The sequence below is a fragment of the Somniosus microcephalus genome, chromosome 7, assembly GCF_052327205.1.
Source record: "Somniosus microcephalus isolate GS21.2 chromosome 7, FLI_Smic_1.0, whole genome shotgun sequence".
Taxonomy (NCBI): domain Eukaryota; kingdom Metazoa; phylum Chordata; class Chondrichthyes; order Squaliformes; family Somniosidae; genus Somniosus; species Somniosus microcephalus.
In genome coordinates, this window is record NC_140993.1 from 249,549,342 (window position 1) to 249,693,520 (window position 144,179).

At 45.5% G+C, this 144,179-nt stretch overlaps 1 protein-coding gene and 2 pseudogenes across 1 annotated transcript; 2 read left to right on the top strand and 1 right to left on the bottom strand.

The window, feature by feature from the left end:
* Positions 1-2,064: 2,064 nt before the first annotated feature.
* On the bottom strand, positions 2,065-57,763 carry LOC147115219 (uncharacterized; annotated as a pseudogene).
* Positions 26,706-40,689, top strand: LOC147115220 (uncharacterized; annotated as a pseudogene).
* Positions 57,764-59,098: 1,335 nt separating the features above from the next.
* riok1 (RIO kinase 1 (yeast)) lies at positions 59,099-92,815 on the top strand. Its single transcript, XM_085993592.1, has 17 exons — positions 59,099-59,260; positions 62,463-62,655; positions 66,063-66,150; positions 66,952-67,021; positions 68,767-68,809; positions 69,874-69,966; positions 71,827-71,939; positions 72,872-72,952; positions 74,993-75,079; positions 76,890-77,027; positions 78,665-78,768; positions 79,710-79,816; positions 83,557-83,622; positions 87,673-87,792; positions 89,396-89,449; positions 90,067-90,213; positions 91,187-92,815. The coding sequence occupies exons 1-17, from the start codon at positions 59,190-59,192 to the stop codon at positions 91,298-91,300; spliced, it is 1,689 nt and encodes a 562-aa protein (XP_085849718.1). The 5' UTR covers positions 59,099-59,189; the 3' UTR covers positions 91,301-92,815.
* The last annotated feature ends 51,364 nt before the right edge of the window (positions 92,816-144,179 follow it).

Genomic DNA, 144,179 nt, shown 5'->3' on the forward strand with positions numbered 1-144,179 from the left:
ATAATGCCTGGTGCCTGTTAATAGATTAGAGCTGCAGTCCCATTAACTAATGGGAAATTATTGCATGAACACCTAACGCACTCACGCCAAATTCTTATCTCTGGTATTTTAAAGGAGCTGTTGGCCTGTTTATTTTTAAGGGGTTACCATCTCTGTTAAAATAACAGAGAGGGGAATTTGGTATGGGTAGGTTAAACATTCGTACAATGTTGCTCTAAAAAACTAAGCTTACTAAGGCTTAGAAGAGAAAAAGATTGGTGAAGTCAAGCGTAGGTCCCTTGCAGTCAGAATCAGGGGAATTTATAATGGGGAACAAAGAAATGGCAGACCAATTAAATACATATTTTGGTTCTGTCTTCACAAAGGAGGACACAAATAACCTCCCAGAGATGTCGGGGAACATAGGGTCTGATGAAAGGGAGGAACTGAAAGAAATCAGTATTTGTAGGGAAATGGTGTTAGGGAAATTGATGGGATTGAAGGCCGGTAAATCCCCAGGGCCTGATAATCTACATCCTAGGGTACTTAAGGAAGTGGCCCTAGAAATAGTAGATGCATTGCTGATCATCTTCCAACATTCGATGGAATCTGGAACAGTACCCCTGGATTGGAGGGTAGCTAATGTTACCCCACTATTCAAAAAAGGTGGTAGAGAGAAAATGGGAATTACAGCCTGACATCGGTAGTGGGGAAAATGCTAGAGTCCATTATAAAAGATGTAATAGCAGAGCACTTGGAAAACAGTGACAGGATCGGACAAAGTCAACATGGATTTACAAAAGGTAAATCGTGCTCGACTAATCTACTGGAATTTTTTGAGGATGTAACTGGTAAAATAGATAAGGGAGAACCAGTGGATATGGTGAATTTGGACTTTCAGAAGGCTTTCGATAAGGTCCCGCATAAGAGATTAGCGTGTAAAGTTAAGGCACATGGGATTGGGGGCAAGGTATTGACTTGGATAGAGAACTGGTTGGCAGACAGAAAGCAAAGAGTTGGAATAAACGGGTCGTTTTCCGAGTGGCAGGCAGTGACTAGTGGGGTACCGTAGGGATCGGTCCTTGGACCCCAGCTATTCACAATATATATTAATGATCTAGATAAGGGAACTAGATGTAATATCTCCAAATTTGCAGATGACACAAAGCTGGGTGGGCGTGTGTGATGTGAGGAGGATGCCGAGAAACTCCAGGATGATTTGGACAGGTTGGGTGATTGGGCAGAAGCATGGCAGATGCAATATAACGTGGATAAATGTGAGGTTATCCACTTTGGTGGCAAAAACAGGAAGGCAGATTATTATCTAAATGGCAATAGATTGGGAGAAGGGGAAGTGCAATGAGACCTGGGTGTCCTTGTGCACCAGTCGCTGAAGGTAAGCATGCAGGTGCAGCAGGCAGTTAAGAAGGCAAATGGTATGTTGGCCTTTGTAGCGAGAGGGTTTGAGTACAGGAACAAGGATGTCTTGCTGCAGTTGTACAGGGCCTTGGTGAGACCACATCTTGAGTATTGTGTGCAGTTTTGGTCGCCTTATCTGAGGAAGGATGTTCTTGCCATGGAAGGAGTTCAGCGAAGATTCACCAGGCTGATACCTGGGATGGCAGGAATGACGTATGAGGAGAGATTGGGTCGATTGGGCTTGTACTCACTGGAGTTTAGAAGAATGAGAGGGGATCTCATTGAAACTTATAAAATTCTAACAGGACTGGACAGACTAGATGCAGGAAGGATGTTCCCGATGGTCAGGGAGTCCAGAACCAGGGGTCACAGTCTAAGGATAAGGGGTAGGCCATTTAGGACAGAAATGAGGAGTAATTTCTTCACCCAGAGAGTGGTGAACCTGTGGAATTCTCTACCACAGAAGGCAGTAGAGGCCAATTCATTAAATATATTCAAGAAGGAGTTGGATATATTTCTTAAGGCTAAAGGGATCAAGGGGTATGGGGAGAAAGCAGGGACCGGGTGCTGAATTTGGATGATCAGCCATGATCGCATTGAATGGCGGAGCAGGCTCGAGGGGCAGAATGGCCTACTCCTGCTCCTATCTTCTATGTTTCTATGTTTCTATGTTTGCAGATCAACACACTGGTTTGCTAAGCTTTTGTTCTCACAAACCACACATTGGTGATGTTCCTGTATTTGACTGTAATCAGCATTCAGCTTTCCGATTTGTAAGTGAAGATTCCTGTTGGCATCCTCTGTTTCTGTGAGCTGCCACTGAATTTTTTCCAATTTAATCTTAACCGTCTCTGCAGTATCTTCAATTGTGCCTTTTGCCAGCATCATCTTCTGGTTATATTCTTGCATTGCTTTTGTGGCATTTTCCAAGTTTTTCAAACTTATGACCAACCGTATGAGGAAAGGTTGAGTAGTTTGGGACTCTACTCATTGGAGTTCAGAAGAATGCGAGGCGATCTTATCGAAACATATAAGATTGTGAGGGGGCTTGATCGGGTGGATGTTTCCACTGATGGGTGAGATTAGAACTAGGGGTCATAATCTTAGAATAAGGGGCTGCCCTTTCAAAACTGAGATGAGGAGAAACTTCTTCACTCAGAGGGTAGTAAATCTATGGAATTTGCTACCCCAGAGAGCTGTGGAAGCTGCAACATTAAATAAATTTAAAATGGAGATAGACATTTTCCTAGCAGATAAGGGAATTAGGGGTTACGGGGAGAGGGCAGGGAAGTGGACGTGAATCTAGGTTCAGATCCTATTTCTTATGTTCTTATGTTTTTGATGTATTTTTGTCCACAAATTCTGCTTCGGAACTGTCACATTTAAGACTTGTGACCTGGTTCCGAAGAGACTCATTTTGTTGCTCAGCATCCTTTTCTAGATCTGGCACCTTCTCATCCAGGCACCTATTCCCTTCTTGCGGTTTCACAGTCTGAATATGGTCACTCAGGCAAGACACGTTACCCATTGAGTGTCGTATTTCAGAGTGGCCACTGGTACTTTCACACTGTGCATTCTCCACAGGTACCTTTAACAAATTGCTTTGTTGCTCAAACACTAAATTCTGATCATCTTCGTAAACGCTGGCCACAGATGATTCCTCCCCAGGAAAAACTAGAAGGCTCTCAGTGTCACCTTCACTAATATCATCATCCTGGAATCTTTCTATCTTTTTCAAAAAAAAGAGAAAATACATTAGGACCATAATCGAAGTTTCTCCCTTCATTCCTTTTTTTAAAATTACTTACCTATTTTTTTTTTATAAGCGGTCATGGATTCTGCTTCCTCGACTGTTTTTGACGGAACATCCTCCCTTTGTTCTTTTTGTGTTGATCTTAAATCTGTGCCCTCTGGTTACCGACTCACCATCCACTGGAAATAGTTTCCCCTATTTACTTTATCAAAGTTCTTCATAATCTTGAATACTTCCATTAACCACAGTTTGAGTACAGTTTGTTTCATTTCTATTTAAAAAAAAAATAATTTTCCTTCCTCTTTTTAACATTTTTTATGCTGCAGTTAGTTCTTAGTCTTTTCTGCTCTAATATCAAGAGCCCCAGTTTCTCTCATCTCTCTTGATAATTATAGCCTCTCATCTCTGGTATAATCTTACTGAGTCTCTTCTGTAACTCCACCAAGGCCTTGAGATCCTACCTAAAGTAAAGCACCCAAAATGGGACACAATATTCTAACTGCGGGCTAACCAGTTAATCGTTAATTTGTAAATGTTTAGCACTACTTCTTTGCCTTTAAACTCAATGGAGGCAATTTTGCTGGTGCTCAGGGGTCGGGTTTGGAGGCGGAATTGCTGGCAAAATCAAAAAAAATTGGCAGCGGGTCCCGAACCCGCTTCCAATCCGCCTCCGATCAATCTTCCCGGGAGTCGGGTCCCCGATTTGTGCAGGGACCCTACTCCTAGCGGCGGGAAGAGGATTATAGACACTTAACTGCTAGTTAACAGGCAGTTAAGAGGCTTTTTTCAATTTTGCCAGGTCGACTGCGGGCTTCCCAACGTCCGGACACCATGCCAGGTAAGTGTGGCGTGTTGTGAGTCTACTGTAATGTTTCTTCATTGATGACAGCTGCAGAAGTGGTGTGAAGGATCCAATGGTACACTGGTGAGTTTCAGAGGTAAGGAAATGCTGGGAAAATAATTTTTAATGTATTTAGACTTTTCTGTAGGTAATAAGGTTTAAAGTGTTTGTGTAGTCCCAGCTCATTGGGAGAACCTCTCTCACCAGTGACAGATCGCTTCTGTAACCTCACCTGCAGCTGCGATCTGTTTTATCCTAAGGAGAGAGTCTCTGGGGAGCTTGGGTGCAAGGGGCTCACCTTTGTACAGTGATTGGCAGTGTTTGCAGCACCTCCATGCTGTCAAACACTGAAAAATCACATGTCAAATAAGTATGTCCCCTTTAAGAAAACCGGCAGATGACGCGTCATCAACTGACGTCATCTTTCTCTTAATTGGCCGGCAAGCCCGCAGGGCAGGCTTAACAAGGCCAACTGACGCAAAGTAGCGTCTGTGTGTCATTGGGGGCGGGATCGGAACCCACAAGTCAGCTGACCCGCTCCCAACTCATCTCTTCAGGTAAGATCGCGGCCAAAGTCTCTCTTTATAAAAGTTAAGATCCCATATGCTTTTTTTTTGAAACACAACTTTATCAACTCCCACTTTTAAAGATGTGTATCTGAACCACAAAGTCTGTGTGCTCATCAACTACTTTTAGTATTAACATTTAATGTAATTGTCCAGTCTTTAAAATTATGAAGGGGTTCGATAGGGCAGACATAGAGAAGATGTTGCCATTGTGGGGGAGGCCAAAACTAGGGAGCCATCAATATGAGATAGTCACTAATAAATCCAATAAGGAAGTCAGGAGAAACTTCTTTACTCAGAGAGGGATGAGAATGTGGAACTTGCTAGCACAAGGAGTGGTTGAGACGAATAACATTTATGCCTTTAAGGGGAAGATCAGTAAGTGCATGAGGGAGAAAGGAATAGAAGAATATGGTGATAGGGTGAGATGGAGCAAGGTGGGAGGAGGCTCGTGTGGAGTATAAACACCAGCATGGACCAACTGGGCTGAATGGCCTGTTTCTGCGATGTAAATGCTATGTAATTCTATATAGTGTAGAAGGGACTTTGTGCATACTATATTTTATATAGGCAACAAGATATACATTAGTGCAGCAGTTTCATCATACATTGAGAGAGAGAATTATAAACTGAATATTCATAACTTTTTGTTTATTGTTATCATAATTGTTTGATGAACAGAAAATAAGGAAAAACAATTTTAATGAACCTCTTACTTCATTTTTAGGCATGTGGCACCATATCTGAAGGGTCAGGATGGTGTGACTAGAAGTGAGGCAGGTACGGGGATCCAGGAGGTAGTGTTGGAGGAGCCGCAGCCCTTGCACTTGTCCAACAGGTTCGAGGCTCTTACTCCCTGTGGGGACAGGAGCAGGGACTGCAGGGAGGATGAGCAACCTGGCCACAGCACCGTGGAGCAGGGGGCCATTCAAGTGGGGGGAGTTAAAAGAAATGTTGTAGTGGTAGGGGATAGTATCATTAGGGGGATAGATAGAGTTCTTTGCAGCCGAGAGCGAGAGTCCCGAAGGCTGTGTTGCCTGCCCGGTGCCAGGGTTAAGGACATCTCCTCTGGACTGGAGAGAAACTTGGAGTGGGAGGGGGAGGATCCAGTTGTCGTGGTCCATGTTGGTACCAACAACATAGATAGGACAAGGAAGGAGGTTCTGCTGAGGGAGTTTGAGCAGCTGGGGGCCAAATTAAAAAGCAGAACCACAAGGGTAATAATCTCTGGATTATTACCTGAGCCACGAGCGAATTTGGCTAGGACAAATAAAATTAGAGAGTTAAATGCGTGGCTCAAAGACTGGTGTGGGAGAAATGGGTTTTGCTTCCTGGGACACTGGCACCAGTACTGGGGCAGGAGGGAGCTGTTCCGTTGGGACGGGCTTCACTTGGCCAGTGCTGGGACTAGAGTCCTGGCGGATCATATAACTAGGGCTGTAGAGAGGGCTTTAAACTAACTAGTGGGGGGGAGGTTCCTAGAGAGCAAATAATAAAAATGACAACAGAGAAGGTAATAGACTTAGGTAGCAGTGGGGAAATTAAAAACCAGAGCGTGTCAGGAAGGGGCAGAAGGTATGGAGTAAAAGGTAAAGTAATAAAAAGGGCAAAAGCAGGAACTAAGTGTCACAAAACATCTTTGAAAGTTCTCTAACTGAATGCACGTAGCATTCGTAACAAAATAGATGAGTTAATGGCACAAATAACTACATATGGGTATGATCTTGTGGCCATTACAGAAACATGGCTGCAGGGTGACAATGCCTGGGAATTAAACATACCAGGTTATTTAACGATCAGGAAGGACAGGCAGGAAGGAAGGGGAGGTGGGGTGGCTATGTTAATAAAGGAAGGAATCACTGTAATACAGAGAAATGATATTGGGTCAAAAGATCAGGATAATGAAACAGTTTGGGTGGAGGTAAGGAATAATAAGGGGAAAAAAACACTAGTGGGCGTAGTCTATAGGCCTCCGAACAGTGGCAACTCTGTTGGACGGAGTATCAATCAGGAAATAGTTGAGGCTTGTAATAAGGGAACATCTATAATTATGGGGGATTTCAACTATCATATTAATTGGACAAATCAAATTGGGCAGAGCAGCCTTGAGGATGAGTTCATTGAGTGTATTAGGGATGGGTTTCTTGAGCAGTATGTAACTGAACCGACCAGGGGGCAAGCAACCTTAGATCTGGTCCTGTGTAACGAGACGGGATTAATTAAAAATGTCCTAGTAAAGGATCCCCTTGGAATGAGTGACCATAACATGGTTGAATTCCATATTCAATTAGAGGGTGAGAAGGTTGGATCTCAAACAAGCGTGCTAAGCTTGAATAAAGGAGACTATGAAGGTATGAGAGCGGAATTGAGTAGAGTGGATTGGGAAAATAGTTTAAAGGGTAAGACGATACATGATCAGTGGTGTACATTCAAGGAGTTATTTTACAACTTCCAAAAAAAATATATTCCACTGAGAAGAAAAGGGTGTAAAAGAAAAGACAGCCATCCGTGGCTAAGTAAAGAAATTAAGGATAGTATTCGACTAAAAACAAGGGCATATAAGGTAGCCAAATCTAGTGGGAGGATAGAGGATTGGGAAAACTTTAAAAGACAGCAAAAAATAACAAAAAGATTGATTAAGAAAGGGAAGATAGATTATGAAAGTAAATTAGCAAAAAATATAAAAACAGATAGTAAGAGTTTTTATAGTTATATAAAAAGAAAAAGGGTGGCTAAAGTAAATGTTGGTCCCTTAGAGGATGAGACCGGGAAATTAATGGTGGGAAATATGGAGATGGCAAAAACACTGAATGAATATTTTACATCAGTCTTTACAGTAGAAGACACTAAGAATATCCCAACACTGGACAAACAGGGGGCTAAAGAGGGGGAGGAGCTAAACACGATCAAAATCACTAAGGAAGTGGTACTCGGTAAAATAATGGGACTCAAGGCGGATAAATCACCTGGACCTGATGGCTTACATCCTAGGGTCTTGAGGGAAGTGGCGGTAGGGATTGTGGATGCATTGGTAATAATTTTCCAAAACTCCCTGGACTCGGCAAAGGTCCCGGCAGACTGGAAAACTGCTAATGTAACACCCTTATTTAAAAAGGGCAGTAGACAGAAGGCTGGAAACTATAGACCGGTTAGCCTAACATCTGTGGTAGGTAAAATTTTGGAATCCATTATTAAGGAGACAGTAACAGGACATTTGGATAATCATAATTTAATAGGACAAAGTCAGCATGGTTTTATGAAGGGGAAGTCATGTTTGACAAATTTGCTGGAGTTCTTTGAGGAAGTAACGTGTAGGGTGGATAAAGGGGAACCAGTGGACGTAGTGTATTTAGACTTCCAAAAGGCATTTGACAAGGTGCCACACAAAAGATTATTGCTTAAGATAAAAAATCACGGGATTGGGGGTAATATTCTGGCATGGATAGAGGATTGGCTATCTAACAGAAGGCAGAGAGTTGGGATAAATGGTTCATTCTCAGACTGGCAATCAGTAACTAGTGGTGTTCCGCAGGGGTCAGTGCTGGGTCCCCAACTCTTTACAATCTATATTAACGATTTGGAGGAGGGGACTGAGTGTAACATATCAAAGTTTGCAGATGATACTAAGATGGGAGGGAAAGTAGTGAGTGAGGAGGACATAAAAAACCTGCAAGGGGACATCGACAGGCTAAGTAAGTGGGCAGAGATTTGGCAGATGGAATACAATACTGGAAAGTGTGAGGTTATGCACTTTGGCAGGAAAAATCATAGAGCAAGTTATTATCTTAATGGCAAGAAACTGGAAAGTACTGAAGTACAAAGGGATCTGGGGGTCCTGGTGCACGAAACTCAAAAGGTTAGTATGCAGGTGCAGCAAGTGATTAAGAAGGCCAATGGAATGTTGGCTTTCATTGCTAGGGGGATAGAATATAAAAATAGGGAGGTATTGCTTCAGTTGTACAAGGTATTGGTGAGGCCACACCTGGAATACTGTGTACAGTTTTGGTGTCCATACTTAAGAAAGGACATACTTGCTCTCGGGTCAGTACAAAGAAGGTTCACTCGGTTAATCCCGGGGATGAGGGGATGGACATATGAGGAGAAGTTGAGTAGATTGGGACTCTACTCATTGGAGTTCAGAAGAATGAGAGGCGATCTTATTGAAACATATAAGATTGTGAAGGGGTCGGATCGGGTGGATGCGGGGAAGATGTTCCCGATGATGGGTGAAACTAGAACTAGGGGGCATAGTCTTAGAATAAGGGGCTGCTCTTTCAAAACTGAGATGAGGAGGAACTACTTCACTCAGAGGGTGGTAGGTCCATGGAATATGCTGCCCCAAAAAGCTGTAGAAGCTACATCATTACATAAATTTAAAACAGAAATAGACAGTTTCCTAGAAGTAAAGGGAATTAAGGGTTACGGGGAGCGGGCAGGAATTTGGACATGAGTCTAGGTTCGGATCGGTCATGGCCCTGTGGGTAGCGGAGCGGGCCCAGGGGCCGTGTAGCCTGATCCTGCTCCTATTTCGTGTGTCTAATTCGGTTAGATTCAGGAGATGGTTCTGTGATAGTGGATTGGCGGTTAGGGTCAGATCAGCCATGATCTTATTGAATGGCGGAGCAGGCTCGAGGGGCCGATTGGCCTACTCCTGCTCCTATTTCTTATGTTCTTATGTTCTTATTAACTCAGTTCGAAGTCCTTCTGTCAATAATTGCTTTGCCTGCATTAAAGCTTTAATGTGGTGAAGCTGTTTTATCACGGTATCATGTTGCTGCTGCATCTGTGAATTTTTAGTAACCGCTGTATTATGCTCCTGTAGTCCTTTCTTCAGCTCATCTTCTTTGGGATTACTTGTCTTCTAAAATAAAATTACATTGTTAAATGATCAGTACTACTGTAAACTGGCAGTCTATAATTAGAGGATTGCTTAATTGAGGACTGGAAGCCACAATGTCCTTTAATCACTGGCACCTGGGTTTGTATCAGGCCCAGCCTGGTTTTTATTCTGTCTGAGCTGTAAGCTTCTTACCTGAGATGACAAAGACAGGTTCACCCAGTTCCTACTGGACAAAAAAGTCAAAGCACAAAACTGTCCATAATTCAGCACTAAATTAGCAATAAAGTCACAATCTCACTCATTATTTTTTTTTTAATCAGTTTTAAAATCTGGAATTGCTCAATTTGGATAAAACCCATGAGACCCAAGGGGATTCTAATTAATGAAAACTTTGGAACTGATGCATTAATATGTTGAATGTGCCTTAGAAATAAGTATAAATATCAGTATTAGAATTGACTTGGCCTCTCAGTTCTCTGTGTATGACTGCACTTGAAGGATTTTGAACTTTCTGTAATAGACATGTCAACTTTTTACTTCAGTCTTACTCAAGTAATTAATGTTGGTATGACGTTCATAGATTTAATAGTAAACCCCACTGAGGTGGGTTTGCAATCTGGCTTTTACGCACTCATCGCAGTGTCATTTTGGGCAATAACTGATCTTGGTAGCGATGCTATAGAGTAGCAGTGATTTACAATTCGAACCACTAATAGGGGAATAGCTGACTGAACAAAAATGATCTAAATACAAGGGGCTATATCCTATAGTCTGCAGTTGTCAAAGATAATGGCCTGAAAAGTCGATGTTGCAGCGCTGGCTGTTAAGGTGTAGAAAAAATGGCGGCTGCCTCGCTTCCAGTGTGGGACACGGTGGCAGCCATTTTGGTGAGAGCCATAGCGCTGCCATTGACAGTGTTGGCCTCTCAAATTTAAGTAAACAGATCATGACGTCAATTGTCATGCAACATCTGATTTGACGTCATGACTGCTATTTTGGATGTTCTTGCTCTCCAGAACGCTGTGTCCTAAATACGCACAGAAAAACGTGCATGAAGCAGCCCTGCAGAGACGCTGTCAGCGCTTCTTAAAGGGACACACACATCTTTAAGGTAAGTTTGTATTTCAGCTTTTGGACTATTTTTAATATTTTATTGAAGTAGTGGCTTGGTGCAATAGATTTAAAAAGTTGTTAAAGTGTGCAGGGAGTGCTGCTGGATGCTTGCCAGTCTTTGGATGGTAAAGGAAGGCCACTGGGAAGACAGAAAATGCATGAAATACTCAGCAGGTCAGGCAGCATCCATGGAGAAACAGAGTTAATATCTGAGGTCGAGATGCTGCCTAACCTGCTGAGTATTTCCAGAATTTTCAGCTTTTATTTCAGATTTCCAGCATTCGCAGTATTTTGCCCGAGAAGACCACTTGCTCTCAGTCCTGGGGGCCACATGGAGATGAAGCAAAGGCAGCAAAGGGAACAAGCTGCTCACAGAGGGAAGGAGGAGGAAACAGAAGAGGAGGATGCAACTCAGACAGCCCCTTTCTGGCCGGGATATCCGGGATGGAATTATCCATCTGCTGTCATGCAACGAGCAGTGTGTGAGGCTATAGGTGCAGTTGGTAGGAGAAGGCTTTTGATGCATTCACTGACCTTGACCACTGATTTGAGGTCATGAAACTTCTTTGGGCACTGGAGCCAGGTCCTGGCAGTGATAGCCTCCATGATCTGGTCCCACATCATTTTTTCTTGAGGGCCTCCTGGCCCCCTGTGGGTAGAGGACCTCTCTTGCAGTGTTGACCCCCTGCACAAAGCTGGAGTGCTGCTTGCGAGACCCATTTGTGTTAGTGCTGAAGCACTTTTGCCATTTTTTTTATGTGCAGAAGGCAGTTCAACTTTAAGAGCTGAAGATTGCCATTTCAAAATTATTATAATTTTTTTTTCAGAAGGCAGTTGAGCTCCAAGGGCTAAATTACTATTTTTTAAACGATTTTTATTTTTTTCATTTTAGAAGAATCCCTTTAAGGAATCGCCACTGCTTTCTAAAATGACAGGCTAGCTTTAAGACAACGCTGCCTCGCTCCAGGGATGCTATGGCCACCTGCTGAGATTACCACCCGAAACAGGGCATTACACACCGTAGGTTTTGCGCTCGGATCATTTAAATCAGCAGGCAGCACCGGTGTTTTGGTGCTGCCTGCGCTCTTTTTGCGGGCGGCCGTTAACTCTGGCCCGCGGTGGCACTGCCCGTTTTTGGGCATAATCCAATTTCTCGACCAATGTAACATAGCTGATCCAGCTCCATTCATCTTAAGTAAGTAACAATTCTAATAACCCAGCAGTTTTGTCTTCAAACATTTATACATAATCCTTATTGATTTTATCTGCACGTGTTTGTAAAACTGAAAAACTGATGGAATGGCTGCAATTGAGAAGTTTTTTTTTTTAAAAAGCAAGTTGCCAGCTTGACGAAAACGAATCTTTTGGGAGGAAAATGCTGCAAAAAGCGCTTCATAGCTTAATGAAGTACATATGAACCAATAGTGTTAAGTCTTAACGTAATAATAGACAGATTCTCCTCTCTCCGACTGACATATTTTTCTCTCTGGGGTAACTTTAATAGAAAAGTAGATAGGTGTTAGATCCGTGGTTCAGTGGATAAATAATTACACGGATGCTGTACATAAACAAATAACAGGTCTTTACTGGAGGAGGGTAATCTCTAGACTGGGGTACAGAGGCATGCACACAGCTTATATACTGGTGTGGTCACTGCCGGTACTACAGTATACAGGAGCTGTAAAAAGTAGTTCTGACTTAAAGCACATACACTACAATTCCTCCCTTTTTAGATTAATAATACCCCCTTAATATTCAAATAACAATTACATTTTTACATGTACATTCAATAACAAAAGTCCATTTATAGATTCAGTCTTTGGGGCGGCTTCCTGACCCTTTCGGGATAGCGCCTTTCCGGAGGTTCTTGTTCTTGGTGCAGAGGCGATTCTGACTCCCTTTCATCGGGTAGTTCATCGGGTTCCACTGCTACTGGGTCTGAAGTAGATGCTACCGGTATGTCGGGTTCATCCCCAGGTACTCGAGACATGGGGTTGACGCATTCCTGTGATGCTAAGATCTGATCGACGTGGCGTCTCACAATGTTCTCCCCGACATCCACTGTGTACATTAATGGCCCCTGCCTTGTACATATCGTTCCGGGTTGCCACTTCTCTGTTCGATAGACCCGGGCCAAGACTGGTTGCCCTACATTGAAGCTCCTTTGTCGGCTTCTCGTTGATGTGCTGGAATTGTTTGTCCTCAACATTTCTTCGCACATTTGGTCTGAGCAAATCCAGAGGAGATCTCAACCTTCAGTTAAAGAACATCATGGCTGGGGTCTGGTTGGTAACTGCATGTGTCGCATTTCGGTAGGCTAATAAGAAATTGTCCATCTTATGCTGTAGTGGAATTTCCTCGTCGCACATGGCCTTTATCGCCTTCTTAAAGGTTTGTACGAACCTCTCAGCCAATCCATTGGTGGCTGGATGATACGGGGCGGATGTGTAATGCCTTACCCCATTCCTTTTCATGAATTTTTGGAACTCGTCGGACACAAACTGTGGTCCATTATCAGAGCAGATCTGCTCTGGCAAACCGTTTCTGGCAAATATGGTCCGTAGGACTGCAATCGTTTTCTCTGTAGTGGTTGAAGACATCTTTATCAGCTCAGGCCACTTTGAATGAGCATCCACTGCTATTAAGAACATTGAGTCCATGAATGGACCAGCGAAATCAATGTGCACCCATTGCCATGGAGAGGAGGGCCACTCCCATGGGTGTAGAGGGGCATGTGGTGGTGCATTTTGGACCTTCTGGCATCCTAAGCAGCTCTTAGTTAGGTCTTCGATTTGTTGATTGATTCCCAGCCACCACACATAAGCCCTAGCTAGGCTTTTCATTTTCACTCCCCCCAGATGACCTTCATGTAGCTCATTTAGCACTCTCTCCCTTAACTTGGGTGGAATCACCACTCTGGATCCACACATCACTGTCCCTTGGCATACTGACAGCTGTTCTCTTCTGGATGAGAATGCTGGCAACAGTGAGTCACCATGTGTTGGCCATCCCCTCACCGTCAATTCATATACCCGTGACAGCGTCGGATCATTGCGGGTCTCCTTCTCTATATCCGCGTTTGTTACTGGCAATCTTTCAATTATCAACGAATAAAATATCTCGATAGGGTCCACTGCTGGTGCTTCCTCCACAGTAGGCAGTGGCAGGCGCGATAGCCCATCAGCATTCCCATGCTGTCTCGTGCCTTTATATTCTATTTCATATTGATTCGCCCCTAGAAACAGGGACCATCTTTGTAACCGTTGTGCAGTCATTACTGGCATGCCCTTCTTAGGATTAAAGATGGAGACAAGTGGTTGGTGGTCAGTCAGCAAGGTAAACTTCTGTCCATGCAGATAGTGGTTGAATTTTTTTACTCCCCATACTAGGCTGAGGGCCTCCCTGTCAAGCTGGGCGTAGTTGTGCTCAGCTGAGGTTAGTGACCGAGACGCAAAGACTACTGGCCTCTCCAACCCGTCTGGGAATTTGTGCGACAGCACCGCTCCAATGCCATAGGGTGATGCATCACATGCCAAACGAATTGGTAGTGCTGGGTTGAAATGGGCCAACACCTCTTTTGATGTGATCAATTCTTTACACTTCTGGAAAGCTCATCTACGTTCGTCATCCCACATCCATGGTACCCCTGTTTGCAGTAGGGTGTTCAGCGGGTGTAATACCGTAGACAAATTTGGTAAGAACTTGTGGTAATAGTTTACCAGCCCGAGGAACGACCTCAGTTGTGACACATTTTCCAGTGCTGGAGCCTTGACTACTGCCTCAATCTTGTCAGGGGACTTATGTAACCCCTCTTCATCGATGACGTGGCCGCAATACGAGATCTGTTTCTGGAAAAACTCGCACTTGTGGCGATTAGCTCGTAGCCCATATTCCTTTAATCTGGTGAGCACCTTCTCCAAGTTAGCGAGGTGATCACCGTCATTTTCGCCCGTGACCAAGATGTCGGCCAAATAACACTGGGTCCCTGGAATCCCTTGCAGGACCTGATCCATCGCCCTTTGCTAGATAGCCGGAGCCGAGGCTACTCCAAACACCAGCCGGTTGTATTGATAGAGACCTTTATGGGTATTGATCGTAAGGTAATGTTTCGAAGCTTCTTCTACCTCCATTTGCAAGTACGCCTGGGCTAGATCAATTTTGGTGAAGCGTTTACCAGATAGCGAGGCGAAAATATCCTCAATTCGTGGAAGCGGATATTGCACCGTGTGAAGGACTGGGTTCACTGTCACCTTAAAATCCCCACAGATGCGGACCTTCTTTGGTTCCCCAGGCGTATTACTCAACGACCTCTTCATTACAGGAACGATGGGTGTAGCCGACTCGCTCCAGTCCACTTTGGACAGTACTCCTGAACGTTCCAACCCTTCCAGCTCTGCTTCAACCGCTGGTCTGATCGCTTAAGGCACTGGTCTGGCCTTCAGAAACTTTGGGCTTGCATTATCCTCTATTTTAATTGTTGCTGTTATTCCTTTTAGTGTTCCTAGTCCCTCCTGGAACACTTCTTTTGCGTCAGTTAGCATTTTTGACAGTCGTCCGGGTGTGACGTCATCATCCTTTTTGGCCTCCACCTTCAGTGCCTGTATGGAATGCCAATCTAAATGTATCTTCCGGATCCATTCACGTCCTAGCAGTGGTGGTCCTCCATTTGGCAATACATTATGTAGTTTCAGACAACCCAGCTCCTTGCTTCCGGAGTCTGTGTCACTTTTCTGTTCGTCTGAACCACTGTCCATCACCTGGTGTACCTTTTTGTACTTCTCCTGTGGAGATTTCTTACTGTTGGTTTTCTTCCCAGACCTGCAGACTCTTGCTATGTGTCCTGCTTTCCCACACTGTCTGCACACTTGGTCCTTGAACCAACAATCTTTCTGGTCATGTGTTGTTCTGCCGCAGCGATAGCACTTCCCTGTTCCATAGGTCATTTAGTTGGTGCCATATTCTTGCGGTCTCCGTTGTATCTCTGCAGCGCCCCTTGCGGCTGCTTCGTGTGATACTGCCATACTGAAAGCTTTGTCCAGCGTAAGGTCCTTTTCTGATAGAAGCCGTTTCTGGGTTCCTTCACTTTGTAGCCCACACACAAACTTGTCCCTTAACGTGTCTGCTAGTCCCGCTCCAAACTGGCAGTATTTCAATAGCTTGCGCAGTTCCGTTAGGTACTCAGCATTGCTTTCATCTTTGTGTTGGTTCCTTTTATGGAACTTAAATCGTTCTGCTATCAGCAGCGGTGTGGGGTTTAAGTGGTCCTGTAGGATTTCTACTATGCTTTCAAAATTCTTGTTTACCGGCTTCTCTGGGGTTAATAGATTTCGCAGTAACCCATAAGTTTTTGCACCCATGGAATTTAACAGAACCAGTGCTTTATTAGCATCTGGCACTTCATTCGCCCTGCAGTACACCTCAATACGTTCCACATATGTCGCCCAATCTTCGACTTCATTGTCGAACGTAGAGATACTGCCACTCTTCGGCATCCTTGGTTGTGCGTTAACTATCACCAATGGCGCCTCCCGCGCTTCCCCTTCTTCTCCGCTGGCACAAAATGGCGTCTCCCGCACTTTCCTTCCTTCCCGCGCTCGCCCGTCTTCTCCGCTGCGGCTTCGCAAAATGGCGTCTCCCGCGCTCTTCCTTCTTCTCCACGGCTCAATGGCGCCTCCCGCGCTCTCCCTGCTTCTCTGCGGCTCAATGGCGTCTCCCCTTGCTTCGCCCCGCGGACCCTGATCAGCCTGTGATCCCTGGCTGTGCTCTGCGTGTTCTTCTCTTGATATTTGTCGACGCCGCTCAGTCTAGAACCCGGCTGTTTCTTACCCTCTCTCCGGTTTTGCAGTATTTTCCTCGACGCCGCTCAGTGATCAACCCCCGGCTGCGCCCTGCTCTCTTCACCCTCTTTCTTACCCCGTCGACGCTGCCCAGCTCTCTCTCTCTGCCGTCGGTCGGCTCCAGCCGCCGCTGCTCGGGAAGGGTCTGCTCTGGAACTGTCGTCGGTCTCTTACTGCTCGTTGTGGCTGGGGAACCAAGCCCGGCTCTCCACAGCCTCCCCAGCGATGTTGGATCTCTGCCTGACTGCTGGGCAGTTGCTCGTGGTCGACGCCCATGTTCCTGGACTCGACTATTTTTTGTTGTTGTTTGTTTTATGTTGCAGGTAGATTCGCATCAACACTCGTCGCCACTGTTAGATCCGTGGTTCAGTGGATAAATAATTACACGGATGCTGTACATAAACAAATCTTTACTGGAGGAGGGTAATCTCTAGACTGGGGTACAGAGGCATGCGCACAGCTTATATACCGGTGTGGTCACTGCCGGTACTACAGTATACAGGAGCTGCAAAAACTAGTTCTGACTTAAAGCACATACACTACAATAGGAGTAAACTGAGTTAGTTCATTCAGAATTAACATAAGAACATAAATAGGAGCAGGAATAGGCCACTTGGCCCCTCGAGCCTGCTCCGCCATTCAATAAGATCATGGCTGATCTTGGGCTCAAAGCCACTTCCCTGCCCGCTCCCCATAACCCTTCACTCCCTTATCTTGCAAAAATCTGTCTATCTCCTCCTTAAATGTAATTAATGACCCAGCCTCCACGGCTCTCTGGGGCAGAGAACCAATGTCGACTGTTTTCCTCCGATGCTTAAAAGTGTTTTAAAAAAGAGGCAAAACTCCCCTCACCTCATTAGAGGTTGTTTTGGGTGGATCTGCAGGAAAACACAGAACTTCCCTCACCGTCAGCGAACAAATGAAATTTGGCAGATCTGTGATAAGTAATGTGGAGGAGGTGCTGAATGTCGAAGCTTTTGCACAGCACTGCTGGACAATTTCAAACCATTACAGTATGGGCTCATCATTTGGCACCACCAGCACAAGAATCTAAGCATTCTCGGATACCAGGGTCCATTTTAAAACCCCCACCCAGGTGGGAACGATGCACGGGAGGGGTTAAAACCAGGCAAATCGATTTACCAGCCCCAGGTCGCTCTGCTTCCACCCAGCAGCATTTCACCTTCGCCAACTTTCAAGTCAGCCAAGGCTCCCACTCCAGGCAGGCGGGGGCCTAATTGAAACGTTGAAGTCGCGGCCCGATGACATCTTTGGTACTGCGTGCCTGTTTTTATTGCAACACGATGGGGTGGAGGCTTGCCTGGTAGCCAAGCTGTGAAAGAAACCTGGCAAGAGGCAGCAGAGTGGCCAGAAAAGGCAGCGCTAAGTTCATTTTTCTTTTAGGGGATAATTTTAACCTAATCCGCCAGGCGAGAAACCCATGAATCGGGTGAAACGTCGGTTTTACACCCTGCGCCCAATGTTGCGCTCCACTGACTTCAATGGAGACTAAAATCGAGTGGGTTGTAAAACCAGCATTCCACCCGCTCCCGCCTGTTTCCCGATGGGTGGGTTAGGTCAAAGGTTGCCCCCCTCGAAGGCTTCCTTGGGGGCCAAAAGCGGCAGGGGTACCTCCCCGCCCCCTCTGCCCCAGCACTTACCTTATGCCAGGGACCATTCCCATGGATCCCTAACGGCATCCAGCTCCCACCCCAATTACCACTCCCGCCTGCCGGCCTTGACATCATTCCTGCTAGCTTTGGGCAGGAGACAGATTTGGAACATTAAGTTGTGGCCTGCAGTTAAAATCGGCCAAGCTTCGCTTCCTTCCTGATTTCCGAGTTTGCTGCCCGCTTCGAGTCCCTACCCATCAATCCCATCCCGAGTTAAAATCGACCCCACAAGCACAGAATGGTAGTCATTGTTTTGTGTTCTGCAATCATGTACCATAAAAATACAGTAGATATTTACAAGAAGCTAGTTGCTTTAACTAATTAGTTGGGCCAAACAGTTTGCGCGGATCACTTTGCCGTTCATTTGCTAGAACGATCTACCACAGGAAGTTTTCTGGCACATATTTGTTTACAATGATGACGGCGACAACAAAAAATTGAATGTATACCTTGCTTTTAACAAACAAAAATCCTAACGTGCTTCACAACAGCTTAAGGAGAATGAATGCTAAGCTAAAGAAGCAGAGATTAGGAGGGGTGACAAAGGTTTGATCAACGAGATTGGTTTTAAGGAGCGGGAAGTGGAGGGGCGAAGGGATTTCAGGAGGGAACTCCAGAGTTGGACCTAAAGCAGTTGAAGGCTCGGTAGGGCAAAGGGAGGAAGAATGCACAAGAGGCCAGAGTCAAAGGAAGAGAGAGTTTAGGAGATTTGTATGGCTGGTGTAAGTTACAAAGATAGGAAGGGGCAAGGACATGAAGAGATTTAAACACAAGGAGAGGAATTTTTAATTTGAGACAGTGAGAGACTGGGAGCTAATGCACACCAGCGAGGACAGGGGTAATGGGCAAGCGGGACTTCGTGCAGGATAGAATATGGTCGGCAGTGTTTTGAATGGAGATTGGAGGGTATGCAGGAGAGCACTGAAGCAGAAGAGTCTGAGGATAGCAAAGGCATGTATGAGGTTTCAGTGGCAAATGGGCGGAGACATGGGAAGAGGCAGGGAATGCTACTGAAGCAGAAGTAAGCAGTCTTTGTGAAGGAGAGGATGTGTGTCCAGAAGGAGCTTGGAGTTGATGAGGATGCTGAGGTTGCAACAGTCTGGGACAGTGGACAAGGAGGGGGATGGAGTCAGTGGTGAGGGTGCAGAGTTTGTTGCTTCAGTTTCCCAATATTTACTGAAGGAAGTAGTCTGACAACATGGAAATAGTGGTGGAGGCAGGGGGATGTGGGTGGTGGCAGTGAGAGTGTTGATGGAGAGGTAGATCCGAGTGGTGGTTGTAAGGAATGTTGTCCTGGGCACATGAAGTATTCCCTGCCCTTCTTTAAGTAGTGCTATCTAAACAGGCAGATAGAGGTTCAGAAAGACAGCTCATCTGGCAGTGCAGCACCCTACCTGTACTGAATTAAAGGGTCAGCCTAGATTATATGAGGTTTAGAAACCACAACATTCTTACTCCGAGGCAACATAGAGTTCAGAAGAATAGTTTCACTACCTCTTCCATTGTTAAGTCAGCAGTGTGCTCTGAAATTCAATTTGCTTTTTCACATGATTCTCTCTGTATATCTTTCTCTTTATGCCCTTTCTCCCTTTTGTGGACTTTTTACTAGCCTTTATCTTGTGGTGACTACCTTAAAGAATCCATTTTTATTTTGTTTATCTTGAAGGTTTTCTCAACTCCCTTCGCGTTCTTGCTAGGGTACAGTTCCTTGGGTGTTGCGTGCTCTCTGGTACCACGAGCCATGACCGTGGGTGTTGGCAAGCTATTTGACCATGGGGGCAACATCACTGCCAAGAACAATTCTGTCCTCTTCCCCATGTCCATACGTGCACTTTGCAATGGAGGCTGCTGGATAGCAATCAGATCTATAAACCCTAATCAACCTTTTTTCCCCCCTTTCCTTGACTTCTCCATATAGGTATTAGTTCATCCTTCCCAACCTCTCAATGTACGTTGATTTCTCCTGCTAAATTTGAATGAGCAAGTCAGCAAATGCTTTGGGATTAGACTGGTTTTCAGAGCACTGCCTCCCATTAGGGTTCCCTGACTCCAGGAGGGAGATGTGCAAATTGGCAAGCCAGAATGGGCTGATTAAGAAAGCCGGATAGAGAAGGGAGAAGCAGCCTGTACCGATGTCTCTGCCACTCTGAGTGCCTTTCAACATCAATTGAGTACTGAAGCACGCAAGTGTGCACTAACACTGAGCATTTATTTATGGAAAGGTTAAGCGAACAAGTCAACAGAAACTTACATATTAATACTGAAACCACATTCTAAGTTCGGGAGGGGGTTGAGGCAGCGATCAGGAGTGGGGAGGTTGCGACCGGGTCAAAGCAGCAATCAAAGGCTGGGGGTGGGGTGGGTGGGGGGTGCGGGGATGTCAAGCGGCGGCCAGCAGTTTTAAAGTGCACCTCCTGGCTTCACATTCAGATGAGTATTTTTTTTAATTTACTTTTTTTGGTGGTGGTCTGTAGCACCGGCTGTATTCAGGGTAAACCAATTTGGTAAAGGGGGCATCAAACAGGTGTTAAACCCCTTATTTGCATATGCAATGGAGCCTAATGTCTGTTTCAGGCACGGGCCCCGGACGCCTCTTTTGATGCCTATGGTGGGCGGCACACATCCGGTTCCAAATGTGCATGCACACTCCAGCCGCCATATTGGACACTTTGGCACCTGTTTTACATCTGTAAAATGGGCGCAGAACCATTGAATTTCTAGGCCATATAGTCCAAGTCCAATTCTGCAGTTTTGGGTGTACTTGTTGATTTCAGGCCCAATTATGATTGAATTTTAAAGGTAAATTTTGCAAATTGAGGGTCCCAGTGCAGAGCCTGACTTAACAAGAATGCAGATTGGATAACTGAGCATAGAGGTCAGCACACCTCATTGGAGGCATTGCTAATTTTTCGACTATTAGAAGTTTTCATTGTAAATGGGTGGAAGTCACAGAGAGAATAATTTCACTACCATTAAGGATGATGGGGAAACTCTACCTCCCACATCATTAACCTAATTCTTCTTCACTTGAAGCAGGAGGTCTTCACTTCCGGGTTTCCCGACCCCTGGGAAACCCGCGCAGCAACAGTTCATTTTGTGGGAAGCGCGATTTAAATATGTTAATGAAGTGTCCTGCCACACGGACGCCATGAAACCTGCCGCCATGAAAATGTCATAACGTCCTGATGCACACAGATTTTCTCTTTGTTGTGTGTTCTACTTTGCATACGTTGTCTGGCCAAAATGTCACAGCCAACCTAAACGTACACAGAATAGAGGGTCCCACAGTGCAGCCAGTTTAATGGAAAACTGGCTGGATTGCACACAACTCCGTGCAGGAGGGTGGCGGACCCTCTCCCAATTTCTGCACTGAACCACGCCCCGAGTGCAGAAACATTTTATTAGAAGGGGATTTATTGCCCTCTTAGAGATGCTACTTTTCATACTTTCTCACATTCCTATTAGGCTCTGCCGCTGGCTGTCACAAAGTTCCCGGTCAGTCCTTGGAGTATCCTCAAGTTGCGGGAAGTGAAACAGATAGTTGTACGATGATTGCAAAGCTGTACTTAGCTCCGATGGTTGAGTGATTGGATCAATGGGGTATATGGGTGCCAGGGAACATGAAGGTGCACTTTAACACTGCAGCTCTCTCACCAACAACCACTGATTGATTATTTGCAGGAGTTATGTAGATTTTGCAATCTTGTTTTTATTGATGCCCTGGCATTCTATAATAGGGAATCTATAAGTACCAATTCTTATTAATAACTGTTAAGTCTAAGTAATATCTTCCACTGACCTCATCTCCAGCACCATCACCAGTATGCTTATCTAAGCTAAAGATCTCATCCTTCATTATGGATTCTTCCGTATTGCTATCTAAGAATAAAAACAAGAATAAAACAGGCATTTTATATTTCTCAGTGGCAATGGTGTTTCATACGACACTTTGCCTTGTCCTATGAAAGGCACAGAATTTCATTAAAAACCCTGACCACCTTAAAAATACCAATCATCACTCATTCTTCAGAACAGTAGACAAATATTTCCCCCCAGTATTTTACTTTAAAAAGAAATGACTAACCTTACTTTTGGTCAGTTTGAATGGCTGATGATTAAAATTGTGCTGTGTGTCATTTTCCTGCAGTCGATTTGTGAAACACAATTTTGTTTGAAAGAGAAAACAGCTAATCACAATCCACCTGTAATAATATTCCTTCCACACTTTTCAAGTCACTTTTATAAACTGTATAGAATCATAGAATAGTACAGCACAGAAGGAGGCCATTCGGCCCATCGCGTCTGTGCCGGTTCTCTCGAAGAGCAATCCAGTTAGTCCCACTCTCTCCGCCGCCCCCCCCCCCCCCCACCGCCCCCACTCTTTCCCCATATTCCTGCAATATTTTCTCCTTCAAGTATTTATCCAATTCCCTTGCAGGCTACTATTGAATCTGTTTCCACCACCCCATCAGGCAGTGCATTCCAAATCCTAACCACTCGTTGCGTAAAAAAGTTTTTCCTCACGTCGCCTCTGGTTCTTTTGCCAATCACCTTAAATCTCGTGCCCTCTCTCTCGTTATCGTATAAAATCATGAAAGTTCATTCAGCCAGCTGTGCAGTACAGAAAACTTTTGAATTATTGCTCAGCCTGCAAGTTAGAAAGCCTAATATACTAACTAGTACATGGAGGTGCTGATAGATGGGATGTCTCGGAGCGGGTGCAGAGCATTCTGAAGGGGGAGGGGGATCAGCCAGTTGTCGTGGTACATGTAGGTACCAACGATGTAGGTAAAAAGAGGGAGGAGGTCCTACAAGCTGAATTTAGGGAGTTAGGAGCTAAATTGAAAAGTAGGACCTCAAAGGTAGTAACCTCTGGATTGCTACCAGTGCCACGAGCTAATAAGTTTAGAGAGAGTAAGATAGATAAGCTAAATACGTGGCTTGAGCAGTGGTGCAAGGGAGAGGGATTTAAATTCTTGAGGCATTGGAACCAGTTCTTGGGGAGGAGTGACCTGTACCAAGGGGACGGTCTACACCTGAACTGTGAGGGAGCCGATGTCCTCGGGGTAATATTTTCTAGGGCGGTTCGGGAGGATTTAAACTAATTTGGCAGGGGGATGGGAACCTAGGTAGTGGAAAAGAGGGAAGTCATATGAAGTCAGAAATAGATGGTAGAAAGGTGAGAAGCAATAAGCAAAGGAGAGAAACACAAAGGGCCAAACTAATTCATAATGAGAGTGTGAAAAAAGCAAGCCTGAAGGCTTTGTATCTTAATGCTAGAAGCATTAGGAACAAGGTGGATGAATTAGTTGTGGAAATAGAGGTAAACAAGTATGATTTGATTGGGATTACAGAAACGTGGCTGCAGGGTGGGCAAGGCTGGGAACTTAACATCCAGGGATATACAATATTTAGGAAGGATCGGCAAAAAGGTAGGGGAGGTGGGGTAGCATTGCTGGTAAAGGAGGGGATTAATGCAATGGAAAGGAAGGATATTAACTCGGATGAAACGGAATCTGTATGGGTAGAAATGAGAAATAGCAAGGGGAGGAAAACGTTAGTGGGTGTGATATATAGGCCTCCAAATAGTAATATGGAGGTGAGGGAAGGCATAAAAAGGGAAATTAGAGAAGCGTGCGATAAGAGCACAGCTGTCATCATGGGTGACTTTAATTTACATATTGATTGGACTACCCAAATTAGTAAAAATTCTGAGGAGGAGGAATTCCTGGAATGTTTTCGGGACGGTTATCTGGACCAATATGTCGAGGAGCCGACTCGAGATCAGGCCATTTTAGACTGGGTATTGTGCAATGAGAAGGGACTTATCAGCAATCTTCTTGTACGAGGCCCCTTGGGTCAGAGCGATCATAATATGATCGAGCTCTCAGTCGAGATGGAGAGTGAGGAAATTGAATCAGAGACTAAGGTCCAGAACTTAAATAAAGGGAATTACGAGGGTATGAGACGGGAATTGGGTAAGATTGATTGGGTGGTGTTTCTGGGGGGATTGACAGTGGATAGACAATGGCAAGCATTCAAAGATAGAATGGAAGAATTCCAGAACATGTTTATACCGGTTTGGCATAAAAATAAACCTAAAAAGGTGACTCAACCGTGGATAACGAGGGAAATTAGGGAGAGCATAAAATCAAAAAAAAGGGCATATCAACTGGCAAAAAAAAGCACCAGACCGGAAGATTGGGGGCAGTACAGGATACAGCAAAAGAGGACAAAGGGATTAATCAGGAAGGGGAAAATAGAATACGAAAGTAAACTTGCAGCAAACATAAAGACAGACTGCAAAAGCTTTTATCGGTATATCAGGAGGAAAAGACTGGTAAAATCCCAAGTCGGTCCCTTGCAGTCCGATTCGGGAGAATATATAATGGAGAATAAGGAAATGGCAGACCAATTAAACTCATACTTTGGTTCTGTATTCACAAAGGAGGACACAAATAACCTCCCAGGAATATCGGCAAACATAGGGACTAATGAGAGGGAGGAGCTGACAGAAATTAGTATCTCTAGGGATATGGTGTTGGGTAAGTTGAGGGGACTGAAGGCCGACAAATCCCCGGGGCCTGATAAACTACATCCTAGGGTACTTAAGGAGGTGGCCCTGGAGATAGCAGATGCTCTAAGGATCATCTTCCGGAACTCCATTGACTCGGGAACAGTACCCGTGGATTGGAGGGTAGCTGATGTTACCCCAATATTTAAAAAGGGGGGTAGAGAGAAAGCAGGGAATTATAGACCAGTAAGCCTTACATCGGTTGTGGGCAAAATGCTAGAGTCCATTATTAAGGATAAAATAGCGGAGCACTTGACAAATGGGGAAAGGATCGGACAGAGTCAACATGGATTTACAAAGGGTAAATCGTGTTTGACTAATCTGCTGGAATTTTTTGAGGAAGTAACTGGTAAAATAGATGGGGGAGAGCCAGTGGATGTGGTGTACCTTGACTTCCAGAAAGCCTTCGATAAGGTTCCACACAAAAGATTATCATGCAAAATTAAGGCTCATGGGATTGGGGGCAAAGTATTAACGTGGATAGAGAACTGGCTGGCGGATAGAAAACAGAGAGTTGGAATAAACGGCTCGTTTTCGGAGTGGCAGGCAGTGACCAGCGGGGTGCCGCAAGGATCTGTCCTGGGACCCCAGCTGTTCACAATATATATAAATGATCTGGATCAGGGAATTGGATGCAATATTTCCAAATTCGCTGACGACACTAAACTAGGAGGAGGGGTGGGCTCTGATGAGGATGTCAGGAGGCTACAGTGCGATTTGGACAGGTTGGGGGAATGGGCGGATACGTGGCAGATGCACTATAATGTGGATAAATGCGAGGTTATCCACTTTGGGGGTAAAAACAGGAGGGTGGATTATTATCTAAATGGCAATAGATTGGGAGATGGGGAAGTGCAGAGGGACCTGGGTGTTCTTGTGCACCAGTCACTGAAGGAGAGCATGCAGGTGCAACAGGCGATTAAGAAGGCAAATGGTATGTTGGCCTTCATATCAAGGGGGTTCGAGTATAGGAATAGGGATACCTTACTACAGCTGTACAAGGTGCTGGTGAGACCGCATCTGGAGTATTGTGTACAGTTTTGGTCGCCCCATCTGCGGAAGGATGTTCTTGCCATGGAAAGAGTGCAGCGGCGATTCACCAGGCTGATACCTGGAATGGCGGGAATGACCTACGAGGAGAGATTGAATAGTTTGGGCTTGTACTCACTGGAGTTTAGAAGATTGAGAGGGGATCTCATCGAAACATATAAAATTATGGCAGGCCTGGATAGGCTGAATTCAGAGAGAATGTTTCCAATGGCAGGGGAGCACAGAACCAGGGGCCACAGTCTAAAAATAGCGGGCAAATCATTTAAAACAGAGATGAGGAAGAATTTCTTCACTCAAAGAGTGGTGAGCCTGTGGAATTCCCTGCCACAGAGGGCTGTGAAGGCTAATTCAATAAATATTTTCAAGAGAGAATTGGATATATTTCTGAAGGCTAAGGGGATTAAGGGTTACGGAGAAAAGGCGGGGACGGGGTACTGAACTGGTAAGATCAGCTATGATCTCAGACGAAGATCAGCCATGATCTCATTGAATGGCGGAGCAGGCTCGAAGGGCCGAATGGCCTACTCCTGTTCCTATCTCTATGTTTCTATGATGCAATGGTGTGATGCAAGAGAGCATGGCAATAAGTAACAGACTACAAGCAGAGTTTCCAACCAGCAACCTAGTCCCACTAGCATGGAAGGTGCATGCAACAAATGGTGAAAAAAGGGTCGCAATCCCTTTTGCTGGATACCTGCCCAATTAGTGCCGCGCACAATCTTCTAACAGGTGCAAGAGATTCACTTTAATATGCTAACACATGCTGGTGACTCCTAGTGCAATTTCTTGTCTGTTGAGAATGCGATCATGCTGTGCAATCTGCTTGTCCATGCTGAAAATAGAAGCTCCATATTTGAAGGAGTTCTTAAAGGTATCCCCAAGATATTCAGCGTTCCTCGAACTACTGCTCTCGCCGCATCCAGAGATCCACGCTCAACGCCATGCGTCGCCACATGAACACTCTCGACCTCTCTCTTCAGCAGCACCGAAGCACTATCTCAAAGCTGTCCTGGTCCGCAGTTCCATTTCATCCTTTGCCTCATCCGGCGCTTCAACAAACATGATAACGAGAGGGAGGGCACGAGATTTAAGGTGATTGGCAAAAGAACCAGAGGCGACGTGAGGAAAAACTTTTTTACGCAATGAGTGGTTAGGATTTGGAATGCACTGCCTGATGGGGTGGTGGAAACAGGGTGGATAAAGGGGAACCAGTGGATGTAGTGTATTTGGACTTCCAAAAGGCATTTGACAAGGTTCCACACAAAAGATTACTGATCAAGATAAGAAATCACGGGATTGGGGGTAATATTCTGGCGTGGGTGGAGGATTGGCTATCTAACAGAAAACAAAGAGTTGGGATAAATGGTTCATTCTCGGGCTGGCAATCAGTAACTAGTGGTGTTCCGCAGGGGTCAGTGCTGGGGCCCCAACTCTTTACAATCTATATTAACGATTTGGAGGAAGGGACCGAGTGCAACATATCCAAGTTTGCCGACGGTACAAAGATGGGAGGGAAAGCAGTGAGTGAGGAGGACATAAAAAACCTGCAAAAGGACATAGACAGGCTAAGTGAGTGGGCAGAAATTTGGCAGATGCAATATAATGTTGGAAAGTGTGAGGTTATGCACTTTGGCAGAAAAAAATCAAAGAGCAAGTTATTATCTAAATGGAGAGAAACTGCAAAGTGCTACAGTACAAAGGGATCTGGGGGTCCTGGTGCATGAAACACAAAAAGTTAGTATGCAGGTGCAGCAGGTGATCAGAAAGGCCAATGGAATCTTGGCTTTTATTGCAAGGGGGATGGAGTATAAAAACAGGGAAGTCTTACTGCAGTTATACAGGGTATTGGTGAGGCCACACCTGGAATACTGCGTGCAGTTTTGGTTTCCATATTTAAGAAAAGATATACTTGCTCTCGAGGCGGTTCAGAGAGGTTCACTCGGTTGATTCCGGAGATGAGGGGGTTGACGTATGAGGAAAGGTTGAGTAGGTTGGGACTCTACTCATTGGAGTTCAGAAGAATGAGAGGCGATCTTATCGAAACATATAAGATTGTGAGGGGGCTTGATCGGGTGGATGCGGTGAGGATGTTTCCACTGATGGGTGAGTCTAGAACTAGGGAGCATAATCTAAGAATAAGGGGCTGCCCTTTCAAAACTGAGATGAGGAGAAACTTCTTCACTCAGAGGGTAGTAAATCTATGGAATTTGCTACCCCAGAGAGCTGTGGAAGCTGCAACATTAAATAAATTTAAAATGGAAATAGACAGTTTCCTAGCAGATAAGGGAATTAGGGGTTACGGGGAGAGGGCAGGGAAGTGGACGTGAGTCTAGATTCGGATCAGCCATGATCCTATTGAATGGCGGAGCAGGCCCGAGGGGCCGTATGGCCTACTCCTGCTCCTATTTCTTATGTTCTTAAAAACTTTTTTTCTTCCTTTCAGATGTCAAGGATCGCAAGCTTCAACAACTCTAGGACACCAACGCCCCTCCGGAACCACCTTCCCCTTCACTTTCCTCTGACCCCATCCCTTCTTCCAATCTCAGCCCCTGCCGTGTTTTCACTAGCCCCTCTGACCTTCCCCTCTCTGACTCTGAACAATCAGTCCTTAGCAAAGGCCTGAGCTTCACCCCCTTACGCCCCCACCTCAATGAATTCCGAGCTCGGCACAATGCCGAGCTCTTTTTCCATCGCCTTCATCTCCGTGCCCACTTCTTTGGCCAGGAGTCTTTCCCCCGCACGGCAGACCCTTTCTCCCGCTTTCAGAATTCTCATTCTACCTGGACCCCTCCCTCTGGCCTCTTACCCTCTCTAGATCTTTTCACTGCAAACTGCCGGCGTGACATCGGCTGTCTCAATTTCTCTGCTCGTCTCATTCACTCCAACCTACCTCCCTCTGAACTTGCAGTACTCCGTTCTCTCCGATTCAACCCAGACATTGTCATTAAACCTGCTGACAAGGGGGGTGCTGTTGTTGTTTGGCAAACTGACCTCTACTATGTGGAGGCTGAACGTCAACTCTCCGACATCTCCTCCTACCTTCCCCTGGACCATGACCCAACTACCAAACATCAAGCCTCTGGGGATCTTCCCTCCATGGCTGTCAACCTCATAGTCCCCCAACCCCGCACAGCCCACTTCTACCTCCTTTCCAAGATCCACAAACAGGGCTGCCCTGGTAGACCCATCGTTTCAGCCTGTTCTTGCCCCACTGAACGGATTTCTTCTTATCGCGACTCTATTTTTTTCTCCCCTTGTCCAGTCTCTTCCCACCTACATTCGCGACTCTTCCGATGCCCTCCGCCACTAACAGTTTCCAGTTTCCTGGCCCCAACTGTCTCCTTTTCACTATGGACGTCCAATCCCTCTACACCTCCATCCCCCACCAGGATGGCCTGAGGGCGCTCCACTTCTTCCTTGAACAGAGGCCCAACCAGTCCCCATCCGGCCACCACCCTCCTCCGCCTGGCTGAACTTGTTCTCACATTGAACAACTTCTCCTTTGACTCCACTCACTTCCTCCAAATTAAAGCTGTTGCTATGGGAACCCACATGGGTCCTAGCTATGCCTGCCTTTTTGTGGGATATGTGGAACATTCTTTGTTCCAGTCCTACTCGGGTCCCCCTGCCTCACTTCTTTTTCCGGTACATTGATGACTGTATTGGTGCCATGTCCTGCTCTCGCCCTGAACTAGAAAATTGCATTCACTTTGCTTCCAATTTCCACCCTTCCCTCACCTTCACATGGTCCATCTCCAACTCTTCCCTTCCCTTCCCTTCCCTGTCTCCATTTCTAGGGATAGGTTATCGACAAACATCCACTACAAGCCCACTGACTCCGACAGCTACCTGGACTACACTTCCTCACACCCCGCCTCCTGTAAGGACTCTATTCCATTCTCCCAGTTTCTCCATCTCCACCACATCTGTTCTGACGATGCCACCTTCCATACTAGTGCTTCCAATATGTCTTCCTTTTTCCTTAACTGAGGATTCCCCTCTACCGTGGTTGGCATGGCCCTCGACCATGTCTGTTCCATTTCCTGCAATTCTGCTCTCACCCCTTCTCCCTCCCAGAACCACGATAGGGTTCCCCTTGTCCTCACCTTTCACCCCACCAGCCTCCACATTCAACGGATCAGCCTCCGCCATTTCCGCCACCTCCAGCATGATCCCACCACCAAACGCATCTTCCCCTCCCCACCCCCCCCTTTCAGCATTCCGAAGGGATCGCGCCCTCCACAACACCCTGGTCCACTCCTCAAACACCCACAACAGCCACTCCCCTCCCCACAGCACCTTCCCGTGCAAGCGCAGGAGATGCAACACCTGCCCTTTTACCTCCTCCCTTCCCACTGTCCAGGGCCCCAAACACCCTTTCCAGGTGAAACAGCGATTTACTTGTACTTCTTGCAATTTAGTGTACTGTATTCGCTGATCACGATGCGGTCTCTACATTGGGGAGACCAAACGCAGATTGGGTGTCCACTTTGCGGAACACCTCCATTCAGTCCGTAAGGGTGACCCAACGCTTCTGGTCGCTTGTCACTTTAATTCTCTGCTCCACTCCCACTCGGATCTCTCTGTCCTCGGCCTCTTACACTATTCCAATGAAGCTCAACGTAAGCTCAAGGAAAAGCACCTCATCTTTCGATTAGGCACTTTACAGCCTTCTGGACTCAACATTGAGTTCAACAATTTCAGACTATAACACCTGCCCTATTTTTTTGCATGGCAGCTGTTGATGATTCTGCCATCCCCATTTGCAACGTTTAATCATTCCTGCCTTCCACCCTATCACAGACCATCCCTTTTGTTCTTTCCTCCCCTCCCCGTTTCCCTGCCTCTGCACCTGCTTAAAACCTGTTACTGTACATCTCTAACTTTCTCCATTCTGACGAAGGGTCACAGACCTGAAATGTTAACTGTTTCTTTCTCCACGGATGCTGCCTGGCCTGCTGAGTATTTCCAGCATTTTCTGTTATTTCTTAAAAGTGCTGATGCTCTTATAGAATCATAACGGCACAGAAGGAGGCCATTCGGCCCATCGAGTTCGTGCCGTCTCTCTGTAGAGCAACCCAGTCAGTCCCATTCCCGTGCTCTATCCCCGTAGCCCTGCAAGTTTATTTCCCTCAAGTGCCTATCCAGTCTCCACTTGAAAACATTGAGTGTCTCCGCTTCCACCACTTCCGTCGGCAGCGAATTCCAGGTCATCACCACTGGCTGCGTAAAAAAGTTTTTCTTCACATCCCCCCTATATCTCTTGCCCAAAACCTTAAATCTGCGTCCCCTGGTCCTAGTGGGAACAGCCTTTCCCCGTCTAGCCTATCCAAACCCGTCATAATCTTGTACAGCTCTATCAAATCACCCCTCAACCTCCTTTGCTCTGATGAAAACAAATCCACCTTCTCCAACCTGTCCTTCTAGCTAAGTTCCCCCATCCCCAGAACCATTCTGGTAAATCTCCTCTGCACCTTCTCAAGGGCCTTCACATTCTTCCTAAAATGTGGTGTCAAGAACTGGACGCAATACTCCAGTTGTGGCCTAACCAGTGCTTTATAAAGGTTCAGCATAACATCTCTACTTTTGTACTCAATACCTCTATTTATGAAGACCAAGATCCCATATGCTTTGTTAACCACTCTCTCAATATGTCCTGCCACATTCAGGGAACTATGCACATTAACTCCCAGGTCCCTCTGTCCCTGCACACTCTTTAAAACTGTGCCATTAAGTGTATATTGCCTCTCCCTGTTCCTTCTGCCAAAATGCATCAACTCACACTTCTCTGTATTAAATTCCATCTGCCACTTGTCTGCCCATTCTGCTAGCCATTCTATGTCCAGTTGCAGTCGATTGATATCATCATCACTGTTTGCCACACCCCCAAGTTTGGTGTCATCGGCAAATTTAGAAATTCTACTCTGTATTCCAATATCCAGGTCATTTATATAGATCAAAAAAAGCAGTGGCCCCAGCACTGACCCTTGGGGAACACCACTATCTACCATCCTCCAAGTCTTAAAAACAGCCATTTACCACAACTTGCTGTTTTCTGTCCTTAAGCCAATTCCTTATCCAAGTTGTCATTGACCCACCTATTCCATGAGCCTCAATTTTGTTAACCAGCCTTCTATGTAGTACTTTGTCAAACACCTTCCGAAAATCCATGTAGACAACATCCATTGCATTCCCCTCATCAATCCTCCCTGTTACTTCATCAAAAATGATCAAACACGATCTTCCTTTTACAAACACATGTTGGCTCTCCGAATGCCCGTTAATTTTTTCCTTGGTTATTGTTTCTAAAACTTTACCCACCACTGATGTTAAACTGACCAGCCTGTAGTTACTAGGATTGTCCTTGCACCCGTTCTTGAACAATGGTGTCTCATTTGCCACTTTCCAATCCTCAGGCACCTCCCCCACATCTAGGGAGAATTGGAAAAGTATGGTAAGCCCTTCCGCTATCTCCTCCCACAATTCCCGTAGCAACCTGGGATGCAAGCCATCTGGACCAGGCAACTTGTCCACTCGAAGCATACCCAGCCTTTCGAGTACATCCTGTCTATCAATTTTCACCCCTTCCATTGCTTCTACCTTTTCCACTTCTGCCGATATTTTGTCAGCATCCACCTCTTTCGTAAACAGCGATACAAAGTACTCATTGAATATTCTAGCCTTGCCCTGCGCCTCTAAGCATATATCACCTTCTTTGTCTCTAATAGGCCCCACCCCGCCTCTTACTACCCATTTACTGTTTACATGCCAGTAGAAGATTTTTGGGTTCCATTTTATGTTAACCGCCATTCTACTCTCATATTCTCTCTTTGCCAATCTTATTTTCATCTTCACATCCCCTCTCAACTTATTGTATTTGGTCTGGTTCTCCCTTGAAGAATTCACCTGACATGCATCATACAACCTCTTTTTTTGTTTCATCATCTTCTCTATCTCCCTTGTCATCCAAGGAGCCCTTGCTTTGGTTCCCTTACCCTTCCCTCTTGTTGGAATGTACATAGCCTGTACTTGGAACATCTCCTCCTTAAAGATCACCCATTGTTCCTTTACAGTTTTTCCTGTCAGTCTTTGGTTCCATTTTACCCTGGCTAGATCCTTTTGCATCCCATTGAAGTTGGCCCTATTCCAGTTTAGAAGTTCCACTCTAGATTGTTCCTTGTTCCTCTCCATTGCTAATCTAAATCTTATGATACGATGATCACTCATACCCAAGTGTTCTCCCAAAGACTCTTGGTCAACCTGGCCCACCTCATTCCCCAGCACCAGATCCAGCAATGCCTCCTTCCTAGTTGGGCCAAGAACATATTGGTCAAGGAAATTCTCCTGAACACATTTCAAAAATTCCTCCACTCCTTCCTTTTACCCTAGCATTATCCCAATCGATGTTTGGGTAATTAAAGTCGCCCAACATCACCACTCTATAGCTCTTGCATATCTCTGTGATTTCCCTGCAGATTTGCTCCTCTACCTCCCTCTCAGTATTTGGAGGCCTGTAGAATACTCCCAATAGCATGATCATACCCTTTTTGCTCCTCAACTCTAACCAAATGGATTCTGTCCTTATCCCCTCAAGAACATCCTCCCTTTCCAACACTGTTCGAACAGGGTTCTGACAAAAGGTCATCGACCTGAAACGTTAACTCTGTTTCTCTCTTCACAGATGCTGCCTGACCTGCTGAGTTTCTCCAGCATTTTCTGTTTTTATTTCAGATTTCCAGCATCTGCAGTATTTTCTTCTGTATTACTGTTCGAACATTGTTGACCATTTTTATTTTCAGTGGCTTCACAGGGATGGTTTTTGTTTTTTGGAGAGCTTTATAAGTCTGTTTTTTCTCTCAGGTATTCTGTTGCTTTTTTAGCCATCAAAACAGTATATTGCCGTTCCGTCATCGTCGCTGGGTCAAAATCCTGGAACTCCCTCCCTAACACCACTGTGGGAGTATCTTCACCACACGGACTGCAGCGGTTCTAGAAGGTGGCTCACCACCACCTTCTCAAGGGCAATTAGGGATGGGCAATAAATTATAGCCTTGTCAGCGACGCCACAGCCCGTGAACAAAAAAAAAGACAGGCAATGTTATGCAGAAAGGAAAAAAGCTGGATATTGCCTGAAATAGTTGACTGTAATTGAAGCATTTAAAATAATTTAAAACAGGATGATCATAAGGGGCTTACAAAAAGGGGCTCGTACAATACAAACTTCCACGCAGCTCAGGAACTTAACATTTTTTTTTATTCATTCATGGGATGTGGGCGTCGCTGGCAAAGCCAGTATTTATTGCCCATTCCTAATTGCCCTTGAGAAGGTGGTGGTGAGCCGCCTTCTTAAACCGCTGCAGTCCGTGTGGTGAAGGTACTCCCACAGTGCTGTTAGGTAGGGTGTTCCAGGATTTTGACCCAGTGACAATGAAGGATCGGCGATATACTTCCAAGTCAGGATGGTGTGTGGCTTGGAGGGGAACTTGAAGGTGGTGGTGTTCCCATGCGTCTGCTGCCCATGTCCTTCTAAGTGGTAGTAGTCGCGGGTTTGAGAGATGCTGTCATGGAAGCCTTGGCATGTTGCTCTGGTGCATCTTGTAGATGGTACACACAGCGGCCACGGTACGCTGGTGGTGGAAGGAGTGAATGTGTAAGGTGGTGGATGGGGTGCCAATCAAGTGAGCTGCTTTGTCCTGGACAGTATCGAACTTCTTGAGTGTTGTTGGAGCTGCACTCACCCAGGCAAGTGGAGAGTATTCCATCACACTCCTGACTTGTGCCTTGTAGATGGTGGAAAGGCTTTGAGGAGTCAGGAGACCATTTCCTTTTGCTTTGTACAATCATCCCTTTTGTCTCTTAATCTCTCCTGCCTTCCACCCTAACACAGACCTTCCCTTTTGTTCTTTCCTTCCCTCCTCACTTTCTCTGCCTCTGTACTTGCTTAAAACTTGTTACATCTCTGACTTTTTCCAGTTCTGATGAAAGATCTGATGTGCCTCAATAAATCCGAGACTCGATGTTAGCGAAACAAAACAAGGCTTTTATTGACTTAGAAGGTAACACACAGAGGAGAATGTATCTTCCATCCAGAGGTCTGCCGTACTGGATGTGCTGCAGGCTGGGCCAGCTTACATAGGAGCCAGGTATGGGCGGAGCCCTACACACAGTACAATACAATGGAAATGAAACTGAAACCAACCACAGTCACAGGCAGAGAAATACTGATGAGTGATGAATGGAATATTTCATCACATTCACCCCTTCTATAGATTTAGTCTGTTCGGGGGTTTGATAGTCCTCTGCGACCGACGTGGCTGTTGTGGTGCCGCGGGTGTCGGCTGGGTGTCCCCGGTGGCCTCCTGGGTCTCTGCCGGGGGTGCCGCCAGGGTTGTTGAAGGGGTAGTTGGTGGGGGTACCGTTGGTCGATGTTCTTCCGGGGGTGATGAAAGAGTAGTGGGTGGGTAAGAGTTGCTGTGGTCGTTGTTGCTGCTGTTGTCATGGTTGTTGTCGTTACCGGCTGGGGTGACGTCTTTTATGGACACGGTGTCCTCCCTTCCGTCGGCGTGCCGGACATACGCGTATTGGGGGTTGGCGTGGAGTAGGTGCACTGACTCCACGAGAGGGTCCGTCTTGTGGCCCCTTCACATGCCTTCGCACGAATACCGGACCTGGGGTGGAGAGCCATGACGGCATGGATACGCCTGAGGTGGATTTCCGGGGAAAGACAAACATTCGCTCGTGAGGTGTGGCATTAGTGGCAGTACACAATAGCGACTGTATCGAATGGAGCACATCTGGGAGGACTTCCTGCCAGCGGGAGATAGGGAGGCCTTTGGTCCTTAGAGCTAGAGTGACTGCTTTCCATACTGTCCCGTTCTCTCGCTCCACTTGACCATTACCCCGGGGGTTGTAGCTGGTGGTACGGCTCGTGGCGATCCCCCTGGACAGCATGTACTGGCGTAGCTCTTCACTCATGAAGGACACCCCCCTATCCGTATGGATGTAGCTCGGCATACCGAACAGGCAGAACAGGCTGTTGAGGCATTTAATGACCGTGGCGCTGGTCATGTCTGGGCAGGGGAAGGCGAATGGGAAACGAGAGTATTCGTCCACAATGTTCAGGAAGTAAACATTGCGGTCGACGGACGGGAGGGGGCCCTTGAAATCTAAGCTGAGCCGCTCAAAGGGCCGTGTAGCTTTGATTAAGTGGGCTTTATCTGGGCGGTAGAACCGAGGCTTGCACTCAGCGCAAGTGCGACAGTTCCTGGTCAGGGACCGAACTTCCTCAATCGAGTAGGGTAAGTTGCGGGACTTTATGAAGTGGAACAGCCGCGTGACCCCTGGGTGGCAGAGGTCATTGTGGAGGGTCTGTAGCCGATCCCCGGTGGCGCTGGCACACATCCCTCGTGAGAGGGCGTCGGGGGATTCGTTAAGGGCCCCTGGCCGGTAAATGATGTCATACTCGAAGGTGGAGAGCTCGATCCGCCACCTGAGAATCTTATCATTTTTAATCTTCCCCCTCTGTTTATTATTGAACATAAACGCTACCGACCGCTGGTCGGTAAGTAGGGTGAAGCGTTTGCCGGCTAGGTAGTGGCGCCAGTGGCGCACTGCCTCCACGATGGCTTGGGCCTCCTTTTCTACGGAGGAGTGTCTGATCTCGGGCCCTTGGAGGGTCCTCGAGAAGAAAGCTACGGGCCGCCCCGCCTGGTTGAGGGTGGCCGCCAAGGCAAAGTCAGACGCATCACTTTCCACTTGAAAGGGAGTGTTCTCATCCACTGCCTGTAGCGTGGCCCGCTCAATATCCTGCTTAATGCTTTTGAAGGCGGCGTGGGCCTCAGCAGAGAGCGGAAAAGAGGATGCTTTCAAGAGGGGGCGGGCTTTGTCGGAGTAGTTGGGGACCCATTGGGAATAATAAGAAAATAACCCCAGGCACCTTTTCAGGGCTTTGGGAGTGTTGGGCAGGGGCAGCTCCCGTAGGGGGCGCAATTGGTCGGGGTCTGGTCCGATTTCCCCATTCTCCACCACGCTGCCTAGTATGCAGAGGCGCGTGGTGTTGTAAACGCACTTGTCCTCGTTGTAGGTGAGGTTGAGTTTTTGTGCGGTTTTCAGGAACCTCTCGAGGTTCGAGTCGTGATCCTGCTGGTTGTGACCACAGATGGTGACGTTGTCAAGGTAGGGGAAGGTTGCCTGCAAGTGGTGGTCATCGACCATGCGGTCCATCTCCCTCTGGAAGACCAAGACCCCATTCGTCACCCCAAAGGGGACTCTGAGGAATTGGTAGAGGCGTCCGTTCACCTCGAAGGCGGTGTACGGGCGGTCCTCTGGTCTGATAGGGAGCTGGTGGTACGCTGACTTGAGGTCGATGGTGGAGAACACCCAATATTGGGCGATTTGGTTCACCATTTCTGATATGCGGGGTAGCGGGTAGGCGTCTAGTTGGGTGTACCTGTTGATCGTTTGGCTATAGTCGATCACCATCCGTTTCTTCTCGCTACCCCTTACCACCACCACTTGGGCGCGCCACGGGCTATTGCTGCGTTCAATAATGCGCTCTTTCAGGAGCCTGTCTACCTCGGTTGTGATAAACCGCCTGTCCTCCCAGCTGTACCTCCTGCTTTTGGTTGCTATTGGCCGGCAGTTAGGGGTAAGGTTCGCGAATAGCGAAGGCGGCTTTACCTTCAGGGTAGCCAGACCGCACACTGTGAGGGGCGGCTGGGACCCACCGTAATTGAGCGTGATGCTTTGGTGGTAGCACTGGAAATCCAGGCCCAAGATCACGCTCGCACATAGATTCTTCATGATTAATACTTTAAAATTATCGTATACAGTTCCGTTAACGGACAATTGTACCGTGCAGTAACCCATAATGGTCGATGTCTGGGTTTTATCAGCCATAGAGATGGACCACCTTTAGGGAGAGTTGTTGTACCAGTTCAGGGTGGATAAAAACTCTCCATGCTTCCACTGTCAATTAAACATTTAACCCTGCACCCGTTTACCTCGATGTCCACCATTGATTTGGATAGCGGGTGCGGCCTGGTCTGGTCCACTGTGACCGATGCCACTGTAGGGCCCTGATCGAGACAAGATGGTGTCCACGCTGTCTGCTCACAAGATGGAGGACCCCACGAGGTCGGGCAAGATGGCGTCCAAGATGGCCGCTCCCACGGCGCACACGCGGCGGTGGCGGGTTTTCCGGCGGGGTTCCCTCTGCACACCTTCCCGAAGTGCCCCTTCTTACCGCACTTAAAGCAGGTGGTGCCTTTCGCCGGGCACAGGTTTCTGGTGTGCTTCGGCTGCCCGCAGAAGTAGCAGTTGGGTCCCCGACGTGTCGCGGCTGTCGTAGGGCTTCTGGGGGGAGAGCGGGGCCCCGACGGTGTCGGGCTGCCGGGCGGGGAAGATGCCTTCCAAGATGGCGGCGCCCTTGGTGCACACGTGGCGGCGTGGACGGCGCGGGCTGAAGAGTAGGCGTCCGAGTTTCTCTGGGCCACATCCAGGGATCGTGCTGTGTCCGCAGCCTGTTTCAGGTCCAATCCCGTTTTTTCCAGCAGTCTCTGCCGGATGTAAGTGGAGCTGAGGCCTGTGATAAAGGCATCGCGAACAAGCTCGTCAGTGTACACTGCGGCTTTTACATCTTGGCACTTGCAGTCTTTGCCAAGCGTTTTCAGGGTGCCTAGGAACTCCTCCACCGATTCCCCAGGTCGCTGTGCGCGAGTAGCGAGCAGATGCCTAGCATACACCTCATTCGTAGGCTGCTGGTAATGCACCTTTAAGATGTCGCAGGCGGCCGGGTACGTGTCGGCGTCTTGGATGAGGGGGTAAACCCGGTGGCTTACCCAATTCCGCAGAATTCCGAGTTTCATACTCGCAGCGTCCATAGCGTCTTTGACGGCTGCGGAATTGTCCAGGAAGAATTCCATACACATAAACCAGTGTCCGAAGTGTGCCGATGCGTCCGAAGCATGCTGGTCCAAATCCAAACGTTCGGGTTTCAAGAGTTGATCCATTGTGTTGAAAATTAAGTCAATAAAATTGATGTGCCTCAATAAATCCGAGACTCGATGTTAGCGAAACAAAACAAGGCTTTTATTGACTTAGAAGGTAACACACAGAGGAGAATGTATCTTCCATCCAGAGGTCTGCCATACTGGATGTGCTGCAGGCTGGGCCAGCTTACATAGGAGCCAGGTATGGGCGGAGCCCTACACACAGTACAATACAATGGAAATGGAACTGAAACCAACCACAGTCACAGGCAGAGAAATACTGATGAGTGATGAATGGAATATTTCATCACAAGATCTTCTACCTGAAACGTTAACTCAGTTTCTCTCACCACAGATGCTGCCTCACCTGCTGAATATTTCCAGCACTTTGTTTATATTTCAGATTTCCAGCATCTGCAGTATTTTGCTTTTGTAATGATGTGGGTTGTTTTTGAAGTTCCCCAAATTCAGTGGCTGGATTTTCCTCCAGCAGTTGGGAAGGAGGCGGGACTACAACTTTCGGGTTTTAGTCCCGCCTCCATCGAGTTGCGGCCAATCCACGCGATTTTCCCTTGATTGACCTTGTTGAGCCCGCCCAGCGGGCTCAGCGGGCCAATTAAGGGCCACCCGGCAACAGGTGACGTCGCAGACTGAAATTTCATCTGTCAAGAGATTTTGACAGATGAAATATCAGTGTTTCACAGCTGTTTGAAGCTGTCAAACACTGACAGTCTTATTTCTAACCTGAGTCCTTCTAGGCAGACTCAGTTAGAACTCTCGCCAGCACTGAAAGCTGAAGGCTGTCACTTTTGACAGCTTGCGGCCATTCAGCTTTCAGTGCCGGCTGAATGAATGGACTCCCGCAGCCTAGATGAAGAAAGGCTTAAAAGGTAAGTACAGGTAATTTAAACTTATTTAATCACTTTATACACACCAAACACACTTACCTTTGCACTCATACACCCATCACTCACCTGAACACCGACAGCTCGACCCCTCCAAGTCCTTCAACCCGACGGCCCGCCTGCTCTAACCTGGCGTGGTTTGGAGCCATCAGGAATCCCACACGACACCCTTCAAAATAGGGATTAGGCTAAAAACTGCCCGTTAACAGGTGGTTAATTGGCACTAATCCCTTCCCGCCTCGGGTGGGCGGGTCCCATCCCAGTGCAGGGCGGGTACCCGCCTGCTGGGAAACTTACGTGGAGGCAGGTTTTGGGCGGGATGGTGTCAGGACCCCCGAAATTGGGATTTTTGCCACCTGCCCACCTGAAACCCTGCCCGACGGCGCCAAGAAAATTGACCCCAGTATCTTTGGAAGGACTGTGAAAATGTTTGCCCCCCACCCCCACATGAGACAACAACATACCTTTAAATGACCACCTGCCTTTAAATGCCAGCTACAGCCATTTCGAAGATTCAAATGCACCAGATAATTTATCCTTCTCCCTTTGGCAAGCTCCCATCTGGAGCTTGATTGCATATCTAATTTGGATGACCTCAGAAGATGCAGAAGGCTCAGCCACTCCATTTTAAGCAACTTAAAAGTTTGCAGCAGACAAATCCTGCAAGCCGAGCAACAGGACTGGAAAATCCCAGGTGAACTCAGGGCCCAATGCTGGAAGGAGGTCCAGAAGTTTCACAACACGAAGAATTCAGAGAAGTCATAGCTGACCACTGTTCTACACTCAGGCAAAATCAGCTGACCTCATACAGATACACCCTCAATAGTTGCATGAATAGAGAAGCACAGCAGCTGCAGGTTGGCATTCATATCACCAGTTCTGTGACATCATGCAACACTGCACAAGTGACTCCCATGTGCCACCTCCAAAATCACTGATCCCACAGCAGTTCAAGTAAGAGACCCCTCTGGTACTAATGCAGGTACATCAGAAGTTGGAAACACAGGTGGCAGGGGTTACGGATTGCATGCAACCAACTTGTACTGAGCTATTCCCCCAGCTAGCAGACTGCTTTGGGTTAAGATACCTATGGAAGGCACACAAAGATGTTTATGACTCAAAGACATATACATGCCAGACAAAGTCTTGAAAATGTAAAGCACATTGACACAAACACCAGATACATGCTGATTGCTGCTGCACTTTGGACTAGCTGACAACAGCCACTGCACATATTGGGGGGACTTTTAACTCCAAAACGGGTGGGTTGGAATCGTGTGGGAGGTTAAAGTGTTAAAAATGTGAATCCCAACCCGCCCACTTCCAGTTTTAACGGAGGCGGGACGCGGGCGGGCAGCCAACCCACTCCCAGGAGGCAGGTTGGCACTTTAAATATTATAAATGAGGGTGGAAGCCTCGGATTTAACCTGCAGTGGCCAGCTGGAGATCCTGGGCCTCAGGATCCCCGACAACTGCAGCAAGGCGAGGAGAGCCTTGGGGAGCAATCCTTGTGGGCCGGGAGGTGCAGGCGTTCTTCCTCCCAGCCCCCCCACCATAAAAAATTGGACATGATGGAAATTTAAATAAAAATAAAGTGTGAAACTACACAACAGTAGTTGTAAAGAGTAAGTGGCAAGTTAGCTGAGTTTGGTGGTATATAAAGCAGTCCTTTCTCTGTGATAGGCCTGTTGTGTATTTTCAGCATTTTATGTTTATAATTTTAAAGAAAAGACTTGCATTTATATCGCACCATTCATGACCACCGGACATCCCAAAGCACTTTACAGCCAATGAAGTACTTTTTAAAGTGTAGTCACTGTTGTAATGTAGGAAATGCGGCAGCCAATTTATGCACAGCAAGTTCCCACAAACAGCAATGTGATAATGTCCCGATAATCTGTTTTGGTGATGTTGATTGAGGGATAAATATTGTCTAGGGCACCGGGGAGAACTCCCCTGCTCTTCTTCGAAATAGTACCATGGGATCTTTTTCGTCTACCCGAGAGGGCAGACGGGGCTTCGGTTTAACATCTCGTCTGAAAGACGGCACCGCCGACAATGCAGTACTCCCTCGGCACTGCACTGGAGTGTCAACCTAGGCAGCTATCTCGTCTATGTGGCTCAGTTCCACACCACGCTTTTAGTCCAACTGAGAAATCAGGGGTGTAGGCATTCTGCATTTAATGAAAAATGAAGGTGTGTGTTCACATAATGAGGAGAATCCACTGGTTTTGTCAACTTACCACAGGAAAACGTCTCTGAAAAAGATGATAAATCCAGATTGTGTGAAAATTCTTCTAAACCATCCAAGCAAAGAAGACTGCTACCACAATCTGCATTCCTCTTTTCCTCCTGGTAGTCATTACTGTTCATTTCATCCTGGTTTGAAGCCCAGGCATAAACAGAGAAGTAATACAGTGTATGCACCAGATATGCAAATAATATTTTCAACAGAAGGGCACCAATTCATATACAAACATTTCTGTACATGCCACCATTGGCGATGTACTGCCAAGAATGGAAATTTGGTTCTGCTTAGACAATACTCGTGACAATAGCTGGCAGAAAGTTGGGTGACACAAAGTTGATCTCACAATTGCAACTATTTTAGCCATGAAGCATATCCTGATAGTGAATGTTTAGCTAAATATAGATGCAAATTATACTGCGCTACCAAGCCAAACAGCCAGTCCATTTAACTGATAAATGAACATTCACTGTATGTTGATGAAATAGAAATTCACAAAGATCTATTTTCTCATTGAAACTTATAAAATTCTAACAGGACTGGACAGACTAGATGCAGGAAGGATGTTCCCGATGGCCGGGGAGTCCAGAACCAGGGGTCACAATCTAAGGATAAGGGGTAGGCCATTTAGGACAGAGATGAGGAGGAATTTCTTCACCCAGAGAGTGGTGAACCTGTGGAATTCGCTACCACAGAAGGCAGTTGAGGCCAATTCATTAAATATATTCAAGAAGGAGTTAGATATATTTCTTAAGGCTAAAAGGATATGGGGAGAAGGCAGGGACAGGATACTGAATTTGGATGATCAGCCATGATCTCATTGAATGGCGGAGCAGGCTCGAGGGGACGAATGGCCTACTCCTGCTCCTATCTTCTATGTTTCTATCTAAACCATTGTATTCACTTTTGTTAAATAAAAATAATCTTAGTGGTTAACTTTGTGTGTTTATTCAGCAAGTAGCTCAGCTATACAAACCAAGGAAGTTCCTGGTTCAATCCCCGGCCTGTGCTGAATAAACTGAACTCAGACAGGCAGTGGGATTGGTGTTACAGTTGACCTCAGTGTCCTGGGTTATGGGGGGTGGGCGAAATCAGCAAGGCTTCCCACTCCTGATTGTTGTGCAAGTTCAGTGAGCACAGCTTTGGTTTTACCTGCAGACAAACAGTTTACTGACTGACACTCACCATCAAGGCTCATACATGAACAACGAAGGCTCAGGCAAAGTTCCACTGGGTGATTGGCAATGTGGAATCACACCCCAATAAGAGTTAATGGTCCAGAAATTCGGGCGTGCCCAGTTTTGGGCGAGCGAGGGGCGCAGCGTGCATTCCCTGTGTATGAATGGTGAGGCCCAAGGCTCCCCAGATATTGAGCCTTGGGCCTCATTATAATGGGGCCAGCGAAGAGCAGAGCAAAATCAGGAGCGGTGGCAATGGGTGGTGGAGGAGGGGGTGGGGTGGGGTGGGGGGAGAGAGTGGCGGCGATTGATTCCTTTAACGTGGGATCGGGAGGACCAAGCATGTTTCAGGCATGAGTAAAGGATGTATTTTTTTGTCCATACCAAATATGGCGGGCTATGCACTTTTAGCTGGAAATGTGCACATACTTCCAGTTACCCCCCCTCCCCAAGTAGCACCCGAAAAACGGGCGCTGCGCAGACCAATTTCTAGGCCAATATCTTCAAGCGTGGAGGAGGGGAGAAAAGGGGCAAACTATCAAATAAAGATGCAAATCATGTAACAGAAAATTCTTACTGATTTCATTGTGAATTCTTGATAACTGAATCTGTAATGCAATGGAATAAAGTGGCCTCATTCCCTTGTAATAAAATGAAAATCTTTCAGCCTGCAGTCCAAATGATTGTGAAAATCATTCTATGAAATAATTTGCATTTGTACACATCAATTTAACTAGTCAGAAAATCTATACCGCAGCTAAATATCTTCTATATATGCATACATTCACCATTAGTAATAGGCGTATAAGTTTCAAATCCCTCCATGGCCTCGCCCCTTCCCATCTCTGTAATCTCCTTCAGCCCCACAACGCCCCGCCCCAGGCCAAGATATCTGCGCTCCTCTAATTCTGCCCTCTTGAGCATCCCTGATTATAATCGCTCAACCTTTGGTGGTTGTGCCTTCTGTTGCCTAGGCCCTAAGCTCTGGAATTCCCTGCCTAAACCTCCCCACCTCTCTTTCCTCCTTTAAGACGCTCCTTAAAACCTACCTCTTTGACCAAGCTTTTGGTCACCTGCCCTAATCTATCCTTATGTGGATCGGTGTCAAATTTGTTGTCCTAAAATACTCCTGTGCAGCACCTTGGGACGTTTTACTACATTAAAGGCAATGGCCCAGAAATTCCATTCGCAGGCCTCCCGCGGGCGGAGGGCTGCGATCTGGAAAAATCTGCGCCTAGACTGGAGGGCTCCCGGGAGGCGCAGAGTTCCATTCCTGGGCCTCTCCAAACTGCCGGTGTGCAGGGCCCACGTATCCCAGAGGCGCAGGCGGTTCGCAGCATCCCTGGGATCACGTCGGCCGTGGGGAGTCAATCAGAGAAGGGAATCTCCATTCATACATTGGACAGGAAGACGGAACTCTCCACCCGCAGAGGCGCTGCTCCAGGGCAGCTGGAGGATTTGTCAAGAGCTTTCTTGACAGATCGGAAATGCCGGTTTCCAGCGCATGCCTGAAACTGGCATTTCCGATGTCCCTATGGGTGGGTACACAGCGCGTACACACCCGTAGCGATTGGAATTTCTGCCCCGTTATAGAAATACAAGTTGTTGTTGTATCTTTATGTAAATTACCATGATACATATGGCAAATTACTGCTTCTTTATGTAAGTTAGCCATAAATATCACTTATCAAATATCAGCTACTAATTACTTTTCAATGCACAGTATTTCACTTCAAATTCAATACAGATAAGTACAAGGTATTGTACATTGGAAAGAAAAATGGCTATAATAAGTATGCTATGAATGATGTAGAATGAGCTAAATGTGAAGTGGACAGGGATCTTTTGCTTGATATATTTTTGCCTTATTGCAGTGCATATAACAGAGCTATAACTTTGAGTTCACCCAATGGACGAATCAGATCGCTGTAATTCAGCATGAGCTTCAGCTAATACATCAATCAGATCACAGAAGATGTAGCCTCCTCGTTACCTTCCATTAATGACTGAGCAGATCACAGAAAACGACAGATGGACAAACTCAATATTTTGAATAATATAGATTTAAATTTGCAAGTTGCAGAGTTACAAATTTAAATTTGTTACAGAACAAATACAGTAATGAATCTGCAATATTGGATTATCAAGCTGGTAACCAAGTATCTGGACAGAGTAGCGGGAATTTCCCAATAGATGAGCTTTATTATACTCTCCTTACAAATAGATTGAGACCGAAAATTTTAAAAAGGCACTATTTTAAAAATGTAATCCTTAAGATGTGTGGCATCAATGAATCTTATTATAGAAACTGAAATAGAATCAATGCTCTGCTTCCAAACCTTGCCATAATGTTTACACATTCACATTTATGAATCCAGTCAGCCTGACCTGTGGAATATAAATCATATCATTTCATGGCCAAATATGATAAATCCTTCGTGCTTCTTACATTCAGCTCTGAGGAAAACCTAATTGGTCTTACCTGTGATAGCTCTGAAGATGCACTCATAGTTTCAGTTGCAAATGACAGTTCATCTTTTGTGTTGCTTATTGAACTCGTATCCAAAGGAGAAATACAGTCAAACCGATAATGGCTAGCTTCCTTCATTTCTAAGTTATCCATATTACAATTCCACTTCTAAATCTTTTGATCACTCATTTCCAACTGCAGGAAAATTTCTACATAAGTATCATATATATGATTTAACAAATTGCACTTGTGCACATTTTCTTCCAAAATATTTTACACCCCCCACACACACAAAATCTTTAAGCAAATACCTAACAATATGTACTGTATAGGCTTACATACATGGTGACTTTGCACCCCCTCCAACTTCCAGCCTAAAACCTCCCAAAATCTACATCCCACATATAAAACAAACCCACAGGCCTTACCATTCCATCTCCCAGTCTGCCACTCAATCCCGTGGACTCATGTTTATTGCTCCCTTCTCGCCAATACATGGGTATCTTTAAAATGCCATGGCCTAGATTTTCCACTCGAGTTATGCCAGCTCCCGGGTGCAACTCAAATGGACTTAGGCAGGAAATTCTTCAGGAGCCATTCCACTAACTCCCTACTCTCCTCCTTCACTTCTAGGATCTCTCACCGGAAGTGATGGGGGATGTACAATACATCTGACCATATATGGGCACTTATATTGTAACATTATGCAAATTATGGATAAATGTCACCCATTGTATTTTTCATCATTTGCGCCATAGCAACACTGGATGGAAGGTATGTCTGTTCATGCCTGGCATCCAGTGTTACTATGGCTGGTAGAGGGGTCATTTAAATTTTAAAAAGGCCAAAAAGCCTATGTAATCGAACGCAAAGTGATTTAGGATTGTGCTTTGGCGTCTTTCTTTTATTTTTTGAACTTGTACTTGATAGAGAGGCTCTCGCCATCCAATGCTGCCGTAATCCTCAATCTCCAGTCCCCCCTCCAGACAGGCTCCCCCAGCAGAGGCCAGGGAACCTGACTGGAAAATGCAAATGACCCTGAGGCCAGAAAATCAACCAGAGTCAGGAATGTGTCCTTGTGGCTTGACCCATCAAAGATGCACCGGGAATTTCACAAGTGCAGAAATTTCTGACCCATCTAATTTTGTATGACTTTCTTTCTTTGTAAACCACTTTGTTCGAAGATGATGCTTTAATTTCCATTCCAAAAAATTTAATTAAAACATTGCAAATCCCGGTATCCATCTCCTGAATCCTAAACAGCAGCAGCATGTGGAACAGTGAGTATTAAAATCAAATCTCCTACTTTTTGCAGAGATGTGTGGACTTCCTAGAGAGGGAGAAGTGATCTTAGCACGCACTGACTGTTACATAGGATTACATGGAATTATATAGAGTCTACAGCACAGAAATAGGCCATTCGGCCCAACTGGTCCGTGCCGGTGTTTATGCTGCACACGAGCCTCCTCCCACCACTCTTCATCTAATTCTGTCAGCAGATCCTTCTATTCCTTTCTCCCGCATGTGCTCATCCAGTTGCCCCTTAAATTCATCTATGCTATTCGCCTCAACTACTCCTTATGGTAGCGCGCTCCACATTCTTACCACTCTTTGGGCAACTAAGTTTCTCCTGAAATAAAAACAGAAAATGCTGGAAATACTCAGCAGGTCAGGCAGCATCTGTGGAGAGAGAAATACTGCCTGGCCTGCTGAGTATTTCCAGCATTTTCTGTTTTTATTTCAGATTTCCAGCATCCACAGTATTTTGCTTAAGTTTCTCCTGAACTCCCTATTAGATTTATTAGTGACCATCTTATATTTATGACCTCTATAATTGGATTCCCCACAAGTGGAAACATCGCTATGTCTACCCCATCAAAACCTTTCAGAATCTTAAAGACCTCTATCAGGTCACCCCTCAGCCTTCTCTTTTCTAGAGAAAAGAGCCCCAATCAGTTCAACCTTTCCTAATAAGTATATCCTCTTTGTTCTGGTATTATCCTTGCAAATTTTTTTTATGTACTGTGTCTGGAACTTGCTCTGTCTTGGGTTCTGGGTGCAGGTAGAGTATTGTACTGGCTGACTGTAACTTACAAGGTGGAACACAGCATCACACTTACAGTCAGAAAGTGCAGTTATCAACCTCCTCTGGAGCCAAACAAATCATGACTCTCAGGCCTTGCAATGATCCTTTCTCATGTATAAGACAACCCTTCTACTTTAACCACAAAATGGGTGCAAAAAGTCCCTGTCTTATAGGTGAGTATATACAGTATTGAGAGAAATTCAGAAACAGAGTGGAAAAAAAGATAATGGTGAGAAACGGAGCAAAAAAAGAACGCAAGAGAACGTGCAAGAAACAGCAATAGTCAAAGTAAAAATTTGCATTTATATAGCCCCTGTCACATCCAACAACACTTCACAACCAATGAATTACTTTTGAAGAGTAGTCAATATAATTATGTAGCCAAATGCAACAGCCAATTTGTGCACAGTAAGGTCCCACAAGCAGCAAAGAGGTAAATGACCAGTTCATCAGTTTTAGTAGTGCTGGTTTAGTGAAAAATGCACCCTTGTATATCACGGCATAACACTTTGCCACAGAGTAGATTGTCATTTTGTAGCACTGTCACTTAATAAGAATTGCATCTTACTGGGGAAATATATCGCCGTTCCTTCATCGTCACTGGGTCAAAATCCTGGAAGACCCTCCCTAATAGCACTATGGGAGTATCTTCACCACACGGACTGCAGCAGTTCAAGAAGGCAGCTCACCACCACCTTCTCAAGGGCAATTAGGGATGGGCAATAAATGCTCAGCGACGCCCACATCCCATAAACGAATAAAAAAAAATGTGGATGGTAAGGAGTGGGAGGGATTTCACTCGTGATTATATTTTATTTTGGTACTACAAAATTTGAATTCTGACAGAACTTTGTAGGTGAATAAATGGCTGGGATTTTCCACTTCTGTACTCCCCAGCCTACAATTTGCTGCCCATTCATTTTGATGGGTAGAAAATTGCAGGTCGAGAGCTCAAAAGGAGAAAATGCTGCCCATTACCATCAAGCCAAATGTTTTGACTAATGTGTTCCAGAACATTATCCTGGGTATTCATTCATGTACAGATTTTATTTTTAAATCTTATGATCAATGACATTGTTAGTGAGTTTTAACTGATTTTACCTCCAAGACCTCAACAAAACACATTATTCACATTTCAACACAAATTGTAATAAAGTGGCAGACTCACTCAAAACAGGTTCAAACCATATCTTTCATGATAAAGTGAAACGCCACACTGGGGCGCTTTACTCTAGAAAAGGGAAGATTGAGGGGGTAACCCGATAGAGGTCTTTAAGATTATGAAAGGGTTTGATAGGGTAGACATAGAGAAGATGTTTCCACTTGCAGGCGAGACCAGAACTAAGGGCCATAAATATAAGATCGTTACTAATAAATCAAATAGAGAATTCAGGAGAAACCTCTTTAACCAGAGAGTGAAACTCGCTACCACAAGTAGTAGTTGAGATGACTAGCATAGATGCATCTAAGGGGAACCTAGATAAACGCATGAGGGAGAAAGGAATAGAAGGATATGCTGATAGGGTTAGAAGAAGGGTGGGAGGAGGCTCGTGTGGAGCATAAACAATGGCATGGTCCTGTTGGGCCCAATGGCCTGTTGTTGTGCTGTTAATACTATGCAATACTATGTAGTGCAGTGGGGGTTCTCACCTGAGCTTGGGAATAAACAGTATTATAGAAGCACAATAGATGGGAATTTATTCTGCAACTGGTCTGTACCATATCTGGTCTGGGAGTACTTGAGGTAGATGCAGCGTGTAAAAAATACAGAAAGGTTCTATATCACCAAATGTTTTATATCACCAAAATAAATTTAATGTTTTAACTCTCATACTGAGTGATGAAAGATTTTTATTTTGCTAGCGACTACTGGCAGATTTGGTGAGGTACTAAGTAGAGCTGCATTCTCACATCAATCATTGATTAATTTTGTGAATTTGAGCAACGTTATGCACATGTCTCCAGTGCTAATATTCAAGCTGCCACTTGCGCTGTACGCTGCATCCTGCTATAAGATTATCAGCGCGCGGTACAGGTCTTCGGTAAAAGCTGGGGCCAAGTGGCAGGATCACGTTCAACGGCAACTAGGCTAACCACTTCACTGCCATGATTTGCTACTGAAACTCAATTGAATTCAGCCTTACACACTCAGAGAATGTTTTAGAAAAAAATCCATAATAGCTTGGAAAATAATGACTGCACATACAGTGCAAAAAGAGGCATGGTTAATATGTATGTATATGGAAACAGAAAATAATTTTTTATGCTCACCATTGTGGGTGGATATTTAAGGTTGAATGGTGAAATAGAGAACAAGATGGAACCTGATCCCTGGAAATGACTGGAGCCCAATCATTCCCAAAAGTCACCGCAACATTACAGTATTGTCTGCAATTGGAAATTATCTTTAGCATATTGAAAAGATTGTGTATAGTGCATGTCATCACAATTGCCAAAACACACTTCCTGTAATGTTCTTATTATGCTTCTGTGTTATGCTTCTGTGTCACACTGTCAAATTTATTCCTATATGTTCATTTATGCTACAAATGCCTTACAGTTGATTGAGTGATATAGTGAAATGTATTCTACCTCAACTAAACTTCCTCTAGCTGACTGAATCCCAGAGAATAAGTCTGTAAGGCACTTACATATATTAATTTGTTAGAACAGTAGAAGGCCAGCCAAGCAACCCTATCAAACTGCTCAAAAAAATTCCAAATTCTTTCATTCATTATTTTCTCCTCAGTCGCAGAAATTTCTAAAATCCAAAATAAGGCTTTAAACGTAATAAAAAGATGAAAAATTATATATTTCACAATGATGTAATTCAACATACCTATAAAGTTGTCTTTTGAGTGTTTAAGTAGCTTCATTAATATTCTTACATGGAACACGTCAGCCTCTGTTAAAAGCCTGCAGTTGGAAATTTATATTTTGACCCTGAGCTCTATCAATCTGTTAGCTCCAGGGAGATGCCAGAGTCTGAGCGTATAGAGTGTACACAAATCCCCACCATTCATCAAGCGGATTTTCTCATTGCTGTTTGTCCTCTGATTGCACTTAGTTCTTTCTTCTAAGTTCTTCCAAAAGATGCTGGATAGCATTTTTATTCTTCACATACTGTTTACATTGGCCTCAAAATTCCAAGGGGGTTCTACTCGTCTCCCACTGCAACTTTGGCAGGAGACCGGTAGAACCCCCCACTCCCCACTCCTGGCCTGGGAAACCTTCCCTTACAAGGTAAATGGTGGGGCTTGGGGGGGGGGTGGGGAGCAGAGCCAGTGTTGGGAACTCCCTAAACTGGAATTCTCGCTCCCGAGGCTCATTGGGGACCCAGTGTAATAATGGCAGCTAGTATTCTGAGAAAGGTGAGGCATACTGGTCTCCACGAGGGTGTGTGTGGCCCCACCAGTGGGGTCTATGCCTTGCAAATTTATCCTGGATCAGTCCCTGAGCAAAGGGGCCAATTGGAGCATTGCCAGAATCGGCGGCTGGGGCGGGGGTGGGGGGAGGTGGACTTGGCAGGGGTCTGGGCAACTCCCATGAGCAGGTGGCTGTCCAGATTTCCACTGGCATGGGGGCAGGCAGGTCCTACCCAAGTGACATTTGCACCTGTCTGCTCCACTGACCCCACAAATTCTGGTAAGGGTGGTCAGTGTTGGAGGGGACCAGCAGGCGTGTTCTCAGCATAACCACAGGGATTGCCATCTGTGGAATTTCAGGGCCAATGTAACTATTAGCAACCGCTGAATTAAAATGCTTAAATTTTATCTCAGAGAGGGAGAGAGGCAAACAGCAGCTGCCATTTTCTGTTATGCCTACTTACAAAGCCAAACAATTAATTTGTTTTTCTCAGTGGAAAGCAACCTAAGAATGTTTCTCTTTTCAATGGACTGAATGTTCCCACAGTTAGGAGATAAAACATTGCCCCAGAATTTTCTCCAAGCTGCGACCGCTCCATCGCCGTAACTTTGCCCAACGGGTAGCGGAATTCATATTTACACAACTAAATTTTCCGTCACATTTCCAGCAAAGTTATGGCGGTGGGGCGGGAGCAGCTCCGAGGAAATTCCGGGCCACTGTTTCTGATATTTTAGACAGTAAAATTGGTGTGAGAGTGCATTAGCGAGAAATAGCGAAAGAGAGAGAGAGAGAAGAGAAAAGGAGACACAGTCATGAAGGGACAGAGACAAAAGAAAGAATCCTTATGACATTCTAGAATATATTTTCTTTTCCAGGGTGCTGTACCTATTAACCATCATCTTTAAAGATGCTGTTAAAAAATAGAACATCAATGCAAGGCACTATAGAATGGTGGGACATGGGCTTACGTACACAATACATTTCATTTCTGAGGTTGCTATCTGAGCTATGCTACAGCAGGGAAATTACAAACTAAGAGTAGATGTTTCTCCAGAGGGCGGACAAGTCATCACTGTTATGTTCATAAATAAATAGACGTTTTCATTATGAACAGCTAGCTTGTGCTAGTCATTTATTCAGCCATGTGGACTAGTGTACAGGCATCCATCTTGACTACTGCCTTGTGGGTAGCCCACTACTAAACATACAGCTCCACCTAGTGTACCATTCTAGAATGACATGTTACTGATCATTACATCCCCCCTTCCTTAGAGGTTAAACAAAATCAATATCAATGTTGAGTATGGCGTTTACTTTTTCCATATCTGGCTCGATTCCTTTACCAGATAGATTATCTCCTAGGAAAGTGACTTCCTGGACGCCAAACTGACACTTGGCTTTGTTCAGCTTCAGTCCATTCCGGCGTATGCTCTGTAGCACTTTAGTCAGTCTCTCATTGTGTTCTTTCAGTGTGGAGCCCCAGATGATGATGTCATCAACATAGACCCGAACTCCTTCCAGACCTTCAATTATGTGTTCCATCGCTCTATGGAAGATTTCAGATGCAGATATTATCCCGAAAGGCATTCTGAGGAAACAATACCTGCCAAATGGTGTGTTGAAGGTACAGTATTTGGTGCTCTCTTCATCCAGTTTTAGTTGCCAAAATCCTTGTGAGGCATCGAGCTTTGTGAAGTATCTGGCACCTGACATTTCACTGGTGATTTCTTCTCGCTTGGGAATCTGGTAGTGTTCACGTTTTATGTTTGCATTTAAGTCCTTTGGATCCATGCATACTCTTAGATCATTGTTCTTTTTCTTTACACATACCATGGAGTTAACCCAGTCTGTTGGCTCTTCGACTTTCCTGATGACTCCTAGTGTGGTCATTCTGTCCAGTTCTTTCTTGAGCCGGTCACGCAGGGGTGCTGGAACTCTCCGTGGAGCATGTACCACTGGCTGAGCATCCTCCTTTAGCTGGATCTTGTAAGTGAATGGTAGAACTCCAAATCCTTTGAACACACTCACTACAGAATCCACTGAGTCATCTGGTCTGCTTATGGCACAGTTTATACGGTAGACTCTCTTGACCAGTTCTAAGTCCTCACAAGCTTTGTCACCTAGTAGTGAATCAAGTCCTTCAGCCACAACAGAAAACATGAGATGATGCACTTTGTCTTTGACTGTCACTTTAAGTGTGCATACACCTAAGCTATCTATTTTCTGTCCATTATAGTTCTTCAGTAGTACTGACTTTTTCTGTATTTTGGGCTTTTCTTTCATATTTTTAATGTCACTCATACTGATTAAGTTTGCTTTTGCCCCAGTGTCTAGTTTCAATGTAACTAATGCTCCATTTACCTGCAGTGGCATTATCCATTTGTCCTCTTTTACTGCATTAACTTTATGTTCAGCATTGTCCATTCCTGAGGGCTGCACATTTTCTGTATCCTTTTCGATATTGTCACATGACACTATTCCTACAAAAAATGTCTCACTTAAATCAGTGTCCTCAATCACATTGACTTGTTGCCCTTTCTTTGTTTTTACTTTTGAAAAGCATTGTTTGGCAAAGTGATTCTTTCCATTACATTTTGTGCACATTTTCCCAAACGCTGGGCATTGTCTTGACTGGTGCTGGTAACCACAGCGTTTATAATTAAAAGTTCCATCCTCCGATTGCTTTGCATTTCTGTTCTGCCCACGTTTCTTCCCCTTGTAGGACACAGCACCGACAGCAGCACTGTCATTCACTACAGTCGCATTATTATTAATTTCACTGAACGTCTTTGCGTGCTGTTGAGCTAGCTCACTGGCATGGCATATTTTCACAGCATCCTCCAATGTTAGTTCAGTTTCTCTCAACAAACGTTCCCTGACTTTTTTTATCATGAATACCAAACACAATCTGGTCACGAATCATGGATGATTTCAGTTCAGAGAAATTACATGTCTGTGCTTTCAGTTTCAGATCGGTCACAAAGCTATCAAAAGTCTCATTTTGCTCCTGTGTCCGTGAACGGAACACGTACCTCTCATAGTTCTCGTTCTTTTTGGGAGAACAATGTGTATCAAACTTCTTTAGCACATCGTCCATTTTTTCTCTGTCCTCCTCTTGATCAAATACAAACATATTAAATACCTCTATCGCCTGCGGGCCTGCAACCGTGAGCAGCAACGCTATTTTCCTTGCGTCTGGCATCGTACCAAACCCGATGGTGGCAATGTAAAGTTCAAATTGTTATTTGAAAGTCTGCCAATTGCAGTCGACATTCCCCGTGAGTTTCAAACCCTCCGGTGGCTTCAAATTCTCCATGTCGCGTTTCATAATATTCAGCAGATATTACTAATCCTGGTACCATGTTATGTTCATAAATAAATAGACGTTTTCATTATCACAGAAATCACAGAAACCCCACAGTGCAGATAGAGGCCATTTCGGCCCATCGAGCCTGCACCGACACATATCCCACCCGATCCCCGTAACCCCTACACCAACACATATCCCACCCTATCCCCGTAACCCCATGTATTTAATCCCCCTAACACTAAGGGTCAATTTATCATAGCCAAACAATCTAACCCGCACATCTTTGGACTGTGGGAGGAAACCGGAGCACCCGGAGGAAACCCACGCAAACACGGGGAGAATGTGCAAACTCCACACAGACAGTCGCCCGAGGCCAGATTCGAACCCGGGTCTCTGGCGCTGTGAGGCAACAGTGCTAACCACTATGCCACCGTGCTAGCTTGCTTGTGCTAGTAATTTATTCAGCCATGTGGACTAGTGTACAGGCATCCATCTTGACTACTGCCTTGTGGGTAGCCCACTACTAAACATACAGCTCCACCTAGTGTACCATTCTAGAATGACATGTTACTGATCATTACAATCACTAGGCCACTTTTATATAGCTTCTAGCAGCTGGCTCTTAGTAGTTTGGGATCAGATTATGCAGCAAACTTTTTGGTCCCATTTGGTCCATGGCATGTGGGGCCCATGAAAAATATGAAAAAATGGTTCAAAACCCTCAAAAAAGTTGATTCAGAGATTCATTTCACAGCCAAATTGCAAAGCAAGATGAGTGATGACTGGTCAATTGAATCCTGAGAAAGTCTTACCTTCAGCAAAGCCAATATTCACCCCATGTGGGTTGTTTTGTTCTGCAAAGCTATTGTGGGTCCCTCCAGTCAGCATATCATTGGCACTGGAGGAGTAAAAGTCATTTTCAAAACAGTTGCACAGGCAAGGAGGAACAATCATTCTTGAAGTCACAATTTTCGTGTCATTCAAGTGACTCGCTCAGCTACGTGGTAAAGACTCACTCTGGTCCCTCCCCATCCCAGCAGCGCCATCTCTTGAAAAACTTCGCACCGCCACCAAGAAAGGTACGAGAGCTCCGTACACAGCAACAAATCCAAGCGTCCCTGTTGCTTAGCAACAGCTGCAGCAACCCCGATTACACAGCCACAGATCGATTTACCGGCACCATAATCTCGGTTAACCACTGTTAGGAGATAAAACATTGCCCCAGAATTTTCTCCAAGCTGCGACCACTCCATCGCCGTAACTTTGCCCAACGGGTAGCGGAATTCATATTTACACAACTAAATTTTCCGTCACATTTCCAGCAAAGTTATGGCGGTGGAGCAGGAGCAGATCCAAGGAAATTCTGGGCCACTCTTTCTGATATTTAGACAGTAAAATTGGTGTGAGAGTGCATTAGCGAGAAATAGTGAAAGAGAGAGAGAGGCAAGTAAATAAGGCATAAACTGCCTTTCAATATTTGTGGTTTTATACAAATCAGCATTAAATTTCAAAACATGTTTAGTATATTTACCAAATTATCTCAGTTGGTAGCACTCTTGTCTCTGAACCAGTAGGTTGTGGATTCTAGCCCCACTCCATATTTCCTAAGTACACAATTTAGTCTGACACTTCAGTGCAGTACTGAGGGAAGCTACATTGTCAGAGGTGGCACCTCTTGGGTGAGATTTTAAACTTGTAGGATTTGCAAAATCCAGAAAATACAGTCTAGATTGGTAAAACCCCTGAAATGGCCACATTGTGAGAACACAAGATGGAGTTGGCAGTTCTCATGGCTCAGTTCAAAAGGACACACCAGCAGTATCTTACAGCAGCCTGAGTCATCACCGATTAGAAGATTCCAGAACTTACTGCTATTGATATGATAATATGGTTACAGCAGTAACGAACTCATAAACAAAAGTATTTGCACCTGGAGGTGCGCTAATTGCTAGCAAAACGCAAACCCATCTCTGAAATCGCTGAGCACAGAAAAAAAAACATTATCTGTACCAAACTCAGAGGGACACAGGACAGATCCCATCAGTTTCATTTACAAGACATTAAAATAAAGTACTTGCTTTTGTCAAAGCAGCCTGCCCATTACCTTGACAAAAGAAAACCCCTGATTTGGCGCCGAGATAAGGACAAGGAAACAGTATAACTGTTGAGGGAAAATCGACAGCAAGACTTTTTTTTTTCATTCAGTGAGATTCAGACAGATCCATCACAGATTCACACAGACACGAGGTCAAGGACAGAGTTCGGAGGACCCACAAGATTGTGCAGGGAGCAGATTCAGAAGTTCAGTCCAGATCCAAGACCATCAGGAGTTCGAAGGCCGAGTGGAGAGGAGACGGTTCGAGGAGTTCGGAGGACTTTCAAGATTGTGCAGGAGGGAGATTCAGCCAGACTCAGACAGATCCACAAGATTCACCAGAAGCAGTGAAGTCCAAGTCCAGATACCATCAGGAGTTCGAAGACCGTGCGGAAGAGTAGACGGCTCGAGGAGTTCGGAGGACTTCCAAGTTTGTGCAGGAGAGCGGGTCCAGGAGCCGGTCCCATAAGGAAGATTGGAGATCCCGGACGTAACAAGGAGTACCAAGGTCCAGGAGGGTTTTTAAATTCTGGTGAGCATAAAGGCCCAACTCTACCTAACTGACATAGTTGAGGTATATTTTAGCAATGGGAGGGTTTGTAACATTAAGGGTTTTGTAATTCAGGAGTGTGATTTATCCCTCGATGTGTCCGTGCGCTTTTCCCACCCCCGTTTTAGTATACCGCTGATTAAGAATTGTTGTATGATTTAAGATAGTCAAAGTTATTGCTTGTGTGTTAAATTTTAGTTCCCATTGGGAGACGTGCTAATGGTTTTTGTCTAAATTGATTCTTGCATTCTCTGTGTTTATTCTCCTTGAAAATAAAGATTTCTGATTTAAAACTCACCTTGTCTCACCTGATCCATTTGTCTTCCGAGTCACAAGTTGGGCCACACATCAAGGTTGTCTGGCAATAAGCCCAGTGTCTAGAACCGGTGAGGGGGGAGCGCTTCGGAACCGCTCACGAGCAGTGCGAAATCAAAACCGATCTAGCACACCATAAGCTCGTTAAAACGACCCCTTACAAACTGCAGCCTTGTCTGCCTTTTCAGGTGGCCATAAAAGATCTCATAGCACTATTTTTGAAGGAGAGTGAGAAATTCTCCTGGTGCCCTGGCCAAAATTACTCCCTCAACCAATACCACTAACTCGCTTTATAACTCATCTGCTGTTTGTGGGATGTTGCTGTGTGCAAAATTGGCAACCAATTCACTGCAGTCCATGACTCGGATAGACCCGCCTTTCTGTCAAAGAGGGCTGTGGGGGAGGAATGAAAGTAGGAAGAAAATAAGGAATGGATAAAAAGTACCACTAAATTGTTGCTCTGTCGCATGCAAGTGGCTTGAACCGCTCACCATTTATGACCTTTCATCGTTCCGCATTCAGTGGGTTCCATGAAACAAAAGGAATGCCAGCTATTCTTGTCCATCCACAGCTAAAAAAAAAAGCGCAGTGCTGGGCCCGCATCTCTCTCACTGGCTATTCATAATACACATCTGGGAGCTTCTCGCCTGGTGCACGCACGCGGCACAGATTTCCGTGACATCATTCGCAGCTGACTTTGTGACGTCACAAAGGGACATTTCGTTACACCCTGGTCGTCGGCCATGTTCGCGCCCGGGTGGCCCTGGAGATGGAGCACGCGGTGTCCGCCGGCACGCTTGAGTATTTCCGCGACCGGTGGGCGCCGCGGGTACTGGAGTGCATCATCAACCCGGCCAACACAATTTTAATTTGATTTGTTTAAGTTTCATTTGAAGTTTGTTTAATTTACAGTTAAATTTGTTTAAAGTACCCAATAAAAGAGTACACCCTGGTCGTTCTATGACGCCATCCACTAGCGGCGTTTGCAACACTGTGCGTGGTGGGACCTGGCCAGGGGCGACTGTTATCTGTATTTCTACAGTCTAAACTGTATTCTTTTCTAACATAACCCCTAAATTGATCTGAAAAAAATTATTGTTGTATTTGTACTGTTAATCTTAAAGCTGTTTTTCTTTTAAGGTTATTGTGGTTAATAAATGTAATGGATTTATCATGAAGTTGATGTGTTGTAACAAGTACTACCAGATTTAAATAAAAAGAAGTCAACCCAAAAAAAAAACCTAAATTGACACAGGGTTCCCCCCCCCCCCCCCCCTCGTCTCACCATCAAACCCAAACCAAAGTGCCCGCCTCCTTTCTCTTCCCCCACATTTTAAAGGGGCACCATTAATACAGAACTCATCCACACAAAAGCAAAAGAAACTTATTAAAACTTTAAGTAATGCTGTTATTACTGTTAACCACTCTGCAATCCTGCCCTTGCAGTGCCCACCGGCCGCGGGGCAGGTTTTAACTGTTTTCTAACCCGTGCTCAATAACCTGGTCCATTCACGGCAACATGTTATGCAGATATTTAAAATAGCTATCCCTGTTATTTTTTGTTGTTGTTTTGTTTTCCGAGGTTTTTAGGTTGAGTTGCTATATTTACCGGTGGGAGATCTAAATTGTTGGTGTCGTATGAAATGGAAAAAAAGTCAAATGAAAGTAGCTGTCTGGAATTATTAAGAGATTCAATGCGGTATTTCCCATTTCTTCTCACTGAAGTCTTATTTGATTCGTTTTCTTTAATACCTTCACTTTGAATTGGAAAACCTTTAAAGAAACACTAAATGCAACATCTTTAGCGGCGATTATTGCGATCAATGATGGTCGACTTGCAGTCTCTGGTGGGTCAGAAGTGTCTGTAATATTTTTAGGGTTTATTCATATCTTAGTTCTTAAGTTTTGGTCGAGACGTTCCATTTCGAAAACGCGTTCAGCTGGCGCTGTTGCGTGACGTCAGGCGCGGCGCGGCGCGGCGCGGTTCCTGTAGTCCGTGCGGCGTGGCTCGAGCAGCGACTGTTAGAGGACGATGAGCGCGAGCGGTCACCGGGGTGACGAGCCGGACCCTGGGCAGTTCGAGGACGCCGAGTCTGGGGACAGGTGAAGAGCGGGGGGAGAGGGAGTGGCGACCGGCTGACCGAGCGAGACCACGGCATCCCCGCTTCCTGCCCAGACCTGTCTGACTCACCGGGGCAGGAGCCGCTCTATAAACACCCGGGAAAGCGGCTGTTTATTTAATTAACACTGGCCATTGATGTCTCTTTCTGCTGGTGTGGTGGTTCCCTGCTGGCACAGTCCTGCGGGTGCCCTGCTGGTATGGTGGTTCCCTGCTGGCACAGTCCTGCGGGTGCCCTGCTGGTACGGTGGTTCTCTGCGGGTGCCCTGCTGGTTCAGTGGTGCCCTGCTGACACAGTCCTGCGGGTGCCCTGCTGGTATGGTCCCGCGGGGGCCCTGCTGATAATGGTTGGGCTCTGCTGGTACAGTGGAGCCCTGCTGGTACGGTCCTACGGGTGCCCTGCTGGCTTTAGGGTGCAGTCATACAGGTGTCCTGCTGACTTTTTGTTGGGTACATCCTATGGGTACCCTACTGATTTGTAGGTGCCCTCCAGTACCTTACCTAAGTGCCTACCCAGACAGTGAGCGTCAGCAGGCTGTTGAGTTATGGAGGGTATTCACCAACGTCATCCTATCTTCACTACTTTCTCGCTGATTTTATTTTCTCCTCTCTAATTCTCCAATTCAACACTTTTTCCAAGACCAGTTAACTCGGCATAGAATGGGGATTGAACCTGGCACCTTACTGGTTTGTATGGCTCAGCCTTGCACTGTGCAATACATTTCTGAACTGAGCCACCAAGGAACATCTCCAAACTAAGATTCATGATCATAAAGGATGGCATTTAAACCTAAGGGGTTGTAATTTAAGGGCGATATGCATTAAAACAGCTTTCATTGTTAAACCAAAATGAGTGACTATCGCAACCAATGAGTGGCACTTGGCAGTTTGTGGAAGTTGTATCTTTTGTACCAGATTAAAAGCCTAAATGTATTTTTGAATTGACTGCATTACATTACCATTACAAAATCATCTATATCCAGGCACCAACAATTACTTGTTTGAGCAGCAGATAATCATCTTGGTGCTTAAGCTCCTCTCATAATTTATCTTCAGAAATTTAAATTCCTCTGTTGCTATAAACTCTCTCAACTATTGCTTTGTCAGTTTGCATCAGTGTCGGTGAGAACTATCTTGGTGCCGATGTGGATTCCTGTCAATATTTAATTCAGCCAGATTCATCCACCTATATCCTCTTGTCCTTACTTGGCATCTGTTTCTGGTTTAATACAATTTGAGAAAAAAGTGGTACATCATGTGGAGTCTCTAGTATCTTTGTTTTAGTGATTAAGACGATTAGCAGAGCTGGCAGACAGTATAAACAGGGCAACTTCATGACGTGTTGCATTTAAATGCTGAGCCTGGGGAAAATTATTTAAACTCACTATAAACAGTATGTGCGAGTAAAAGGGAGATCAAATTTCAAAATAATTCAATACACAATTAGTGAGTTTATCAACCTCTAATCTGTAGACTTGTAGAAATAGTTATAGTTCCGTTTTTTGATATTTTAGTTCTGTCAGGGTGATATAGGAAAGCAAATGTTAGCTTTTGTTACAAAGTGGAGTATAAGAGTCAAGAAGTCTTACTACAATTATACAGTGCATTGGTGAGACCACACCTGGAGTACTGTGTACCGTTCTGGTCTCCTTACCTGAGGAGTGCAACAAAGGTTCACTAGACTGGTTCTTGAGATGAGGGGAATGCCCTATGAGGAGAGATTGAGTAGACTAGGCTTATATTCCTTAGAGTTTAGAAGAATGAGAGGTGATCTAATTGAAACGTATAAAATTCTTAAGTGGCTTGACAGGGTTAATGGTGAGAAAATGTTTCCCCTGGCTGGGGAATCTAGAACACGGGGTCACAGTCTCAGAATAAGGGGTCGGCCATTTAGGACTGAGATGAGAAATTTCTTCACTCAAAGGGTTGTGAATCTTTGGAATTCTCTATCCCAGAGAGCTGTGGGTGCTCAGTCATTGAGTATATTCAAGCCAGAGGTCGATAAATTTTGGGGAATAATGGGATATGGGGATAGTTCGGGAAGGTGGAGTTGAGGTAGAAGATTAGGCATGATCTTGTTGAATGGCGGAGCAGACTCAAGGGGCCAAATGGCCTACTGCAGCTCCTATTCCTTATGTTCTTGTGTTCATGTGTTCTTCTATGATTGGGATGGGAGTTAATCCAAATAAGGCATTTCCTGTAGAAAGTTCTGATCTGCCTTTAGTATTTAAATGCCTCCCTGTATCTGGAGTTATGATCCTGACTACTTACTGTATATTCTGATGGGAATTTATTTGGGTCTACTGATCTTTTTTCTGAAAATTCTTGCTGTCTTTATCAGTTTAATGGTTTGCAATGAGCTTCTGACCACGTATCCATACCATTATCGAGACCACCGACTTCCACCTCTGCCTCAGCTCATCTGCTGCTGAAACCCTCATCCATGCCATTGTTTCCTCTAGACTTGACTATTCCAACACTCTCCTGGCCGGCCTCTCGTCTTCCACCCTCCATAAACTTGAGCTCGTCCAAAACTCTACTGCCTGCAACGTTCTCTTTAAGCTGCATGGCCGTGCAGCTGTCTCGAGGTCCCGTGCAGCTGTTGAGCTGACTTCACAATGTAAAAAACTGCATGTGTGCGGAAGTTTGACTGGGCCGCGCAGCCCATTAAAGGGGCCGCTCGTTCCCAAAAAATGTTAGGGGGAAACATTGGCTGCCTGTATCCTAACTCTCACCAAGTCCTGTTCACCTATCACCCCTGTGCTCGTTGATCTATATTGGCTCCTGGACTGGCAACATCCCAATTTTAAAATTCTCATCCTTGTTTTCAAATCCCTCTCTGTCGTCGCCCCTCCCTATCACCTTAACCTTCTCCAGCCCTACAACCCTCAGAGAGCTCTGCGCTCCTCTAATTCTGTCCCCGATTTTAATCGCTCCACCTTTGGTGGCCATGCTTTCAGCAGTCTAGGCCCTAAATTCTGGAATTCCCTCCCAAACCTCTCCACCTCTTTACCTCTCTCTAAGATGCTCCTTAAAACCTACCTCTTTGACCAAGCTTTTGGTCATCTGTCCCAATAACTTCTTACGCGGCTCGGTCAGATTTTGTTTGATAACGCTCCTGTGAAGCGCCTTGGGATGTTTTACTACATTAAAGGCACTATATCAATGCAAGTTGTTGTTGTTTAGTGATGCTGGCTGTCCTGAGCAAACACAAGAGGAAGTGAGAGGGGCAGAGAAAAAAGACAAGAGTCTGCACCTGAACAACCCAGATGAAGAGGAAGCATATATTGAGAGTGATGACGGTGAAGACTGGGACTGGGACGATTGTGATGGAGACCTCACCAAGCGCTATGCTGCTTCCAGGAGTTACAACCAACAGGTAATGCAATGCTTTGAAATTTCAATCTGTGTTAAATTAATTTATTAGGTTTATAGTGGGAAATGGAAGCCAAATTGGTCCCAAAACATACATTTATAACAGCCAACATAAATGATTCTGCTGCTTTCAAAGTTAAAGAATGATGAATAAATTCACTTTTGTGAGGGATTTTACCATCTCCAATGATTACATTAACCTGCAATATAAACAGGACAGTTTTGCCAATAGCACTTTGTGTTACTGAATGCTCATAGCTACATTCCAGATGCAGAGCTCATCATAAATGAGAATTTTTGCAATCATCATTCAAAGAAGAACATTTTTGGAATTTAAGTTGACCATATTGTTAACACACCTTGCATTTTGTCGCTATTTAAATAAGGCAATGGCCCAGTAATTCCGTTCCAAACGCGTGAGTACGGTCGGGGTACTCACGCGTCTGGCCAGAGGAAATGCCGGTTTTCAGCATGCGGGGAAAACCGGCATTTCATGTCCTCTGAACGAAGGGGTTCAGAGGCACAGCGCGTGCGCAGTGAACTTCGTCGATTTCATTCATGGATTCAGTGAGGTTAAGTCCTTACAACTTACACATGAAAAAAGCATGTGTAAAGTTGTTCCAGAAGCTGCAGAGGAAGATATATTTTATCGTGGAGCTTCTGAAAGGCAATATTTTTGTTTGGGAAAGGGAGGAAAGTTATTAAGAAATGCTGAGGTAAGTTTTAAAGTTTAATTTTTTTTTTAACGGGTTTTCAGTACTGTAGGTAGAAGGAGCAATTGTGGCTGTGTGAATTGAATTTGCTGTGTTTATTAAATGTGAAAATGACTTCTAAAATGAATAATGTAACATTTCCAACATTTTTAGAAAGAAACTTTTCATCAGTAATATATTCTTTTAAGTAATTATGTATGTATGTCCGTATATATTCCTTTACGTATATGTATGTATGTATATATTCCTTTACTTATGTGTATGAATATGTATTTAATTATGATTTTCCAATAAGTTACTTTCTCTGAAAGTCATAATTAAATACATACATTCATACACATAAGTAAAGGAATATATACATACATACATATACGCAAAGGAATATATACAGACATACATACATAATTACTTAAAAGAATATATTACTGATGAAAAGTTTCTTTCTTAAAAATGTTGGAAATGTTACATTATTCATTTTAGAACAGTCATTTTCACATTTAATAAACACAGCAAATTCAATTCACATAGCCACAATTGCTCCTTCTACCTACAGTACTGAAAACCCATTTTAAAAAACAAAAATAAACTTTAAAACTTACCTCAGCATTTCTTAAAATAACTTTCCTCCCTTTCCCAAACAAAAATATTGCCTTTCAGAAGCTCCACGATAAAATATATCTTCCTCCGCAGCCTCTGGAGCAACTGTACTCATGCTTTTTTCACGTGTAAGTTGTAAGGACTTAACCTCACTGAAAGCATGAATGAAACCGGCGAATTTTACTGCGCACGCGCTGCCTGTGCAGTCGCACGCGTTCTGCCTCTGAACCCCTTTGTTCAGAGGACAGGAAATGCCGGTTTTCCCCGCATGCGCTGTGCATGCTGAAAACCGGCATTTCCTCCGGCCAGATGCGTGAGTACCCCGACCGTACTCACGCGTTTGGAACGGAATTACTGGGCCAACATTTTACATGTCAATAAAATGAAAAATTTAACAATTGCACGATTTGCCCCCTCGCATCTGCGACTGAGGGTCCAAGGAGGTGCATTGCGCAAGAGGTCATCGTCGTACGTATCCTCACACTGTTCCCTTTCGGGAACTGTATGAAGTGGTGGAAGGATTCCGTGACCATAACCATCTTCATACCAGCCATTAGGGTGGTTAGTCCTATGGCGTGAGGGTTTTACGGGCTCCCAGAACCCATTTGGGGGGTGGGGGGGGGGGGCCCACCCACACCCGCGGACGCAAGTATCCCGCTGGATGTCCACCCAGAATTTATAGTTGGAGCTCCGACTCCACCTGCCGGGACTGTCTGGAGCGGGGTTTGAAACCCTACTTCTTCTGGCCCAGCGGCGGGGATGCTTACCGCTACGCAAAAGGCCCACTCAGCGCAAAAGGTGACACCCATACGTTTCCTGCGCCTTTTCCCTCCCCGTGACTGGAGCCCTATGCTGCCACTTAAAAAACCAAGCTATCATCTGTCCTTTTTGCGGCACCTTGGACTTCTCATTACCAATGATGAGCAGGCGCTGCGCCTCCACCTCGTTGAGGAGATTGCTGAGGTCATCATCAGTTCAATTGTGAGTTCTTTTAATGCCGTGAATTGTGCTCATTCCAGCCATTTCACGTTGCTAATCGGAGTGGGCCTTTGGCGTAGCGGTAGGATCCCCGCCGCTGGGCCAGACGGGGTAGGGTTTCGAACCTCGCTCCAGACAGTCCCGGCAAGTGGAGTCGGAGCTCCGGCTCTAAATTCTGGGTTGACATTCAGTGGGATATTTGCGTCCGTGGGTGTGGGTGGCCCCCCCTCCTCGTATAGTTTGTGGGAGCCCGTAAAACCCTCCCGCCATAGGACTGACCACCCTAATGGCTGGTACAAAGATGGTTACGGCCACGGAAGGAGCGTTAATCACGGCCATAAATCCTTCCACCACTTCATACAGTTCCCCAAAGGGAACAGTGTGAAGACACATATGACGACGATGTTGCTAAATAAATAAATGGAATGAAAAAAATTCTTTCAGGGCTTTTAAAAGTCTTTAAATTGCTTTAATTCTGTTTAAAACGACTTCAGATTCTTCAAAATAATGTAAATGTTTTTAAAAGTTTATAAAAGTTACCAAAAGCTTCATAAAAATACCAAAAACCTATTTAAAATGCTGCTCTGCATGTAAAAATGCTTTGCAGCTTGTGAGAAACATTGGGGGCATGTCCTATTAAACTGAGACCTCAAGGGGCGTGTCTCAGTTGCACAGCGCGCTCCAGGCTTCGCGCTGGCTGCACTCCTGGGCGGCATGACATCAGACGCTGCCCGGGATTCTTCTCTTTCAAAAAGGAATTCCAGGCGTCCCTGGAGGTGAATGGCAGGCGCGTCGGGTAAGTGCAGATCGGGGGCTTGCACGCGCGGCAAGCCCCCGATCCGAATTTCTGCCCCAATATGTATTCCAACTTTAGTTGTTAAAAAAGTTAACTAGACATCTCTTTTTAAAAATCTCCTATAGTAGTAGATGCCGATTAGTATTTTTCTTGCATTAATTTTGTAAATGGAAATTTTATTAACAGGCATTTTTTCTTATGTTTTGTAGTTATAGTTTCTTAATATTAACATATATACCTGTATTACTGAAGTCTAATTTAATTCATTTTAAGTCCATGACAAAACATGTGACTCATAGTTTCTGCTGCAATGTTGTGTCCTTTCAGGCAAATAGACAGACTTCCTGTAATTCAGCAAAGATGTCCACTCCTACAAACAAGGTTCTGAGAAAGTTTGAGCATAAAATTAATCTCGGTAAGTTTATTATGAAAGTAACATGTCACAGAGCCCGTTACAAGCGGATAAAATAGTTTGGTTAAACTTAAAAATAAAAGTGGACTGAAGACGAAGATTTAATTTGTATTTTAAAACGTTCAGGTAAGTCATCTGGAATATTTAGTGCCTAAATGAGTGGGAGTTTCCATAACTGTAGACTGCAAATTATTTATCGAGCAAATATTGAAGGCTTGTAAATCCTATAACACTTAAAGCAGTAAGATTTTGTTTACTACCTATATTGCTTAGTTCAATTTCCACAAAGTCAGCAGTTGAAGTGGAATATCTAGTTGAGTTCAAGTTCAACAAAATGAGCATAGCATTTTAATTTCAGTTTTTGACCCTCTGTTAATTTATTATGTATAAAAAAAACTTGTAACAGAGCAGCTTGGTATGCTAATGCACCATGCTACAAATTGGTAGGATGTGAGTTCATGCTTGTGATTTCCCCAGAAGTTGAATTTCTAATCTCAGCGCACTAAGTGAAGCCAAAATGCATCTTTGCAGGGATAGCAAGAGGGAAATCGGAGACAAGTTAAACTGGGTCAGTATCATGCACCTCCTTGTGGCCAATTGCAAAGTAGTATTGTCAGAAGCCTAGTAACTTTCCTGCCTTTTCAGATTGAGGATGGTGCATGTTGTTGGGTGAGGAAGAAGTGTCTGAAAGCTATAAAGCAGTCTGTACTACCATCATCAAAATAACATCGATCTTAGTGATGGGAATAGAATTGTCTTATCTAAAGGATAGTTTTATGATCTTTCGACTTTTTTTTTTCTTAGACAAACTAAATTTTGCTGACTCTGTGATAAACAGAGTAACTGAAAAGTCAAGGCAGAAACATACAGACATGTAAGTAAAACCTGTAATGGTAGAAACTTAAAACTAAGTAGTACCACATTCTGAGCAGCTTTTACACATGCAAACATTATGATGTGTGTTTTAATTATGAAAAAAGATTCCTAATACCTTATGGTTATTGATACCTAAAGAAAGACAGAGCCACCAGGGGCTGAACTAGTTTATCTAATGAGCAACTAAGCCTTTTATCAGGTTCGATCCTGAGTCTGTGGTGAATTAGGTGACGTCAACTGGAGCAGCAGTCGAGATGCTACACTTGACCTCAATGCCAGGCGGTTAAGGATGGGTAAATCAGCCAGGGCTCCTACTCCTGTTTGCTGTCCAGTGACTCCTGCTGGAAGTGTGAATGGGTGAGGACAGGGTTGGGCTTGGCTGTAATGCACAGTATCCTTGGAATGGAACGCAAAAATAAGTTCATGCTCTTGAGGGAAAGGGAGAAAAATCACAGAAAAAAAGAGGAAAAGCAAGACAGGTGCACCTCAGTTGAGTTTTTTAAAATTTGTTCTTGGGTTGTGGGCATCGCTGGCATGGCCACATTTATTGCCGTCACTAGTTCCCCCGAGAAGGTTACGGTAGGCCTTCCTCTTGAACTGCTGCAGTCCTTATGGTGATGGTGTTAGGTAAGGAATTCCAGTATTTTGTTCAGTCTCTAGGTAATGCTTATCAACTCTGCTTTCATTGAGGTTGGATAACGGCCAAGATTTTGCTGAAAAAATAACGACGTCTGGATGACGCACCCCGTTGTTAACGCGCAAATTGGGCAGCAACATCTGGCGAGGAAGAAATACCCCGCGAATTGCTGCCCTATTTGCATCATCTCGCCATTAGCTTTACGAAAACGGCAGCTCAGCCGTAACCTCCACGTGATTTTCATGAAGTTGCTGTATTTGCACATTAATTGTCCATTTCACCACAAAGTTAAGTCTAGTGATTAATAACGTAAATACCCTTTTAATGACGTGATAATTATGATTGCCAATCAACCTCTCTGGCCTAGAAAGTGATCAATTATAAGTATGCACTCATTCCTTCGAGTAGTGAACTATTGTTGGAGATTTTTTTTAAATGTCTTGCTTTTCCTTTGTCTCTTTTCTCTCTTTCGCTTAATTCAATCTTTCCATTTCTTTATTTCTCTTTCTGTACCTGATTTGACATTGAATTCACCCACTTTAATTCACCCTCCTCCTCGCTCCTTCCTGTGTTTATTTCTCAATCCTTTCATCTCATTGGTTAAGTTGTCTTGTTGTACACCAAGTCCCAGATGCCCTGTTGCCCTCTGCCCCATTATCAGTTCGTTCGGACTTCCAACAATTTTGTGGGCAAAAAATGTTAAAACCTACACATGCATGCACGAACGAGCCTAACTAACGGGGCACACCTTGTGATGCCCCGCTCCAGCAAAATCCATGCCCATGTTTTAATATCTGAATGTAATTAATTCCTTAGTTATTGCATTTGATGTTTCATTGTAGACTTGATTCCTGAGAGACTTCTGTATGGCACTGTATCAGCTTTCCAGAATCAATTCTGACTGTGGCAAGTGACATACACTGGCAGTGTATATCGAATAGGTTTTTCTAATGAGCATTATATTTAATGTAGTCTGTGCACATTAATTTTTTTTTGAATGTGATGTTTCCCACAGTTAGGTTATACCTCGGATGTTGCTTAGAACTCTTGAGTCACCTGAAATTTAGTGCATTTGAGCTGGTTCAACTTCTTCATTTGTTTTTTAGGTATCGAGTTAAAGATAAATCTGACCGAGCCACTGTCGAACAGGTAATAGTCAGTTATACTAATTAAAGATGCACATGAAGCATTTGAAATAATGTTACTTTTAATCAGGACGTACTTGACATTGGTAACTTGTTTCAGAAAATTAAAGAAAACGTAAAAAAAACTTGTACTCATCAAAAGCATTAACATTTTTTGAATTTGTAAAAGTTTGAACTTTTGTATTGCCTTTTTAAGTATTGCATATATCTGTAGTTTGTGGGCTCCAGTACAGAAATGTCAGCATATTTTAATATCTAATGTAGGGTCAGATAAATTACCTTCATCATTATTTTATCTGACATTTTTAATCTGCCACATTCAATTTTGTCTGGTAATTTTTAAGCAGCAGTAGCAATGAAATGAGCAAATATTCTTTTTAATTTAGCCAGAGTTATCTTTTTTGGAGTACATAATTAGGTTACTGACAAATGTTAAATTATTTATTTTCAAAAATTGAGTAATTAAAGGAAATGGAAAGTTGGGGCATTATTTTCTAGCTCTAAAATAAGATTAGATGATTTTCTTTTGTGGTACTTTGCCTGTTATGACATACCATGGACTTTTCTGGTCTTGCAGAGACCCACTGTTTGGGGTTTCTGCATCCCTCCTCGGCCACTCCATGATGAATGTTACAGGCGTGTGTCTTTGGAGAGATTGCATTTAGTGCAGTGGGGTCTGCCCTGGAATCTGGAGTTGCCCAACCATGGAAAGAACTCTAGGGTGTGTGTGCAGTATTACCCAGATACTGGTGCAGTTTTTTGCTTTTTGGATGACTCCTTTGAAGCTCCCCTGCTGATTTCCATTACCGTGTATGCACACACTCCATCCTCATAACATATAATGCAGAGAGGGTATGGTGTGCAGAAAGGCAGAAACCAGATATGGTAGGTCTCCATGAGGGCAGAAAAATGCATGTTGGTCATAGGCTAAAAGGTATATTTCTGTCCATATTCCAATCAAGGTCCTAACCCTACCTGGGAGTGCCGTCTGCATTGTGCAAATGCCCTGATCAGCTTATGTAAAGGTTTTTTTAAAAGCTCAAGTTTTACTGTTATATTAATTCTTAGGTACTAGATCCAAGAACGCGAATGATTCTGTTTAAAATGCTGAGCAGAGGAGTGATCTCACAAATCCATGGATGTATCAGTACAGGGAAGGAGGTAAATCTCTCTGATGAGAATCACTTTAAAATGATAAATATAAAATATACACTGTGAATTTATACCTTTTTATCATTAGATCACTGGCTTGGATCTGTTGATTTTTTAAAAATGTGCCAGGTGGATGCCATGACTAGTACTGCAGGAGCATACGGTGGAATTACAAAAATATATAACATATATTCATATATCTATTCTACATGTATCTATCGACAAAGCAAAATACTGTGGATGCTGGAAATCTGAAATAAAAACAGAAAATGCTGGAAATACTCAGCAGGTCAAGCAGCATCTGTGGAGAGAGAAACAGTTAATGTTTCCGGTCGATGAGCTCTGAGTTCTGATGAAAGGTTATCGACCTGAACTGTTAACTCTGTTTCTCTCTCCGCAGATGCTGCCTGACCTTCTGAATGTTCCCAGCATTTTCTATTGTTACTGTATCTCTGTCTTCTCTTTTTTTTGTCTCTATATTTGAGTGGTCTCAACATTCCAAAGCCAATGCACCTGTAGATGGTGCTGTGAGCATAGTTGTGTGACAGGGCAACCTAAAGGAAAAGCTATTCCCACCTTTGGAATGACACAGGATGAACAGAAATCTAAAGTTGTTTCTGTAAAAACACAAAGGAAATAATAATGAAATATAAAGCAGGATGTTGGAACTGGTAAAGGAGTGATGAAATTAATTTTACGAATGAGCATATCGGCAATCATGGCTGGCTGTGGCCAAATGCCAACTCAGAAAAAACAGAAATATCAGGAAGAGAACACAACAGTACGAGTAGCACAGTCCTAAGACTGTATTGAACTCTCACAATTCACAGACTGTTGACGAGCAAGACCAAAAATATTGACAACAAGCAAAATAAAAAGCCCTAATGGGATTCCTAAAAATAGAGTAGAAGATAGCGGGAAAAACAATTAAAAATAAATAAACCATGATAATTACAATAAGCATGTATAAAACCACAACAGACAATTAGATTAGAACAGGAATGCTTTTCCCTACTACAAGTCGGCAGCCTGCTCTCCCCTCCCACCTCCAAAATGAAATTGGCTGCTGCATGAATTGGAGCCCGTCTCTCATCATCAAACCCCCGCCCCCCCCCCCCCCCACCACCACCCCTGCATGAAGCAAAATTAACTCGCCATACCCCATGGAGGCAGCATTTGCATTCAGCACCCCCTGCCCCAGCACAGTTAAAGCCCCCTACCCTCATTTCTTTTGACCTGCTGCTCTCTTTTCCCCTACTCCCCTGCCCCCCCCACCCCCTTTCTCACCCACTCCTCCCTATTCTCTCCTTCCACTTCCTGCGCATTACTGGTGGCTGCTTCCTTGGCTTTCAGCTTGTTGTTTCCCAGCAGTGTTCCCATCTCCTGCTGCATTGTGGGTGCTGTCAGGAGGAGCCCTTCACTATTTGTTTTCCTATTGTTTACCAATCTCCTAACCCATCCCCTACTCCCATCTCTCCCTTGCAGGGGTGTCAAAGCCAATTGTAGTGACCTTGTGTGAAATTAGCACCCCAGATAAGATCAGTTAGGTTAGCACAGACTGGGAAACAAACCTGAGACCTTTTGGTTTATATAGTTTAGTATCAATAATTAGCCTACCTGTTTCAAATTTGTTACCAAAAGCACACAATTCTTAAAACTTTTTAAATTCATATGAATAAATGAATTCCCTTTATAAATGGATACACTAGCACACTACCCCCTCATAAATATTAGCATTTAGCTCAAATATGGGAAATCATAGTCCCACTGCATGTCTCCTTAAAAAGAATGCAGGTTTATAAACCCTTTAAACTCATAACTCTTATTTGTTATCTACATTGTTCCAGTTTTTGTCTCTATTTCTAACAGGCAAATGTATATCATGCAACTACAAACACTGGAGAAAGCAGAGCAATAAAGATCTACAAAACTTCAATCTTAATTTTTAAAGATCGTGATAAATATGTCAGTGGTGAATTCAGGTAAGATTTTCTGAAAGGTACTTTTCTTTCTGTATTAAATTTCTTAATTTATATGCACACTAGCTTAAATGTGATTTATAAACTGTAGAAACAGGAGGAATGTATATTGCCCCTCGGTCATATATAACAATTCGTGAATTGCATATATTCATGCATATACAAATCTTAATTTTATTTTGCATACTGTAAATATTCAATTACTGTAGCCACTCCCATTCTTCCCCCCCCCCCCCAAAAAAAAATTCCAAAAGTAAATGCTGCAGGTTATACGCATTCCTAAATGGAAGCCACTTGCAAGGAACTCAAATGGAGAAACCAACCTTCATTGAACTACTTAAAATGTAACACATGAATTAAAGCAATAGAACTGCAGGAAGTAAAGCAAAAAATCAGTAGAAGCGTATTGGCAATGGTTTAAAAAGTTTTGGGAACACTCCAAATTCAGAGTTATCAGATTTTTGAACAGAGCCTGCACGTTGACATTGTCTGTCATGCTCAGTGACCATGTAGTAATTGTTATCATCAGTGCCTTCCACCTGATCAAGTAAGTCTCGTCTCTCCTTCCTAGATCATCTTCAGTGCCATCCAAGTGGTTAGATGTGAAGTATTTCTTGAAGCTACTTACAATAACTATGGATGCAATGCACTATTTAAAGCCACCAATATTACAGCCAGGACCTAAGCTTTATTCATAATTCACTGTTTCATAATAATGCTCTTAATGTATTTCATGCAGGTTTTAAACATGAAAACTAGTAACAGGACTGTTAATAGTTGTTTTAAAAAAAAAAAAAATTAAGAAACTCATTTGACAAACAGTTCATGCAATGCAGATGGAAATACTAACTCTTTTAGTAACAAAGACTTGCATTTAAAGTTGTGTTTTTTAAACATAGCAAATTTTGTTGAAAGGAGCAATATCTCTTTTCTAGATTTCGCCATGGATACTGTAAGGGAAATCCGAGAAAAATGGTGAGGACTTGGGCAGAGAAGGAGATGAGAAATTTGATCAGGTACCACAAATAACATTTTGTTGAAACTTTTCAGGTCGCTTTGCTATCATTATATAGTGCCTGAACCTTAGTCTTGTATAAGATAACAAACCTAATGGTTTTTTGTAACTGAATGGTAAGGTTTTGTTGTTCAGGACAGCTTTGCAAATTTTCCTACAGTATCAATTGTTTCCTCTCTGCTGTATTTGTAGCCACTGAAGTTAAGCAGACTGGAGATGGAACTCTGACTCTCCCACACCCGGTGCTGTGCCTTGGTGCTCCAACATGCAGTGCTGCTATAGTATTATATAAGCTGCATCTAGTTTGTTATGTCTGTCCAGGGAATGCTTGATTGTCACAGTGGCAAAGGAAATATTGCTATTCATCTACTTGATTAGAAAACATAACCTCCCCAACACCACTATATTTTTCAAAATTTGTATCTATTAAGTATAACACATGTAAAAATGATTCTCCAAGCAAATTAATGCTTTGACAGTTCTTGAATAAAACTCAGGGTGGCCAACCCTTCAAGGCTCAAGAGCCAGAAAAGTAAACAATATACTGATAATGAACCATAAATTTGTGTTCACAGCAAAGAAGTCTGATTTTTTTTCCCCCAATTCATAGCTATGCTGCTAGTTTTAAATATCCCTGTGATGAATAGGTCCAGCTTTTCAATATAGTGCCCAAAAGGAGAACAAAATCGGAGTTCAGTGCTTCAATGAATTACTTTTGCAATGTAGTCATTACTGTTGTGTTATCAATGCAGCAGTCAATTTGCACACAGCATTGTCCCACAAACAGCAGTGAGATACATGTGGTGATTAAGGGATAAATGTTGGCCGAGACACCGGTAGAACCTCCTTGCACTTTTAAATAGTGTAATAAGACCTTTTAGAAGTCTTCGTGGTATTCGTGTTATAGCTTTGGTCCACCAGTATATTCATGCAGGTAGTTTATCCATAATAATTTTTTTTTAAGATACAAGATTTAAATCCTATATGATTATTTTTCCCCTCATGAAACACATTTTAAAGTGGCAATGCTGACAACCATATATTAAGTTTTTTTTTTCACTTTTATTTTGTTTTGGCTTCCATGTCTCAGATGGTCCTCGAGTGTTTCCACTGCCCAGGTATTGAGGTGAATTTGTAGCAGGCCCATGAATGAAACTGAAAACGTTCGTTTATTTTAGCTACTAGTTTTATCACATCCCCTTTTTGTGATCTTTGTTGGTCTCAGAAGGAGGCAGAAAACACAACGGTAGACTTTGACATAGGCCAAACCAATTGAACAAAACAAGTGAATTAAAATGGTAACATGATGTATATTTTTTAAGTAGTTGTTAAGCTTAGGTAGCTCCTCAAGTAGTTTGCAACTGTGATCTAAGTAATTCTTCGGTAGAAGCTCTTTTGCTGTCACTTGCAGAAGCTATATGGCTTGACTAAGACTCTCTTGATTTGGAAAAAGTCAGATAAATACCTTCAAAAAAAAGTAACTGGAGCCAAATAAATTTAAATAACTTAATTTCAAAAAGAAATTGTCAATCATAACATATTTGGGAAAAAAAATCCCAATAGGTGTTTGAATTGAATGAGTTGACCCCCTCTTTAAACAGCAGTTTCAGACAAGCCAACTAATTGTTCTAACAGTTGTATAAAGTTAATACAGCGCATGATTTCTGTGATTGAAAATAAGAAAGCAATATAATTCTAAATCTTAAAGAAAATGATTAATTATTTGTTGCATCATCAATGTTCTGTTGGATTTTAATCTGGATTATAATGAGATGATTGCTTATGCACATTATTGGCTCTTGGTCTAGTAATTAAGCTGCGGGATACTAGCATTTGAACACTTGAATGCATCTACGTAAAATTTCTCCTATTTTAACAGAGGTATTAACCTATATAAAATAAACAGATTTAATATCTGTTAAAATAGCAGAGGAAGGTATTCCATGCAAGCACGCTAAATATTTGTATGATAGCACAACAGAATTGCAAGGACATATATTTTACTACAGTAAAAATGTAATGCTGTTTATTTTTGACGTAGGTTGCAAACAGCGAAAATACCCTGTCCAGAGCCAATCATGCTCAGGAGTCACGTGCTTGTTATGGGTTTTATTGGTAAAGATGATATGTGAGTTTTTTTTCCTTTTTGTAGAATTCAAACTATTAGTTTTATTTAAGAGGCATTCTGCAAAGAATAATTTAGCTAACAATAAAGCTGTATGTCATGCATGTACAGTACTGATCATCTAGGGTTGGAAAAAGATAACACAGTTAAAAGGGAAGAAAGCCTGGAGGCAGCATTCTATATATAAGTTGGGTTATGGTGGTGATAGTGTGTGTCCTGGAACAAGTCCTTTTTTAATGGAAGTTGTTACAGGTACACTATCCCTTATCCGAAAGCCTTGGGACCAGCTGAGTTTCGGTTTTCGGAATGTTTCGGATTTCAGAAGGTATTTTTATAAGACTGGGAAATTTGTATTTAATATAAATTGTAAAAGTTCAGGCTACCTCTTGCGAGTGTTCCGTGTCTCATTCCCTTTCCTGCTTCTCTGGAAAGCCGGCTATCGGCTGACTCCTACTAAGCTGGCCCGCAAATCAGGGGGGGGTCGGGGTCGGGGGGAGAAAAGAATATCGGACGGGCCGCGGTTCGGGTCGGGTCGGAGAAAAGAATATCGAACGGGCCGCTGTATTGTTGGGTTCACTCTCCCGGTACCTCCTTCACACTGCCCGGCTCGGCCTGCAATCTCCTACCCAGGAGGGAACTCTGTGACCCTCTGCCCTGCTCAGCGTAAGCCGTGCGCCACTCTGGTCATGTCGTGCGCACGACTTACGCTGAACAAAAAAACTTCGGTTTTTAGAGGTTTTCGGAAGTTCGGATAAAGGATAGTCTACCTGTAATTGTAGCCTTCGATAGTGGTGTTTTCAAATAAATGTGGTGTGCACTTTGGACCTGATTGAATTTGTCACGGTTATGAAAGGAAATACCAAAATGATTCATAAACATTGCCTACTATGGCAAAGGATTCAAGTAACATGGGGACATGTTTAATACAACAACAACTTGCACTTATGTAGAGCCTTTAACGTAGAAAAACATCCCAAGGCGCATCACAGGACCGTAATCGGACAAAAATTGACACCAAGCCAAAGGAGATATTCGGACGGGTGATTAAAAGCTCGGTAAAGGAGGATAGAGATGGAGGGGGAGAGCAGTTTTGGGAGGGAATTCCAGAGCTTAGGGCCTAGACAGCTGAAGGCACAGCAGCCAATGGTGGGGTGAAGGAAGTGGGAAGTGCACAAGAGGCCAGAGTTGGAAAAAACAGCGTTCTTGGAGAGTTGCAAAGCTGGAGGAGGTTAGAGAGATCGGTAGGAGTGAGGCCATGGAGGGATTTGAACACGAGGATGCGAATTTTAAAATTGAGGTGCTGGTGAACTGGGTGCCAATGTAGGTCAGCGAGTACAGGGATGGTAGGTGAGCAGAACATGGTGTGGGTTAGGATACGGGTAGTCGAGTTTTGGATGAGCTCAAGTTTATGGAGGTTGGAGGCTGGCCAGGAGAGCATTGGAATAGATAAGTCTGGAGGTAACAATAGCATGAATGAGGGTTTCAGCAGCAGATGGGCTGAGGTAGGGCCAGAGACTGAGATGTAAGTAGGTGGTCTTTGTGAAGGCGAGGAGTTGGAAGCTCAGCTTGGAGTCAAATAGGCCGCCGATTGGAGTAACAAAGGTGTCAGTGGACATGTAGGTTCACTGCAGTCTATATGCCAAGATCTCACTTTAAAACTTCAAAATTTCTTCATATAGTTTAAAAAGAAATTGTCGCAGGCTTGAATTCTTTCTGCTCCATTTTTGCCACAGAGCACCGTTGCACACATATCTGTTTCGAAGTAAGGTGATTAATACTCAGTGCTTTAATTGCCCTCCCTTTTATTCTCTAGGCCGGCACCACTGTTAAAGAATGCTAACTTGTCCGAATCCAAGGCCCGTGAACTATATCTATTCATTATTCAGTACATGCGAAGAATGTACAAGGATGCCAGACTGGTTCATGCTGATCTCAGTGAGTTTAACCTGCTGTAAGTTACTGCTCTGAAGTCTCTGTCTATTGAACCTTGATTGTGGTTAGGGCTTCTAATGCATGTTCCTTTATACCTTTTATCTATTTCTCTCAACCCCTCCCCCCCCGCCTCCTCCCCCCCCCCCCATCCCTGTGCAAACGCTTTGGGCTATATTCTATGTTAAAAGCTCTTTGTAAATGCAAATTGTTGTCATGTTGCCCATTTATTATGACATTTACCTATCCTGAAATGAACAACACCAGTATGTAACTGTGTAAATGTTAGAACTGTATAATAACTGAAACAGAAACTACTTACAATTATATAGCGCCTTTAACATAGGAAAATGTAACCAGGCACTTCAAGAGTGTAATCAGTCAAAGACTGACACAGAACCAAAGGAGGAGATATTAGGGTATTGGGATGGGTGACTAATAGCTTAGTCAGGTTTTAAGGAGGGTCTTAAAGGAGGAGAGTGAGAGATATGTGGCCATAATGATTGCCACATGATAATCAATATTCATTGTATATTGCACACGAGGAGAGTAGAAATAGAAGACCTGGAAGCAGTGAAACTTGGGGAAATAATTCACAATCGTGTCGAACCCATGAACTTTGTAAATTTATTTCCTGCCTCAGGCTGCTCATGGCCTGTAATTCTATACATTTGTTTCTGTGTCCAGCCCAGCCTATTGCATGCATATTTTACACAAGAAAGATCATTCTTAGAGCTAAGGCATTACTCTTGTATTTAATAAGAGATTGAAAGGAAATTTAGTAGAATTCCATTACAGTAGATCCACTAGACTAGGATGGGGAAAACAACATAGAATTTACAGCACAGAAACAGGCCATTCAGCCCAACTGGTTTGTGCTGGTGTTTATGCTCCTCATGATCTCCTCCCACCTTACTTCATCTAACCCTATCAACATATCCTTCTATTCCGTTCTCCCTCATGTACTTATCTAGCTTTCCCTTAAAGGCATCTATGCTATTCGCCTGACCTACTCCATTTGGTAGCAAGTTCCACATTCTAACCACTCTGAGTAAAGGAGTTTCTCCTGAATTCTTTATTGGATTTATTAGTGACTATCTTATAGTTATGGCCCCTAGTTGTGGAACCCCCCAACAAGTGGAAAAATCATCCCTACGTCTACCCTGTCAAGCCCCTTCATAATCTTAAAGACCTCTATTAGGTCACCCCGCAACCTCTTCTAGAAAACAGTGCCCTAGCCTGTTCATCTTTTCTGATAGTTATAGCCTCTTAGTTCTGGTATCATCCTTATAAATCTTTTTTACACATTCACCAGTGCCGCTTTGGAATATGGAGAATAGATCTGTATACAGTACTCTAAATGTGATATGTTATATGTTTCACACCATTATTAAATAAGCAATCAACTATGTGTAATATATTAGTTACTATATATGTATATCGGATAATTATACAAGAAACTGATGGGACTATTTTTGCACTGCTGTATATATGTTGGAATTCATTTTGGAATGACTCATCTTCATGACTTTTAGTTTGCCTGTGAAAATAAATGTATTTTAAAGTGCAATTGTCCAGTGTCCAATTGTTCTTAATGGAAGTCAAGACTTTGAGGAAGGAGGTGATTTGTACATCTTTTATTTTTCTGCCATCCTGTAGGTACCACAATGGGGGGATTTATATAATTGATGTATCACAGTCAGTGGAACATGATCATCCATGTGCCTTGGAGTTTCTCCGAAAAGACTGTCTCAACATTAATGGTAAGTCAAAATCACAATTACTTTGCTTTTGCTCGGATCTTTTTCTTGCTGAGTCAGTGAGCATGATCAATGGTTATACAATAAATCTGCCATATTTTAAAAAGTTAAACATTGAATATACATAAAGCCACTAATATAACCAACTAGCGTTTTGAGTGTGAGAACAAGTAAACTACTACTCATATACTGAGAGTGCACAATAAGTTGATACCTGATACCTTCTCCCTAGTGCCAAATGGTAATCTCATCCATCTACTATTTAATTGTATCTATAAAATAAAAAAACACTGTCCATAGTGTCACACTGCTCAATGGTGCCATGTTAAAAATGTCATTATCTCAAAACCATTTTGAGGGCGAAGAATTGAGATTTGCTCAAAATAGTCGTTATTTTAAACCGAGGCTGTCCAATTAACTAGGTATTTTTGTGTTCTCATAATCAGGATAGCCTTTTAGAGTGCAATGATGCAATTTTCATAGTCTAATGGTTTTATTATTAATCACTTTTTTATTGGTTTCTCTAGGCTGCAATTTGACATACATTGTTAATATTCATTTCAGTTTTACAATAGGCAAATGAGAAAAAGTTGTAACATTTATGTATTTAATGGGCAATATCTTCACGTTGTTACTGATTTGGTCATTTCTTAGTGGATAGTTTTGAAGTATTCTTTGTTATTTCACAGTACCCTAGTATTGTGTTTAAACTGTATTCACCTATTGACACCCCAATAACAGTGAACATTATTTGTCAGATATGCAGATAAAGAGCATTTCTTGTGTGAAATTTAAAGCAGACCTAATAGACTTGTAGATTTTTCTGCATTTACATGCTTGGACTTTAAAACTGATCATGGTCTATAATGATTTAAAGAATTTTGTGTGATTCCCATCAATATTGAAATGTAGTTCATCATTGCATCCTTTATTTTCTGTGATAGAATTTTTCCGTAGACATGATGTTGCTGTGATGACTCTGCGAGAACTTTTTGAATTTGTCACAGACCCTTCAATTACAGATGATAACCTTGATGCTTACCTTCAGAGGGTAGGACCTTATACACCTGTGCTTTTATAAAATGAAACTGTATTTTTCTTTAAGCAGCAAGATCCAGAAAGGGAGGTTGAACTTTAATTATACCATGTTGAGGTTTGATCAATAAATTTAGTTTCAGTTTTAATCCCACTTCTGTGGGGATGTAGGGTAGATTTATATTTTTGTTGTTCAGTGGTTTTAATTGGCCTAATTTATTTCAGCATGTGGATTAATTTCCTACTTCATTCTTCTCTAGAAGTGACTCACTAAATGCTCCAAAATCTGTGTATTTGTATGTATATAATCTTATGTCTGCACACTCCTCTGTCAATTTTTCCCATATTAAATTCCTATGTACATATTCCCCAGATTTTGTGCTCAGTGGTGAGATGATGGCGCTCGCTGCTGTCCGCAAAGATCTAGCAATCTCTGGGGCGTGGACTTCACCTTTTCCGCGTTAATTTCATTCTGGTGCCACCTATAGGGGGATCTCCAGTGTCCAGCAACAATGATGTAATCAAGCAGGCTCAGCAACCAATCACATTGAAGAATTCTCACACAGCAAACCAGGAAGTAAAAAGCACTGATTATCCTTCACTTTTTTAATCATTTTACAGAAAGCGGAATAAAGATTGAGACATACACATGAGATTAAGGTAGAAGCTAAAATATCATAAGCAAACTTTAAAAAGAATAATTTTTATTATTTTAAAAATCTATGGAATTTGTATCAAATGGAGAAATTTGACATTCCACAAATATAAAATTCGTTTTTCAGGGCCAGAGAGATTGTTCAGCTTTAATTATGACTCAGTACACCATTAAAAACCCAGTTACACCTCATTCAACAAGGCTTTAACTTTTTGGGGGTTTTTTACAGCGAGATTGGAGCGTAAAAAGTGGAAGTTCATTTCAATTCAAGTGATTTCCAAGATTTTCATCTGCGAGGATTTCAATAGATGGAGGAGGGGAGGATCACTGACAGCAACTTCTGGATTTCCGCGTTTAACTGCGCATGTGCAGCACCAGAAGTTGCTGTGAGTTTCACAGAATAATGACGGCGCATGCTGATAATTTCGCCGTCATTATAACTGCAAATTCTGGACCATTGAGAATAGAACTTGCCAACATAAGCTTGTCACACTGTATTATGCCCTCCTGCCTGTGGTGGTGCTGTAGCGTCTGTTTTTTGCCTCCGCGCTTCTCAATCAAAGTATCATAAAAATATGACCCAGTGTATTACTGTAAAATGGTGTCTGAATTATGTCTGTGTGCCCTGTACCAATTATCCCCTGCCCTTCATTTGAAGACTACACTGGATCTTGACTCCCCATGTGCAACATCCATTTATCCATTGAATTTTGTTTTGTGTCTTTTAATAACTTAATTAAAATCTTTACTTGAATGACCCAGTCTTTCCCAAAAGCCTTGAGCTTGATATTTTTACCCAGAGCCTTAACTCCGAGTTGAAGACAGATCCTGCAGTATATGACTATATATAGTGTGCACAATTTCTCAGGATTTATCCGTAGCATCAGATAAGATGCCAAAAAAGGGAAATCTGATTTGGGATAATGCCAGCTTTCCCATAACCATATATGCGAGAGAGAGATAAAATGATGCTGTTATAACACCAGAAAATGCTGGAAAAACTCAGCAGGTCAGGCAACATCCGTGGAGAGAAATTTGAGTTGACGTTTCGGGTCGAACCCTTCTTCAAAACTGGAAAGAAAAGAAAATAGATCGAAGGCAAGTTTATTTCATTGCACTACAGGTATTAAAGGATCTGGAGTGTTTTAGTGAGGACAGATCCAACGTTAGATTTTTAAAATAGGCTAAATAGCCCAATTGTCACTGCGGTGAATGGAAAATTTTAATTGCTATATCAGGGAGTGCACTACTCAATATTAACAATACCGGTGGACAAATTTAACCTTTGGTTTAAATCTGCTCTTTAGATAAATAACTCCTGCAGCCAAATTGGAACCTTTTTGAAGTACAGGTCATAGTGCCATTTGTGTTTGTATATTGAACCATTTGCTAATGTTGTTAAAGGAATGGAGACCCTAACCGCATAATCGAACATACTTGCCACATACTGAATTTTTACACTGCAATCTGAATACATCAATTTGCATTCTGTACAGTTTGAACTTTTATTTTCTCAATTTGAGTGTCCTTTCCCTTTGATTGCTGTGACCAACAAAATAAAGCAAGGTTTGACTGAGAGTATTTTAATACTTAGAGCTTTGATGTGGAAATTGCAAAATTACATCACTAAAACTGTACTAATGGGCATTGGAGCATGGACAATGAAGACTTTAGTGTTGTTTATTGCTCATTGAGAAATGACCTCTTTATACATTTAATGCGTATAACGCAACAGTGTCTTTGGTGTCATAATGGAGATATTGAGCTCAGTGGCTACATGAATCCTATCAAATATTGATAGCAGAAAAATTAATATAAAGACATTGCTAACTGTTTCCAAACATTCTAGAACTTTTATTGTAATGCCTTACAGTTTATAATGATTTTTGAGTAAAATATACATGGGGCACATCTAGAGGTAAGTACTTAACATTCGTAGCACTTGCTTCTAGGGTTAGAATCATACAACACAGAAGGAGGCCATTCAGCCCATCGTGCCTGTGTCGGCTTTCCGAAAGTACTATCCAATTAGTCCCACTATCCTGCTCTTTCCCCATAGCCCTGCAAATTTTTCCTTTTTAAGTAGAGATCCATTTCCCATTTGAAAGTTACTATTGAATCTGCTTCTAGCACTCTTTCAGGCAGTGCATTCCAGATCATCATAACTCAGAGTTTAAAAAAATAAAAAAAAATAAAAAAATTCTTCTCATCTCCGCCTGGCTTTTTTGCCAATTATTTTAAATTTGTGTTCTCTGGTTACTGCTCCTCCTGCCAGTGGAAACAGTTTCTCCTATCTACTCTGTCAAAAACCCTCATAATTTTGAACACCTCTATTAAATTTCCCCATAACTTACTTTGCTCTAAGGAGAACAATCCCAGCTTCTCTAGTTGTTCCAGATAACTGAAACCCTTTATCCCTGGCACCATTCTATTACATCTCCTCTGCATTCTCTGCAAGGCCTTTGACGACCTTTCTAAAATGCGGTACCCAGAATTGGACACAATATACTAGTTGAGTATTGATTACCAAAGTGATTAACTTCTTTGCATTTGTACTCTCCTCTATTTACAAAGCCAAGAATCCCATATGCTTTTTTAACATTATCAATTTGTCCTGCCACCTTGAGCCCCAAGGTCTCTCTGTTCCTGCACCCCCTTTAAAATTGTACCATTTCGTTTATACTGCCTATCCTTTTTCCTTCCAGAATGCATCACTTCACACTTCTCTGCATTAAATTTCATCTGCCATGTGTCTGCCCATTAGTCTGTCTGTGTCCTTCTGAAGTCTGCTACTAACCTCCTCACTGTTTAATGCATTTCATAGCTCTGTGTCTTTAAATTATTTGTTATCTCTTGTGACTACTGGCCTTTTTCTCTCTTTTCAAAGAAGTATGACTGATTACAAATTTTGGACTTTTAGATAATTGTTGGTGCAAAATCCTTTCAGTCATAAATAACTTTACTGAGCAAAGGGATGTGTTGCAAGATAGTATTCCAAGAGGAAAAATGAAAGTTTACTGTATAAATAATGGAGCAGGATAAAAGATCCCTTGTTTATTTTGTATCTCTAACATTACCACTGTTGTACTTATGTTAATTAGGCAATGGAAATAGCTGCAGAGGGAACAGAGGAAGAACGATCCAACCAGGACCAAGTAGATGAAGAGGTGTGTATCTTCTATTGGAATGTTGCCTATATTTTTTTCTGCAAAGGTTTTCTAATATACTTTCAGTGCTGTTGTAATTTCCCCTCGGGCACATCATAACACCAAAAAATGTAAAATAAAATGGACAAATGCACATTGGTGTGCTGTTAGCATGACTATCTGGATGAGGTGATTTTGTACAAGCTTCAGTGCAAAAATAGCCATTGTGATTAACTGCTAAAAGATTTCATTTGAAAAATTCTAGTAACCCTCATTTGCATTTTAGGGTGCATTCACGCATCAACTGCAACGCAGTGCACCAATGCTACAGTTATAGTGCAAGTGCAACCTGAATCCAGTGCCAGTGTCGGGTCCAACCTTATCAATGAAGCGGAGCGAGAGCCCCTGAAGGAAATAATCTCACTCCACTCCACTTCAGAGTCAGTTCGGATCTTTACATTCCAAGTTTAGTGTTGCGAAGCAGTTGCTACTTTGCACTAATGCTAAGCTTGTGAAATATGAATGCTCAAATCTCACATTGAGTTGGACATTGGTAAGCAGTGCTCTGTTTGTGTTTGCACACATGTACATGGCTCTGGCTTCACCAACTTCACACGGGTATATCAATGTGAAAAGGGAGAACTAGAGGAAGCTCCTCGCTCGCACTGCTTACATAAATTGAACAGGTTCTTCACAATTTGGAACAGTATAAAAGTAATGAAAGCTACACAAAGGCTTAAGATAATTAATGCAAAATATTAACTTTTTAAAGAAAATGCTTAAATTTAGGAACTTCTCTTCCAGGCCTCTCTGGTAGCTGACATTAATTGATTTCCTCTTCTAAGGCACTGTCCTCCTCCCTTTCAGAACTGTTGTTATAACATAACTTAACTCCTCAAAAAGCATACCCTCAGCCACTCTGTCCTTGCAAACTACTGCACCATCTCCAATCTCCCTTTCCTCTCCGAAGTCCTTGAATGTGTTGTTGTTTCCCACATCCGTGCCCATTGGTCCCACAACTGCCTGTTTGATTCAACTGTTTTCAAAGCTGTGCAGGGGTGGAGGGGCAGAAATCTGATTGTAGAAATGTTAAGCCATGAGTAACATCCTCTCTGTAACTGGTGCATCATTCCTCTGCAGCCTCCAACGCATTTGACTGCAGCATCTTCCTCCAATGTCTCCTCCTCCATCGTCCAGCTCTTTCGGTCAGCCTTTGCTTGGTTTCACTCTCACCTAATTAAATCTTAGCCAGAGTATCTCTAGCAATGGATTCCCTTTCCACCCCTGCTCCGTCACTTCAGGAGCACCTGACTCCTGAAGGTCCCTCCTTTTCCTCATCTACATGCTGTCCCTCGAGGACATCATCAGTCATAAGATCAGCTTTCACATGTATGCTGATGACACCCAGCTCTACCTCTCCACTCCTTCACTGCCTTTATGCTGTCCATTCTTCGATGAGCTGCAGTTTCCTCTAGCTAAACATCAGGAAGACCAAAGCCATTGTCTTCTGTCCCTGCCACAAACTCTCTATCCTCGCCACCAACTTAATCCTCCTCCCCGGTCACACACTTCGGCTGAACCAGACTGTTTGCAATCTTGGCCTGAGGTGTGCTTTCTCTTCATTATAAAGACCTGCAATGTCCACCAGCATAACATCGCGCACCTCTGCCTCAGCCCATCTGTTGCTGAAACCCGTATCTCTGCCTTTGTCACCTCCAGACTCCAGCACTCCAGTGCTGTCTTGCTGGGCCTCATATTCTTCACCCTTCTTCATAAGCTTCAGCTCATCCAAAACTCTGCTACCCAATCCTTTCCTGCACCAAGTCTCGTGAACTCATCATCCCTGTCCTGCTAACCTACGTTGGCTCCCCGTCCCCATGTACCTCAAAAGTTAAATTTTCATAATTCTGTTTAAATTCCTTAGTAATTTTGCCCCTCGCTGTTTCTGTAACCTCTTCAATGCTACAACTTCAACTTCCCCTTCCCCTTAACTCTGTTCCTCTGTCTCTGGCCTTTTGTGCACCCCCTAATCCTTCTCCCCCCACCATTAGCCACCTAGGCCCCATTCTCTGGGATTCCCTCCATAAAGCCCTCTGCTTCTCCACCTTCTTCTCTTAAAACTCACCTCTTTGACCAAGCTTTTGGTCTTTCCTAATTTTTTTTGGCTCGGCATCCATTCTTTCTTTATGCCTCTGTGAAGTACTTTGTTTTTCTATAATAAAGATGCTATATAAGTGCAAGTTTTTGTTAAATTTTAAACTGACTTAAATTTAAGGTCCTAGCTATGCCTGCCTTTTCGTGGGCTATGTGGAACATTCTTTGTTCCAGTCCTACTCCGGTCCCCTTCCTCACCTCTTTTTCTGGTACATTGATGACTGTATCGGTGCCGTTTCCTGCTCTTGCCCTGAACTAGAAAATTTCATTCACTTTGCTTCCAATTTCCACCCTTCCCTCACCTTCACATGGTCCATCTCCGACTCTTCCTTCCCCTTCCTCGACTTCTCTATCTCCATCTCTGGGGATAGGCTATTGACAAACATTCACTACAAGCCCACTGACTCCCACAGCTACCTGGACGACACTTCCTCCCACCCCGTTTCCTGTAAGGACTCTATTCCATTCTCAGAGTTTCTCCGTCTCCGCCGCATCTGCTCTGGCAATGCCACCTTCCATACTAGTGCTTCCGACATGTCTTCCTTTTTCCTCAACCGAGGATTCCCCTCTACTGTGGTTGACATGGCCCTTGACCGTGTCCGTTCTATTTCCCGCTGAATCGGGCTTTCTTAGCAGGGTCTTTGAGTGCTCCAGCATTGATTTTCCTGCGTCATTGTTTCTGTTGCCGCCGCTGTTTTGGGGCTACGTAGACGGAGATGACAGAGCGGATTAGGCAGTGGTCTGTCCAGCAGTCGTCGGCTCCTGTCATGTTGATGTGGACGTCCTTACGGTCCCTCGCTCGGACGATGACGTAGTCCAGCAGATGCCAGTGCTTGGAGCGAGGGTTTTGCCATGAAGCCTTGTACTTGTCTTTCTGACGGAACAAGGTGTTGGTTAGGACAAGGCCATGTTCTAAGCATTTCGTCAGGAGGAGGGTACCGTTGGAGTTGGCTTTCTCTACCCCGTCTCTGCCGATCACACCTCCCCAGAGGTCTGTGTCCTTTCCAACTCTGCCGTTAAAGTCGCCAAGAAGGATCAGCTTGTCACCCGTTGGGACTCGGGACAGGGATTGTTCAAGGCTGGAGTAGAATTCCTCTTTGGTCTCATCTGTGGCTTCCAGTGTTGGGGCGTACACACTGATGACCATAGCACACTGGTTCCGGGCTAGGTTGAGCCGAAGAGTCATGAGGCGTTCGTTTATTCTGCAAGGGGAGTCTCTTGAGATGTCCAACTAGTTCTTTTTTTATGGCGAAGCCTACCCCATGGAGGCAGTGTTCTTCTTCAGGTTTGCCTTTCCAGAAGAAGGTGTAACCACTGCCTTGCTCCTTGAGCTGGCCTTCCCCTGCCCGCTGGGTCTCACTTAGGGCGGCGATGTCTATGTCGAAACGTTTGAGCTCCCGGGCAACGATAGCAGTACGATGTTCCAGTCTGTTGCTATTGGGGTTGTCCATGAGAGTCCTGACGTTCCAGGTCCTGTACTTCATTTTACAGGGTATAAGATGCCTGTGCGTGAATTCTTTTATCGTGGGGTGGCCGTTGCACACCAGCTACCACTGGCTTGACAGAGCAAGGTCTTGGTCTAATGGCAAGGGGATCCAAGACGATTGGAGACCAGGCTCTGCCACATTGGCCAAGCTGACATTGTAATTATGCTGTATAAAATAAAAAATTAAGGAAAAAATGTTGCATATATAATCAATAAAATAAACATGCATTAAAAAAATAGTAACATTGAATTTACCCTCAATATTTTATTTTCTAGATTACATTTTCTTTCTAACAATTGTAAACTGAGTATTGGACTGGGGAATGGATTTTGACACTAAGAAATTATTAATTTGATATTGCATTATCTTGGATAATTTCTGTCCAATGGTTTAAGGTTAGTTTTAAATATATTTACTACTCTTTCTGTAGGTGTTCAAAAATGCCTATATTCCCAGGACACTGAATGAAGTGAAGCATTATGAACGAGATGTTGACATAATGATGAAGCTCAAGGAAGAAGATATGATTATGAATGGACAGCATGACAATGTAAGTGGTAGTCCATGTGATCTGCTATAGGAAAAAAAGCTGAGTTTTGTGTGAAAATATTAATATTGCTTATTAAAAGAATGCTCCAGGGAAAGACATTGTCCTTATCCTTGTCTATTTGTGGAAACCTCTGCATCAATTTTTTTTTAATGATTTCTACAAGTTCCTACCCCCCAAGTAGCTGTTCTTCTAACAGAAATTGTAATTTTCACTTCACTTTTTTTCAGCTGGAGCACTGACATTTTTAATTTTGCTTTGCTGTGGATACCAATACACTGACCCGGATTTTGCTGTAATAAGGTTATTACAGGGTAAATCTGACAGCAACTTCTGGCGTTCACTGATGCGCAGTTAAACGCGAAAATCCAGAAGTTGCTGTCAGAGATACTCTGCTCCTCCACAGTTGCATTCCTCGCCGATAGATTCGGCATTGAAATCCCTGTAATGGCGTGAACTTGTGGTACTTACCCATTAGTTCCGCACTAAAGACGGATGAAAAAGTTAGGGCTGGTGCATTCAGAAGTGAGTGAGTTTTTAACTGCGTAATGAGTGATGATTACTGCTGAACAACCTCTGTGGCCCTGAAAAATTAATTTTAGAAGTGTGGAGTCTCATTCCCTCAGAAAATTAAAATATATATTTTTTGTTTTTCTTTTATTTATCTCCCTTAATCTCGTCTGTATGTCCCAATCTTTATTTTGCTTTCTGTACAATGATTTAAATGCAATTTATATTTCCTTTTTTTATACTTCCTGGTTTGCAGTCTGCGTGTCTGAGACTACTTCAATCTGATTGGTTGAAGAGCCTTGCTGTTGCTTGTCCTGCTCACAGACGCAACAGATACCCTGTAGAGGGTACTGCATTGAAACCAATGCCGGATTAGTAGAAATCTCCGCTGACAATCTCGCGAAAAGTCTGGGCAGCTGTTCGTGAGGTGAACAGCAAAAGCCGTTCCTTCAACCGCTGAGAGGAAAATCCGGGCCACTGTGTCTCAGCTTTTTATTACAGAGATGAGTCGGTTGAGTGTGAGGAAATCCACAAAACAATCATGTTTCCACACCCAGCTTCAGAAACAATGGTACAGCAGCCATGAGTTGGCCAGCCATTATGTGACAAATGGGGCTTTTGAGGGATGGTAGTGCTTTGGTATGGAACACCTTCCCACTTCAGGCACCCATGTCAGCATCAAGCAGAGTTCCAGCTGAAGAGTGAAACTTCCTCCATTTTGACCTAACAAAATGCAACAGTGTGAAATTTCCAAAACCCACATAAACCACCTTTGTGGCCTTCGAGTGGTATTCTCAAATAGTTTCAAGTTAATGGCATATTGTGCAAATTTGTTCCTTTAGTGCTAATTGTACACATTTTAAATTAATTGCTGCTTTAAAATATGTCTATTTTCAAATGCCAAGTGCATCTACTCTTTGAGAAGTTTGGTGGCATACTTAATAAATCAAAATGTAATGTTTAGAAAATACTGCATATGAAAAAATGCCCCATACTTTATTATAACGTATACTATCAGAAAAGCATAATGTTTGCAAATGTTTTCCAATAGTAGATTAAAAACCACAGTCTAATCTGCACTTTTATTTTTGCTTAGATTCTGTACCAGACAGTAACTGGAATGAAGAAAGACTTGACTGGTGTGCAACAGGTAAGATTTGTACTTATTATTATACCAAATACATTCAGAAGTCAAGAATCTTGTATGTCCAGCAGTCCTTTCGGGGGTCCCAGGATCTGGTCTAAATTATGAGTGAAGGTTAAGGAAGTTGGGCTTATTTTGTTTAGAAACGGGAAGACCAAGTTGTCAAGATTATATAGGGGATTGACGAAGTTGATCTGGGCAAATTGTTCATTTTAGGGAAGGATTCATATAGCAAATTTAAAAATTAGGAAGTTAAGAATACAAAGATACAACTTTTTTTTAACAAAGGATAATAGAGTAACTTTCCAGGAAGGCCATTAAATAAATAATGCAAGTGGATTTGAGTTGATTCAATCTGTTTCTAGAGACAAGATATTTGGGAATGTGGTGAGTAGGTGGGTTGAGATTAATCAAGGAGTGATGGGCTTGTTAATTCGCCTTTCCTGTTGCTAAAAAATAAAATCTCATCGGAGCAACTGAATAATTATTGTACACTTGGCTTCAACAATAATGAACCAGTCAGTAATTGGGGTCTGCACTTTTAATTTATTGTATGGATTGTGTGTGGCAGATTAAGTTCCATTAATCCAAAACTTGAATTCATTTTAATTTATTTATACCAGGTACCTGCTCTCCTCGAGAATTCGGAAGAAAGTGATGAAAAATCTAATTCTGAACATGATAGCTCTGAATCCGAGCTTGGTTCTGATGAAGAGGGAGATGGGATCCATCCTAAAGAACATACTCAGGAAGACAAAACTAACAAAAAGGTTAGTTTTCATTTGTCAGTCCGGTTCCTTTAGAAATCGTTCATTTTCATGGCTGAGGGGGAGCTTGGTAGGATTATTGGGGTCCTAGCATTTAAGGTGCAGGCAATGGTTTTAACATTAAAGTTTCCACCTGACAATTAATTTTGCTATACTTGATTATTACAGTAAGTGCAGCAAATTAGGCTTCAGTGCTGTTGTGCACGGTACAGTGTAGCTGTGCAAAGTAAAATTGTGCTATTTAGTATTTAGAAACCTTGAATGATTTAATGCTCAGTTTTTTATTGTTGATGACCACGGGGAGTAAAGATGAAATGCAGGCTTCAGTCCAAGTATGGTTAGAGGCAGGGTATAATTCAACCAGGGCGGAGCAAGGACTGCAGTGATGGAAACTAGAAGATGTCAATGGGGGATTTTGAGAACACAATAGAAAGTGACCTAGAGTAACTGGATTCTACCCCAACTTCTTCCCTATGCACCCAGAAAAAGTGGCGTTGTGCCTTCGGGGCCAAGGAATTATTTTTTGGGTGGGGTGGGTGCTAGTTTTGCTAGGGATGAGTGGATGGTGTGCAAGGTTGTACCACTGACTGGTTGCGGTGGGCTTGTTGTGCCTAATTCTTTCCCTTTACATATGTTCAGGGACCAATCACATTCCAGGACCATAAGAAAGTAAGCTTTAGAGCCAGGCCCCCAATCACCAGTGAGCAATGGCTTAGTTTGGTCGAGAAGTACTGGAAGTACTGGAGTGTTAATTTTTTTAACTAGTGCACTTTTTTTTGCCAGTAGACATATTTTCCTGTAAATATTACTTCTAGAGATGTAATTATTACTTGCATTATTTGTACTGCTGATAGTGAATTAATGTAATAAATTGACAAGAAGTTAGTTAGAATGGAATACAATGAAAAAAGTAAAATTAGTATTGATTCATCTATGTTTATTACATGTATCTGAACAATGTTATTTCTGTTTATAGGACAGGAAAAAATCAGTTAAAGAAGCCCAGCGAGAAAAACGAAAAAACAAAGTGCCTAAACATGTCAAGAAAAGAAAAGAGAAGGTTGCTAAAAAGAAGAAAGGGAAAGCATAGAAATTTTAATTGGACTATTAAAGCAGTTGGTGACCAGAGAGTTTGTTGGTTGGCAACTGTTCACAAGATTATTAAATGAGGAAGGCCATTTTGCCCATCTTGTTTCGTCCATCCAGGAAGACACTACAGCTCCCCCCATTGCAGCACCTAATTGTTTCTTCAATAATTCCTAGGGTTTTCTCCTCCACTACTCAATCTGGAAGTCCATTCCACATGTTGATTACTCTTTGTGTGAGGAAGCGCATTCTGATAGCTGTCCTAAATTTACCTTTTACCAGATTGAACCTGGGTCCACCTATCCCATTCTAGCAATTTAAAGTCATATATAATCTTGATATATGACTAAACGAGAGAGGTAATGTGTTATATTTTATCCATTACTTTAATGAATGAGCAGCACATAATGTCAGCATTATGTATGTGTAAATAGAAGGAATATGAAACTGAACTAATTTGTTGGAAAATATTCATGAAAGGCACCTGCTATCAGAATTTAGCAACAAACCTTTTACGGTAGGAATTTCTAAACAGCACAGTGTTAAGCAGTGGTGTCTGTTGGCTGTATTTTCCCCCAAAACTCAAATTTCCTCAATTCTTAATGCAGTGCATATATTGGAAAACATGTTCAAGTAGAAAATATTTTTAAAAATGGAATGGAAACAAAGATTTGGAAGCATTGTTGTAGGAGGGGGCGCTGGGTTCAAATTCAGCCCAAGCTGATAGGATGGCTGATTCTGTCCCAAGTCAAATTAATTTGATCAGTCTAAACTCCGTTTTTGATGAACACTGGTCAATAGCACTGAACTTCCTAAAATACAGCACAAATTGACAGTCACATTCAGAGAACCTTAAGGATAGATGATTGGAATGTTAAAAATTCTAATGGGGAATCACCTTTTTGAAGTTGAGATCGAAGCATGTTATTGGGACATAGTAGGGAGGAGTGCTTTACTCTACCTTTGGCTATGTTGTACCTGGCCTGGGAGTGTCTAGTGCTAACATGTGGTTCCCAAAGTAAAAGTATATCTTTCCACACCACTGACCTCCCTTACCTTGGTGAGTATTTAAAAAATATAGGGCACACATTGTTCCAAATTGTTTTGAACAACCAAGGCTCATTGTTAATATTTAATATCGTGTATGCAGTTTTTCCTCCCATTGTTAAAGATGTCAAATGGTGTAATTGCCATGATGGTATCTGGCCTCGCAGCAAATCCTTGCTTTTAATCTCCTCAGCAAGATTTCCAGCCACTAAAACTACAGAAGAATTTTCAACATGTTTTGGTAAATCTTGTGCTTATTATGTATATGTATAGAAACAAAAAATTGATTTATTTTTGAATTCTGAAATACTGCAGTTCTAATGATAAAGTATGAGTTAATCCCCTATATGTTGCGTTTTTATATGCAGCATATAGGAAAGTTAATTCTCACTTTATATGCATTTCCAAATGAGTTTTTTATTTGTGTACACCGGTAAACCAATGCTTACGCAAAATAAAACTTAATACCATAGCATCTGTGTCTCTTTTATTTGAATGTGAGATCACTTGTAAGCTATGGCTCATTGTCTCAGCTTTACAGCAAAAACTACTGAATGTGGAAGTCAGGTACAAAGTTGTAATTCAATCTCCAGATCTACACAGTGTTCGCAAACTCTTTGGGCTGGATTTTCTCAATGGAGATGTGCTGGAGGCAGGATTTCTGGTTTCCAGGTTTCAGTCCCGCCCCCAGTGACGTCTGACCAACCCACATTATTTTCCCTTGATTGGCCTTGTTAAGCCTGCCCTGCGGGCTTACCGGCCAATTAAGGGAAAGCCGATGACAGATGACGTCAGCGTATGAAGCTTCATCTGTCAAAAAAAAATTTGACATGAATTGTCAGCATTTGATAGCTTTGAGAAGCTGTCAAACACTGACAATCTCTGTTCTAAGGTGAGCCCTTGCACACGCTCACCAAGACCCCTCAGCAGAAAGCAGATGGCTGCTGCATCTGAGAATGCAGCAGCCATTCTGTCATCTCTGCCGTTGAGATGAGGCACCTCCGGATCCTCAAAGGTTGAAGCCCGCAGAAAAAAGCAAAGGTAAGGAAACTTTTTCCAACACTTTACACTCACCTCTCATACTTACCTGGCCATACTTGCACCCATCACTCACCTCTACAGCTGACATTTCAACCCCACCAGACCCACTGCTCGCATTGCTGACCCTGGCGGGGTTTCCTGACGTTGGGAAGCCCACATCAGCAGGCATAAAATGGTGAAAAGCCTCTTTACCTGTTAACGGGCAGTTAATTGGCTCTAATCCCCTTCCCACCTCAGAGACAGGTCCCTGCGCAAGTCAGAGACTCGCCTCCTGGGAAGATGGTTGGGACCTGCTCCCAATTTTTCCCATTTTCCCAGCAGTCCTGCCTCTGGACTGGTAAAATCCAGCCCATTTTCACATTTTGTAACATCCTCCACCCTTCAGTTGAATTAGTCTGATGACTCACCCTGCCCCCATTCTTTTTAAAAATCTTTGCAAAGTAACTGGTGTTAATTGCCTCTGACTACGATGTAACTATGGCAACTGTACCATGCGGGTGAATGTCACACAAAATTCATATAAGAACTTCCAACTGCCAGTTTTACAGTAGTACGATAGCAAAATACTGCGGATGTTGGAAATCTGAAATAACAACAGAAAATGCTGGAAATACTCAGCAAGTCAGGCAACATCCGTGGAGAGAAATTTGAGTTGACGTTTCGGGTTGAACCCTTCTTCAGAACTGGAAAGAAAAGATGGATCGGAGGCAGGGCTGCGATCGGACAAAACTTAATAAAAGAAAACAAAAGAAGTAAAAACGAGACAATGAAAGGTGGTCGAAGCTAGACGAGATGGTAATAAGCTGAGATTGGGTGTAAAGTGTACTGGCAGGGCAAGGGATAGCTGCCAGGTGTGAGAGCGAAACAAAAGGAAAGGGTGGGTGGGGGGGGGGGAAAGGAGTGGAAAAATTACAAGAAAAAATGAAATAGGGGCCGAGGTTATGATGTGAAATTGTTGAACTCGATATTGAGTCCGGAAGGCTGCAGAGTGCCTAATCGGAAGATGAGGTGCTGTTCCTCGAGTTTACGTTGCGCTTCCGTGGAACAATACAAGAGGCCAAGGACAGTGAGGTCGGAGTGGGAATGGAGCGTTGAATTAAAATGACAGGCGACCGGAAGCTTGGGGTCACCTTTACGGACTCAACGGAGGTGTTCCGCAAAGCGGTCACCCAATCTGCGTTTGGTCTCCCCAATGTAGAGGAGACTGCATCGTGAGCAGCGAATACAGTATACTAGATTGCGAGAAGTACAAGTAAATCGCTGTTTCACCTGGAAGGGGTGTTTGGGGCCCTGGACAGTGGGAAGGGGGGAGGTATAGGGGCAGGTGTTACATCTCCTCCGCTTGCACGGGAAGGTGCCAGGTGAAGGGGAAGGGCTGTTTGGGGTGATAGAGGAGTGGACTAGGGTGTCTCGGAGGGAGCGGTCCCTGCAGAATGCTGAAAGGGGAGGGGAGGGGAAGATACGTTTGGTGGTGGGATCACTTTGGAGGTAGCGGAAATGCCGGAGGATGATCCATTGAATGTGGAGGCTGGTGGGGTGAAAGGTGAGGACAAGGGGAACCCTATCGTGGTTCCGGGAGGGAGGGGCAGGGGTGAGGGCAGAAGTGCGGGAGATAGAACTGACAGGGTCGAGGGCAGTGTCGATCACGGTAGAGGGGAATCCTCGGTTGCAGAAAAAGGAAGACGTCTGAAGCACTGGTGTGGAAGGTGGCATCGTCGGAGCAGATATGGCGGAGATGGAGAAACTGGGAGAATGGAATAGAGTCCTTACAGGAAGCGGGGTGGGAGGAAGGGGATAGGTTATCGACCAATATTCACTACAAGCCCACTGACTCCCACAGCTACCTGGACTACACTTCCTCCCACAGAGTGCCGGTCTATCGACCAGCAGCAGCGACAGCACATGAGCACATGGCTGCCCGTGATGCAAGGGATGAACTTATCCTGGCCAGATTTGCATAGGTTGCCCATGTTGGCACATATCCATGGCTCCATCTTAAGACATCATAGACAATGGACACGACTCTCTGGCCTCCTTTCACTTTGGCCACCAACCTGACAACGCAAGTGTCGCGGAGCCCGCAAGGTGGAACTGCCGAAGGGCAAAAGAACAGATGCCATAATGCCATCATTTTGCCATCAAATCATTTTAATGCTTTCCAACAGGGATGGCATTTCATCAATACACATAAACAGTCACCCAATCTGCACACACATCTGCAGATTAGGTCCCTTGCCAGCTGTACCCACACAGCCTTGGTTTCTTTGGGAGGCCTCTTCCTCCCAGATGAGTGGAAGAGCACCTCCCTGCTACCTCTCACCCCCTCAACCAACATTTGCAGCGCTTCATCCAAGAACCTCAGGGAGGCCCTTGCCTTGGAATTGGACATAGTGGTTTCTCAAAATATGTTGCAGGTGGTGCAGCATCGACAGAAATCCTGTGGAATGATCCAAGGCAACAAGCAGCCCTTAAGAGGCTGGAAAAGTGATGTCAGCAGAGGCGAGTTTCAGTCCCAAAACACTAATTGACCAAGAGTAACCCACACCTCTGAAATCAAGTGGCCAATTATGGGAAAATTGCAATTTTTTCAAACCTATCAGTGGAGGCGGGTTTTGAACCCACCCAAACCGAAACCCGCCTCCAGTGGGAAAATCGCCCCCCTGATTTCTATCCAGGTGGCCGTGCTGTAAAGTGTCTATATCTTAATATTGGAGGAGGGCAATAGAAGGCTTGACTTTAATGTTCGCCCCCCCACCCCCCCCATCTCTATACAGTTGAATAGCCTATTGAGATTCATTCTCTTGGATCAATTATGAAGAATGCCCATTTGGGAAAGGTGCTGATAGGTTGTTTTCATCTGTGGAATTGTTTACTAGTGTGAGTTGCTGACTTCAGAAGAGAAGAAAAGCAATGGGGAGGAATGATGACCACAAGTTACACATAATGGCATTATCAAACAGCAACCCAAAATGCTAAGAGGAACCAAGAGTACGACATAGTTAAGCATTAATTTCAAAAATAAGCCTAGCTGTGATGAGAAGTCGGTGCCAGTTACTTTAACCATTGCAAAGTCAGCAGAGTCGAAGATTCATGCAGTCACACTGCTCGAGAGCATGGCGTGTGAAGTAATGCTTTTGAAACTCAAGCTTAGCATTAACTAGTCATTACTTTCTAGTATACTTTTACTATTTTTACCTTGGTGGTGTCCTGCGCTATGGGTCTTTCCCTTGGTTTCTCAAAAGAAAACACACAGCAACATTTAAAGCACTACATCAACATTGAAAATATATAACTGATGAGAAATTCAAATTTTAATCAAGGGCTGAATCAGTATCACCTTAGTACTTTAATGTCTAACACTTAAAACAAATGCAGTACTGGAAAACTACAAATGTTCAATTTTTTCCACCATTTTTCTGTGTTTTCTCCTGCCACACATTTGAGCTTTCGTTGAGGGGGATGCAACTCTAAAATCCCAGCACCTTTCTGTTTAATTCACAATTCTTTTTTAATTCTCACCATGTCACTTCCCCCACCCCCCTCTTTAAAGCATGAAGGAAGCAATTTTGCTGATTATGACAACAAAGTTCTAGATCTGGAACAAATTACTTTTTTATATCTTTGTAAATGTCTAATCTGTACACTAGGTGTTGAGAAGAAAGTGAACAGATCTCTATTATAGGATGTGATGAGAATAGAATGTATGGTTGTGGATTGCATGAATATTCAAGGCCACAACGTGGCAGTGTTGGTTCAGGCATTTCTACATCCGCCCCTTTTGAGAAGGAGCAATGGAAATTGTAATAGTTGTATTTACACAGCACTTTTAACATGGAAAAATGTCCCAAGGTGCTTCACAGAGGTGTAAACATGAACAAGACAAAGACGGAGCTACTAGGAGGGTTGGCCGAATACTTGGTCAAAGAGGTGGGTTTTAAGGAAGGTGTTAAAGGAGGTGGAGAGGTTGAGGGGGAAATCCAGATCATGGAGCTCAGATAGTTGAAGGCACGGTTGACAATGATTGGGTGAAGGGAGGAGGGATGCCAGAAAGTAAAGTTTAGTGGGAATTGCAAGGGAGCAGGAGTTGGTTCTTGTGAACAAGATGAGCTCAGAGTAGGTATGAGGAGACAAACTGGAGAAAGACATGGGTTCAAGCCTGGGGCAGAGGGGAGCCTAGGGCAGCACAGTGGCATAGTGGTTAGCACTGTTGCCTCACAGCGCCAGGGACCCGGGTTCAAATCCGGCCTCGGGCGACTGTCTGTGTGGAGTTTGCACATTCTCCCCGTGTTTGCGTGGGTTTCCTCCGGGTGCTCCGGTTTCCTCCCACAGTCCAAAGATGTGTGGGTTAGGTTGATTGGCTATGATAAATTGACCCTTAGTGTTAGGGGGATTAAATACGTGGGGTTACGGGGATAGGGTGGGATATGTGTCGGTGCAGGCTCGATGGGCTGAAATGGCCTCTATCTGCACACTGGGGTTTCTGTGATTTCTGGGTTTCTGTGATAAGGCTTGGCTTGGGGGTAGGGGGGGAAGCAGCAGAGGCTGGGGGTTATCTTTGTTCTACAGGATGATCCTGGAGTAGTGTTCAGTTTTGGCAGAGGAGAGTGAGGCCTAATAGTGTTTCATGTGGCTTAGACGGATCTAGTAATGCATGGCCAAACCAGTTGTGTACCAGATACACTGAAGTCTGCATCCCTTGGACTTGAGGAAGCGAAGATTGGTTGGGGGGTGGTCACACCAGGGGGATCAACCAGGATGGGAGAGAGTAAAGGTTTTGCTGGCGACAAGGGCATCAAAGGTGGACATGAGGAGAATAGTTAAACAGATCAATAGTTGCAGAAGTATTGTGGCAAATGGTTGGCCAAAGGCTAGGCAGTTAGGATTTAGAATCATAGAATAGTGCAGCATAGAAGGAGGCAGTTCAGCCCATCATGCCTCTTTGAAAGAGCTATCCTATTAGTCCCACTCCCCTGCTCTTTCCCCATAGCCCTGCAAAGTTTTACACTTCAATAATTAGAATAGCTTTAATTTTGAAAATCATGGTCAGTTGAAGGAAGGGCCATTAATGAAGACGATGACACTCTCCTAAATTCCCTTCCTAATGAATGAAACTCCTGAGAATACTGATGATTAGAAGTATGCTTCAACATTTCAGTGCTCTCCACATGTGTTCATGGAGAAATGTTATCGAGTTAGGTTGTGACTTTTACTTCTGTGTGAATCTTGTGCTCATCAAAATGAGCAATGTTGCTGTTGGGGCACAGAACATTTTCCATTTTAAGCACCCAGTGTCAGCGTTACAGTACTGTAGGGGTTAATTGCAGAGTAAAGCTCCCTCTACTCTGCTCCGACAATATGCCTCAGCCCCAGAGGAGCACCCTTACTGCACCAGTGTGATATTTCTACATTTCTCACACAAACAGTCCTGCAGCTACCCTTAGTGAAGTTGACAATTTAGTGCTGAATTAGGCAGTTTTGTGCGATAAGCCCCTGCTCACTGAGAACAGGACTGATACTATCCAAACACTGTCACTTAGAACCCTTCACCTAACAGACGGAGGAGACTTTCATTCCATCAGTCTGTTGGACTCAAACCTAGGTAGCTGAAGTAAAAGGTCAATGTTTAACACTGCACCATTCAGTCCCCTGACTCATTGAATCATAGAATAGTTACAGCATAGAAGGAGGCTATTTGAGCCCATGCCGGCTCTCTGCAAGACCACTTTAGCTCGTCCCACTGCCCCGCCTTTTTGCCGTAGCCCTGCACATTTTTGCTGTATGTATTTCTGAATGTATTTGGGCACAAATCCCTCTTTTTCCTTTAAGCTTAACAACTGATTTAATGTAGTGTTGTTTATGAGTGGTCTGGATAATGGTTATAATAGTTAGCTGCTGAGATAGAGCAATTAACCAGAACTGTCCCTTTAAAGACACTATTCAGATACTCTCTGTGGGGAACTGCTCTAATTAGAAAGAGGAAATTACAGAGTATTTACAGCACAGAAACAGGCCACTGCGCCCAACTGGTCTGTGCCGGTGTTTATGCTCGACACGAGCCTCCTCCCACCCTCTTCATCTCACCCTATCAGCATATCCTTCTATTGCTTTCTCCCTCATGTGTTTATCTTGCTTCCCCTTAAATGCATCAATATTATTTGCCTCAACTATTCCTTGTGGTAGCGAGTTCCACATTCTAACCACTCTCTGGGTAAAGAAGTTTCTCCTAAATTCCCTATTGGATTTATTAGTGACTATCTTATGTTTATGGCTCCTAGTTCTGGTCTCCCCCGCAATTGGAAACATCTTCTCTATGTCTACCCTAGCAAACCTTTTCATTATCTTAAAAGCCTCTATCAAGTCACTCCTCAGTCTTCTCTTTTCTAGAGAAAAGAGCCCCAGCTAGTTCAATCTTTTCTGATAGGTATAACCTCTCAGTTCTGGTATCATCCTAGTAAATCTTTTTGCACCTTCTCCAGTGTCTCTATATCCTTTTAATAATATGGAGGCCAGAACTGTTCACAGTTCTCCATGTGTGGTCTAACCAAAGTTCTATACAAGTTTAACATAACATCTCTGCGTGGGTTTCCTCCGGGTGCTCCGGTTTCCTCCCACAGTCCAAAGATGTGCGAGTTAGGTTGATTGGCTATGATAAATTGACCCTTAGTGTTAGGGGGATTAAATACGTGGGGTTACGGGGATAGGGTGGGATATGTGTCAGTGTAGGGGTTACGGGGATCGGGTGGGATATGTGTCGGTGCAGGCTCGATGGGCCGAAATGGCCTCTATCTGCACTGTGGTGATTCTGTGATTCTGTGAACATCTCTGCTTTTCAATTCTATCCCTCCAGAAATGAACCCCAACTCTTTGTTTGCTTTTTTTTTATGGCCTTATTAACCTGCATCGCTACTTTTAGTGATCTGTGTATCTGTATCCCAGATCCCTTTGCTCCTCTACTCTATTTAGGCTCTTAGGGCTGGATTTTGTCAATGGGGACGTGATGGAGGCGGGACTCCCACTTTTTGGGTTGTAGTCCCGCCTCCATCGATTTGTGGCCAACCCACGTGATTTTCCCTTGATTGACCTTGTTGAGCCCACCCAGCGGGCTCAGCAAACCAATTAAGGGACACCCGGTTACAGGTGACATCAGGGATTAACATTTCATCTGTCAAGAGCGTTTGACAGATGAAATATCAGCATTTGACAGCTCTGTGAAGTTGTCAAACACTGACAATCTGACTTCTAACTTGAGTCCTTCTCCACAGACTCAGTTAGAAATCTCTCCAGAACAGAAAGCAGAATGCTGCAACTTTTGACAGCTCGCGGCCATTCTGCTTTCTGTGCCGGTGAGATGAGGGACTCCTGAGACCTGAAGGAAGGAAGCCTGCATTAGTAAAGGTAAGTAAAACTTATTTAAACACTTTACACACACCAAACACACTTACCTCTGCACTCATGCACCCATCACTCATCTGAACACCGGACATCTTGAACCCTCCAAGCCCTTAAGCCCGCCGGACCGCCTCACTAACTTGGCATGGTTTGAAGCCGTAGGGCAGCCCACACTTCAGGGCTAAAAATAGGGATTAGGCCAAAAACTGCCTGTTAACTACCTGTTAACAGGCAGTTAATTGGCACTAATCCCCTTCCCGCCTCGGGGAGGCAGCTCCCAGCACAGGTCGGGTACCCGCCTCCTGGGAAACGGGCATGGAGGCGGGTTGGGGGCGGGAAGGGTTCATGCCCCCCGATTCTGCAATTTTCCCCCCCACTCCCGCCTCCAAACCCGCCTCCACGGGGCTTGGAAATTCGAACCCTTGTTATCCAAGCAGTATGTGGCCTCCTTATTCTTGTGACCAAAATACACCACCTCGCACTTATTTATATTGAAGCTTATATTTGTACTACTACTTGCCTCTCACTTTATTAAACTCGCTTCAGATGCAAATAATTTCATTCTTCCTTCCTCAAAACCACTTGTTCTCGGTTATTTACATTATAAAAAAAATATACTTTTGCACAATCTTCCATGATGTATTTTCCGTATTTACTTAAGACGAGCAAGCTTGTGTTCATATAGTGCCATTCACGACCTCAGGACGGTCCCTAAGTGCTTTGCAGCCAATTAAGTACTTTTGAAGTGTAGTCACTGTTGTAATGTTGGGAAATGCAGCAGCCAATTTGCACACAGTAAGGTCCCACAAACAGCAATGAGATAAATGACCAGATAATGTTTTTAAGGATATTGGTTGAAAGACAAATATTGGCTAGGACACCAGGGAAGCTCCCTTGCTCTTCTCTGTATAGTGCCATGGGATCTTTTACGTCCACCTGAAAGGGTAGCCGGGACCGCGGTTTAACGTCTCATCCAAAAGGTGGTACCTCCAGCAATACAGCACTCCCTCAATACTGCACTGGGAGTGTCAGCCTGGATTATGTGCTCACGTCTCGAGTGGGGCTTGAACTAACAGCAGATGCAAGTATTCTACCACTGAACCGTGGCTAACACCTAGAAATAGGCACATCCTGATTGCTGAGAAAAGTTTTTGCAAATTGGAAGCTGCTTATAAAAGCTCGGCTTCTGCTCTTGGGAAGAGACCAGGTGTTAAGGTAGAAAAAGCATAAGAAAGTGAATCGCTTTTTTTATAATCCACATCTGACATACTGAAAGGGTGGCAACTGAAACTTGAAAGACGTGTACTGGATGAAAGTATTTTTTAAATCTCCATTTTCTTGCTCAAGTCTAATCAGGCCTTGTACCAAATACACAGCTCAGGTTACAAGCAGCTGATTTGCTCTGGGTTTCACCTGAGAAACAGTGACACACCCGTTGACTTTTCTTCTCTGCAGGAGAAGATATCTGATCTTTTCTCAGCCCCTCCCTGTGCAGGTGTGGTTCAGACTGGAAACTCAGTCAAATGAGATAATCAAACCTGCGTGCCTCAGCATTGGAGTATTCATGTTCGAGTGCTCAGTTGCTATTCTGCCAACTATGAGTCACTCTAAGGTAAAGAGGGAAGACGCAACATTACCCCTTAATGAGATTCTGGTTAAATAAGCTGGGCCTTATACTTCTTGCTGATAGGTAATTAGGTAGATATATTACCTGGCATGGTACTTGGCCATGCAGACCGGGCAAGTTCCAGGTTTAATTCTTGGTCCGTGCTGAGCTCGCTGATCTTTGCTGGGCACTGCAATTGGACTCAGTGATTTAGATGTGGGAAACAAGAATTTTGGCTTGGATTCACACTACTCAATGACCTCTACTGAGAAATATATGTTTGGATATCATGTGGGAACTATAGCAAGCGTGGCTGTAATTCCCTCCAGCATATTTGAATATATTCAGAGTCCAGGCTCATATGTAAAGAGTAGCCTCTTGGGTGTGATACCCGAGGGCCTATTGAGCTTCACCCATTATGAGTCACTGCCTTCCGAAGGAGGGGCAAATGAGAAAAAGTTATCTTTATATTAAGTTGGAAACAAGAGAATATTATATATATATAATGCAATCAGGTGGTTTCCATTTATTTTAGTAGAGGTTGCTTAAAATGAAATGCTTTGTAGTGTAGCCTCAGTGAATCGAACTCCTGTTCACCAGAATAAACAGGGAAATTATACTGCTTTCAGGTGCCTATTACCAGGGAGTGGCTGAGGATGTCTGAACTACTGCACGGGTTGTTAGTGTTGAAGATAGAGCGGTGTATATTTCAGCCAAAACTGACGGTTGTTGTTCAGATTTTTTCTAATTAAATCAGCTACTTTTTTTTTAAAAAGGTCATCAATAAACTATGTTAATAGTCTGACCTAGTCTTAAGCCCCTTATCTTGCTTTATTTATCTTAGTGAGGTAACCACAGTACCAGACACACTTGGAATGTGTCTAATCTGTCAAACAATCACTGCAGAAAGCACAACAGTTGTTTTTCAGAAGTATTTGAAACTAGAGTAAATCTGGAGATAGATCCGAGGATTTTTTTTAGCATGGAAGAGAGTAGACGGAACACATCTGTCTGATCTGCAGAATACAAGTCAAAATGATTATTTTAGTACCCCTTTTATGCTACATTATTTGGACTCTGAGGGCACATTAGAATCATAGAAAGTTACAGCACAGAAGGAGGCCATTCAGCCCGTTGTGCCTGAGCTGGCTCTTTGAAAGAGCAATCGTGCTCAGTCCCACATCCCTGCTTTTTGTCCGTAACCCTGTAAGTTTCTCATCCTCATGTACAGCTCCCTTTTAAAATTATTTATGGAATCAGCTTCCATCATCTTTTCAGGTAGAGCGTTCCAGATTCCAGCAACTCTCTGATTGAAATAATTTCGCCTCCTCTCCCCTCTAGATCTTTTGCTGATGATTTTAAATCTATGACCTCTGGTTATTGACCCACTCGCCAGAGGGAAGAGTTTTTCTCTAGTCTATCAAAACTTCTCATCATCTTGAAAACCTCGATTAGGTCACCTCTTAACCTTCTCTGTTCCAAGAACAGTCCTAACTTTTCCAACCTCTTCTCATAACTCAAGGGCAGGATTTTCATTGGGCCGTGGAGACGGGATTGGAGGCGTGTGGGGGGTTAAAATCCCGAAATCGGGGGGCACGAACCCATCCCGCCCCCAACCCGCCTCCATGCCAGTTTCAAAGGAGGCGGGTACCCGCCCCGCACTGGGACCCACCTCCCCGAGGCGGGAAGGGGATTAGTGCCAATTAACTGCCTGTTAACAGGTAGTTAACAGGCAGTTTTTAGCCTAATCCCTATTTTCATTGGTGAAATGTGGGATTCCTGACGGCTCCAAACCACACCAAGTTAGCAAGGCAGGCCGTCGGGCTGAAGGGCTTGGAGGGGTCGAGATGTCCGGTGTTCAGGTGAGTGATGGGTGCATGAGTGCAGAGGTAGGTGTGTTTGGTGTTTGTAAAGTGTTTAAAGTGTTTAATGAAGTTTTATTTACAGCCTTCCTTCCTTCAGGTCTCGGGAGTCCCTCATCTCACTGGCACAGAAAGCAGAATGGCCACGATCTGTCAAAAATTGCAGCATTCAGCTTTCTGTTCCGGAGAGATCTCTAAATCATCTTGAGAGGAAGGAATTAACTTGGAGTACAGATTGTCAGTGTTTGACAGCTTCAAACAGCTGTGAAACGCTGATATTTCATCTGTCAAAAGGTCTTGACAGATGAAATATCAATCTGTGATGTCACCTGTTGCCTGGTGGCCCTTAATTGGCCTGCTGAGCCCGCTGGGTGGGCTCAACAAGGTCAATCAAGTCAAAATCGCGTGGGTTGGCCACAACTCGATGGAGGCGGGACTACAACCCCGAAAGTTGTAGTCCCGCCTCCTCGATGAAAATCCAGCCCCAAGTCTCTCATCCCTGGTAACATCCTGGTAAAGCTTCTCTGTACCCTTTCTAAGGTCTTTATATCTTTCCTGAAGTGTGATGCCCAGAATTACCCACAATACTCCAGCTGAGGTGTTAGCTGGTCAAACATTACAAACCAACAAATTACAAATTCTAACAAGAACACGATCAAAAAGGAAACATTTAACAATCATTTTTTTGTAGTTTTGTTTTAGAGATATAAACTGTACACTTATTTACACATTGGTGCAACGTTAGCTGTACAGTATTTAAAAGATTACACTAAAACAAAAGCAAAATACTGCAGATGCTGGAAATCTGAAATAAAACCTGGACCCATCTTTTATTTCTTTACTTGTCCCATTACCACCCCCTTGTGCCTTGCCCCATCATTTAACCACTCCTGCTTTCTACCTTATCACAGACCTTTCCTTTTGTTCGTTCCTCCCCACCCTCCCCCACCCCCATTTCCCTGCCTCTGCACTTGCTTAAAATCTGTTACATCTCTAACTTCTTCCAGTTCTGATGAAAGGTCATTGACCTGAAACGTTAACTCTGTTTCTAGCTCCACAGATGTTGCCTGACCTGCTGAGTATTGCCAGCATTTTCTGTTTTTATTTAAAAGATAACACATTGATAATATAATTGTACATATTTGTTCAGTAGCTTTACATGCTTCAGAATCAGGGCCGCCATGTGTGGAGTAAGTGGGCCCAGTCTAAGGGCACGATCGTGCCAGCCCTGGGGAGGCGGGTTTGGAGGCAGGACTGCCGGGAAAATGTCAGAATTTGGGGGCGGATGCCCAACCTGCCCCAAACCCGCCTCCATGCCATCTTGCCAGGAGGCGGGTAGCCGTCCCGCGCTGGGTCCCGTCTCCTTGGAGGCGGGAAGGGATTAAAGCCTATTAACTGCCTGTTAACAGGTAGTTAACAGGCAGAAAATAGGATTATCCCCTTTTTGCCCTCACAAGTGCGGGCTTCCCGAAGGCTCTGAAACCCGCCAGGCCAGCGAGGTGAGTACTGGGTCTGCGGGGGTCGGGGGTGCAAAAGTGTGCTGTGAAGGTGAGTGATGGGTGCAAGTGTGGAGAGGTGAGTATCTGAGGTAAGTGCAAAGTGTTAGAAAAAGTGTACTTACCTTTGTTTCTTCCTGCAGGCTTCAGTCGGTATGTATGCGGAGAGTCTCGGACCTCCGTGTTGGAGATGACAGATGGCCGTTGCATTTTCCAATGCAACAACCATCTCATTTCTGCAAAAGAAAGATGTTTGATGAGGTCTTGAATTCAAGACCTCATCGAACTACAGAGAATATCACTGTTTGACAACTTCACAGAGCTTAACAAGGTCAATCAAGGGAAACTAGCGTGGGTTGGCCAGGAGTTGTTGGAAGCAGGACTGAAACCCGACAAGTGGGAGTCCCGCCTCCAAAAGCTCCCCATTGAGAAAATCACCCCCTAAGTTCTTTTTCAGTTCTGAGCAGAGGTTGAGCATCACATGCTCTGTGTCCCACATTCAAATGCTTGTGCTGGGAGGGTTAGGGATTCACCTTCGGAAGGGGAGAGGGAAATGCATCTTCTTGGCACTGGAGTGAGAGTTGTGCTAGTTTATGCATTTCAGGCCATCCTTATACCTCTGGGGATAGGTCCATCGGAAGGATTGGTCTGAGGGATTATCAATGTTGGCCATGGGTTTTGTTGCATCTGGGGTCACTGCCAAGAATGGTTGGATCTGGGACAGGACAAGGAGACATGTAGGAACATGACAGTCTGGCTGCATTCTGTCTAGCATTCATCTAATAGGGAGAGGCAGTATCTGTGAAGTTTATGTGGGTGTGGTACATTTACTGCATGAAATTGAGTTCACTCTTAAATATTTTACTACAAGTGGTGTTTGCCAGAATTTGATCCTAATATTTCCTCCTGTTATTTGGTGGTCTAGGTCTCAATCACAGACTATTTTTAGACTTTTTATGGAGTTTGTTGATGTAGAGGTAAACACAGTGCAGCTCAGAAACTGTTGCATAATTGGTGGTATGAATGAGGTTAAATTGTCTCATCATTACCTGCAAATTAATGCTAACAATTAATTTTTTTCCTAATTCAATACAGTAAATTGTTTAAACCAACCCATGGATGTTGTAGGTTGTGTCTCTTTGTGTTAGCAGACCTGAATAAATCAAAACTCTTCTGGCAAAATTGGAGCTTTATCGTAGTCAAAACTGAGCAATTGTTTCTGGCAACCTTGTTCCTCTGTATTGAAACCTTCAAATTGTACAACCTGAGAGTGGAAATGATCACAATTAAGACTAATAGGCCTAGAAATTCGTTTGCCCCCAAAAACAGACACTGGGATTGCGATGCGCTAGCAAACCGTGCCTGTTCGGAGGACTGCAGGCAACACGTGAACTTTGTGCTGCCTGCTCATTTCCATGATTGTGCCGTTCAGCCCAGCGCTGAACGCAATGCTGAGTGGCTGAACGCTCAGCAGGGGGCCCAAGTTCGTGTGAGGCTAACCAATTAAAGCTAGCCTGCACTATTTAAAGGCAGTCTGCACCTCTTAAAGGAGAGCTGCATTCTGCCTGTTGCAGATCATTGAACTGGCTGAGGAAGACTGTGGAAAGGAATTATTAATGATGACACAACAGGGAAGAGAGTGTGCACCAAGGTTCTTCGATGCAGCATTGCAGGCCTTGGTGCAGGAGGTCAATAGGAGGAGAGAGGTGCTCTTTCCACAGGTGGCCAGGAGGCCCACCAGGCAATACAACAAAGTACAGTGGGAGCAGATAGCCACTGTGGTGAATGCCAGCAGTTTAGCCCCGAGAACCTGGACACAGTGCAAGAAGAAATTTAATGACTTCACAGAGTGGTCAAGGTCCATGAATTCATCTTCAAATGCCATATCCCACAAACTGCAACACTAGCCTCACACACTGCTCAATTCACCACACCCCAATCACTCACCTACCAACAATCTCTATCAATCACGCCTCATACCTCACATTCGCATGCTCCATTTCACCCTCACACACTTACCGCTGCTGCAAGTCTCACACCCACATCTCACAGCTTACACATACTGTCAGCTAGTCAACCATGACAGGCACATCGCCCAAAAACATTGCACCACACTCACTGACATACTTCCCTTTCTCTTGCAGGAAAAGATGATGCATAATCAGCACCAGCGGAACCTAACTGGCATGGGACAGGCTTGCCCCCTTACCCCCATGGAGGAGACGGTGCTGGCCATTCTTGGGAGGAGCATAGCTGAGCCTGTGGCCAGCGGCAGGGCTGAAAGTGTATATGATGCCTGACATGACTCAGTCATTCATGAAAGAAAGACTTATGAAATAATACTGAGCGGCCTGCGGGTGGCGCTGTCCAGGGGGAGTATAAATACTCGGGCATGGGTCCAGCTTGCGCAGGACATTCTTAACAGGAACCAGTGAAGGACACAACTAGACCTCCATGTTGTAAAACAGTTGATTAAAGCTTTGTTTAACGTTTAGACCAAGTGCCGAGTAGTTTTCTTACGTCAATGCTGGTATCCTCATACGTTATCCTTTTTCTCGCATCCCACTTCCCTCTCATTCCACAATCTTTTCTGATTTACAAGCTGCACATGGTCTAAGCATGCACCACTTGCTTCCCCCCCTCCCCTCACCACGACCCTACCCTTGTGCCTTTCTCATTTCAGAGTCCCAAGAAATCCAACCTGCCCAGTCAGTGCTTGAAGAAGAGGTAGAGGAGGGTGATGAAGAAGAAACAACACCGTCACTTGAAGTGGCAGTCACAGCCAACAGCTCAGATCCTGACACTGCGCGTAGTTTAGAGGGTAGCTTAGAGGTGGGATCTGCACGTGGTGAGTCACCGGGTACGAGTGGGTTGTAGTCAATCAAGATAAATCCAGAAAATTACTTCAAACTAAATTGAGTAGGACAATTGGACATAGATTCAATCTAGTAAAAGGCAAACTTAGGACTGCTATCAGGACATTCTTCTGCATACAAACAGGGATCAGTACATGGAATGGACATTCTGATAGGTGGAGGCAAAATCCCTGGAAATATTTAAGAAACAATTGGATGCCACAGTGGGGGAACTGTCAGGTTTTTCTGCATTGATGAGCTGATATTGTCCAAATGGCCTGCCTTATTGTGTGACTAGGAATGTTGGGATAAGAAATTGACTCTCCTGAATCCCAGCTGCTTTATTCATTGACCTGGGTTTTCCGATCCAGTGGGAATCACTTGTCTCTCTGTGCTCTGTCACCAGCAGATATCTCAGGGGCATTTTAATTTTTCTGACGGGTTCCCAGCAGTATTTCCGGTCCCACCAGGTCTCCAACCTCAGCTGGAGGGGGTGGATAATCACTGCAGCACCAGAAAAAGAAAATAGTTACATTTTTATTTATATTGCCTGCTTTGCAGCCCTTGATCTTTAAACTCCCCTCTATTGCCTTAGCACACTGAACACCAGGAACTCAATGGGCTGGATTTAAATGGGGAAGGTGGTTTGGGGGCTGGGTGTGGGGTGGGGCGGGGGGGGCTCTGAGGCGGCAGGCCCTGCCGACTTTAATGGCAGGGCCTGATTTACATCCGAGGCCTCTGTTTCCCGCCCGCAGCCAGCCAGATTGCGAGACTGTCTGTGTTGTGTCTGTGTATAATAAGACACAGACTGCGGAGAACGGTACAACAGGTGTTTACTCAACGTGGCTCACAGTGGAACTGATCTGTACAGATTACTACTCAGGGCTATATACAGGTGTGGTCACTGCCGGTACTACAGTATACATGAGCTGTAAAAGATAGTTCCCCACTTAAAGGTATATACATTACAATTCCTCCCCTTTTAGATTAACAGTACCATAACACTCATTTAACAATTAAATATCAAACTGATTACAATTAACACTTTTAACATGCAACATTAGCTGAAAATAGTCTATTTATATATTCAGTCTTTGGGGAGGCTTCCTGATCCTTTCTGGATAGCGCCTTTCCCGAGTGTCTTGCTCTTGGTGCGGAGGCGATTCTGGCCCCCTGTCGTCGGTTGGTTCATCAGCTTCCGATGCTACTGTTTCTGGGGTAGATGCGACCTGTACGTCGGGTTCATCACCAGGTACATATGGGCGAGGCATGGGGTTGACTTGTTCCTGTGACTCTAGGATCTGGTCGGCATGGCGTCTCACGATGCTCTCCCCAATGTCCACTGTGTACATTAGTGGGCCCTGCCGTGTGCATATCGTTCCTGGCTGCCATTTTTCTGTTCGGTAGTCGCGGGCCAAGACTGGTTGCCCTACATTGAAGCTCCTTGTTGGCTTCTCATGGATGTGCTGGAATTGCTTACTCTCAACATCTCTTCGTACGTTTGGTCTGAGCAAATCCAGGCGACATCTTAACCTTCGGTTAAAGAACATCATGGCTGGGGCCTGGTTGGTGACTGCATGTGTCGCATTCCGGTAGGCGAACAGGAAACTGTCCACCTTGTGCTGCAGCGGAATGTTTTCATTGTACATAGCCTTTATTGCCTTCTTAAAGGTTTGTACGAACCTCTCAGCCAATCCATTTGTGGCTGGATGATACGGGGCGGATGTGTAATGCCTTACCCCATTCTTTTTCAAGAACCTCCGGAACTCTTCGGACACAAACTGTGGTCTGTTGTCGGAGCAAATCTGTTCTGGCAAGCCATTCCTGGCAAAAATGGTCTGTAGGACTGCAATAGTTTTCTCCGTGGTGGTGGAGGACATTTTGATGACCTCAGGCCATTTCGAGTGCGCATCCACAGCTATTAAAAACATTGAGTCCATGAATGGACCAGCAAAATCAATATGCACCCATTGCCATGGAGATGAGGGCCACTCCCATGGGTGTAGAGGGGCCTGTGGTGGTGCATTTTGGACTTTCTGGCATCCTGAGCAACTCTTGGTCAGGTCCTCGATTTGTTTATCGATTCCCGGCCACCACACATAAGCCCTGGCTAGGCTTTTCATTTTTACCCCTCCCAGATGACCCTCATGAAGCTCATTGAGCACTCTATCCCTTAACTTGGGTGGAATTACCACTCGGGATCCACACATCAAGGTCCCCCGGCACAGTGACAGCTGTTCTCTCGTTGTCGAGAATGCTGGCAACAGTGAGTCGCCATGTGCTGGCCATCCCTTCACCGTCAAATCATATACCCGAGACAGTGTCGGGTCATTTCGGGTTTCCTTTTCGATACAAGCGTTAGTTACCGGTAGGTATTCAACTATAATCGAATGGAATATTTCGACAGGATCCACTGCTGGTGCTTCCTCATCAGTAGGCAGTGGCAGGCGTGATAGCCCATCAGCATTTCCATGCTGTTTCGTGCCCTTATATTCAATCTCATAGTGGTGCGCCCCTAGAAAAAGTGACCATCTTTGTAGTCGTTGCGCAGTCATCACCGGAACGCCCTTCTTCGGATTAAAAATGGAGACAAGAGGCTGGTGATCCGTCAGCAAGGTGAATTTCTGCCCGTGCAGATAGTGATTGAACATTTTCACTCCCCACACTAGGCTGAGGGCCTCCCTGTCAATCTGGGCGTAGTTACGCTCGGCTGAGGTTAGTGATCGTGACGCAAAGGCTATTGGCCTCTCTGAGCCGTCCAAGAATTTGTGCGACAGCACCGCTCCAATGCCGTAGGGTGACGCATCACATGCCAACCGAATTGGTAATGCTGGGTTGTAATGGGCCAATACCTCTTTCGATGTGATTAATGTTTTGCTCTTCTGGAAAGCTCGTCTACATTCGTCACTCCACTTCCATGGCACCGCAGTTTGCAGTAGGGTGTTCAGTGGGTGTAGTATTGTAGACAAATTTGGCAAGAACTTATGGTAGTAGTTTACCAGCCCGAGGAACGACTTCAGTTGTGACACATTTTCCGGTGCTGGAGCCTTGACTACTGCCTCAATCTTCTCTGGGGACTTATGTAACCCCTCTTTATCGATAACGTGGCCACAATACGAGATCTGTTTTCTAAAAAACTCGCATTTGGGGCGGTTAGCTCGGAGCCCATATTCCTGCAATCTAGTGAGCACCTGCTCCAGGTTGGCAAGGTGATCACTGTCATTTTCGCCCGTGACCAGGATATCGTCCAAATAACACTGGGTCCCTGGGATCCCTTGCAGGACTTGTTCCATTGCCCTCTGCCAAATAGCCGGAGCTGACGCTACCCCGAATACCAGCCGGTTGTATTGGTAGAGACCTTTATGGGTGTTGATTGTGAGGTATTTTTCTGATGCTTCTTCTACCTCCATTTGCAGATACGCCTGGGCCAGATCAATCTTAGTGAAGCGTTTCCCTCCAGATAGCGAGGCGAAAATATCTTCAATCCGCGGAAGTGGATATTGTACGGTGTGAAGGACCGGGTTCACTGTTACCTTAAAGTCCCCACAGATGCGAACCTTCCTTGGTTCCCCAGGCGTGCTGCTCAATGACTTTTTCATCACAGGGACGATGGGTGTAGCCCACTCGCTCCAGTCTACCTTGGACAGTACACCTGAATGTTCCAGACTCTCCAGCTCTGCTTCGACGGCTGGGCGGATCGCATAAGGTACCGGTCTGGCCTTAAAAATTTTTGGGCTTGCGTTTTCTTCAATTTTAATCGTCGCTGTCATGCCTTTTAGTGTTCCAAGTCCTTGCTGGAACACTTCTTTCACGTCAGTTAGGATCTTTGACAGTCGCCCAGGTGTGACGTCGTCATCCTTTTTGTCAGCCACAGTCAGTGCCTGTATGGAATGCCAATCCAGTTGTATTTTCTGGATCCATTCACGTCCCAGTAATGGCGGTCCTCCATCTTGTAATACATACAAGTCTAGTTTTGGTGTTTCCTTACCGTTATATATAACGGTCACCCTTATTTTTCCTTTGGGGTAGACTTTTTGCTCCGTGTATGTCTTCAAAATAATTTTTGTGTCTCTCAAGGGTATGTGTGAGAATAGCCGCTCGTAGTCCCGTTGGTTTATGACTGTTAGGGCTGATCCTGTGTCCAATTCCACCCTTACCTGGACTCCTGCTATCTTGAGAGTGACCCAAATGGTTCGGTGATCCTCCGTTGTGATCACATTATGTAGTTTCAGACAACTCAGTTCCCTGCTTTTGGAGTCGTTATCACTCTTTTGTTCGTCTGAACTATTCTCCGTCATCTTATGTACCTTCTTGTACTTTTCTTTGGTAGGTTTCTTATTGCTGGTTTTCTTTCCCGACCTGCAGACTCGTGCTATGTGTCCTACTTTTCCACACTGTCTGCACACTTTGTCTTTGAACCAGCAATCATTCTGGTCGTGTGTTGTTCTGCCGCAGCGATCGCACTTCTCTGTTCCATATGACATTTCGTTTGTGCCATATTCTTGCGGTCTCTGTTGTATCTCTGCAGCGCCCCGTGCTGCTGCTTCATATGATACCGCAATGCTGAAAGCCTTTTCCAGCGTAAGGTCCTTTTCAGATAAAAGCCGTTTCTGGGTTCCTTCACTTTGAAGCCCACACACAAACTTGTTCCTTAAGGTATCTGCCAGTCCCGCTCCAAACTGGCAGTGTTTCGATAGTTTGCGCAGTTCTGTTAAATAATCAGCATTGCTTTCATCCTTATGCTGGTTCCGTTTGTGAAACTTGAATCTTTCTGCTATCAGCAGCGGTGTGGGGTTTAAATGTTCCTTTAGTATCGTTACTATGTCTTCAAAACTCTTTTCCATTGGCTTCGTTGGAGTTACTAGATTTCGTAATAACCCATACGTCTTTGCACCCATTAAATTTAACAATACCGACGCTTTCTTGTCACCTGACACCTCATTTGCCTTGCAGTACACCTCTATTCGTTCGACATATGTAGTCCAATCTTCGACTTCATTGTCAAATGCGGTGATACTGCCACTCTTCGGCATTTTGGGTGTGGTTTAAAATGGCGTCTCCCAATGGCTTAAAATGGTGTCTCCCGCGCTTTCCTTCCTCCCCCGCTGCTGCCAACGCTGCTCCCGGCGGTTCTCGTGGCAATGGCGGTGCCCTGTAAGTTTCTGCGCATCTCTCTCTCCCTCTCTCCGACGCTGCTCGGCCCCTGAACACCGGCTGTGCCCTGTGCGCTCTGCCCTCTCTCTCTCTCCCCCGTCGACGCTGCTCGGCCCTTTGCTGTGCCGCTCGGTCGGGCTCTAGCCCGCTGCTGTCCAGGAAGGGTCTGCGCACTACCTGTTGCCAGCCCGTTTCGCTGGACCACCTCGACTGGAAAGCCAAGCCTGGCTCTCGACAGCCTCCCCCGCAATTCTCGAGTCTCTGCTGGATGACTGGGCGGTTGCCCGTGGTCGATGCCCGAGTCTCTGGCCTTGACCTCCAATCCACTGATCTCCAGGAACGAATCCCCGGGAGGTGATGCAAAGTTGCAGGTAGGTTCGAACTTGCCTCGTCGTCAATGTTGTGTCCGTGTATAATAAGACACAGACTGCGGAGAACGGTGCAACAGGTGTTTACTCAACGTGGCTCACAGTGGAACTGATCTGAACAGATTACTACTCGGGGCTATATACAGGTGTGGTCACTGCCGGTACTACAGTATACATGAGCTGTAAAAGATAGTTCCCTAATTAAAGGTATATACATTACAGTGGGTAGGCCTGCGACACTAAGAGGAGGGAGTGAGGGATCGCATAGGGGCCGGGCCGTTAAGAGGATCGGGGTGGGTTGGGGGTTGGGGTTAGGCAGAAGATCGAGGGAGAGAGAGAGGATTGGGGCCGGATGACTGGGGTGGATGAAGGGATGATTGGTGTGGGTGAAGGAAAGATCGCCAGCCTCCGGATGATCGGGGGCGGGGTGGTGGTGGGGGCGCGGTGAAGGGAAGATTGTGGCTGGCCACTCGAGGATTTGGGGGTGGGGGGGTTCAGCGGTGAAGGGAAGATCATGGCCAGCCACTTGAGGATCGATTGGGGGAGGAGAGAAGATCAGGGCCAGCCTCAGCATCATCGGTGGGGGGGTGAGAGGAGGGTTGCGGAAAGGCGATCAGAGGCCTCGTGAGGGGGTCTCCGATCACAAGGGGTGGGTTTGGCAGGGACCCTGGATCCAGGAGGTAGGTATAAAGGCACTTACATCTTGGATGTAGCAGTCCTCGCCTTGCTGTAACTGCCAGGTTTTATGACGTGTGTAAAACCCGATCAGCTACAGTTAAAAACAAAATGGAGGTTAAAGAAGAGGCTTCCAGCCTCATTAAAATATTTAAATTGACAGCCCACCTTCTGGCAGCAGGCTGGCTGCCTGCCCCATCCCTCCTTCCATCCCGCCTCTGTTAAAACCGGAAGTGGGCTGGTTCAGGTCGGGATTCCGATTTTGAACAATTGAACTAACCCACGCTCCAAACCTACCCATTTTTTTCGGTTAAAATTCCCCCCAATGTGTTCCTGACTCCCAGTATTACTAAAGCATCAATGATAATAGCAACATCGATTGGCATATCCCTCACCTACCCAACAATAGGCAGGCATAATCCGCGTCCGCCATCACTTCCAGTGGAGCAAGCCTTTGGCTTAGTGGTTCAAACCCTGGTGAGTAGAGACCAGAGCTCCAGCTCTGAATGTTGTGCTAATAAACCAGTGGGATACTCACGTCAGGTGGGTGTGGGTGGTCCTTGAGTGGTTATCCGCTTTGGCAGGAAATATAAAAATGCTAATTATTATTTAAATGGAGAGAGATTACAAAATGCTACAGTTCAGAGGGACCTGGGGGTCCTTGTGCATGAAACACAAAAAGTTAGCATCCGGTACAGCAAGTAATCAAAAAGGCAAATGGAATGTTGGCCTTTATTGCAAGGGGGTTGGAGTATAAAAGCAGGGAAGTCCTGCTACAACTGTACAGGGTATTGGTGAGACCACATCTTGAGTACTGCGTACAGTTTTGGTCTCCTTATTTAAGGAAGGATATACTTGCATTGGAGGCAGTTCAGAGACGATTTGCTAGGTTAATTCCAGAGATGAGGGGGTTGAATTATGTGAAAGGTTGAGCAGGTTGGGCTGATACTCATTGGAATTTAGAAGAATGAGAGGTGATCTTATTGAAACATATAAGATTCTGAAGGGGCTTGACAAGGTAGATGCAGAGAGGATGTTTCCCTTCGTGGGGAAATCTAGAACTTGGAGGCATAGTTTCCATGGATTTGAGGGTAGCTAATGTTACCCCACTATTCAAGAAAGGTGGTAGAGAGAAAACGGGGAATTATAGGCCGGTAAGCCTGACATCGGTAGTGGGGAAAAGATGTAATAGCAGAGCACTTGGAAAACAGTGACAGGATCGGACAAAGTCAATATGGATTTACAAAAGGTAAATCATGCTTGACTAATCCACTGGAATTTTTTGAGGATGTAACTGGTAGACTAGATAAGGGAGAACCAGTGGATGTGATGTATTTGGACTTTCAGAAGGCTTTTGATAAGGTCCCGCAAAAGAGATTAGTGTGTAAAGTTAAAGCACATGGGATTGGGGGCAAGGTACTGACTTGGATAGAGAATTGGTTGGCAGGCAGGAAGCAAAGTGTTGCAATAAACGAGTCTTTTTCTGAGTGGCAGGCAGTGACTAGTGGGGTACCGCAGGGATTGGTGCTAGGACCCCAGCTACTCACAATATATATTAATGATCTAGACGAGGGAACTAGATGTAATATCTCCAAGTTTGCAGATGACACAAAGCTGGGTGGGCGTGTGTGCTGTGAGGAGGATGCCGAGAAACTCCAGTATGATTTGGACAGGTTGGGTGATTGGGCAGATGCATGGCAGATGCAGTATAATGTGGATAAATGCGAGGTTATCCTCTTTGGTGGCAAAAACAGCAAGGCAGATTATTATCTGAATGGCAATAGATTGGGAGAAGGGGAAGTGCAATGAGACCTGGTTTTCCTTGTGCACCAGTCGCTGAAGGTAAGCATGCAGGTACAGCAGGCGTTTAAGAAGGCAAATGGTATGTTGGCCTTCGTAGCGAGAGAATTCGAGTACAGGAACAAGGATGCCTTGCTGCAGTTGTACAGGGCCTTGGTGAGACCACACCTTGAGTATTGTGTGCAGTTTTGGTCGCCTTATCTGAGGAAGGATGTTCTTGCCATGGAGGGAGTGCAGCGAAGATTCACCAGACTGATACCTGGGATGGCAGGAATGATGTATGAGGAGAGATTGGGTCGATTAGGCTTATATTCGCTGGAGTTTAGAAGAATGAGAGGGGATCTCATTGAAACTTATAAAATTCTAACAGACTAGATGCAGGAAGGATGTTCCCGATGGTCGGGGAGTCCAGAACCAGGGGTCACAGTCTAAAGATAAGGGGTAAGCCATTTAGGACAGAGATGAGGAGGAATTTCTTCACCCAGAGACTGCTGAACCTGTGGAATTCTCTACCACAGAAGGCAGTTGAGGCCAATTCATTAAATATATTCAAGAAGGAGTTAGATATATTTCTTAAGGCTAAAGGGATCAAGGGATATGGGGAGAAAGCAGGGACAGGGTACTGAATTTGGATGATCAGCCATGATCTCATTAAATGGTGGAGCAGGCTCGAGGGGCCAAATGGCCTACTCCTGCTTCTATCTTCTATGTTTCTATGTTTCAGGATAAAGGGTCGCCCTTTTAGAATTGAGATGAGGAGGAATTTCTTCTCTCAGAGGGTCACAAATCTGTGGAATTCTCTGCCCCAGAGAGCCATGGAGGCTGGTGTAGTGTATGTACCTTTAAGGGGAGAACTACTTTTTACAGCTCCTGTATACTGTAGTACTGGCAGTGAACACACCTGTATATAACCCTGAGTAGGGATCTGTACAGTTAGTTTTAGAGTAACCCTCATCCAGTAAACACCTGTTGATTGTTACCTGCAGTCTCTTGCCTATTTATTGAAGGACACACAACATCAAGATACATGGATTTAACATTGGCGACGAGAAGATTCGAACTCTGCAGAAGAAGGCTGAGTCCAGAAGCACGGGCGTCGACCATCCAGCGGAGACTCCAGCGAAACGGGCAGGCAACAGGTACGGCGCAGACCCTTCCCGGACAGCGGCGGCTAGAGCCGACCGATGGCACTGAAAAAGGCCGAGCAGCATCGACGGGAGAAGAGAGAGGGTAGAGCGCACAGGGCGCAGCCGGTGTTCAGGACCGAGCGGCGTCGACGGGAAAAGAGAGAGGGTAGAGCGCACAGGGTGCAGCCGCTGTTCAGGACCGAGCGGCGTCGACGCGAGAAGAGAGAGGGTAGAGCGCACAGGGCGCAGCCGCTGTTCAGGACCGAGCGGCGTCAGCGAGAAAGAGAGAGGCGCGCAGGAAAACGCGCAGAGCGCAGCCGGTATTCAGGGGGCGAGCAGCGTCAGCGGGGAAGAAAGGAAAGCGCGGGAGACGCCATTTTGAGCCGCAGCGGAGAAGAAGGGAGAGCGCAGGAGACACCATTTTGAGCCGCAGCGGCGAAGAAGGGCGAGCACGGGAGACACCATTTTGAGCCAGTCTAACCACACCCAGGGATGCCGAAGAGTGGCAGTGTCACAGCGTTCGACAATGAAGTCGAAGATTGGACGACATATGTCGAACACATAGAAGTGTACTGCAAGGCGAATGAAGTGCCAGATGACAGGAAAGCGCTGGTATTGTTGAATTCCATAGGTGCAAAAACGTATGGCTTACTGTGAAACCTAGTAACCACAGAGTAGCCAGTGGAAAAGGATTTTGAAAACATAGTGTCAATCCTACAGGACCGCTGCTGATAGCAGAAAGATTTAAGTTTCACAAAAGGAACCAGCATAAAGATGAAAGTAATACTGAGTTTTTAATGGAACTGCGCAAGCTATCGAAACACTGCCAGTTTGGAACGGGACTAGCAGATACTTTAAGGGACAAGTTTGTGTGTGGGCTTCAAAGTGAAGGAACCCAGAAACGGCTTCTATCAGAAAAGGATCTTACACTGGACAAGGCTTTCAGCATTGCAGTATCACACGAAGCAGCAGCATGGGGCGCGGCAGAGATACAACGGAGACCGCAAGAATATGGCACAAATGAAATGTCATACGGAACAGTGAAGTGCTATCGCTGCGGCAGAACAACACACGACCATAAGGATTGCTGGTTCAAGGACCAAGTGTGCAGACAGTGTGGAAAAGTAGGACACATAGTAAGAGTCTGCAGGTCGGAAAAGAAAACCAGCAGCAAGAAATTCCCACAGGAGAAGTACAAGAAGGTACATAAGGTGACGGAGAGTAGTTCAGACAAACAGAAGAGTGATACAGACTCCGGAAGCAAGGAGTTGGGTTGTCTGAAACTATATAATGTGATCAAAACGGAGGATCACTAAACTATCTGGGTCACGCTCAAGATAGCCGGAGTCCAAGTGAAAATGGAATTGGACACAGGATCAGCCCTAACAGTCATAAACCGAAGGGACTACAAGCGGCTATTCTCACATATACCCTTGAGAGATACAGAGATTGTCTTGAAGACGTACACGGGGCAAAAAGTCTACCCCAAAGGAAAAATAAGGGTGAACGTTATATATAACGGCAAGGAAACACCAAAAATGGACCTATATGTATTGCCAGATGGAGGACCACCACTACTAGGACGTGAATGGATCCGGAAGATACAGCTAGATTGGCATTCCATACAAGCACTGACTGTAGATGCCCAAAAGGATGACGACGTCACACCTGGACGACTGTCAAAAATGCTAACTGATGCACAAGAAGTGTTCCAGGAGGGACTCGGAACACTAAAAGGCATAACAGCGACAATCAAAATAGAGGAAAATGCAAGCCCAAAGTTTTTTAAGGCCAGACCGATACCTTATGCGATCCGCCCAGCCGTCGAAGCAGAGCTGGAAGGTTTGGAACATTCAGGATTACTGTTCAAAGTGGACTGGAGCAAGTGGGCTACACCCATCATTCCTGTAATGAAGAGGTCATTGAGTAATACGCCTGGGGAACCAAAGAAGGTTCGCACCTGTGGGGACTTTAAGGTGACCGTGAACCCAGTCCTTCACACTGTACAATATCCGCTTCCGCGGATTGAAGATATTTTCGCCTCGCTATCTGGAGGGAAACGCTTCACTAAGATTGATCTGGCCCAGGCGTACCTGCAAATGGGGGTAGAAGAAGCCTCGAAACAGTACCTCATGATCAACACTCATAAAGGTCTCTACCAATACAACCGGCTGGTGTTCGGGGAAGCATCAGCTCCAGCTATTTGGCAAAGGGCAATGGAACAAGTCCTGCAAGGGATTCCAGGGACCCAGTGTTATTTGGACGACATCCTGGTCACGGGCGAAAATGACAGTGATCACCTCGCCAACTTGGAGCAGGTGCTCACTAGATTGAAGGAATATGGGCTCCGAGCTAATCGCCACAAATGCGAGTTTTTCCAGAAGCAGATCTCGTATTGTGGCCACGTTATTGATGAAGAGGGGTTACATAAGTCCCCTGAAAAGATTGAGGCAGTAGTCAAGGCTCCAGCACCGGAAAATGTGTCACAACTGAAGTCGTTCCTCGGGCTGGTGAACTACTACCATAAGTTCTTGCCAAATTTGTCTACAGTACTACACCCACTGAAAACCCTACTGCAAACGGGGGTACCATGGAAGTGGAATGACGAATGTAAACGAGCTTTCCAGAAGTGCAAAGAATTGATCACATCAAAAGAGGTGTTGGCACATTTCAACCCAGCACTACCAATTCGGTTGGCGTGTGATGCATCACCCTATGGCATTGGAGCGGTGCTGTCACACAAATTCCCGGACAGCTCGGAGAGGCCAGTAGCCTTTGCGTCTCGGTCACTAACCTCAGCCGAGCGTAACTACGCCCAGATTGACAGGGAGGCCCTCAGCCTAGTGTGGGGAGTGAAAAAGTTCAACCACTATCTGCACGGGCAGAAGTTCACCTTGCTGACTGACCACCAACCACTTGTCTCCATCTTTAATCCAAAGAAGGGCGTTCCGGTGATGACTGCGCAACGGCTACAAAGATGGTCCCTTTTTCTAGGGGCGAACCAATATGAAATCGAGTATAAGGGCACGAAACAGCATGGAAACGCTGATGGGCTATCACGCCTGCCACTGCCTACTGCGGAGGAAGCACCAGCAGTGGAACCTGTCGAAATATTTTATTCGACTATAATTGAACGCTTGCCAGTAACTAACGCTGATATAGAGAAGGAGATCCGAAATGACCCGACACTGTCTCGGGTATATGACTTGACGGTGAAGGGATGGCCAACACATGGCGACTCACTGTTGCCAGCATTCTCATCCAGAAGAGAACAGCTGTCAGTATGCCAGGGGACCTTGATGTGTGGATCCCGAGTGGTAATTCCACCCAAGTTAAGGGAGAGAGTGCTCAATGAGCTTCACGAAGGCCATCTGGAAGGGGTGAAAATGAAAAGCCTTGCTAGGGCTTATGTGTGGTGGCCGGGGATCGATCAGCAAATCGAGGACCTGACAAAGAGCTGCTCAGGGTGCCAGAAGGTCCAAAATGCACCACCACATGCCCCTCTACACCCATGGGAGTGGCCCTCATCTCCATGGCAACGGGTGCACATTGATTTTGCTGGTCCATTCATGGACTCAATGTTTTTAATAGCCGTGGATGCGCACTCGAAATGGCCTGAGGTGATCAAAATGTCCTCCACCACCACGGAGAAAACTATTGCAGTCCTACGGACCATATTTGCCAGGAACGGCTTGCCAGAGCAGATTTGCTCTGATAACGGACCACAGTTTGTGTCCGAAGAGTTTCGAAGATTTATGAAAAGGAATGGGGTAAGGCATTACACATCCGCCCCGTATCATCCAGCCACAAATGGATTGGCTGAGAGGTTCGTACAAACCTTTAAAAAAGCAGTAAGGGCCATGTGCGATGACGATATTCCACTGCAGCATAAGGTGGACAATTTCCTGTTAGCCTACAGAAATGCGACACATGCAGTCACCAACCAGACCCCGGCCATGATGTTCTTTAACTGAAGGTTGAGATCTCGTCTGGATTTGCTCAGACCAAATGTACGAAGAGATGTTGAGAATAAGCAATTCCAGCACATCAATGAGAAGCCGACAAGGAGCTTCAATGTAGGGCAACCAGTCTTGGCCCGCGACTACCGAACAGAGAAATGGCAACCAGGAACGATATGCACACGGCAGGGGCCACTAATGTACACAGTGGATGTTGGGGAGAACATTGTGAGACGCCATGTTGACCAGATCCTAGAGTCACAGGAACGAGTCAACCCCATGTCTCGCGTACCTGGTGATGAACCCGACATACAGGTAGCATCTACCCCAGAAACAGTAGCATCGGAAGCTGATGAACCAACCGACGACAGGGGGCCAGAATCGCCTCCGCACCAAGAGCAAGACACTCAGGAAAGGCGCTATCCAGAAAGGATCAGGAAGCCTCCCCAAGGACTGAATTTATAAATAGACTATTTTCAGTTAATGTTGCATGTTAAAAGTGTTAATTGTAATTAGTTGATATTTAATTGTTAAATGAATGTTATGGTACTGTTAATCTAAAAGGGGAGGAATTGTTGTGTATGTACCTTTAAGGGGAGAACTACTTTTTACAGCTCCTGTATACTGTAGTACTGGCAGTGACCACACCTGTATATAACCCTGAGTAGGGATCTGTATAGTTAGTTTTAGAGTAACCCTCATCCAGTGAACACCTGTTGATTGTTCCCTGCAGTCTCTTGCCTAATTATTGAAGGACACACAACATCAAGATACACGGATTTAACAGCTGGGTCATTAAATACATTTAAGGTGGAGATAGACAGATATTTGCAAGAGAAGGGAGTGAAGGTTTATGGGGAGTGTACAGGGAAGTGGCTTGAGCCCAAGATCAGCCATGATCTTATTGAATGGCGGAGCAGGCTCGAGGGGCGAAGTGGCCTATTCATGCTCCTATTTCTTATGTTCTTATGTTCCTCCATCACTTGGGTTGTGAAAGCCCATAAAACCCTTCTGCCATTTAAGAATAAACACGTTATGAACTGGTATAAAGATGGTTACGGCCAAGGAAGGAGTGCTCACGTCGTGGCCTGTCAGACTGTTAACTAGCCTATGAATCCTTCCACTACTTCATGTTATTCTACAAGGGAAGAGCATAAAGGTATGAAAACAGCAACATCACTTCCAGTGGAAAATGACAGAAATAGTGGTGAAAGCTGGGAATGTAGAATGGTTCCCTGCCACATTTCTCAATCCCAACAGCTCAGACACCACCGGAAAATGGGTTGTAAATCCCCAGAAAAGCCAGGCATTGTCTCTTAGGAATACGGTCATGTCATGCATGATACCTTTTATGAGGCAGGGACTTGAGATTAGGAGTAAAAAGCATGTACGCATCCGTTAGGTGTATCGTTGGTTATCTGAGGAATTGCTGTAGGAGTAACTACAGGTGAACAGCCAGAAGACTGAGAGATCATCCAGAAAAGGATAACTGGGGAACCCCAGCCTGAAATAATTAATGCAGAAGTGTTCCCCGAGGGAATAATTTTATATTGAAATGCACATTGATCAGGATCCTTTAGTAAAGACAACCAGCATCAGTTATTGACTTATGGTACTGTCTTTATAAATTATATATACGAGCTCTTCATGGAGTACTATTGTTTTCCATTATTGTGACAATATAACGTGTAGAAAATGTTATGCGTATTTACATAGTCGTTCACATTTAACTCCTTGGATCTTCTCCTAGTAGTTCAGTGGATAAATGTATTGTGTCTCTGCGATTCTGGTCTCCAATTCTAACCTCTTGGGAATCCCCGATTTTTATCACACCACCATTGGATTAAGCTGCTTAGGCCCTAAACTCTGGCATTCGCTCCCTAAACCTCTCCTCCTCTCTACCTCTCTCTCCTCATTTAAGATGCTCCTTAAAACCTACCTCTTTGACCAAGCTTTTGGTCACCTGTCCTAATATCTCCTTATGTGGCTCGGTGTCAAATTGTTGTTTGACAATGCTCCTATGAAGTGCCTTGGGATGTGTTACTACGTTAAAGGCGCGATATAAATGCAAGTTGTTGTTGTTGTGTAGTACTGAAACACAGGGACTAGGGAGGTCCCCCCATTCAAATCCTGATCTGTGATGAATTATCCAATCTTAAAAAAGGCAGCCATGGGGGCACTATGATTCGTCTCAGCAGACCTGAACTAGGGAGGCGAGGGGAAAAATTAGTTAGGACTTCCACTCCTTATGATCATCTGGTAATCCCTACTGCAATTGTGAGGACAGAATTGGGATTAGCTGTGATGCCCCTTCCAAGGCAAAATAGTCTGCCAACACTCACTATCTAGCTTGCACATGAAAAATGACCACTTGGAGAAGGTACCAGAGGGGGAGCCACTAAAACCATATCCTGGCATGAGTCACCAGATTCAACAGAGACAGAAATCTGGAGGCGGAAAGGCTTAGCTTTTTATTTTGACTGGGAGAATTTCTGTCATTAAAATACTGTTCAGTTCAATGGCAGCTGTTTTACTGATAAAGACAGAGTTAAACAAAACTAAAGCAACAACTTTGCCCTGAAGAGAACTTGAAACATTTCACCGCAATTTATCACTTAGGAGGTGACAAATTTGATTTAGCTTTGATTAGACAATTGCTGGCTGGGCGATCAGGTTGATATATGGGTGTAACCAAGGAAACATGGGTGGGGATAGGCAGAAATAGTCAGCATTAATGCTATTCGGCCAAAAGATAAAGAACCTGTATTGCCAGTAACTAATGGAGTACAAGTGAGTCATTGTGAGAACATCACAGATAACTTACAAAGGCAACTTTTTATGGTATTGTAGGAACGGAGGTTCCTATCTGAATAAAGGTATTTGACTCGATGAATCAAATCAACAGGTTTTAATGACCAACAAAGTTAACAGGGAAACTACAGGAGAAACAGTAAACAGGTCTAATCAGCTTGCTGGGCACTCGACGACTGCTGGAAGATTCTGGAAGCTGACGTCATGACGTCATCGCGTTCTTCGCGCCACTGGCGGTCACGTGATCGGCGTCATGATGTCATCACGTGGAGTGCAGGAAAGTACAATACAGTACAGTTAACAGGCAGTTTAAAGGTGCAGCCCGCGGCTGCACTACACTGTAGTTAAAGGGATTATTACTAATTGTTCTGAGACCCTTGGTGGCTCCGCCACAGGCGCCCCCCCAGAATCCACTTTAACGGACATTGTCAACTGAGCAGGAGGTTTAATGATCCTGGCCGAACGACGACAAAAATCAGGCAGCGGAAGCGGAGCGTTGGTAGACGAACCAGTGCCAGGTTGCGGCAGAAGCGGCGCATCGGGCGAGGCAGAAATGGTAGTCAGAGGTGTAGGCGCGTCTGAGGCCGAATCGGGCTGGTCAACGGCGGGCTGGTGCACGACTGGTCTGGCGGTCAACGGCGGTCGGCCGCGGCGAGGCGGTTGGGCAGCCACGACAGGCTCACTCCGATCTAGGTGGGCCGGTTTAAGCCAGTCGATGGAGATGGTATCGGACTTGCCACCCACTTCGACTGCGAAAAACTTTTCCCCCGATGAGATGACACGAAACGGTCCGGTATAAGACGGCTTGAGCGGGTCTCTGTGACCGTCCTGTCTAATAAATACATAGTCCGAACTCATGAGCTCTGTCGGGACATGAGGCCTCTGCAGGTCATGATGCGAGGTTGGGATAGGCAGGAAATTCCTGGCCGCCTCCTGATGTAGCAGGAGCTGTTGAGCTGCAGGCTATGGTTCGTTGTGTGGAGGGAGAAAGTCACCTGGCACTCTGAGTGTCTAGCCATAAACCAGCTCAGCCGATTGTGGTGTATGTAACCTGTTCCACCTTAAGAGAACTACCTTAAGAGATGTACTACTTTCTCTTGGCTGCTGTATACTGTAATACCGGTGGTGACCACACCGGTATATAAACGTTGTGTAGGGATTTGCTGGGCAGTTCAGCCCTGACCTCCGAATAGTAAAGACCTGTTAAAAGTTATTCTTGTGGTCTGTGTCCAGTGATTTATAATAAGCATAACTGGGACACACAGACTTAACACCGATGAAGACTGGAGATCCTCCTTTGGGGCTGTCCGGAGGCCTATCATCACCCAGGGGAGCCTGTCCACCCAGTTGGGTCCCCTCAAGCTGGCACGGAGGGACGCTTTGAGAGACCGATGGAACCTTTCGCACAGACCATTTGCCTGCGGATGGTACGCGGTGGTACGGTGCAGCTTGGTACCCAGGCCCTGTGCCACTGCATTCCACAGCTCTGATGTGAATTGCGGACCGCGGTCCGAGGAGATGCCAGATGGCACCCCGAACCAAGCCACCCACGACGAAATAAACGCCCTGGAGATGTCTGCTGCAGTGGTAGCGGCCAAGGGAATCGCCTCTGGCCACCTGGTGGTCCGGTCTACCACCGTCAGGAGATGTGTGAATCTTCGTGACCCGAGAAGGGGACCTACTAAGTCCACGTGAACGTGGTTGAAACGGCGCTCAGGCACCAGGAAGTTGGCCACTGGAGCCTTGACGTGACGGTGGACTTTGGATTTTTGACATTCGACGCAATTGTTTGTCCAGTCCCGGACGTCCAAATGCATGCCTTTCCAAACAAATTTGCGGGTCATGAGCCATTGAGAAGCCTGCATCCCCGGGTGAGATAGCCCGTGGATTGCCTGGAATACTTTCTTGCGCCATTCGACCGGCACAATGGGCCGGGGCACTCCCATGGATGTGTCGCACAAGAGCGTGGTTCCTGCCGCTTGAAACGGCACGTCTGCAACCTGCCAACTGGAAGGCGTGGTCCTAAACGCTTGTACCTCTGGGTCTGCCAGTTGATCCTCTGCCAGTCCGACGAAATCGATGCCCAGGTGGACTGCCTGGACTGGAGCCCGGGAAAGGCAATCCGCCACGAGATTATCCTTGCCTGACACGTGCCGCAAATCCGTTGTGAATTCGGATATAAACGTGAGGTGGCGCTGCTGCCGAGCTGACCAAGGTTCCGCCGTTTTGGCCATGGCGAAGGTGAGCGGCTTGTGGTCCACGAATGCAGTGAACGGACGGCCTACTAGAAGAAAACGGAAATGCCGGATGGCCAAAAACAGGGCTAGCAACTCTCTGTCAAAAGTGCTATACTTTCACTCGTTCTTGCGCAGTTGGCGGCTGAAAAAGGCTAACGGCTGGCAACTCCCGTCGACCCACTGCTCTTGAACTGCCCCGATGGCGTAGTCGGAGGCATCCGTAGTGAGGGCGACCGTCACGCCCGGGAGTGGGTGTGCGAGCATAGTTGCATCTGCCAATGCCGCCTTGGTATCGCGGAACGCCTGGTCCATTTGCAGTGTCCAAGTGAGAACATCCTTGCCCGACTTTCCTTTTAGTGCTTCGTACAGAGGTTGCATTAACCGGGCCGCCTTGGGGACGAAACGATGATAAAAATTTACCATCCTCAAAAACTCTTGCAGGGGTTTGACTGTGTGAGGCCGCGGGAATGCGGTAACTGCCTCCACCTTGGTGGCCAGTGGGACGGCGCCTTCTGGGGTAATCCTGTGTCCCAGGAAATCAATACTGGTTACTCCAAACATGCATTTGGCTGGATTGGCAATAAGGCCATGTTGGCTGAGCCGGGCGAAAAGTGTGCGTAAATGAGCCATGTGTTCTGTCGTATCCTTGCTGGCTATTAGGATGTCGTCCAAATCCACAAAAATGAAGGGCAGATCCCGTAAGACAGAGTCCATCAACCACTGGAATGCTTGAGCTGCGTTTTTCAGACCGAACGGCATGCGGAGGAACTCAAACAGGCCGAACGGAGTGATGACTGCCGTTTTGGGGACATCTGGAGGGTGCACCGGGACTTGGTGATATCCACGAACGAGATCCACTTTAGAAAATATAGAGTTGCCAGCCAGATGTGCCGAAAAGTCTTGGATGTGGGGAATAGGATACCTGTCCGGTGTCATGGCGTCGTTTAAGCGTCTGTAATCCCCGCAAGGTCGCCATCCGCCGCCTGGTTTGGGTACTATATGCAGTGGGGAGGACCAAGGGCTGTCCGAGCGACGGATGATCCCGAGGCGCTCCATGGTCTGGAACTCAGCCTTTGTGGCTGCCAGCTTGCCGGCTTCTAATCGCCGCGCCCGAGCGTAAACAGGTGCTCCGGTCGTGGAGATATGGTGCGCCACCCCGTGCCATGTGACTGCAGCCGAAAAGGTAGGCCTGGTGAGCTCCGGGAATTCGCCGAGCAGGCGCGTAAACCCGTCCTGCGACGGAACCGCACAGGCAACCAACCAGGACACGGCGGTGCTGTGGTGGCAGGGCACTGCGTGGAAAGTGGACGCATTAATGAGTCGGCAGTGTTGGACGTCGACCAGCAGACCGTTGGCACAGAAAAAATCAGCTCCCAGGATGGCCTGTGAGACCTTAGCTGTAATAAAGTCGCAGACAAAACGCTGACCGGCGAAGGTTAAGTTTACTGTCCGTTTACCGAACGTACGCATGGCAGTGCCGTTTACTGCCACGAGGGAAGGCCCATGGCTGCTGGATAGTAGGTCCAGCTTTGAAGCTGGCAGGATGCTGCACTGTGAACCAGTGTCGCACAGGAATCGTCGGCCCGTAAAGGAATCCGTAACGTAAATGAGTTTGCCCGCTGAGCCCACCGCCATAGCTAACTTGTCGTGCTTTTCAGACCCTGTCGTCCGTCTGGGAGGGCGCGGGCTTGTTGGAGTTTTTTTTTCCGGGGGGAAACTGCAAGGAGGCCGGCAGCATCGAGCTTTGGTGCCGAAACGGGCGTGGTACACGCACCATCCTGCTGGGGGAGGGCTGGGCTTCGCTCGCATGGGGGAAAGGCGCCTCATGGCTGCATAACATTGCTGAGTAACAGTAAATATCTTGTCTGCCTCTGCAGCGAGTTCGGCACAGTCTGTGATGGCAGTATTGGCCAAGGCCGCCTGAACAGGTTCGGGTGGCTGGCAGAGGAAAAGCTCACGGAATAAAAAGCATTGGGGTTCCGCACCCAACAGTGTGAGCATTTGGCTCATCAGTTCTGACGGTTTTGAGTCCCCGAGGCCGGGCATGGAAATAAGCTTGCGTGCACGCTCCGACTTATTAAGATCAAATACCTGTAGCAAACGGGCTTTAAGTGCTTCGTACTTGCCCTCCTCTGGTGGGTTGCCAAGGAGGCTGACGACCCGCGAGGCCGTGGCACTGTCGAGAGCGGAAACCACATAATAATAACGGGTCGAATCCGCTGTGACCTCCCGGAGTGCGAACTGTGCTTCTGCCTGGAAAAACCATGCTGCCGGCTGCTGTTCCCAGAACTGCGGCAGTTTAAGGGCGACGGCGTTCGTGTTCATCCTCGACGAAAGTTGTCCGACAAGATCGGGGTCACCAATGTAGGAACGGAGGTTCCTATCTGAATAAAGGTATTCGACTCGATGAATCAAATCAACAGGTTTTAATGACCAACGAAGTTAACAGGGAAACTACAGGAGAAACAGTAAACAGGTCTATTCAGCTTGCTGGGCACTCGACGACTGCTGGAAGATTCTGGAGGCTGACATCATGATGTCATCGCGTTCGTCGCGCCACTGGCGGTCACGTGATCGGCGTCATGACGTCATCACGTGGAGTGCAGGAAAGTACAATACAGTACAGTTAACAGGCAGTTTAAAGGTGCAGTCCGCGGCTGCACTACACTGTAGTTAAAGGGATTATTACTAATTGTTCTGAGACCCTTGGTGGCTCCGCCACAGTATCACAAATATTACTATTTTATACTGATGTGATATTTTCTGACAAACTGCTGCAGATTACCACTCAGTAAACTTCCAATGATGTTCTTTGTCCCTCCCAGTGTCAGCTGTGGCTCAGTTGGTAGCACACTGGCTTCTGAGTCATGAAGGTTGTGGGTTCAAGTCACCACGTCCAGGGACTTGAGCACATAAAGCTAGGTTGACACTCCAGTGCAATGCCGAGGGAGTGCTGCACTGTCAGAGGTGCCGTTTTTCAGATGAGATGTTAAACCCAGGCCCCGTCCGCTCTCTTAGGTGGACGTTAAAGATCCCATGGCACTATTTTCGAAGAAGAGCAGGGGAGTTATCCCCGGTGTCCTGGCCAATATATTTATCCCTCAACCAACATAACAAAAACAGATTATCTGGTCATTATCACATTGCTGTTTGTGGGAGCTTGCTGTGCGCAAATTGGCTGCCGCATTTCCCACATTACAACAGTGATTACACTTCAAAAGTACTTCAATGCCTGTAAAGCGCTTTGAGATGTCTGGTGGTCGTGAAAGGTGCTATATAAATGCAAGTCTTTCTTTCTCTAGTACTAGGGTTGACAACTCTAGTTGGACGTGTTTCTTGAGGTTTGATCATGTGATGTATGTTTACGTGGCACTTGATCATGTGACATTTGCCCGCAGTTTGCAAATGTTATTGCATTCACCTTATAAAGGCTGCGACCACTGCAGTTGAGTGTCTTTGCTCCCCGTGAGCATAACAAAAATTATTTTGCTCACTGGCAGGAAATCGGGAAATTTCCTGAGTGTCCCCATGCTCTCCACTGCCCTGAGAGTTGCTCTCTGATTCTCCCCCATCGAGAGTTGCTCTCTGACCCCCCGAGAGTTAGTTTTTGATGCCCCTAGAGTTGCTCTCTGAACCCCCCGAGATGTTTCTCTCTGATTCCCCCCATTCCCCAACCGAGAGTTGCTCTCTGACCCCCCGAGAGTTGCTCTCTGACCCCCCCGAGAGTTGCTCTCTGACCCCCCAAGAGTTGCTCTCTGAGCCCCCCGAGAGTTGCTCTCTGACCCCTCGAGAGTTGCTCTCTGACACCCCCGAGAGTTGCTCTCTGACACCCCCCGAGAGTTGCTCTCTGACCCCCCGAGAGTTACTCTCTGACCCCCCCCGAGAGTTGCTCTCTGACCCCCCCGAGCGTTGCTCTCTGACCCTCCAAGAGTTGCTCTCTGAACCCTGCGAGAGTTGCTCTCTGACCCCCGAGCGTTGCTCTCTGACCTCCCGAGAATTGCTCTCTGACCTCCCGAGAGTTGCTCTCTGACCCCCCGAGCGTTGCTCTCTGACAACCCGAGAGTTACTCTCTGACCCCCTCCTGAGAGTTGCTCTCTGACCCCCTCCTGAGAGTTGCTCTCTGAACCCCCGAGAGTTGCTCTCTGAGCCCCCGAGTGTTGCTCTCTGACCCCCCGAGAGTTGCTCTCTGACCCCCCCGAGAGTTGCTCTCTGACACCCTCCTGAAAGTTGCTCTCTGACCCCACCCCAAGATTTGCTCTCTGACCCCCCGAGAGTTGCTCTCTGACCCCCCCGAGAGTTGCTCTCTGACCCCCCGAGAGTTGCTCTCTGACCCCCCCGAGAGTTGCTCTCTGACCCCCCGAGAGTTACTCTCTGACCCCCCCCGAGAGTTGCTCTCTGACCCCACCGAGCGTTGCTCTCTGACCCTCCAAGAGTTGCTCTCTGAACCCTGCGAGAGTTGCTCTCTGACCCCCCGAGCGTTGCTCTCTGACCCCCCGAGCATTGCTCTCTGACAACCCAAGAGTTACTCTCTGACCCCCTCCTGAGAGTTGCTCTCTGACCCCCTCCTGAGAGTTGCTCTCTGACCCCCCGAGAGTTGCTCTCTGACCGCTGGAGTGTTGCTCTCTGACCCCCCGAGAGTTGCTCTCTGACCCCCCCCGAGAGTTGCTCTCTGACCCCCTCCTGAAAGTTGCTCTCTGACCCCACCCCAAGATTTGCTCTCTGACCCCCCGAGAGTTGCTCTCTGACCCCCCCGAGAGTTGCTCTCTGACCCCCCGAGAGTTGCTCTCTGACCCCCCCCGAGAGTTGCTCTCTGACCCCCCCGAGCATTGCTCTCTGAACCCTGCGAGAGTTGCTCTCTGACCCCCTGAGCGTTGCTCTCTGACCTCCCAAGAATTGCTCTCTGACCTCCCGAGAGTTGCTCTCTGACCCCCCGAGCGTTGCTCTCTGACAACCCGAGAGTTCCTCTCTGACCCCCTCCTGAGAGTTGCTCTCTGACCCCCTCCTGAGAGTTGCTCTCTGACCCCCCGAGAGTTGCTCTCTGACCCCCCGAGTGTTGCTCTCTGACCCCCCGAGAGTTGCTCTCTGACCCCCCCGAGAGTTGCTCTCTGACCCCCTCCTGAAAGTTGCTCTCTGACCCCACCCCGAGATTTGCTCTCTGACCCCCCCGAGAGTTGCTCTCTGACCCCCCCGAGAGTTGCTCTCTGACACCCCCGAGAGTTGCTCTCTGACCCCCCGAGAGTTACTCTCTGACCCCCTCAGAGTTGCTCTCTGACCCCCCCGAGAGTTGCTCTTTGATCCCCCGAGAGTTTCTCTCTGACCCCACCCCGAGAGTTGCTCTCCGACCCCCCGAGAGTTGCTCTTTGACCTCGAGAGTTGCTCTCTGAACCCCCCGAGAGTTGCTCTCTGACCCCCGAGAGTTGCTCTTTGTCCCCCGAGAGTTGCTCTCTGAACCCCCCCCAAGAGTTGCTCTCTGACCCCGCCCCGAGAGTTGCTCTCTGACCCCGCCCTGAGAGTTGCTCTCTGACCCCCAGAAAGTTGCTCTTTGACCCCCCGAGAGTTGCTCTCTGACCCCACCGAGCGTTGCTCTCTGACCCTCCAAAAGTTGCTCTCTGAACCCTGCGAGAGTTGCTCTCTGACCCCCCGAGCGTTGCTCTCTGACCTCCCGAGAATTGCTCTCTGACCGCCCGAGAGTTGCTCTCTGACCCCCCGAGCATTGCTCTCTGACAACCCGAGAGTTACTCTCTGACCCCCTCCTGAGAGTTGCTCTCTGACCCCCTCCTGAGAGTTGCTCTCTGACCCCCTGAGAGTTGCTCTCTGACCCCTGGAGTGTTGCTCTCTGACCCCCCGAGAGTTGCTCTCTGACCCCCCCGAGAGTTGCTCTCTGACCCCCCGAGAGTTGCTCTCTGACCCCCCCGAGAGTTGCTCTCTGACCCCCCCGAGAGTTGCTCTCTGACCCCCCCCGAGAGTTGCTCTCTGACCCCCCCGAGAGTTGCTCTCTGACACCCCCGAGAGTTGCTCTCTGACCCCCCCGAGAGTTGCTCTCTGACCCCCCGAGAGTTACTCTCTGACCCCCCCCCGAGAGTTGCTCTCTGACCCCCCCGAGCATTGCTCTCTGACCCTCCGAGAGTTGCTCTCTGAACCCTGCGAGAGTTGCTCTCTGACCCCCTGAGCGTTGCTCTCTGACCTCCCAAGAATTGCTCTCTGACCTCCCGAGAGTTGCTCTCTGACCCCCCGAGCGTTGCTCTCTGACAACCCGAGAGTTCCCCTCTGACCCCCTCCTGAGAGTTGCTCTCTGACCCCCTCCTGAGAGTTGCTCTCTGACCCCCCGAGAGTTGCTCTCTGACCCCCCGAGTGTTGCTCTCTGACCCCCCGAGAGTTGCTCTCTGACCCCCCCGAGAGTTGCTCTCTGACCCCCTCCTGAAAGTTGCTCTCTGACCCCACCCCGAGATTTGCTCTCTGACCCCGCCGAGAGTTGCTCTCTGACCCCCCCGAGAGTTGCTCTCTGACCCCCCCGAGAGTTGCTCTCTGACCCCCCGAGAGTTGCTCTCTGACCCCCCCGAGAGTTGCTCTCTGACACCCCCGAGAGTTGCTCTCTGACCCCCCGAGAGTTGCTCTCTGACCCCCTGAGAGTTGCTCTCTGATTCCCCCCTGAGAGTTGCTCTCTGACCCCCTCAGAGTTGCTCTCTGACCCCCCCGAGAGTTGCTCTTTGATCCCCCGAGAGTTTCTCTCTGACCCCACCCCGAGAGTTGCTCTCCGACCCCCCGAGAGTTGCTCTTTGACCCCCGAGAGTTGCTCTTTGACCTCGAGAGTTGCTCTCTGAACCCCCCGAGAGTTGCTCTCTGACCCCCGAGAGTTGCTCTTTGTCCCCCGAGAGTTGCTCTCTGAACCCCCCCCGAGAGTTGCTCTCTGACCCCGCCCCAAGAGCTGCTCTCTGACCCCGCCCCGAGAGTTGCTCTCTGACCCCGCCCTGAGAGTTGCTCTCTGACCCCCAGAAAGTTGCTCTTTGACCCCCCGAGAGTTGCTCTCTGAACCCCCCCGAGAGTTGCTCTCTGAACCCCCCCGAGAGTTGCTCTCTGACCCCCGAGAGTTACTCTCTGACCCCCCCGAGAGTTGCTCTCTGAACCCCCCCCGAGAGTTGCTCTCTGACCCCCCGAGAGTTGCTCTCTGAACCCCCCCCGAGAGTTGCTCTCTGACCCCCCCCCCGAGAGTTGTTCTCCGAACCCCACCGAGAGTTGCTCTCCGGACCCCCTGAGAGTTGCCCTCTGACCCCCTCCCGAGAGTTGCTCTTTGACCCCCCGAGAGTTGCTCTCTGACCCCCGAGAGTTGCTCTCTGATTCCCTCTGATTACTTGTAAGAATTGATCATATATTTCACGGGTGTTTATTTTTCTCTTTAGCGCTGCACTCTTCAGCCCCCCATTAAACGCTTGCCTGCTGGATGCATGCTCTGACAGCTCGCTGCTTAATGTTGCACAGCCTGGAAGGATCCAAAGCCATAGGGCTGGATTTTCATTGAGGAGGCGGGTAGGAGGCGGGACTACAACTTTCAGGATTGTAGTCCCGCCTCCATCGAGTTCTAGCCAACCTATGCGATTTTGACTTGATTGACCTTGTTGAACCCGCCCAGCAGGCTCAGCAGGCCAATTAAGGGCCACCCGGCAACATGTGACGTCACAGATTGATATTTCATCTGTCAAGACATTTTGACAGATGAAATATCAGCGTTTCACAGCTGTTTGAAGCTGTCAAACACTGACAATCTGTACTCCAGATTAATTCCTTCTTCTCAGGATGATTTCGAGATCTCCCCGGAACAGAAAGCTGAATGCTGCAATTTTTGACAGATCGCGGCTATTATGCTTTCTGTGCCGGTGAGATGAGAGACTCCCGAGACCTGAAGGAAGAAAGGCTGTAAAGGTAAGTACATGTAAATAAAACTTCTTTAAACACTTTACACACACCAAACACACTTACCTTTGCACTCATGCACCCATCACTCACCTGAACACCGGACATCTCGGCCCCTCCAAGCCCTTCATCCCGACAGCCCACCTTGCTAACTTGGCGTGGTTTGGAGCCGTCGGGAATCCCACATTTCACCAATGAAAATAGGGATTAGGCTAAAAACTGTCTATTAACTACCTGTTAACAGACAGTAGTTAACAGGTAGTTAATTGGCACTAATCCCCTTCCCGCCTCGGGGAGGTGGGCCCCAGTGCGGGTCGGGTACCTGCCTCCTTTGAAACTGGCATGGAGGCGGGTTGGGGGCGGGATGGGTTCGTGCCCCCGATTTCAGGATTTTAACCCCCCACACGCCTCCAATCCCACCTCCACGGCCCAATGAAAATCCTGCCCAATAAGTCTGTTTGCAGAAGTAAGCTGTCTTAAGTTGCTGAACTGATAGTTGAGATAACGCTAAGAATGACATGTTAATTTCACAGTAGTGTTAAAATGATTATCTGCGGTAAGCTGTGTAACTTGGAGATAATTGCAACTAGTCACCATTGAACCACAAGAGGCCTAGAGGGGCAGATAAGCAGTAACAATAAGTCAGGAGTCTTCTTCTTAGAAGAATGTACAATGTTGGTGAAGCCCCACCTGGCATAAGCACAATGTCATAGTTGTAGCAACAGCTTGCGGTGATAACGGTCATATGCTTTTCCGGTAATGAAGGCAGTATCTTGATGGCACGCATTGGTAGGCAGCGTTAATGTAAGTTTTGCTTTATTTTATATAACCAATCAGTAAATGTGCACTGGGGCTAAACCCAATCAAATTGCTAAGATGGATCGTGCACGAGGCTAATCATGTACCTATATTTTGTATAAAAGACTGCTTAAAACTTTGTATCATCAGAGAGAAGCCTGGCTAGACAGATAACAGGTTGTCTCCCCACCGGTGCGAATAAAGACTGCTTGAACCTTCGAACGCAGACCTGGTGTCGAGTGTTTATTACAGATACTCCACTTCATGTGCTAAAACGGCATAACAACAGCGGAAGTGCTGAAAACAACGGGGACATTCAGGACCATTGATTTTTTTTCCCTTCGCCCCCTCCTCCTGTACTCCAGTGTGTATGTGTGCCTGTGTATGTGTTGTGAGTGTTGAAGGAGGGAGAGGGGGAGAGAGACAGTCCTGAGAGTGAGAATGAAAGTGGGGAGTATAGTTATGATGAAGCAAGATATTGTGGTCTACCTGGGGCTAGTGCTTGGGGCCTTCAAGGACAGGCTCTCGGTGGTACGAGACTAGCTCTTTGATTCTAGTTCACTGTTCCTGTGGCATGCAAAGGAATATCAAACGAGCTCAAACAAGTTTTAAAGGTATAAAATGTTGCTGTTAAAGGTGTGTCTCAGCAGAATTCAACCACAGTATGAAGAGTGCATTTCCCTGCTTAGTGAATGTTCAGCAACACGCTTTGTCCTTTTTTGGCCTGCTTAGAATTGTACTGAAATTCAAAACTATGAAAAATATGTCTCAATAACAAAATATCAAATGCAGCTTTTCATAATAATGTAGGTATTCGGGTTCACCTATGTGGGTATTGGATGAATTCCTACTTAATAATTGAGTTTGACTCCAGGAGAACAATCAAAAAGGTTTTACTGCAGGAACAGAGAAATTCTAACAGGTTGCAGAGCTAGGTACAGGAGAGCCATAAAATAGGTCTTCGCCAGACGGAGACGCCACAAGGACTGAGTAGGCAGTCCCGTGGATTGCGTGATGACGTCATCGCGTTCTTCCCGCGCTTGGGTAGTTGCGTGATGACATCATCGCGTTTGCCCGCGCTTGGGACGGTCACGTGATGTGCGACGTGACGTCATCGCGTTAACCCGCGTCATCGCGTTCGCCTGCGCTCCCAAAGGAGGAAAGCACCGCACCGGCTACATCATTACGTTAAAGGGAATTATGTACGGTAAGTAAGGGACACTCGGTGGTACCGCTACATGCGCCCCCCCAGAATTCGCTTTAACGGACGTCGAACGGTGAGGTGATCTGACGAGCCTGTCCGAACGACTCCTGTAGTCGCGAGACGGAGACTGCTGGGTGGCTGACGGTCTGGCGGGCGGTCGTACTTGGGTTGGCGTAACGTCGATGGGTGGCTGGTGGTCAGGCGGACGATCGTACCAGGTGTGCCATAACGACGATGGGTGGCTGATGGTCAGGCGGGCGGTTGTGCTTGGGTTGGCGTAACGATGATGGGTGGCTGGTGGTCAGGCGGACGATCGTACCAGGTGTGCCGTAACGATGATGGGTGGCTGATGGTCAGGCGGGCAGTCGTGCTGTCTCGACGTGGCGGGCGAGGTTGAAATATGTGGTCCGGTAGACGGGGTCTTGAGCGGATCCCGATGTGTGTAAGGGTGAATAAAATGTATTCAGCCCTGTGAAGGACCGTGGAAGCGTGTGACCTCTGTAGCCCGTGGTTGGAAACGGGCGCCGGGGCGAAACAGCTGGCCGTATCATAGCGACTGGCAGGTTGGGCAGACGTGGACCATGGCTCTGTCATTGTTGGGAAAAGGTCCCCAGTCTGGCAAAATCTGCAGGAATGCCGAACGGGTGATCCAGGAGGAAAAAAACGTGGGTCTGGGCAGGTCGATGAACTCGCCGACAGGCGAGCGAACTCTCCGGCAGTCGGGAACGCACGGAACGGTGCGTGCCGTAGTGCTACTACAGTAACACAGAAGAGAGTGAACCGTTGCTGCGTTGATCAGTGATCAGTGATGACAGCAATTTTCGCGTGGCCGATTGCGGCCGCGGGATGCCCGTTGGACCCGTCCTCGATGGTCGCAGCGTCAGTAGATGTTTGCTTTTGTTGAGGGGAAAACTGTAGAGAGGGTGGCAACGCTTCTAGTTGTTGTTGACTGCGGTAGGGGGAAAAACTGCCGGGAGGGCGGCAACGCTTCTAGTTGTTGTTGATTTCGGTAGGGTGAAAAACTGCCGTGAGGGCGGCAACGCTTCGCCGTCATGCCGAAAAGCGTGGTAGAAAAGACAGACCAGCAGGCTGACGGGCTGGTGCGGCGTCGGCGGGGGATGAGTCCTCGTGGTTTGCGAGGGGCGAGTCCTCGTGGGTTGTGAGGGGCGAGTCCTCGTGGGTTGCGAGGGGTGAATCCTCGTGGTTTGCGAGGGGCGAGTCCTCGTGGGTTGCGAGGGGTGGTTTGCGAGGGCTGAGTCCTCGTGGCCTCTCCGCCGGGGCGCGCTCCGATCCTGTGAGCCCGTAAACGTGCTGTACCCGTGCTGTGAGGGTGTTATACTTGCTGTTCTGCCGTGGGGTTGTTGAAGAGGCTGACGCTCCGAAAGTCGCTAGAGCTGTCGAAAACGGAGACCGTATCCAGATACGTGGTCTGCGCCGTATCAATGTTGCACAAGGCGAACGGGGCTTCTACCAGGATAAAGCACGAGGGCGATTGTTGCTCCCAGTGTTGCGGTAGCTGAGCAAAACGGCTGTAGCTTCCAGGTGTGCTTCTTTCGTGAAAGACGTTCACGAAAAACGGGGTCACCAATGTAGGTATTGCTGAGCTCCTGTCCTCACGTCGTTGGTCACCAATTGTAAGTATTGGTGTTCGTCGGTTGTTGTTCGTCGTGCTGTTCTTCTGTGGAAACGTTCACAGAGACGGGGCTCAGGCTGTACGCTTCTTCCGTGAAAAACGTTCACGGAGACGGGGTCACCAATTGTAGGTGTTCGGGTTCACCTATGTAGGTATTGGACGAATTCCTACTTAATAATCGAGTTCGACTCCAGGAGAACAATCAAAAGGTTTTTAATGCAGGAACAGAGAAATTCTAACAGGTTGCAGAGCTAGGTACAGGAGAGCCATAAAATAGGTCTTCACCAGACGGAGACGCCACGAGGACTGAGTAGGCAGTCCCGTGGATTGCGTGATGACGTCATCGCGTTCATCCCGCGCTTGGGTAGTCACGTGACTTGCGTGATGACGTCATCGCGTTTGCCCGCGCTTGGGACGGTCACGTGATGTGCGACGTGACGTCATCGCGTTAACCCGCGTCATCGCATTCGCCCGCGCTCCCAAAGGAGGAAAGCCCCGCACCGGCTACATCGTTACGTTAAAGGGAATTATGTACGGTAAGTAAGGGACACTCGGTGGTACCGCTACAATAACATGAAAAGCAATTGAACAGATAGAACCTCCTTATCTGCCTGGGTGCTTGCTAGCACTAGTCTGAACATTATCTTTAGCAATTTGAGACTTTAATTGTCAATCATTTCACTGCCATTTTCTCCCTTTCACACGCTACATTATTTCTTTTTACTTTGGAGCTGTTTTCTCACCTTTTGTCTTTTTTAATCTATAATTAAAACTGGTGTGCCAGTTGTTTATTTGTTCATGTGCAGGGTGCACACGACACGTACATTGTTATCTCATTTTCAATTCAACCAGACTTTAACTTATTATTCTATTCCCTTTGAATACATCTTAAATGCACATCTTTACACAACAAATAGAAATGGTTATAACTTGGAAATATGAATATATATATATGTCTAAGTTAGACAACAGTATAAGGCAATATCACTTTTTATATTTTATTGCCTTTGTGATAACACTCCCATAAAATGGTGCTTTGGAGTTTTTCATTAAGACTGGGACTAAAGCCTGCAAAAACTTTTCTTTCTCTTTCTCGCTCTCTCTCTTTCTTTCTCTCTCTCTCTGTCTCAATTCTCAATTTCTCAATTCAAATGCTTTATTGGCATGAAAGTTTACAGAGAACCATATTGCCAAAGCTTACATTGCAAAAAGGTACAGTTTTCTAACATTCTGTAGGTGTCAATCGATTTGACATTTGTTGGGTACATACAATATTACTTTTAAACAATATTAATTTTAAACAGTCTTTGTACTTCATTTGGTACGTTCAATATTAATTTTAAACAGTCTTAATTTTAAACAGTCCTCAGGTTGTGACATGTTGTTACATATTTGGCCCCAAGGTATGGTCTGTCTCCTTCTCCTAGGACTAATCTCAATTTTGACAGATCATCCAATTCCTTGAAATCTGGTCTCTTGCTCTCTTTCTCTCTCTCTTTCTCTCTCCCTCTGTCTCATCCTCTCTCATTCTTTTTCTCTCTTTCTTTCTCTCTCTTTCTCTCGGTCTCTCTCTTTCTCTCTCCCTTTCTCTTTCTTTTTCTCTCTCTTTCTTTCTTTCCTTCTCTTCTTATCTCAACTGTGCTGTCAGTGGGAGGCAATGAGCACATTCAAGGCTCTTCCTCACATTAAGGAAAAGTCAAAGTAGCTGCTTTGGCATTTTTAAGAAAAACAACAGGACAGCTGCATGTTCTCTAGACCAGTAGTAGGTGCATGACATCGGAGGATCTAACGAGGGAAAGAAAAGTAGACTAAAAATAGGAATAGTAATTTTAAAAAAAATCTTGCAACAGTTTCTCAGTACAAATAACATCCATAAGCTGAGGTTTAGTGCAGAAAGACAACCAAAAACAAACATCAGTCAGGATAGACATATAACAGCAGTCAGGGCAATCTCTTATCTGATAGGGTGAATCATATCGTATGATCCCAAAACCTTTCATTTTAAAACAATTAAATTAAAGGTAGTTTCAATATAAACCTTCTATACAGTAGTGCATCACAATGAATGCAACTGTAAACCGTTGATACAGTTTTTGTCATTTTAAACAGCAAGTTTCAGTTTCTGTGGCCAATTTGGATGCGAGACGTTGTTCACTATAAACTCCCCATCTATTTAGACAACTCACCCTCGCACACCAGTTATTTTCACAAATGGTGCAAGAGGTTAAATAGCAGACAGTTAGAAATAAATTGTTTATATAAATGAGGTCCAGTGTTGGCTCTGAGCCAGTATCTGCCCTGGTGGTTGTGTAACTCATGCACGTATTAACCTCAAGCTGGCAAGAATCCATGGGGGCGAAATTGGTCTTCACCAATAGTGCGAAACTGACGATAGAGAATTGGCAGCCCGTTTTACACCGTGACCACACCAGAATTTCTTTTCCATTGACTTCAATAAAAAAGAAAATCTGGCACAGAGATGCCCTCTTTGGTGAAGTGCACTCTTCCAATGCAGGGATCCACAGCGAGGCGCTCATATAACTTGTGCTGTCTGTATATTCTATGGGCGGGAGGGGTAATAACTGGCGAGTTGCATCCTCCTTATACGGTGCCTGACTCTCCTTAGCTCCATCCTGTGCTCCTCCTCCATGATAATGTCATACAATCTCAAAGGCCCATAGGAAAAGCCATACCTGCTCCTGAGGTGCACTGACTTTGGGTGAATGGAGTGGTCCAAAAAATTTTCAGTGGGCTGAACCTGTAAAACCTAGTCAGAAGCAAGTGCAGGTATTTGTAGGGATAAATCCCCCCCCCAAAATAGGTTCAAAAAATCTTTCCAAGCTGCAGATATCAATATTTAAACTCTCCATACTCTTCAAACTCACAAACTCATCACTTCTGCTTTGATCAGATGACCCTGGCACCTCCTGCACCCCATGTGCCTCAGTCTAATACTCAGAGTACATTAGCAGTGAAAACCCAGGGAACTCGCAACACACCACCACTAGTTCTCACTCCAACAAACGCTAATGAGGCTTATGGAGACTTGGCAGGGGGACAGACCTAAGGGGGCAATTTTCTCACTGGAGGCAAGTTTCAGTTTAGGTGGGCTTGAAGCCTGCCTCCACTGATAGTTTTCAAAAATTTGCGATTTTCCTGATTGGCCACTTGATTTCAGAGGTGTGGGATGCCCTTGGTCAATTAGTGTTTTGGGACTGAAACTCGTCTCTGCAGACATCACTTTTCCAGTCTGATTTTATGGTTTCTTGCTGCCTTGGCTCATTCCACAGCATTTCTGCCTATGCTGCGCCACCTGCAATATATTCTGAGAAACCACTATGTCCGATTCCAAGCCAAGGGTCTCCCCGAGGCTCTCAGATGAGGCGATGCAAATGTTGTTTGAGGGGTGACAGCTAGCATGGAGGTGCTCTTCCACTCATCTGGGAGGAAGAGACCTCCCAAAGAAACCAAGGCTGTGTGGGTACAGCTGGCAAGGGATATAACCTCCAGGTCTGTGAGCAGATTGGGAGAATGTTTCTGTGTATTGATGAAATGCCATCCCTGTTGGAAAGCATTAAAATGATTTGAAGCCAAAATGTTGGCATTATGGCATCTGTTCTTTTGCCTTAGGCAGCTCCACATTGCGGGCTCTGCCACACTTGCGTTGTCAGGTTGTTGGCCTGAGTGAAAGGAGCCCAGAGAGTCATGTCCATTGTCAATGATGTCCTAGGATGGAGCCAAGGACATGTGCCAACTTGGGCAAACTATGCAAATCTGGCCATGATAAGCTCATCCCTTGCATCCCGGGTAGCCATGTGCTCGCGTGCTGCCGCTGCCGCTGGTCAATACGCCGGTGCTCTGACCTCCTCCTGCTCCTCCTCCTGCTCCTCTTCCTCCTCCTCCAGATCCTCCTCCTCCTCCTCAGCCTCCTCTTCCAGATCCTTCTCCTCATCCTCATCTGAGGAGGGCTGGAACTGAGCCACTTGCTCATCGGGAAGCTCCAAGCCATGATGCTGTGCGATGTTGTGCAGTACACAGCAGACCATGACCATTCTGGAGACCCTGTATGGTGTATACTGCAGGGCTCCACCTGATTGGTCAAGGCAACAGAAGCGCATCTTCAACAACCCAATGGTTTGCTCTATGATGGACCTGGTCGAAGTGTGGTTGGCGTTGTAGCGCTCTTCAGCCTCGTTAGCTGGCCTCCTGATCGGTATCATTAGCCACTTCTTCAGGGGGTAGCCTTTGTCACCAAGGAGCCATCTGTTAAGTTGGTTTGGTGGTTTGAAAATCAGAGGAACACTAGAGTGCCACAGGATGAAAGAGTCATGGCAACTATCACAGAACTTTGCGCAAACATGCAAGAACTCCTTCTTGTGGTTACACACCAGCTGTATGTTGAGGGAGTGGGTGCCCTTTCGGTTGACAAAGATAGCTGGGTTGTGATGGGGTGCCCTAAGGGCCACAGGTGTGCAGTCTATGATGCCCTGCACCATTGGCATGCCTGCCATATTTGCAAAGCCAACCGAATGGGCGGTTATACTTGCTTGATCCCTTGTGAACTGGATGTAATTGTGGGCCTTAGCAAAAAGTCATTGGTAACCTGCATGATGCAACTGTGGGCAGCCGACTGGGAGATGCCGCTGATGTCTGCTGATGATCCCTGGAAGGAGCCTGAGGCAAAGAAGTTGAGTGCAGTAGTGACTTTGACAGCCACTGGTAAGGGGTGTCCACCTGTTCCTCTGGGCACCAGGTCTTGCTGCAGCAGGCTGCAGATCTCTCGGACAACCTCTCGCAAAAGTCTCAGCCTCCTTTGGCACTGCTGCTCACTCATGTTGAGGTAGCTCACCCTTTGTCTGTAACCCCTCTGTTGGGGGTATCTCCTGCGGCGAGGTGTCTCGATGTGCTGGTGCCTTCTGCTCCATGCAGCATCTGGAGGCTGAGCAGGAGGTTGGAGCTCCTGCTGATGTTGCTGCTGAGCTGCCTGAGCAGGAGGTTGGGGCTCCTGCTGATGTTGCTGCTGAGCTGCCTGAGCAGGAGGTTGTAGCTCCTGCTGATGTTGCTGCTGAGCTGCCTGAGCAGGAGGTTGGAGCTCCTGCTGATGTTGCTGCTGAGCTGCCTGAGCAGGAGGTTGGGGCTCCTGCATCTGTTGCTCCTGAGCTGCCTGGTTCTGCTGCTGCCGTGGATGCTCCTCATCCTCATCTGAGGTCCATGCAGAAAGAAAACGAATAGTTCCCATGCTGCTTGCAGGTGCCTCCTTTGGGGAAGCGCTCATTGCAAGCGGGGAGAGGGTCTTCCAAGGAGGTCCCACAGTTGATAGATTCAAGCTGCAACACCTCCGACTTCGGAACGCCTTCTAAAAGTGCTCAGAGACCTTTTAAAGCAAAAGTCTGGCACTTGCAAGTAATCCTTGATGCAATAAACGATATCTTGTTGGACATGCAGCTGTGAGGAGACCACCCACGAGTCAACCCGCCAGGTTTACCTGGCGTGGTTCAGGAGGTGTGTGGAGCACGCCAAAATGCTCGAAAAATCACAAGGGCCTCTCAAAGTAGGCTTAGAGAAGCCCTTAACAAGCATTTAATGATCCTAAGTAGCGCTATGGCCAGCTGGAGGCGGGACCATTTCCGAACTCCAAGACCGCCACCGGCAAAATCCTGCGGAGGCGGGTTGGAGGCGGGTTCCGAACCCGCCCTCATTGATTCTGATTTTCCCGCCTTTCCCGCCTCCAAACCCGCCTCCTCCGACGTCAGAAAATCGCCCCCTTGGTTCAGAAAGCGCCAGGGAACTCGGAAGAAGAATTTCAAAGGTGCAAAACAGGCGGAAACAACTTCCACTCAGTATTCCTTGCTTCGAAAATTCCCTGTGTCATTTGTGCAACACTAATGCATTGAAAATGGTGAGGAAATTCAC

Excerpts from the sequence above, each read along its gene's own strand:
- riok1 (XM_085993592.1), top strand. The coding sequence starts at position 59,190 with ATGAGCGCGAGCGGTCACCGGGGTGACGAGCCGGACCCTGGGCAGTTC. Across the intron at positions 78,769-79,709 it reads AGACTGTCTCAACATTAATG|AATTTTTCCGTAGACATGAT; the intron begins GTAAGTCAAAAT and ends TTTCTGTGATAG. Across the intron at positions 83,623-87,672 it reads AGGACCAAGTAGATGAAGAG|GTGTTCAAAAATGCCTATAT; the intron begins GTGTGTATCTTC and ends CTCTTTCTGTAG.